Source organism: Acomys minous (genome assembly GCF_964271855.1).
Source record: "Acomys minous genome assembly, chromosome: 6".
Taxonomy (NCBI): Eukaryota; Metazoa; Chordata; class Mammalia; order Rodentia; family Muridae; genus Acomys; species Acomys minous.
The window spans coordinates 3,477,473-3,621,651 of record NC_140487.1 but is presented as its reverse complement, the minus strand read 5'-3'; the positions used below and the strand labels follow the sequence as shown (position 1 = coordinate 3,621,651).

At 39.7% G+C, this 144,179-nt stretch overlaps 1 protein-coding gene across 9 annotated transcripts; it reads right to left on the bottom strand.

Moving 5' to 3' along the window:
* Positions 1 to 30,951: 30,951 nt before the first annotated feature.
* POT1 (protection of telomeres 1) lies at positions 30,952 to 103,890 on the bottom strand. Of its 9 annotated transcripts, none has more exons than XM_084784764.1 (18): positions 103,788 to 103,881; positions 100,194 to 100,259; positions 95,554 to 95,601; positions 91,315 to 91,429; positions 69,314 to 69,444; positions 67,188 to 67,478; positions 64,301 to 64,456; positions 55,535 to 55,704; positions 51,160 to 51,245; positions 48,041 to 48,103; positions 43,701 to 43,857; positions 39,453 to 39,658; positions 38,670 to 38,805; positions 36,391 to 36,479; positions 34,736 to 34,827; positions 33,012 to 33,117; positions 31,875 to 31,963; positions 30,952 to 31,684 (listed from the first exon to the last, which is right to left on the bottom strand). In XM_084784764.1, exons 3-18 carry the CDS (start codon positions 95,560 to 95,562, stop codon positions 31,511 to 31,513), a joined length of 2,070 nt encoding a protein of 689 aa, XP_084640890.1. In that variant the 5' UTR covers positions 95,563 to 95,601; positions 100,194 to 100,259; positions 103,788 to 103,881; the 3' UTR covers positions 30,952 to 31,510. The 9 variants fall into 9 exon arrangements, with proteins under 9 accessions (XP_084640890.1, XP_084640891.1, XP_084640892.1 ...); XM_084784765.1 differs by lacking the exon at positions 103,788 to 103,881 and adding an exon at positions 102,993 to 103,012; XM_084784766.1 differs by lacking the exon at positions 100,194 to 100,259 and having other exon boundaries at positions 103,788 to 103,890.
* Between the last annotated feature and the right edge of the window lie 40,289 nt (positions 103,891 to 144,179).

Genomic DNA, 144,179 nt, shown 5'->3' with positions numbered 1-144,179 from the left:
CCACATTATGTTTTAGTTTTTCACCTATCTATAGACATATGGGTTATTTCTACCTCTTGGCTGTGGTTAATAATGGTCTCGTGGATGTATAAATATTCCAGTATTGTGCTGTTTTCATTTTGGGGGGATGTGTAACCACAAGTAGAATTTCTTGGCTGCATGTAATCTTATGTTTTTATTTTTGTTTGTTTGGTTTTTCAAGACAGGGTTTCTCTGTGTAGCCTTGGCTGTCCTAGACTCACTTTGTAGACCAGGCTGGCTTTGAACTCACAGCAATCCACCTGCCTCTGTCTCCCAAGTGCTGGGATTAAAGGCCTGTGCCACCATGCCCAGCGTAATCTTATGTTTAATCTTTAAGTACATATCATATTTTTTCCCACTGTAAGTAAGTCACTTTCCTTTTCCACCCACAATGTGTAGGGAACTCAGTTTCTTCACATCTTCTTTCCACTCAGCAACTATCCTGCTGGTTCTGAGGTAAGTTACGACAGTTGTACCTGGGATCAGTTAAATATCTGAACATTTATAAATCATATAACGTTCATTAAGTTTTAAGAAAGTTTATGTGGACTTATTTTCTCTGAAGATGGCAATTCATTAGATGGGCACACACTGAAATGTGAAATCCTTGCAAAGGAATGGTGACAAAACGAGACAGCTCCAGCAAGAAGGCCCCTGATGTGTACAAACCCTCCAACTATTCTGCCTGGAAAAGCTTGTTAGAGAACAGGCTGGTGCCTCTAGCCAGGTGGAACGTATTAGCAGCTAATTACCATGTTCTTACCTGAAAATACTTGCACCTGCTACTCCCCTGAGTTCCTCAACAAAATGTTTGTTGTAAAGTATATTAAGAAGAAAAAGCAGTTGTGCACAATGCTTGAGGTGACATTTATATTATAATTTGGTTTACAACAAGTGTGAACACTGCTCACTTACCAGTGTTGTGTAGCCACAAAGTGACTACATTAATAACAAGAGAAACTTTGTCAAATAATTGCCTTCCTTCCTTAACTGTGTTCTGATGAGTTAGTATTGTGTGTCATACTGTGTCACTCCGAGGTACCCACTGTTGACAGCCACTGCCACTAATCCTCAAGGAGAATCATTATGGCATTCCGCTTAGCAAGCCTGTGGCACGTCTTAGGGTCTGCAGAGCACTGAAAATGAAAATCCAAGGCAATGGCGGCTTATGATAGAATGAATTGCATAGTTCATATTGCACCTGGCTTCAGACTTAAGCTTAAAAAATGATCTGTAAACAGATTATCATACTGAAACGATGGCATCCCCTCTATAGGTTCCTAGCATTCCTGAAATAACCAGGAAAGGGTTCTACGCTTTTAAGGGAAAAAGTAGAATCCAGATGACTGCTGTTTTTCTGTTCTTCAGTTAAAACCTTCAGTCATCGGGGCAGTTTAGAAGTTAGAGAAAAGAGTAGGAGACTGAAGACGCCTGGATCTCAAGCCCATGACTCACCGGGTACAGCAATGTGGTGTTCACTTCCTATGTAACTCTTGGGCCAGAGTTGCCAAGGCATGTTTCCATGGGACAGCATATATATATAATATTATATATATATATATTGCTTTTAACTCAAGAAACTTGGAAATAACTTTCCTTGAATAAAATGAAAAAAGAATTATTACTACCCATCACTCATAAACTGTTTGTATGTTCCTTATCATTTATTCCCTGTTTTTCTACACTGCCTTATGTGACCGTGTATATGTATGTAATCAGTATCCATCAACAGACACTATCTGTGTGTATGGGTACAATTACTGATACATAAACCTTTTTTCCCCCTATTGAACATTATATGAGTTCGAGTACTACTGAATTCTCCATGGTCGTTGCACACATTTGCTGTGCCTGATCCTGTGCCTTCGGTAAAGAGAAGAGACTAGGGGAAATTAATGCAAATCAAAACAGAATAAAAGAAGGTAGGAAGATACCTATTTACTCTGTGAGTTGGGGGAGGGGACATACGCTGTGCCATCTGTGAGTGCGGATGTAGGGAGGACAACTTGTTTGGTTTTTTTCCTTGTCTCATGTATACCTTGGGCACTAAACTCAGATCGCCAGAAAGTGTTTTTACCTGCTAAGCCATCTTGCCAGCGGTACTATGAACTTTTGTTCTATAAAAATATGTGAACCAAAAAAGTCCGGATTCCAAAGTTAAAGTCATTTGTATATTGGGAGCCGCTTCGTGGAGAGTAAAGACTACAAAACCAGAGTCGTAGCAGTCCTGGGACTCTGCTGAGAAGGTATTGAATTACCAGATGGCATGGGCACCTCTAAGTGCACTTGAACTAGTAGGCTAGGCGTTTATTTACTTGGAACCTTTACAGAGCTGAAGTCCCTTCCTTCACAGTTCTGAGAGGAAATCAAAACGTTAGTATTCCTCCAGAACTTTCTGTAATCCACGAAGCTTTGCAGGAACTTGGACTGTGCATGGACACAGGCAGTTGGGACAGAACCAGGTACGTTTTTGGAGGCCACTGGACACAGGTTTGCAGCGACACTGCTAGAGGTTCCAGCTGCTGCTCGTGACTGCCACACTCTCACACTGGATTAATTTCTCTATCGCTCCAGAATGCGGTGAGGAAGAGCGCCCTCTCCTGCCTCGCTACGGGAAATGCCACGGTGCAGTTTCCAGCCTGGGGTTCCAAACTGATTTGATCACATTAAGCCTGCACTTCAGATTGGCTGGACCTTTCTGCATTTACAGTCTTGATCTGAAAGCTCAAGCGCCGAGTACAAATAAACGCACAGTTTAGGATCCATTATAAGTTGCATATTAAACAAAATGTGTAACTTTCACGTTGGCTATAGATTTTCTTCAAAAAATAACATGATTTTTGCATTTGCTTTGGGGATGAGTAGAAATCTGTACAGTTGTAATTTATGTGCACTTTGTGTTATGAGCTCATTAAGAGAAAACTGACAGTTAATCAACATGCAAATGACATGTTTATATATGATTTAGAATGCATTTTCACAGATGTAAGAATACTAAATGTCAAAATTTAAGGTATTACACAAACTCCAGAGAGCTGTGCGTTACTCACCAAAACACTGAACTAAAAATTTTAATTAATAGTTATAAAATGATTAGTTTTCCCTGTTGGTAACAGGTGCAACACGCATTCAGTTCTCACTCTTCTACTCCAAATCTCACCTGTCACCTCCAGTCACAAGATGCTGGTATGTTATTTATTTCAGTAACTAAAGCTGTTAGACATGTATTTAGAATTAAAATGCATCTGCATAAACATCCTGAATTACTTTCTGGTCATAAATATTTTAAAATGTACTACAGTTTCCGGATGTCAAAAGGGAAGTTTATGTCTTCTCTGTCAAGAACATCACAAAGTTCTTAATAAGGGAAAGCAGTTGTGAAGAAACAGGAGCTAAGACAGAGTGCAGTGGAAGACATTCTCGGTTACAGCCATCAATTGTGCTTTTTTTAATTTGCATTATTCCCTTAGGAGATTCTCAAGACAAAGTGAATTAACATCTTCTCAGCAGGCCAATTAGGCATTATGCTAATTGTCTCATATCTATTATCCTCTTTAAATCGCAGTATTTCTAGAAAATGAGACAAACTGGAGTTAGGAGAGTAAACGTGACCAACCTCGAGTTCCTGAAAGTAGAGAGCTTGCTTGTAAGCCAAGCCAGGCGTGGCTCCAGACCCAGGGAAGAGGCGCTGTGCTATGACGCACATTTCAGAGGGCTCATTCACGCTTGCTTCCTTCACACTTGTCTGCTATTTCCTTGTAGACTAGTGGTTTATGGGTGTGATATTAGACTTCCCAGACACACCCAGAAGGACTCCCTCTCCGCAGTAAAGACTCCCTAAAAAATACTATCTCTTTTTTTTAAACTTTAGAAATAACAAAAGGAGGTAACTTAAAATAACATCAATTGGTCTCTGTAATCTCAAGACCAGCCAGAGCTATAAGGGAGGTCCTGCCTTATGAAACAAAACAAAGGAGAAATAGAAGGAGGAGGGAGAGGGAAGGACCATGGGATGGGTAGAGAATGATTTTTACGATGTTAGGGTCTCAGTGAGCTGGTGCAGTGTCAAGTGGAGGACAGCAGTGAGAGCCTGCAGCTTGTATGTTTTAGAAATGTATCTGGGAAGCAGGGGAATTTGAAAAGAGGTGAAGAGAAGGAGAGAGAGAGCGAACCGAGGGGAAAGGCAGAAAGCCGTGAGGAAAGAGACTCTGAAGTGTGTTTGGGCTCTCCCACAAAGCAGGCATTGCTGCATAAGACACTCTGTGTAAGATGCACATTAATTGATCCAATTGTTTTGTGGGATACTTCCTGTCATTTTTATAAATAAAAATGGCAAGCAGTGTCTAGATAACACTTAACTGACAGAAATTTACTGTCCAAAAGTAGAAGCAGCACCCTGTGATCGCTGCCGACCACATAGTTAAGCTTCGGTGGGAACGGAGCAAATAGAGGGAGAGAGAGAGAGAGAGAGAGAGAGAGAGAGAGAGAGAGAGAGAGAGAGAGAGAGAGAGACCTTTGCTTGCCTGATTAGAAACAGTCTCCGCGATGCCTCTAGTTACATTTCACATATTCTTTGAATTAAATACAAAATATTTTCTAAAATATTCTACTGTTTGGTGCATTCATGTTAATAGGCTAATATTTGTGTTTTACTTGCAAACTGGAAGACATTTTTGTGTGTTTAATAATGACCTCTTTTGTCTGTGTTTATTTCATCGTACTAGGAAGCCTTATTAATAGGGCCTACTAGACTTTGTAACATCCCTGTCTAAGTCTTTGTGACCTGTAAGAGGAGGAAAGAGATAAATTGGGTTGTACACTCATTTATCCAGCTGAGAGAGCAAATGACTGGAGAAAGAAAGGGAGTAAACATGGTTTCTTAAGAACTGCATTTTCTTTGCTTTGATTGTAGCCCGAATTTAATTAGGGTGAAGTGATGCATGCAAATGTGTCTGTATGTACAGCCAAATATGAGGATGTTTTAATGTTTTTAGTATTGTATTAATGGAAGAATCTAATTGTAAACCAGGACCTTAATGATCCTTCAGATAAATGATCCTAATATGGGCTGGGCGTGGTGGCACACGCCTTTAATCCTAACTCGGGAGGCAGAGGCAGGTAGATCCCTGTGAATTTGAGGCCAGCCTGGTCTACAAAGGGAGTCCAGGACAGGCAAGGCTACACAGAGAAACCCTGTCTCGAAAAGCAAAAAACAAACAAACAAACAAAAAACAAAAACAAAAAGATCCTAAATGTATTTGACTTACAGTCATGTTCCACATAATTAAGAATGGCATATGCGATTGCCATAACCAAAGCATAACTTTGGTTCCAGACAAAGTCCTGTGTTATCCAGGCACACAGCACCAAGGGTTCCTTTGAGGATGGTTGTTTCACTGCTATAATAAAATACCTAAGATAATTACCTCAAAAAAACTTATTTGGTCTCCCAGTTGTTGGGGCTCCAATGCATAACCAACTTGTTCTGTTGTTTTGGGCCTGTGGTTTTGAATCACAGCTTGGCAGGAGTGCTTGATGCTGTAGAAGATGTTCACATCACCATGTAGGGAACAGAAGAGAGCAAGAAGGGGACCTAGGTCCCATAACGCTCTTCACAGTCATGTTACCACTGGCCTAAATCTTCCACGAGGCTCTAATTCATAACAGTCTCTCAATAGTAGTACCATAGCTACATCCTCAGTGTACTGGCCTTTGGGAAGCACTGAAGATGCAAACTGCAGCAGGACCACTTGCCAGCTATGCTTGGCATGAGGTGGCATGTCATGTCTGCCCTGCCTTCATTTCTCTTCTATTTGCTCAAGATGCAGTAGGAATCTCAACTGTACTGATGAAGGGGTTTTTCCTTTTCATGTTATTTTGGCAGGACTGATGTTGGATTCACTGGAAATCTACATGAAAGAAATCGGTATCATCAACATGAACTAAGTTCTTTTGGGTGTCCCGTCTTCATATATCTTCAAAAATTGAACTGTAGTTCTTTCAAAACTGACAATGCTGTTATCATCTCTCATTATCTTTTATGTATTTGCAAACACAGAATGTATACATAACAAAGTGCTCCTGCATGTGCACTTTTTCAGATTGGGCACAGGGAATTCCACTGGTTCTGCTTCGAGATTTCTGTCTTCCTGCACCATAAGTTAAACTAAAATTCATTTGAACTGCTTGTTCAAGGATATTAGGGTAGTGGGTTCTCAGTACCTGATGACAGCATCTAAAGGAAAACAGCAAAACTGGTCTTTGGCTATTTGTTCACATTCCATTCCATTCAGGAGATCTTATTTTTAAAAATACTCTTAAAAAATTTCAGGAGAAAGTTGAATCCCACAAAAACTAAAAACATTCTTGTTCTACATTAGTAAGAAAAAAGCATGGAGGCTGGAGGCTCCCTGTGGACAGTGATTAGCATGTGCCAAGGACTGGCAATCCTTTCCTCAGTCTCCTGACTCTCCAGCCTCCCTGATACACAGGTGACAAAGACATACCTGATTGTACCACGTGTGCTCCCTTCCTCTCCCGGGTTTCTACCTCATCTCTCAAAAGAGCTTGCCTTCCTAATTTTCTGTCCCTTGTTTCTATATTGTCCTTTGATCTGGTTTTTTTTTTTTTTTTCTTTTCCTTCTCCTTTAGGTAACCTCTCAGTGTTTTAAGCATGTTCCTTGTTTGTTGTCCTCTGAATGTCTCTAATTATATTATCTGACACTTGCCTTCTTTTGTCCCCAGTATCCACCATATCACTTTCAATATCACTTTTTCTTTTGGACCAGCACATAATTGTACATGTCTATAGTATAGACTGTGATAATTTAGTTCACTTCTGCAAGATGTAACAATCAAATCAAGATAATTAGCTGTGGTAGACACTTGACTTTGGACTCCTTTCTTTTACTTGTACTGTGGAACTAGAACACATTTCTCCTATGTGGCAGAATCCTGGGCACCTGTACCATGACTTCCCTCTGTGCCCATTCTCTTTAATCTTGCATTGTGCAACAGAGCAACTAATGTATTGGCAACCATTGCAATCTGTTCCTCATTGGATGTAAAGTGTAGTATCACCCAGAGGCACAGATCGTGTTCTTTAGCATGGGGTGTGCTGGCTGGGTTTTATGCCCACTAGACACAAGCTAGGCTCATCTGGGAAGAAGGGGCCTTAGTTCAGAGGATTCCGTCATAGGAGTGGGCTGTGGGCAAGTCGATTCTTGATCTCAGAATATATTCTGCTTCATCCTGCATGACTTCAGCATCCTAGTAACACTTCTCAGTCCCACTGCTCCTGGAAATGTTTACACCTGCTCTCACAGAAAGCCGGGATACCTCTTCTCTCTCTAACTTGCATGATGGACATAAGGTCTTTTAAGATAGAAATCCTGAAAGGCTCTAATCTTGAAACAACAATTCTAATTCACTACTAAAACTATTCTGAAAGTGCTAGCCCATCTAGCATGAAAGACAGGAATATGGAATCCAGATCTGAAGTGAAAGTAAAAATATAAGGAGGTAAATGACCAAATTAGCTTTGATGAAAATAATGACTAAAGTAGCTACTGCCTGATTGCAGCATGGAACCCAGAGTGTCAAATGCTCAGAGACAAGATGAGTGAGAAAGAAATCCTTTCACCAGGGCTACAAAGGGAATTCAAAGAAACCAGTCTGTCTAGAAATTGGTAGCCCACTATTAGCAAGTTTTTCCTTGAGTCTTTCCTTCAAATTATCAGTATTGTTGTGTGAATAAAATGTGTGGGTCAATGTTAACTTAAAGTAGTCTTGGCTTTTGTTAAAAGAAAGGAACGTAAAAGAATTGAAAGACTAAATATTAGAGTTAATAAAAAAACCAGTGTGACATGCCAGCATGGATTGGGAGAAGCTCGCAGGGACTCAGGAACTCACCACTAGATGAAGAGACAGAGGTAACTGAGGGCCGCTGAGAGAGAAGGAGAATTGGTCTTCTCCAGGGATAACCCCTGATAGTGTATCCAATTCCACGTGGTCAGTCTTAAACAAATGCATTAAACAATAACACTAGGCCACTAGGCAGGGCCTTTCCGTGTGTGTGTGTGTGTGTGTGTGTGTGTGTGTGTGTGTGAATAACTTAAAAAGAGGTCATGAATTTAAGAGGGCATAGTGAGAGAACACGGGAAGAATTGCTGCAGGGAGAAAGAGGTATGAAAATTCTGCAAAAACAGTACTCATATACGAAATCTTCAACAGTTGTTAAAATAAATAAATAAAAAAAAAGAAAAACCCATTGTATATTGAAAGGGGTATAGAGGGCTATATGTACCTGGAAGAAACTGATTAGTTCTCGAGAGAAACTAAGTTATTAGTAATGTGAAAGCATGGATAAGACCTTGAGAGAGCAAAAGGAGGACCCAGCTCTGCAGAGTCCCAGGAAGAACAGTGCAGACAGCAATGAGATGATAGCTAAAGCCTTTTCAGAACGGGTAAGGCTCACAGGTATTTAGTCCCAGGGCCCCTAATGTATCCACACAGAATTTCCTCAAAACATGATAAGATGTCTAGGGGTGAGGGGCAGTGAGACGGCCCAGTGCTGAAAGGCCCATCAAACCTGATGGCCTGAATTTTACTTCAGAGACCCCAAGGTGGTTTGATTGTGATATCTCCACATCTGTGGGGCATTTGAATATGTGGTCCCCTGTTGGTGTTGCTTGAGGAGCATTAGGGGGTGTGACCTTCTAGAGGAAGTGTGTTACTGGGGTCTGGCTTAGTGGCTTCAAAAACCGTACACCATTCCCAGATAGCATTTTGTGTTTCCTTGTTTGAGATGTTAGCTCTCAGCTTCCAGATCCAGCTGCCATGTTTGCTGTGAGCTGTCTGCATCATTATGGCCTCTAATGCTCTGAAACCATAAACCCAGAGTTTCTTCTGTAAGTCACCTTGTTCATGGTGTTTTATCATAGCGATAGGAAAGCAACTAATATAGAAGGTGGAAAGAGACAACAGAATTTCTAAAGGTGTCCTCTGAAGTCCACAAGTATGCCATGGCAATGGTCACCCTCAACCCCACTCCCACCTTTCTACATCCACACAAAAATACATAAGCATATAATAAATATTTTAATGTTCAAGGATGATTTAAGACATTGAATAGATTAGCCGTAATTTTGAAGATTCTCAGATAGGAAAAGAATACCCACTGCTTTCTTTCATAGCATTTTCTTTTGAATAGGGAGGTCTTCATAAAATTTTTCCCATAAGTCCTCTATGCTGTTTTAAATGAAAATATTGATGCCTGCAGATAAAAGATTTCATTCTGGATTCAGGGACATCTTAAAAATCCAGGACTGTGAATGTGTGTGTCTCTATATGTCAATATGTGTTTCTTGTGCTTGTTCATTTGTCTCCTTTTCTTCTGTTTGCTTTGGTCTATTTTGATTTATCTTATTTTATTGTATTATTTACATTTGTCTTGCTTATTTTTAAATTAGTGACAGAAAGGGCGTTGATTGGACAGGAGAAGAGGTGGGGAGGATCTTGGAGGAGTTGGACAAGGGGAACTGTAAGTAGAATATAATGTCTAAAAAATATGTTTATTAATCGTTGACCTTATAGCCTGGGCTGTTGGAGTTCTGTTCAGGAAGTTATCTCTTGTGCCAATGAGTTCCAGGTCTTCCCCATTTTTTCCTTTAACAGATTTAGTGTCTCTGGTTTTATGTTAGGTCTTTAATCTACTTGGACTTGAGTTTTGTGCATGGTAGTAAAAATGGATCTACTTGCATCTTTCTACAAGTAGACATCCAATTAGGCCAGCACCATTTGTTGAAGATGCTATCCTTTTCCATTGAATAGATTCTTTGTAAAAAAACAAAAAAACAAAAATCAAGTGTCCATACGTATGTGGATTTATTTCTGGGTTTTCAATTCAATTCCATTGGTCAACCAGCCTGTTTCTATGCCAGTACCATGCTGTTTTAATTACTATTGCTCTAAAGCACAGCTTGAGATTGGGTAAGGAGATTCCTCTGGAGGATATTTTATTATACAGGATTTTTAAAAAGCTATTCTGGGTTTTTGTTTTTCCATAAGAAATTGAGAATTGATCTTTCAATGTCTTTAAAAATTGTGTAGGTATATTAATAGGGACTGCACAGAATCTGTAAATTGCTTTTGGTAAGATGGCCATTTTTACTATGTTAATTCTCCTGATCCATGAACAAGGGAGATATTTCTATCTTCTGATGTCATCTTCAATCTCTTTCTTCAGAGATCTAAGGTAAACAATTAATAAATGGGACCTCATGAGGCTGAGAAGCTTCTGCAAGGCAGAAGACACTGTCAACAGAACAAAGGACAGGCTGGGAAAAGATCTTCACCAACCCTACATATGACAAAGGGCTAATATCGAAGATATATAAAGAGCTCAAGAAATTAAACACCACCAAAAAAAAAAAAACCCAATTAAGAAATAGAGCTCAGTATGATGTCAGCATTCAGAAGGCAGAGTGGAAGATTGTGAGTTCAAGAGCACACTTGAATACAGAAAGAAAGAAGACCAAATAAAGGAAGAGAGAGAAGGGAGGTATTAAGGTCACTAAATCACAAAATGGGGAGTTTCTCACTTTATATAAATACTGTCTTGTACTATTGTAAAATTTGTTATTTGCCTAACCAGTGTATTTTATCTTCATTATTACAAACACAACATATATACCTTTGTGGATAACAATAAACAAAAATAAAAAATTGAAAACAAAAGAAAAAAGAAATAGAATAAATACTACCTAAAAATGTATGTTATGAAAAAAAAGAAAAAGAAAAAGAAATGAGGCTCAGAACTAAACAGAGAATTCTCAACAGAGGAATATCGAATGGCTGAGAAACACTTAAAGAAATGCTCAGTGTCCTTAGTCATCAGATAAATGAAAATCAAAATGACTCTGAGATTCCATCTTACACCCATCAGAATGGCTAAGATTAAAAACTCAGGTGACAGCATATGCTGGCAAGGATATGGAGAAAGGGGAACACTCCTTCATTGTTGGTAGGAGTGCAAACTTGTACAACTACTTTGGAAATAATCTGGCACTTTCTCAGAAAACTGAGAACAGGGCTACCTCAAGAACCAGCTATTCCACTCCTTGGAATATACCCAAAAGATGCTCCACCACACAAGGTAATATTCTCAGCCATGTTCATAGTGGCCTTATTCATAATAGCCAGATCCTGGAAACAACCTAGATGTCCCTCAGTTGAAGAATAGATAAAGAAACTGTGGTACACTTATACTATGGAATACTACTTAGCTATTAAAAACAAGGAAATACTGAAATTTGCAGGCAAATGGATGGAACTAGAAATGATCATCCAGAGAGTTAACCGAGACTCAGAAAGATACACATGGCATATACTCTCTTATAATTGGACATTAGCCCAACAGAGATGTCCCCTGAAAGTCTTCACTTAGCCAGAGATTGGGATAGATGCAGGGACTTCCTATTGGGACTCTAGGTGAGAGAGGTAAGGAAGAATGGGAAAATAGAAGGATCCAGAGGGTCCTAGAAACCTACAAGGCTGGTGGATCTGGTGGGTCAGCTCCAACTACTTTACCAACCAATGTCAATGCATGCAGTAAACCTAGAACCCCTATCCAGATCTAGCCAATGGACAGCAAATTCTCCACAATTGTGTGGAGAGCAGGGACTGACTGGGACATGAACTCTGGTGCCCCCTAATAGACCACTTCCCCTTGGTGACACTCAGAGGAAGAGTAAGCAGGCTACCAGGAAGAGCCCTGATAGGCTGTGATCTATGTCCCCTTCTGTCACAGACCTAGGGGAGGGGAATAGGGTGAAAGAGGGAGGGAGGGGGAATGGGAAGATACAAGTGAGGGCATAACAACTTAGTTGTAATCTGAATAAATTACTTAAATAAAATTTTTTTAAAAAATCTATTTTCAATGAAAGAAAATTAGAAAAAAATAAACCCAGACTTCACACACAGCAGATACCAAAAAAGAGCAGCAAGCCGTCACAGCCCATGCTGCTTCTTTTTGTGGCTTTGGAATTCCTCAAGTCCCCAGTCTCCAGGTGCTTATCTATGTCTACTGTAACACCATAAATACCTCGGGTTTCTATAGTTGATTTCTTAGCATATACTATTCTCTCTCTCAGAAGATTCAAAGGGGCATCATTTTTTTATGGGCCAAAATTGGAACTCCAATATTAAATAAATAGAATACCCTTTACCTTCTTTCACTATGCACACCCATTAGGCATACACAGATACATGTATACATGTGAGTATACATGCTAGGACATATGTTCAAAATAACTATGAATATTAGGATAAACATTAGCGATGGACACCAGAGAGACTGGAGGGTAAAGGGATCATATAAACTGCAACTCTAAGGTATAATGTGCTGGTGTAACCGCAAAGGGCAACGATGTGACTAGGAAGAAAGAATAGGCATCCCGTTCAGCAGGTTTGACAAGGTATAAGAAGACGCTCATGAAGGGGCTCTCATCGCTCCTTGCTGGATCAATGTGCGCAAGTTCATCTAATGATACTACTCAGTCTGTGCTAATTTCCTCTCTTTACGTCTCTCATCAACTGTCCTGGGATCCCTAGCATTCACTGAAGCCTTCAGCATCTGACTCACAAAACACAAAGCCATGCATGTCCAATGTAGTGCTCCACTTTGCTCCCTTGGCTTTCTGTCCAGTCCTTCCCCTGTCCACTCAGCTTCAGCCATCTACTCCCCAGGTCACATTCTGGGCTCTACCACCTGACATGTCACCTCTGAAGTCTCAGCTCAAAAGCTCCATCCTTTGTGAGCAAAGCCTCGCTTTTGCAGCTTTCTGACATTGTGACTTCCATAGGACAATTATTATTCACAGGTAGCTTAGCTCTCTAGAGTCCACATCTATAAACTCCTCTCTAAAAACAAACAAACAACAACTCTTTTTTATGCCCATACACTCACAGCTGAATTTAGATCCCAGTGATTTTCCTGGTGGTTAGAATTTTGAATTCTGCCTCTTAAGTAGGTCAGTCCACAGCCCTCTTGCCATCTCGATTGCTGCCATGCCAGTCTAAGGCAATGTTTCCATCACACAGAACACCTCAGCAGGATCTACTGCTTCTCTCCCTGACTCTGCTTTTAAGCTTGCCACCCAACCTGCTCTCTGCACAGCAACATAAACGATCATTCAGTAATGCAGTATCTGACCAAACCATTCCTCCTTTAAAAAACTGACTCCTAATCAAAGAATCCAGTAAAAACATTTTTCATGAAATGTGTCTGCTTCCCTTATATAACTTGTTCCTAACATTCTTATCCTACTTCACTCCCACATTTCAGGTAGACTGAGTCACTCTGGCTTTATTCTGTGTGGCGCATCCTCTCTCCTCTGACTTTAGAGCTTGCACTGGTCAGCTCCTCCTCTCAGAAGAGTCTTTTGTTCTCTACTTCCTCCCATCACTTCCCCAACCCTAAGCATTCTCTGTAACGCCTTTGCAATCACATCTCTCAGAAGGCTTCCCCTAACTTCCAGGTTTGAGTTACTTCCTAGACGCTCATACTTGATCATCACTGTGCTATAGGGAGTATCTTCTAACTCTCACCGTAGTCTCGGAAATCTCCTTAGATGAAGATATGCAAAGACTGGGGTAGTATCTGCTCAGAGCCTGAAACATATCCACTACATAATAAATAACTGTTTAAAATTAATGAAAAAGTTGATGTAGATAAATCAAATATTCATAGCCTCAAATGAGTATACTCATTATGAAATTAGAATATTTATTCATGATGGAGCCTTTTTTACCATCCTTTAAAGTAACTGGAAAAGTAAGTATTTATAAAATGCTTATAGGAGTTTTATGTATATTACTTTAATTATGCAAATTATACACTATTAGAAAGCATGCACATGTAATCTCTACTCTCAGCATAGAAAATTAATTTTCTGGCTTCACTTCAGCTTCTCTTTGAAGAGCTTCCTTTGTTTCAATGCAACAGGCTTCTCTCAAATCAACCACAATTTGCCCGATAACACACTTAAGGTCCTATTGGTCTTCTACCATTTTATGACTGAGTTTCCACCTTCAACAACATCGTTGGCTTTATATAGCCTGTGCCACCGACTTGCCTTCCTAAAATCTAGGTGGCAGATTTGCTCATGCCACAAATTGAGGGAACATAAAAGTTAGCAAGAGACATGTAAGAATTAAAAAAAAAAAGGATCAGGCGTCCATAACTGCTGACACTTTGATAACATAGCTGTCAAAGACCGTGTGGCTATATCAAGTTCTTTGCTGCTGACAGGTCAGAGTTCCTGTTGTTCTGGCAGGGATGCAGCTACATGAAGAAAGCAGACTCTTGAAGGTCTTGGACTTCCATACTACATGGACTTCCATACTACATGAGAGCTGGCGAGGCAGAGCTATGCTGGTGTAGTTTCAACATGGGGATAATAACCATAAGAGGAATGTATGATACAAATACAAACTGCTAGTCCAACCCCCAATATGCTAATCCACTGGGCACATTTTTGTTTGTTTTCCTTTGTATTCTTGTTGTTTTGAGACAAGGGCTTACGATGTAGCCCAGGCTGACCTTGAAGTCATTGCAAACCTCCTATTCCAACCTCCCAGGGCTTGGCATTATAGATTGTTGATTCACTTTTTTGTTTGGCTTTTAAACACATGTCTATTTACTCAAATAGAGCACTGAGGACAAATAATTTATCCATGTCTAACATAGTGAACCGATAGTTTATTGAGCTTCTTACAGGAGCAGAAAGACAACTTCATTACCAAAAACCCACCCAGCCTCAGTGGCTACTCACAAAAGCCCAAGAATCAAGTTCAAATCTTTACAACCCACATACAAACCCAGATGCGACTGTGCTCACCTGTAACCCCAGTACTATCTGGGGTGGAGACAGGAGGAAGGGATTAACGTAGAGAGCGACACAGCAGGACAACCAGCACATTCACTAGCTTCTGTGTACACCCATGGAGGCCTATGCCTGAACATACAATGCTCATATCACAGTCATACACACAACAGACATGAACACACATGCACAAGAAGACATTCTTTTATATTCACCTACATATTTTTCTTTTCTTGTGGTCTTGATGCCTCACTGTAGGTCTGAGTTTTCAAGTTTTAAGGATTCTCACCACGCAGACAATCCTTCTATTTTCTCCTACTGTGGGTCTGCTAACAGCTGACCATCAGCTGTTATTAGCTGAAATCTGTATTGCCTTTCTTTGTAAAAATATATTCTTTCTGCAGACAAAGTTCCAGGGGAAAGAACTTTCTTTCAGTACTGTAGGAAGCTTATTTTGTAGCCCCTCCTTGCCTTTCATGGATTCAGCGAAAAAACCTATCATCTTTGAATCACTACTTTACCGTACATAATATCCCCGGTTCATATATACTCCTCCCCTCCTTTTCCTTCTCTCTTCATTCCTTTTCTCTTCTCTGCTTTTGTGTTTCTGGGCATCAAACCAAGGACCTTGCAAATGGTTGGCAATGTTCTACATCTGATCCAAATCCCCAAGCCTGGCTTCAACTGTGTCTTCACCATCACCAACACACTGCTAAAAGCATCATATGACACTGTTTAATCTGCAGCTCAGTAATGTCCAATATGCTCTAATTTACAGCTTAGGAGTTGATCTAGTTGTATTGACAGTGAATGAACAATAACAAACACATGTACAGAAGAGTTGGGATCAGGTGGACTGTGCTCTGATGGAGATGCATCACCATTAATCTGTACACCAAGCATCCTTACTGTCCCTATCAGGCAGCAGGAGAAGGAAGCAGTGGGTCAACCTGTCTTGGTAGGAGGTCTTGGTAGGGGAACCATATCAGGTGGTGGCAGTCTGGAAGGGTGAATCTCTGGTTGAGAGTTCTGCACACACTGGTTTTAGATAAAGGTTAACATTTTGTCCATATTAAAATGTGGACCAGTGGAAGGCCTTGCTGTTTCTCTGAGCCTTTGGATGGCATGGGTCTGAGGCATTGGGGTCTATAACACGGCCATGCTCTTCTCATAAACACCCACTCAAGACTTCATCCATTCCCCACAGAAACTTGTTATAGTTCATACTCCAAACACTAGTCTTCTCTAACATGAGCAAGAGCCAAAAATCTCCACACAACCATATGAGCTACTTTATTCCATTGATATGGTTGGCTTGTTCAAGGTCTTGTGGAATGGTGTGATTTACTCTGCAGTGCTCCATTTCTGTAAGCTTTTGCTCCTGGGGGGGGGGGGGTAAATCTCAGCCATTTAAAGACAGCCCTGCTCTCTGCCTCTTTTGGCTTTTCAAACCAAAAAACTACAACAGATTTGTGCTTGAGTTCTTTCTACCCTGTTACTAACTCAAAATAGAGAGAAAAACTAGCAAGAATGTAGTGTCTCAGTGCCGAGGCTTATATCCAGATTAACTATTCTTCAGTATTTCCCCTAAGTTATTCAGATTTTATACCTCTTCTGTGGGTGGAGGGAGTTAAAAGAATTTAACCCATCCCAGTGGTATCAGAACAGGATACCTGTACTTCTGGTGGAGTGTGGACCTGTTAGTGAAATATATGATTTTCGAGCCTCTTCCATGCGCTGGCAACCTCTTCAGGACGACAGTGAAGAGATTAAATTCTCTTTCTTGGTTAATTGAAATCCTAATGGAAAAGCAATACAGAAAATACAAATACAGAATTCGATGTTGGTAGTAAAATGTTCTATAGACATATAAAACAGAGTAAGAGTGTAAAGAGTGAGAGGGATACAGGTAGAAAGAGGCATGGAAGCACAGATGTCAACCATGAGGACATTGGGGGAGAGATTGGAAGAGTGTTCTTGGCTGATGGAAAACAAATTCAAAGACACAAGGGAGAAATTTGATAACAGGTTCTTGAAAAAAAAGAGGATCAGCATGTCTGCAGAAGAAATGGCAGGGGGTAGGCTCCAGAAGCCACTGTAGCCTGATCACCCAGGGCCTTGTCAATCATCTGGATTGTGAACAGGATGGACAACAACTCTAAAGCTGAGCAGGGAAGGGTTTTTCTAGTCCACGCTGAAAAGAGTTACATAGTCCACTCTGAGACTAGGTTAGAGTTGTGCTTCAGTCTCTATAGTGATCTTAGTCAACAGACCTTGCAGAATGCAATGTATAGAAGTTGGAAGTCTAGTTCAGTAAAATTCACTGGTTATAAAGCTTTTCTGAAAGAGCAACTGGTGGGGTCAAAGCATCCTAAATTCACCTGAATTCTCTGGTTCTTAACATTGTTATTCTATTTGTCCATAGGAAATGTATGTGGGGGCGTGGTTTTGTTTTCTTTTTCTTTTTTCTTTCTCTCTCTTTTTTTAAACTACAAGATTCATCTTATAAAGCTTCACTTTGATGGTCTTACTACCCATATTTATTTCAGATCCAAATTTGTTGCTCTTTATAAAGATACATAAAGGAGCCCACTATGCATGTGTGCTGTCCAGGAGGAGATCAGGTATTTGCAAGGTTTGTACCATGAAGCATCCCCAGAACTGCTTATTTCTTATTTCCCTGTAGATTCGCAAATAAGTTGGCAGACTCAGGGCCATGAGCCTTCTATGGCTAATGAGACTAAGTTTACAATATCTTACTGGAGATCTCCGCAAGGAGGCCTATCTACAAATCAAAGAGCCTCCTTTTATGACCCCTGTGCAGTCTCTAGCCAGAAGCCACGTTTACAGCCTCAGCCAAATTTTCCTACACTCAGTCCCTAGAAAAGAAGCCCTGGGCTCCCTTTTCTCTTTCTTCTTTCAGTTCTGATTAGTTGGTTGCGCTATCAGCTCTGGCGACCCAAGAGATGAAGTGAACTGGAAGGGCATCCACATCCAGCCCCAGAGACCTTACCCTGGACCTCTTCAGAGCCGCAGCCGGGCATTAACAGTAGAGGCAATGGTTGCACACCAAGTCCAATATTGTGATAGCTTCCCCAATACTTTGGGAAGTCTACAGCACATCTTTGTCAACACATGAGGCCTCTTTCTCTTTCTTTCTCTTCCTTCTTTCCTTTCTCTCTCTCTCTCTCTCTCTCTCTCTCTCTCTCTCTCTCTCTCTCTCTCTCTCTCTCTCTCTCTCTCTCTGCGACAGGGTTTCTCTGTGTGTAGCCTTAGTCTTAGCTCTCCTGGGAACTCTTTGTAGACTAGGCCAGCTTTAAATGCACAGAGATCTTCCTGCCTCTGCCTCCAGGGTGCTAGGATTAAAGGCAGGCACCATCACATCTCGCCTCATGGCCCATTTCTTTAGCACTCATAAGCTAATCTCCTTTTCCTTTTGAAAAACAATGGCGAATGAGCTTGACAAAAGAATTAGCAGGTCAAAAAAAAATCACATTTGCTCAAAGTGGATGAAATAGAAAAATAGAGTATCATAGAAAATATGTATCATTTCCCACCCAGTCTAAAAATCACTGAAGGGAAGTAATGACACAGATCAATTAATTATGAGCCCTCAACTGGCCTACTGCCAACAAAAGTTTGAATTCCCTTGGTTATTTCAACTGTTGTATTTTCTCTGTACATCAAACTGTGCCTATTAAAGATGCAGCCAAATTTGACCATTAAAATCATTTCCTGTTTCATAGGTAGAAAAAGGCGACATGAATCTTTTGTTAAGTCTCTTAGTGTTAGCTTAAACTTCTGTTTTCTTATAGTCTTAAAAGCTAACATCATCATCATGAAAACAATTTCAGCTTCAGGTGAAAATGTAAAACACTTGTTTATATGTTATATTAAAATATGTAATGACCTTTTCTGATTATATATTAATCCTAGACATGCTGTGGAATTCACTGTTTTGCCAATGACAATTATAAACAGACATTTCCCCCTATTATAGTGAAATATTCTAACATAATCTCTAGTATGGGGTAAAATGATGACTCAGTCATGGTGGCCTCCTGTTTTGACTATGTGTTACACACAAATTCTAAATACTACAGTGACAAAAGAGTGCTTTCATTTTTGGTTTTCTTTTCTTTTTTTTTTTTTGAAGATTTTATTTAATGTATGTGCACTCTATCTGCAACTGCAGGCCAGAAGAGGGCACTAGATTCTAGTATAGATGGTTGTGAGCCACCACGTGGTTGCTGGGAATTGAACCTCAGGACCTCTGGGAGAAGAGACAATGTTCTTATCCACTGAGCCATCTCTCCAGCTCCTCATTTTTGTTTTGAATGCTCCTTGGAAACAATAAATGATACTGAGGAATGGAAATGTCATAAAATAGTACAGTCTTTATTGTTCCCTTGCTTATTCTAGAGCCCAGCCACATGTGGAGATGTTATTATGATGTTATGACACTGATTTTCACAACCTCACTTGACAAAAACACTTCCCTAGGTTTGGTGACTCATGCCTGTAATCTCTGTACTGGAAGGCTAAGGCTAAGGTCCCTGCTAGCTCCCCTGAGCTACACAATTCCATGGCTGACTGGGCTACAGAATAAGATTTTACCACAAAACAAAATAAAATAAAACGAAACAGGAAACCACACAAATTCTAGTAGGATGATTTCTCATTCATTTAGTCACTAAAATGAGAAGCATGTTATTACAAAACTGCACTAACTTGCCTATCCACAAAACTAGAAATCGGTCCCAAAACATGAAAGACACCCAGATCCTATCAACAAGACCATCACTACCATCAGCAGCCTGATTCTTTCTGCCTGTTATTTTTTGGCAGTCACTGTTGGATTACTACTATCTACTCAGTTCTACCAGCTCTGAACAAAGTTAAAAATTCAATGAAATCTGCTTGTTCAATGTAAAAACATCGTCTTCACTAGCTTTTGGTCATCATGGTGAGATTCTTAAACCAACAACTTCAAGGAGGCAAGATTTATCCTGGCTTAGAGCCTCGGTTGCAGCTCATTGTTGGCTGTCTAAATAACATTAAGGTGCATGGAAAGACGATCATGGCAGAAGGGCAGGTGAAGTGAAAATGCTCACATTAGGTCCTGTTGTTCAAGAACAGATAAAATAAGTACAAAGGAAAAATGGAAGGTTGAAGGTTGTGTGTGTGTATGAGAGAGAGAGAGAGAGAGAGAGAGAGAGAGAGAGAGAGAGAGAGAGAGAGAGACAGACAGAGAGAGACAGACAGAGAGAGACAGACAGAGAGAGACAGAGACAGAGAGAGACAGAGGAGAGAGAGGGTGGACTTTTTATCATTAAAACAGTCTGACAGTTACATTAGTACTAAGGATGCTGGGGAGTAAACCCTGGAACATTAAGTACCAAGTCCCTGGGGGAGATTTTGTTTGCCTGGTGTGCTTTCAAAACAAAGAGCAGTGCTTAGATAAGAGAGGAGAGTCACAGCAAGGGAAGGCAGCAGAGGTGCAGAGTGAAAAGCAAACTGGCTGGGGAAGGCTACTAGGGTGGCACTATATGGGAGTAGAAAACACAGGTATCTGCTTTGCATTTTCACAAATAATCCTGGCTGCAGAGGGAGTCCTGCGGGAAACTGGCAGCAGGCGGTCTTGGCAAGAGAGGACATCAACCTAGCATGGGCAGCAGAGCAGCAGGGGAAGGGCACCGTAAGTGCAAAATTCTGGCTAGCTCTTAAAGAACAGTGCATTTCATTTTTCTAATGGACTGAATATGGAATACATAGAAGGAAGGGAGGGTGATCAGACCTAACATTTCTGAATTTGAAGCTTCGTAAATCTGCTGCAGATTAATTCCTCTCCAAGGAAACTCCCAGCGGCTAACTTTGTGAAGCCTTCTAACCAACGAACCATCTTCATGGGGATGAAACCTGGAAAGCACAGTCCAAATGCCAATGACTTATTACGACCCACATTCTCCTGACATGAAGCATGGCATGCCGAGGATCCGGCATCTAGACTCGGGGAAGAAAAGGCACAAGAGGCAGCTTGCTCAAGAGCATCCCCATGAGTAGGGAAGAGCTCCTCCAGTTAAAAAAACTTCCAAGATTCTGACATAGTAACTTATTACTGCTTGTGACACGTTTAAAATATGTAGACCTAGTATCATCTTCAGAGCTACTTACTATTCTTAATTATATTTAAAGGTAGATTATGTAAATCTACCTCACAACTAGTGAGACTAATATAAAGTTTTGCCCAGACTAATTTTATGTGTGTATATGTGTGTGTGTGTGTGTGTGTGTGTGTGTAAAAATATATTGTATTCAATAATAGCAATATAACTTCATGGGCAATTGTCATGTCTATATTTTGTTCAATACTGCTAGCATTCCTTAGATGAGACTTTCCATTTTTGGTACGTATTTTCTTGCCCTGTTTCCTGTTTTCTTTTACTTGTGTTGTTTCCAGCACAGACACCTCAAACTTGCCATGTATCCAATGTTGACCTTGAAATGTTGACCCTGTTCCCACTTCCCAAGTTCTGGGATTTCAGGAATGTGGCTCATTCTTGTTCTTTTTTATGAAAGCACGTCCCCTACTTGTCTTTTCTCACAAAACTGTGTCAAGTCATTTTCAGGTACATCCTCTATGAGTAATAATTAAATATAAGTGTGTGCTGACCTTTAAAATACCCATTTTGTACACTGTATTCTTTATTGTAACCTTCATTTATGCTTTGGTCCTCCTGTAGAAATATGTATCAGTGAGTTCAACACTTGAGGACTCATCTACCTTTGTAGAGCCTTAGCCAACAAGGGATGAGCACACAGCACTTCTTTTCCCAAACCCCGATAACCATGTCTTTCTACTGCAAACTGTTTTCACCTGACATCACAGGTTAATCGTTTCGATTTTAAAAGGTCTTATCTTGGAGCAGGAGTGGAGCTACTTGCCTTTAATCCTACTACTTGAGAGGAAAGCTTGGGATGTGAGATCTTCAACAAACAAACAAACAACAAATACCCCCCAAATTTTATATTCTCTATAGTGCTCCAAGAAACTGCTATTAGCTAACATGCATGCTTTTATTAATTGTAATGGAAGCTTGGGACAGAGAATTACTTACAAAGCAGCTATGCTTGGCAAAATACTAAATTTTAAAACTGGAAGGAAAACATCAGCTGAGAAATAAGAGTCTATGTAAAGACCTACTGATTTTTCTCTGAGAATGCACTTGATTTGAAAGAAAGAAAAAGGTACTGGAAAAACATACAAATTCACATGCCTGCAGAAGATGTGACAATATATGAAGCAATACTTGTTACTAGATGACAGGGAGGTTAAGGTTTTAACAGATACATGCTCCAATTCTTTCAAATACTGTTAACAAGTAGATGAAGTAAAGGAAACCTACACAAGACGTAAACAGCTTTCTCTGACGATTGCCAGGTAAATAAAAATCCAAGATCTCCAAGGACTCATAACAGAGCTACATTTCTCTATAGAAACACCTTCACACACATTCTCTCTCTTTTTCCTCCCCATGTGTGTGACTTTGTGATCCACATTTCAAGTACAAAACACAAGCAGCGCTTCATTAAGACGCTGCCACAGTCTAAAGCAGGAGAGCCGTCGACCTGTGAGTTTCTCAAGAGCTGAGAGGGAGATTCTTTACCCTTACCACTGCCGTGTCAGAGACTTCGCAACCCATGAAATGCACACTTGACTGGAAGGGACATTTATCCCCTTGTAAGAAGATCGCCACTTTAAAACCAGCCAAATACAAATAGTAAAAGCACTATAAATGTAACATTTATGTAATTTCTAACTGTTTCATGGTTCTTCTTGCTGTAGGTAGTATACTGTCTACATGTGTAATAATATAAATGTATATGTGAAAAAATTATAAAGAAAATGTAAAAAAAACTGTAAGAAATTCTAATTTGTAGTCACAATAGTGGAGGGGAAAATAATGCACAGCATTCCTAATTATCTCCTGACCTCAGTATAGCTAGAATGTTACACATGCATGCTCATAAGCTCCCAGGCAAAGACCTATTGTTTTATCAGATTTTACAAATGGTTGAAGTCCGCATTTTCCTGATGAATGAGAACCATCTAGAGATTCCAAGGCTCCAGCTGAGGAACATATCTTTTATTTTCCACAAAATGATATTCTAGGTGTTTGTGGTGAGTTTTTTGTAACCTTAATCACACTCGAAGTTCTTAGTGAAACCCACACAGAAGTGCCCTCCCCCCCCCCATCGCTTCTCTGTCCCCGTATCAACATGTAACAAGCAGCTGCAGGCAGCCGTGCCACAGAGCTTTACACTGCACCAGGCAGGCCTCCAGCATACCCAATCATCTAAAGCCCTGCAGAGGACACGGTGAAATCAGGCCAAGGTCTTTGTATTTATTTATAGGGAAAACAAAACAAAAGGCAGGTTAAAAGAGCAATTAGAAGTATAATATTCTTAACTACAAAGCTGTAGGGTTATTAACCCAGGAATAAGGATGTGTTCTTATAAAAATTTGAAGTTCCAAAAGTAGTGAGAAGTAAGACATTTGGGAGAAACCACAACAGGCATCAAAACAAAATAATTACAGAATTTCCAACTCAAGTTCCTTGTGTTGGGAAATCCCAAGCAATGGGCTTCTTCCTCTCTGAACATGGACATGAGAAACAGAAGGTGACAAAAGAAAAGTTGTAGAGCTGTATCCATAACATAATTCTGCTCTCAAAAGCACACACATATGTTCTTAGGGAAAGAATCTGGAAACAGTGGAGCTAACTAAAATGACGTCCTCTGGGGTCATAACTAGGCCAGTGGCTCACTTCACGTATGCTCTCCTGTTTAAAGCTCTCCGTCTATGTCTTACTTCTACTAACTATGACCATCTGTGGTAGGCAATGTGGTTGTTTGAATAAGAATAGCTTCCCACAGACTCACCAGTTTGAACGCTTGGTCCACAGGGAGTGGCTCTATTAGGAGGTGTGGCTTTACTGGAGGAAGTGTGTCACTGTGGGCACAGGCTTTAAGGTCTTCTATGTTCAAGCTACAGCCAGTGTGACTTATATGCACTGTACAAACTTTTAGGTAAATATAAAATAATCATATTCTTATACCCACAGGTAAGTATAGTTACTACCCCTCTTTACAGCAATGTAGACTATCACAAAAAGCCACCAATAAGACACACACAGAGATCTAAAGACTGTGGCGAGCCCAGCTCCCCTGGTACACTACAACCACACCCCCTGCATCTACAGCTCAGAAACACCACAGAGAGATTAGAAGAGGCAGAGTACTGCGGTGTCTGGCGTGACGTCTCTCCTAGAAGTGGCTGCATAGATAAGACCAGAACGATGGCAATTATCAGTAGATATGCTACGGCAGACAGAGGAAAATCTCATGGGGTCGCACCCCTAGACCAAGAACTACAGGCACCTCACGACTGCAGTGGGAGCAGTTAGCCTTTCCCAGGGATGAGCTCCTTAACTGATCATCTAACACAAAGGGCTTAGCCCTGAACCCATATATATAACCAGACTCAGCAGGTGTTATATATATATGTGTGTGTGTGTGTGTGTGTGTATGCGCGCGCGCGCGTGCGCGCACACGTGTGCAAATAGAACATTCACCAAGCAACAGTAACAGCCACCCCAGAGTCTTTATTGAGGAGTCAGGTATTATTGTAATCGGTTTGCCTTTATATGATATTTGGTCCTTTTTTCTTGTGGTTGTTTTTTATCACAGCTTTTAATATTCATCCTTTGTTCTGTAAGCTTAGTGTTTTGATTATTAAGTATTGTTGGGAATTTCTTTTGTGGTTCAGTTAAGTCAGCATTCTATACTCTTTTTGTACCTTGACTTAACATTGTGCAAACTTAAGTAAATATTTTTATTTACAGCCTCTGGTTCAGTTTTCAGTTTCTGTACTATCTATGTAGAAGCACCAGGGTTGTTTTGCTTCTTTGGCATTGGTCTGTTTTTAAGACAAAACGAGTGTGCGCTTTGAAGGCGGGAGATGTGCACTGCTCCTAGTTTATTTGATTGGCGACGCTCAGTGACCATGCTTTGCGAGAACTGTGAATGCCAGAATACCACAGCGTTTTCATGTGCATATCATTTTTCGATCCTTGATCTTGTACAGTGAGGTATACACCACAGAAGACCATTCAGACACAGGTTTAAGCCAATAGAAACTGTGCTGACAAATGCACTGGGTGTTTGGGATCCTAATGTAGCCCCGATTCTTTCTGGGAGAAAACCACACCCAGTGTTGACACACAATTAGAGGAAACAATTAAGAAGCAGAACTATAGAAGCCAAAATGCAAGGTTAGTACACTTAGAGACTTTTCCGAGAACTTGGACCTTGATGGATTAGGTCTTTTTATTTTGGAAAATGATGCTGTCTATGTGCTGAGTTTTATGACTCTGAAAGCCAGAAAGGCCTAAACAGGGTTCTAAAAACTCTAAGAGATCACAGATGCCAGCCAAGACTATGACACCCAGCAAAACTTCCAACCACAATAGATGGAGAAAGAAAAACATTCCAAGATAACATCAAATTTAAGTAGTTATCTATTTAAAAATACAATCCTACAGAAGGTACTAGAAAGAAAACTTCAGCCTAAAGCAGGTAACTACATCCAAGACTACACAAGGGATAAATAATCCCAGACCAATAAAATAAATATGGGACCCACACCATAATGATAAAATAAAAGGAATTAATAAATACTACTCATTGATAACTCACAATATTAGTGGACTCAATTTCCAAATTAAAAGACACAGACTAACTGATTGCATTAAAAAACATGATGAATCCTTCTGCGGTATCCAAGAGATACATCTTACTATCAGAAGTAGACATATGCTCAGGGTAAAATGATGAAAAATGGTATTGTGAGGCTCTCTCTCCTTCCTAGTCAGCAAAAAGTGAGCAGCTCTGTTCTGCTACCTGCTCCCACAGTGAGGTTCTGCCTCATAAGGACACAAGAAACATTAAGTCATGTCCATGGGGCTGAACCTCTGAAGCTATGCATTTCAGAATTTCCTCAGATATCTTTCAAAGTAACAACTGTAACTCCCAACTGATAGAAACTCAAATGTTCAACAGCAATACATAAATTAATTGGTTGGGAAAAGGGGGTGAGTGGGGAGACAGGATTCATTAGAATGACTTATAGCCTGTAGTACAGATAGTCTGACAATGGCTGTATACCAATGTTCAAGAACACAGTAGTTGTTCAGCCCACAAGGATGAATGTCTCAGCTGGTCTTCAGCATATGCCAGAGAAGCAGCTCTGGCAAATACCAAAGAAGTTCTAATGCAGTGAAGATCTTGCGAACACAAGAGAGAATTAGCAGGCAAGAAGAGCAGACTTCCCTCTCCCGTGTCCTGTGCTTTTATATAGGCTGCCAGCAGAAGGCTGGGCCCAGACTAAAGGTTGGTCTTCCCTCCTCAAACGATCTGGAATAAAGCTGTACCTTTCCAAGTCAAAAGATCCAGATTAAAAGTGGGCCTTCCTACTCTAAAGGACTTAATTAAGAAAACACTCCAGTAGATCCTTATTTATCACACTGCACAATACTAAAGTCCAAGTGGATTAAAGACCTCAACATAAAACCAGACACACTAAGCCTGCTAGAAGAAAAAGTGGGGGAAGAGCTTGATCTCATTGTCACAGGAGGCAACTTCCTGAGCAGAGCACCAATAGTTCAGGCTCTAAGATCAACAATTAAAAAATGGGACTTCATGAAACTGAAAAGCTTCTGTAAGGCAAAGGACGCTGTCAATAGAACAAAATGACAGCTTGCAGACTGGGAGAAGATCTTCACCAACTCTATATCTGACAAAGGGCTAATATCCAAAACTATATAAATAACTCAAGAAATTAAACACCGCCAATCAAAATACCCAATGAAGAAATGGGATTGACAGCTAAACAGAGAATTCTCAACAGAGGAATATTGAATAGCTGAGAAACACTTAAAGAAATGCTCAACATCCTTAGACATCAGGGAAATGCAAATCAAAATAACTCTGAGTCAAGTTTGGGAAGAAAGGGCTTATTGGGCTTACATTCCTACTTTACAGTCTATCACTGAAGGAAGCCAGGAGAGGAACTGAAACATGGCAGGAACCTGGAGGCAGGTTCCTGATGCAGAAGCCACAAAGAGGTGCTACTTACTGGCTTGCTCCACAGGGTTGCTTAGCTTTCTTATACAGCCCAGGGCCACCAGCCCAGATGGGACAGGTGCTCCCCTACCAATCAATAAGTAAGAAAATGCTCTACAGGCTTGCTCACAGCCTGATTTTATGGAATTATTTTCTCAAAGTTTTCTTCTCTCAGATGGCTATATTTTGTGTCAAGTTGACATAAATCTAGCCAACAAAACTGGGAACAAGAAAAAGATATCTACTCTTTCCATATCTATTCAATATAGTTATTATAGTCTTAGCTAATTCAATAAGATAACTGAAGGTAATCAAAGGGATACAAATAGGAAAAGAAAAAGCCAAAGCATATTTAACTCCAGATGATATGATTTTATAAAAGTTCCTAAAGATTCTACTAGGGAACTTCTATAGCTGATAAACATCTCCAATAAAGTAGCAGGACCCAAAATTAACACAAAAAATCAGTAACCTTCCTATATACAAATGATAAATGGACGGGGAAAGAAATCAGAGAAGCAATACCTTTGACAATATCCTCATGGGGACAATATCTTGGGGTAACTTTAACCAAACAAGTGAAAGACTTGCGTAGTAAAAACTTTAAGACATTGCAGAAAGAAACTGAAGAAGGTCTAAGAAGATAGAAAGATCTCCCATGGCCACGGATTGGCAGGATAGTAATGGCCAGCCTACCAAAACAACGTACAGATTCAATGCAGTCCCCACCAAAATCCCAGCAAGTCTTCACAGAATTTGAAAAGATAAAATTTACCTTCATATGGAAACACACACACACACACACACACACACACACACACACACACACACACACACAAAGAATAACTAAAACAATCCTGAGTAATAAAAGAACTACTGGAGATATTGTCACCCAGATTCTAAGTCGTACGACAAAATTACAGTAATTAACAAAACAGTATGGTACTGGCGTAAAACTGAATCTCTGACCAATGGAACTGAAGACCCAGGCATAAATTTACACTTATAGATACCTGCTTTTTAAAAAAGAAGCCAGAAATACACACTGAGAAAAGGACATCTTCTACAAATTGTGCTGCTCAAACTGGACAGCTGCATGCAGGAGAATCCAAATAGATCTATACTTATCACCCTGCACCAAATTCAACTCCCAATGGATCAAAGACCTCAGTATCAAACCCGATAGAAGAGGAAGTGGGGAATGGCCTTGAACTCATTCACACAGGAAAAAAATAGCACACCATTAGCATAGGCACTAAGATCAACAATAAATGGATCCTCATGAAAATCAAAGACTTTTATGTGACAAATGTCTATATGGCTAACGTCTAAAATACACAAAGAACTAAAAACAAACAAAAAACTGGACAAGAAAATACCCCAATAAAAAGGGGGTACAGAACAGGCTTCTCAAAAGATAAGACAAATGGCCAAGGGACATTAGTGTTCAGGTACTGGGATGGACTCTGCACGCTCCTAGAGGCCGCCACGAACCCTTGATCTACAGCCATGACCTGCTTCAGGATCCACTGCTGCAACAGCAACACAAACAAACGACTGGATTTAAGGCCTACGGCAGCTGGCCAAGAACCAGAGACTGTATAGGCCATGGGCTTAGCGGAAACCCAAATACTACTGTTCTGCTAAAGGAACATAGCAATAAAATGATCCCCAGCAACATCCTGCTATACTCTTTCTGTATTAGTCAGAGTTCCCCAGAGTAACAGAACTTATCAAATGAATCTCTCTGTATAGAAAGGGAATTTATTAGAATGACTTACAGACTTCGGGACAACTAACCCAACAGTAGCTGGCTAGACCAGATAGTCTACAGGAGTCCATGTCTCAGCTGGGATCCTGGAGGAGTAGACAGGCTCTGCAGCCAGTGAAGGAAGACTCGTGAGCACGGTGAGCGCAGCAGGTCAAGAACAAAGTTCCCTTCTTCCATTTCCTTATCCAGGCTTCTTATCCAGGTTAGATCTAGATTAAAGGCATCTTTTCCTGACTCAAGATTTGGATTTAAGGAGTGTCTTTTCCTAGACCAAAAGATCTGGCTTTAATGCCTGCACTTCTACCTCAAAGATTAGAAGTGATTCCTCCTACTTCAAATTAAGCAAACATCCTTCACAGGTGTGTCCTCCACTTTTGAGTTTAGTTCCAGATGTAGTCAAGTTGGCAACCAAGAACAGCCATCAACCATAGAGCAGTCATAGATCGCTGTTAGGAGCCTCACTCAGTCATCATCAGAGCAGATTCCTCTTGGGAACTAACACAGAGACACCCAACTAGATGAGATACAAAGTGTGAGATATTTTGGAACACTTAGTCCAAACTGGGATGTTTTCTTCTTATTGAAAATAGGATCTTCTCTAACATAATACATCAGAAACACAGTTCCCCCCTCCACTCCTTCCAGCCCCTCCCCTTCCTCAGTTCTACTCCCCCTCCATTTCCCCTCAGAAAAGAGCAGGCTTTCAAGAGACAACAACCAAACATGACAAAACAAGACACAATAAGACAAGGTAAAAGCCCTCATATCTAGGCCAGACAAGGAAATCCAATAGGCAGAAGAGAGTCCTCAAAACAGGAAAGAATCAGAGACACACCCACAAGTCTCACAAGAACAGTAAGCTAGCAGCCGTAAGATATACTCAGAGGGCCTGGTGCAGGCCCCTTGCGTGCCCCTTCAGTCTCTGTGGACCTATGTGAATCCTGGCTAATGACTTAGTGGCCCGTTTTCTCCTGGTGTCCTCCATCTCTGCTGACTCCTCCCCCTATTCCATGGCATCTTCCCCTGAGCTCAGAGGGGATGGACCCTGAAGGAAACCTCCACTTTAGACTCTTTTCCCGTACAAGAGCTGTTTGTGGGTCTCTGCACCTGCTCCCATCTGCTGCTGCAGGAAGCCTGTCTGATGATGACCGGACGGAATATCCTTATAAATTATTTCATTGATTTTATTTTTCTCCCAGCCATGTTTGGTTCTGCTTCAGGTCTCTTGGCTGTCCAGTCTGTGGTTCCTGGCCATGCAGGCACTATATGGTACAGTGCCATGGACCTCAAATTAAGTAGAACATTGGTTGGCCACTCCTACAAGAATGGGCTCCCTAGATGGGATGTTTTCATGAAGCCTCTTCCTCAAGGCTCAGGGGTTTATACAGAAGAGGAGGCAGAAGAGCCAGTGGGGATAGTGGGCACTAAGGATGCAAGGTCTTGTAGACAAAGCAGGACTGACACCGATATGAACTCAGGAGACTGTCCTGGTGTGTACGAGGCCTATACAGATCCCAGCCAGACAGGGTGGCAGTGCTGAGAGGCAATGGATGTGGGCTCCCAACCATAACCAAGTAGCCGTCTTCAATTTGCAACAACTGCCAAAGGAAAACTTAGCTTTCACCCAAGGAGGCTCACTAGTTATATTACCCATATTTAAAGACATGCTCAGAAGTAAACAGCCAACAAGGAACAAACTGTGGTATTTTGTAGACTTCTTGTCTCATATTCCTCTATTTCGACTATTTATATTTTTGCACTGGCTTTTTTTTTGTATGTTATGGTTTATCATTTTGTTTTACAGATTTTGTGTATGTGTTTCTTGTGATTTTTTAATTTATCATTATAGCTTGTTTGTCTGTTTTCTAATGATAGAAAAACAAAGTGTGTGGAGTTGGATGTGTGGGGAGTATATGGGAGAAAGGGAAATGTGATCAAAATATATTGTTTACTTTTTTTCAAGAAAACAAAAAAGCCCATAAATTGATAAGCACTACTGAAAAAAACCAGACCATTCAACTGAGTTAACATCTCAATAATTGCAATATAGGCATATTTTATATAAGACTACTGAAAAAGATAAGATACATATGATTTAAAAAAATCATAAACCTCATCACTTTATTAGCCAATATGGAATAGAAAAACTTACAGTATTCCAGAAAGAAGCACGAGGTGAAATATACTATTTCAAAGAGATACATTTATCCTAACATGGGCAATGACTGCACCTACACGAAACAGTTCTCCCATGTCTACTTAAAGCAAACCCTGATTTCAGGATGCCTAATCTCTCTGAGGCTGCATTTCTTCAAGCAAAACTCAGGTAACCTGATACGCACACGTGGAAGCACAGAGCAAGACTTCTTTTAGAAGGGTAGCTAAGCAGATTTTTCTGCACAAAAATGAAATCAAACAGCAAAGGATGAAAAGTAGCCATTGTGTTTTCTAAGTAAGAGCCAGGAAGCCTGGTCCTCTTTAAGCAGTACGGCCTCACTGTGTACCTGCCTGGACATGATGAGAAACAAGGCAGTTTTATCACGTTCACCAGAAGGCGTAAGTAACAATAAACTATTTTTCTGTACAAAGAAAGCTATAGTGAAAATGGGCATGACACATTTTGACAATAGTGAAATGTCTTCTGAGAATCTCAGAGAGTCATAACCTTTTCTAAAGGTGTGAAATCCCCCACACTGCACTGAGCGGCAGCACTAGATGACATCTTCTGCAACTGTGGTGTCACAAATCTGGTAACAGATGCGCTGCTCTGTTCCAAGGGTGACGTGGTAGGACTTGATGAGGCACTCCAGCCATGGGTATGCATCTGCAGACCAAAGGACACAGCATCCAAGTCGTTACATTAAGAATAAAACTGGTAATGTTTACCAATTTGAATTTTTTCCTAGCCACAGATATAGTGGTTGGGTTTACAGAACACCCTGCAGCAGAGAAAGCAAGCGCTGGCCACACTTTACCCCTCGGCCACAATCACACTTTCTGTGCTGACTACTTACAGGCCTCCCTGGTTCTTCCTTGATGAGCTGTAAAGAGATGGAGCCTGAACTGCAGATCAGATCAGCCTGAGTGATACATGTGCCCTGCCCTGCAGGAAACAGCCAAGGGGGCCACCATACCATTAGCAATGGGGCCATCTCCACACTTTGAGAGCAGGTCAGACTCATGTCTAACATCAACAGAAGGCTCAGGACAGTCTGAACTGCATCCATCCGGTTTGGCCCTCAGGTTGGCCAAGGTAAAGTGAAACACTTCTGCGCATGGTATTTTATCGCAAAGTATTTTGAAAAAATAATTTAACTGTGCATATCAAAACTTACCAGGCCCAGAGACTTCTCGTTTTGGAAATCTGTCATTGCAATAGCCAACACAAATTAAACAAAAATAAAAGTATCAAAATTAAACTTTGCTCCAGATGAGTAGGGATTCCCTTCTCTTGGAACTGATGCTGCAATATAGACAGGCTGGCAGAACAGACGAGGAGGAGCACGCCAGACAGTCACATCAGGGTCAGGTAAGCAGGCAGAGGGGGGGTTGTTACTAAGATCAATTCCTAGAAGAATCAAACTTCTTAACACAACTTAGACCTGCAGGCTCCAAGAGAAACAGAATCCCTGGTCACACAAGGACGTGGTGGCCGCAAGAACTGGTACAACTTCGTCTGGCCGGGAGCATGTTGACAAGCCAGTGTTTGTGCAAAAACAACTTAACTTTATAAACTTTACAAAGTAAAAATTGGGAATTCTGAAGTCCATTAATATGGAAAAGAAAACCCATTAGTGAGTCAAACAAGATAAATGCAGTTTATTTTGGGGCATATTTCTTCTGGAAATCACACCCCATTTGTATAATTGCAGCCTCTGTGTCTGTATGCTATATGTGCAAACTCAGAGTCAAACGTACTGTGACCAAAACTGTTACACTTTAAAAGGGCATTTCAAGATATTTTAAAAGTCCTCTTTTATTGATCTCAGCCACTATCTCATCAAAACTTAGGTAACAGCCTAGTAAGTCACTCGGACTCAGGGGTTGCTTACTTCTAGTCCACACATTAGACCATGCTAGGTGTTCGCCCAAGAAAAGGAAGAAAAAGAGCTAGACCTGGGGGGGGGGAGAATCTTTTAAATACTGCCTACCAATTTTTATTCCTGGAGGATGTATCATATTCATAATTGTTTCCATATTCTTCTGAAGACTGTCATCAGTGAGGACTTCAGATGCTGGGATTTTGAAAAAGTTCTCCTAAAAATGATGATAAACACAGGGATTACTCATCTTTTGAAAAAACTTCACTGTGGGGCTGGAGAGAAGGCTCAGGGGTCAAGAGCACTGGCTGCGTCAGCAGAGGCCACAGGCTGACTCCCAGCACCATACAGTGGCCCAGAGCCACCTGTGCCTCCTGTTCCAGGTGATCTGACGACCTTCACAAGGACTAGGCACACAGATCTGTGGCCAACAGATACACATGTAGGCGAAACATTTATATAATAAAAATAAATACATAAATTAAAAAAAGAAAAAGCATCATTGTGCAGAACTTAGCATCTGATATGCTAAAATGACATACTATATTCATTAGCTATTAAGGGTGTGGAATCCATAACCTGGAATACTGGTCTAAGCTATAACCTGATTGACTGCTTTATTGGTAAGCCAGCTCGGATGTGCACACACAAGCACAGTGAGGTCATGCAGCATGGCTGGTAATACTTTTGTACCCTAAAATCTCTTGTAAATCTATTGTTAAGTATGAAAGGATGAAACATTAAGAAAATAAACAGTTTCTTCCCTTCTAATTTAGGTTTCACAGGAGAGATTTTTTTTTTTTTTGGTTTCGCTAATTATTTTATCTTTAGCATACAGCAGCTGCCCCGTAAATATTCATTTAATAAGTGGCAGGATAAACTGTGGAACCCAGGAAGGAAAAAAATATCTCTTAACCTCAACTTGGATTGTTTTCCAATTTATATTAGTTAAAACAAAACAACCCACACCCCACGCCCACAAATACAAAAACTAAAAAATAAAAGCTCCAACAACCAAAAACCCAAATCGTTTAACCCAATAAATGGCTGGTCTTCCTGTTAGCCTTTAGAGTTTCATGCCATTGAGTGTCAGTGACTTAACTGTGCTTACCAGAACTACGGGTTAGTCTGGAACACCAAACACTGTCGTATGAAACTGAAGAGTTTGGGACAGGAAGAGAGCTATCAGCCACAAAGGCAGTTATGAGTGACAACCTATGTGACAAGTCACATCAGAGCCTACGTTAAGCTTTCCAAAGCTGTCAGGACTCCATGTGCACCGCTACACAGGGTGCACGGAATCACGGTCTCTGCGAACGGAGAGGGTGACTTTGTGAAGCACCAAAGCTAATCATGGCCGTAGGGACTGGTCAGCGGGCAAGCATGCGAGCCAGTGGGCTTCTCTACGGCTTAACAACAACACTACTTGTCAAGTCACTTCACTTGCTTTGAGATGAAACTCTGCAGGCATACAAAGTGCAGTAAGATGATCACAGTGTGGTTAGGCATCTGCTTTTTCATCTAGCAGTAAAATTTCTGTTTGACCGGGAGAATGATTTCTCAGATTTTGATTCCTCAACTTTATATTTTAAAAATTATGATTAATCAAAAAGATCAAAGGCAAAAAAGCATACAATATTAGATTTATATAGTTATATCTTATTTATATATTTTAAGATATTTTAAACATTTTTAGAACAAAATAGAGAGGAACTGAGTTTTAGGCTTCAAAGCTCTCAACAAGTCACACTGAAGTAAAACTAAAAAGTATTAATATATTAAACATTTTAAATATAAATTTTTAGTGAAATGTCTTTACTAGTTGTGTTACTTACAGAATCCTTGAGGTAAGCATCCAATACCCCTGTTCCATCATCCAGAGTGAAAGTCATAACGAACACATACCGTAGAGGCACGATGCCCAGAACTAGCGAGGGGAAAGAGAGCATTACACTAGACCGCTGGACGTCTTCACAGGGTCAAATCAAAAGTCAGTACTCCAGCATGTAGCTGGAATGAGTACATGGGAACTTCCTGTTCCAGCATCAATTTATTAAATTTATGGAGTATTGATACAGGAGTAGTCTCATGATGTAAGCAACTGTATCCTAATACTTAATAGAAACCATCCAAAGTGATTAACAAAATGCAACACATTGCATTTTAATCATAGGAAAAGTAAAACTAAAATTACAGAATGCTCCAAAAAATTAGCATGCAGTTCAGTAATTTTTTAACGTTTATCTCCTTTTATACTATGAGTATAGAGTATCCCTTACTTTTAAGAGATGTAAAGGCGAAGAAGAATGAATAAGTTAGATCCACCAAAGCCCACGAGGATTTGCCACTAAGGTGAATACCCCTTGTTCCCCCAGAAGGTGAAGACATTTCATAGATGTGTGGAATGTCTTATTACCTTTCACGCACACAGCTCACATTCCAGTAGGAGAATTAATTAAGCAGGCAAGTCAGAAGAATAAACTGGGGACAGACAGGGTTTTAGTATTCAGTAGAAATAAGACAGGAACAGAGCGTGGAGCCTCAGAGGGTCTTAAGAGATTACACTGAACCCCAAAAGGATGAACTTAAAAAACTATGTTGAGAACACAAAAAAGGGCACTACCTAGTTCAAAGTAGCGTGGGGTTTCGTTGGACTGCAGGGTATGACAGAGTCATACCAAAAAGCTAGATGTAAAAGCAAAACCCTGACACTCAAGCACACATTTATTCATACAACAAAATTTCAGGCTAGTGGAAAGCAGCTGGGTGATAGGTTTCAAAAAATATTCTGAGTTGCCCAAATGATACCTACAGCTGTCAATGTCTTTGAAAGATAAATTCAGCGAAAATACTGGCAAAGTGGGATACTACTGACAAAGAGACAAAGGAGTAAGAAATGAGGAAAAGCGACAAAGGAAGGGCGCGTTCTGGAACTAAAGCACAGGCTCAATGGAGGCACAATAAATACTGTCAAACCTACAGAGAGAGCTCTTCTTATAGAGGAAAAGCTGGAAAGACACAGTCACACAATCCACGTCAGTCATATAGAGGCAGACCTGGCTTCAATATTAAACTGCCTGAAAACTGTGCGCTCTGGTAGCTGTAAGCAAAGGCTATGTGACCAGTTATGTGTGCAAGAGATAAACATTCCTTTGTCCTGACTAAAGACTTGGGAGGAAACTAACAGCCATCTCTATATCTTTCCAATGCAAAGATAAGAGTTACATTCCTCAGGATTTATATTTGGGATCAACGATTAAATGGAAAACAAATGATCAAGTATTGAAATACGAATGTGATTACAATGCTTGGAAATAATTGCAAACATTTTAAACATTTAGTCCTTTTTTTTTCAATACAATTATCGTAAAGAGATTTCAATTTAGAAAAGTTAGGATAGTCCTGTCAAAAGTATTCATAAACATTAAAGAAAAAAATCAGTGAGATGACAGAGAGACTTGAAATTACAGAACATAAAAATTCAGCTAACCTTCTGCCACAGAGGAAGGAGTCCATTGTCCTTTATGAAGAAGGGAATTTAGGTTTTGTATAGATTTCAAGCTTGAACACTGTTTACATCTGAAATGAGTAAGGGAAAAAACAGGAAATATTTAAATATAGTCAAATTTATTTAATGATTACATCCTGTTCAAGTAGGGACAGTTTCAGAAAGCCAGTTATTAAAGAGAAAAGCACAGCACTGCCTATACTGTAATGTGCTTGTTTCAAAGCAATAAAAGGTACTGTGGGGGTGATGGCTTCAATGAGGAGGATGTTTGGATCCAAGCTGGTGGCTTCTCTAGGAGGATTAGGAGGTATAGAGTCTTGCTGGAAGAGGTGGTGTCGCTGTGGGGGAATCTGAGGTCTCAAAAGCCCACACCTTGCTCTTTCTAACTCCCCCTGGTAGGGAGGGCTCAAAGCCTCAGCTATGGCTTCAGTGCTATGCTTGTCTGCCTGCTGCCATGCTCCCCACTGTGACGGTCATGGAGTCACCCTCTGACACGTAAGCAGGCCCCAAAGGCAGCACCGTCTTTTATAAGTTGCCTGGGCCACAGGAACAGAACAGTAACTAAGACAATGGGCTTCAGACTAGAACACTTATGCTGAGAATCAGGAATTGGACTCTAGACCAAATCATTAATTTGTGAATTTTCTTACTTGTTAAAACAAAAAGACTTAGGAGAGAAGTTGCAGGAACTCATTGGATTTATGGCTCTATTAACAATATCTGATGGCCACAGCCTCACAAAGAAAGAAAAATTATTCTAAATGAAAAGTGAGAATGTGTAAGATTTAAGTAAATAAATGTTTTTAGTAAGCCCACATTCAGAGTTGTATAGTTTATGATACTTGACAGTCAGTTACCACCTAAAATTAAGCACTGTTTAGTACACTTGTTCTCCCTATATATGAATATATTTAAGTACAAGTAATTCAGTTTTATTAGGCATGATTGAGTATCATGAGACACAATAGGAAAATATGCTTAAAGAAAATTAATTAGTCCTTTTCATTTATAAACTGGGAAATACAGGGGTGACTATTTTCCGGTTTCTCATTTAATTATCAAATATATAAACATTTCTTTAATAACAGTAATAATAGAAAGATAATGGAATGAAAACTAGAATTAGACAATGATAAAGCAAGTTAATGGCTAATTGTTACTTCCCTGACTTACAATGACAAGGCACACTGCCCTGAGAAGGCGAGGGGGAAAGCAGGTAGGAAAACGAGCAAGGGCTGATCATACCAGACGTACTCAGAGGAGCTCAGCGCATGAGGAGTTTTGATATTTCAATTAAGGGCAATATAAACCTTGCAGAAGATTTAAAGAAATGAAGTCACTCGGTGCTTCAGAACAACAAAAAAAGTTACTAATTCACTTTATTTCATTGCTGTAGGTTTTCATCCACTGTGTGTGAAACAAAGCCAAGGGCAAGGCCCACTGGTCACTCTAAGGACCACAATCAGGTAGCTATGACAATGGCAGAAAGTATGTTTATAATGAAAATCAAAATTTAGTTTCCTTAGTAAAAATGACTAGCGGATGCTACACATTAGGAGATGGGGAGGAAAAGCTGAGGTGACAAGCCTTATCTAGGCTGCAGAATAAGGCTTCTCAAAGGGAAGCATTTTCAGGGTGATTGTTGTATCAGATGTCCTGGGTACTTTACTCATGCTCCTTCAGATCACAATCTGCAGACCCCACACTCTTTGTCAGTTTTCAGTTGCAGCAACTCTGCCAAGTGCTGGCTCAGCAGTTGTGGAATTCACTTACTGGGCACGAATGTGTACGTGTGTGTGTGTGTGCGCGCGCGCATGTGTGCAAGTATGTGTGTGTGTGTGTGTGTGTGTGTGTGTGTGTTCTAGAATAAAAAAATATAAGAAAAGTTTAGAATGCTTGCTCTTGAACTCACAATGGGGTTGTATCAATATATCTAACCTACTGAATATAGCACTCAGCACACAGCTGCTTACCCTAGTGGTCCTGTTGTACACTAAAACTCTGAATCTGCTATCTCTGCCTGCATTTGAGCGCTCTGCACCTACCACTTAACTATAAAAGATGAAAATTCAAAATTTAAATTTAAACAGCGTTTACCAAACCTGTACTACATCTGTACAATTCTAACACAGTCAATATAGCTCAGGAAATGTTTCTAAGTACAAACTGGTATAAGTAAGTACCTACTGCAAATACAGTAGCCTAAGGAATAAGCCATAAAGACAGCGTTGTAATCTGCATGTCTTACACTGAACACATACCCATAGTGATACACCTTTCCTTGTATAAGGAATGGTACTGAAAGGTCTAGAAGCTCCAAGTCTTCGGGGCCAGACCTCACAGGAATCACACTATGAAACTTGCTTGACAGTTTAGAGACTTCACAGAACCATCCTCCTTAAAAAAGAAAGAATGAAAGAAAGGAAGAAAGAAAGAAGAAAAAGATTCTTCAACAACACAAATTTAATTGGAGCAAGATGTAGGATATAAGTAACACATGAGATACAGTGAATTCACCAAAGAATGACAAAGATAGGGAATTACAAATTTCCAAGGAAACTTAAACTTTGCAGGAAAAGGAAATAAACTGTTACATTAAAGTTAGATTAAAAAGACCCCAAATTAAAAATAGTACAATAACATTCTATTAAAGTTGTCATTTTCGCTCATGGCTTTTCAAAGCTCTTTTCCTTGACTTAGGTATTAGTAGAAGGTTCATCTCGTTTTTGTGAAACAACAGTGACATCCAGAGGCCAAGACTACATCAGCTGCACATAAGCAACCAGCCTTTCTACTACATAATTAATCAATTAGAGCTGTTTAAAGCTGCAAGAGTGTAGACAAAAGTCCAACAAGGTTGATCAAACACGTTTTCATGATCTGAAAATGCAATCCAGGTGAATGTTTTTGCACATCCATATTGAGTCTAGCTGCTGCATTATTTTGTAAAATATAAACAGTATTTTATTAGGTGCCCATAAGGTATATTTAACACAATTAAAGTTCAAAACAATATTCTAAAAGCCTAATAACAAGTCTCTTACCCTCTATCAAAATGAGACATTCATTTGAAAGAGGGAGAATGTCATTATTTTTCACAAAATGAACAGCGACCTGCCGTCCTCCCTGGCCTTCGGTAGACCAGACTTTTGAGTCATACCATGAGGTACCTTGCAGCTTGCTGTTTGGAGTGTTAGTTGCAGCATCTTGCAAAATTTTATCCAAATTATTCTCAGATGGAACTTCTTGCCTAAAATCATTGATAATGAAGAATCAGAAAACAATGTATGTATATTCTCAAAAACTACAATTTAATAAATTCTTCAAGTAAAAAAATCTTAGTGGCAGCTATGTGTTCAGAAGCACTTGCTGCTCTAACCTAAGACTCAAGTACATTTCCCAAGCCCCCCACGGAGCCATGTGGCATCTGCAATCCCAGTTCTGACCTCTGTGGCACCAGGCACACACATGGCATATAGACATACATTCAAGTAAAATATTCACACATAAAATAAGTGAATATAGAACAAATTTTGAAAACTATTCTATATGTAGATTAAATCAGCTAAGCTTTCTTAAATTAAGGAGATAATTCATTCTTCAGATTTAACGGTTTTTATGCAACCGATGTTTAACACTGTATGGTTAGGAAAATCCCTGTTACTGGAGATAGACTATATCTGTGTTGGAAAACATATGGCTTGTTGCATGTGTAGCAGTCGGGATAATCCCCTACCATGCAGGAACTCGGGGCATCAGGCTTGGTAGCAGGCGTCTTCACCTGCTGACCTAGCTCCTTGGCCCACGCTTGGTTTAGAGTCCAAGGTTACAGTTATTTCCAGTACCAATCAGTACCTAGATATTCTCCCTGTCACCCGGTACCCACTTTAAAACAGTATTAACATCATTCAATGTAATAATTAATAATTCATACAAGTCATTTTCATGGACTAGAAATGGCATGGTTTGGAATCAAAAGGTCTAAGTGGTTGTTGCGATTCTGTCACCAGCTGTTGATAACTGTAAGTCATTTCTTGCATTCTCTATGATGCTTTATGTCTCTAGAAGAACACTATAGAGTAGAATTATTCCTTGAAAGCTACATAGTACTATAGCATTTTTTGCTATTGCAGAGTGACTTTATTTATTTTTACTTAAGTAATTTATTAAGATTACATCTCAATTGTTATCTTCCCATTTCTCTTCTCTCCCTCTTTCATCCTATTCCCCTCCCCTAGGTCTGTGACAGAAGGGGACCTGCCTCCCACTATAAGATCAAAGCCTATCAGGTCTCATTCTGGTAGCCTGCTTATCCTTCTTCTGAGTACCAACAGGCCTCCCACTAAGGAGAAGTGGCCAAATAGGGGGCACCAGAGTATATGTCAGAGTCAGTCCTCACTCTCCACACAACTATGTAGAATGTGCTGTCCATTGGCTAGATCGGGATGCAGGCTCTAGGTTTACTGCATGCATTGCCCTTGGTTGGTAAAGTAGTTTGAGCAGACCCCCCTCCAGATCCGCCAGCTTTGATAGTCTTCTTGTAAGGTTTCTAGGACCCTCTGAATCCTTCTAGTTCCCAATTCTCCCTTACCTCTCTCACCCTGTAGGAAGTCCCCACATCTATCCCAATCTCTTGCTAAGTGAATACTTTCAGGGGATATCCGTGTTGGGCTGGTGTCCAGTAATAAGTGAGTATACATCATGCCTGTCTTTCTGGGTATGGGTTAACTAACTCACTCAGTATGATCATTTCTAGGTCTATCCATTTGCCTGAAAATTTCAGGATTTCCTTGTTTTTAATAGTTGAGTAGTATTCCATAGTATAAATGTAGCACGGTTTCTTTATCCATTCTCGACTGAGGGACATCTAGGTTGCCTCCAGGTTCTGGCTATTACAAATAAGGCTGCTATGAACATGGTTAAGTATATGTCCTTGTTGTGTGGTGGAGCATCTTTTGGGTATATTCCAAGGAATGGAATAGCTGGGGCCTGAGGAAGCCCTATTCCCAGTTTTCTAAAAACTACCAGAAAGATTTTCAAAGTGGCTGTACTAGTTTGCATTCCCACCAACAATGAAGGAGTGTTCCCCTTTCTCCACATCCTCGCTGTCATATGCTGTCACTTGAGTTTTTGATCTTAGTCATTCTGATGGGTGTAAGATGGAATCTCAGAGTCATTTTGATTTGCACTTCTCTGATGACTAAGAATGATGAGCATTTCTTTAAGTGTTTCTCAGCCATTTGATAGTCCTCTGTTGAGAATTCTCTGTTTAGTTCTGAGCCCCATTTCTTAATTGGGCTATTTGGTTTGATGGTGTTTCATTTCTTGAGCTCTTTATATATTTTGGATAGCAGTCCTTTGTCAGATATTGAAAGATAAATTCTCAACTTCATATGGAAAAACAAAAAATTCAGAATAGCTAAAACAATCCTGTACAATAAAAGATCCTCCGGAGGAATCTCCATACCTGATCTCAAGCTGTACTATAGAGCAACAGTAATAAAAACAGCATGGTACTGGTACAGCAATATGCTGCTTATCAATGGAATCGAATCGAAGACCCAGAAATAAAGCCACATACATATGGACACTTTATTTTTGACAAAGCATCCGTTCAATGGAAAAAGGATAGCATCTTCAACAAATGGTACTGGTCTAATTGGATGTCTACATGTAGAAAAATGCAAGTAGATCCACATTTATCACCATACACAAAATTCAAGTCCAAGTGGATTAAAGACCTCAACATAAAACCAGACACACTAAATCTGTTAGAAGAAAAAAAGAGGGAAGAGCCTGGAACTCATTGGCAAAGGAGACAACTTCCTGAACAGAACTCCAACACCCCAGGCTCTAAGGTCCACAATTAATAAATGGGACCTCATGAGGCTTCTGTAAGGCAGGAGACACTGTCAACAGAACGAAGCAACAGCCTACAGAGTGGGAAAAGATCTTCTCCAACCCTACATCTGACAAAGTACTATAGCATTTAATAATCATAATTTGGTAATATTTTACAAAGTACTTAAAATCTTCATATGTAGTTTAATCACAACTTTGAGGTCAAGATCATGTGGGCAGAAAACAGGTTCCTTAAATTTATGAAATGAGATTTAAGAAGCAAATTTCTCTACAAATACTATAATCTCAGATTTTGTAAGGAAAAACATACCTTTTTCTTGAGATATAATAACAAATAATTTGCAAACACATAAATTATGTGGACATGTATGGGTACGTTTTATATATAATAGTGCACTAGAGTTTTAGCATGATAAACACTAGCCCAATGTGCATGTTCATGCATTAAAATATTATGGGAATATGTTTTCACTGTAATCCCGGGTGTGGGGATATGAGGCTGCTTCACAGCAAATGATTATGATTTGCCTCATGCTCTAGCTGGGGCAGGGTTTTGCCAGTGGCAGATGATTTCTGAGATTGTGCGATGTTTGGAATTCTGGGAACATTGAAGATATATAAATTTGAGAGACCTGAGAGATGGGGTTGCTGTTGTTGGCTGTTAGTGGTTAGAAGTTGTTGGTTGGTATTTATCAAGTAGACGTGCACCAAGAAATGAGAAGAAGAAATGAGTCGAATGGGGAAGATCAAACTTGCCCCAGGCACTCAGCACCTCTCATCGGCAGGATGTCGTCTAAGGGTAATTTTGCCTCTTTCTATCCTTTTTTTCTCCTATCTGGGGTTAAGAGGTTAATACAGGTGGAGATAGGTTGAAGAGAGAAAAATGAACCCACAAAGTAGTAAACAGTTCAGCTACAGCGTGTATTTTCCAAAATACTATTTTCTATATTTCAAGCAAAGATGGTGTATTATACTGAAAATACTAACAGGAGTTAAAGCTCATTATCTAAACATGTTTTGAGATGAATGCTTATTAATAAGATTACAAAATCCTAAATATTTATTCAATCACATAATAACTGGTGTTTGGAATGAAGACACTATACTTGAATGTACTATGTTATCTTTATGAAGCATGACAGAAAATATTCAGTTATATGTATCAGACTTACTAAATGCTGACTTTTAAGCATGAAAATAGCATCTACTTTTATTATTACTAAGAATGAGTCAAAAGTATTTTTTGTAGGAATTTCATACTTTTCCTTTAAAATACCATTATTGTTTTAAAATACTAAAATTAAATCAAATCATCATCATTTTAGAACATAAAACCTCACACACACAAACAAGCAATCATATACATGCATATATAAAAACAAAAAAATGACCTAAATACTTATTTTTTTTTAATTTTGGGAAATACTTACAACGAATGACATTTAGGACAAAGAAGTTTAACAGACTGGAAAAGTTTTCTGGGCATATATGATCTCAGTTTTGCATGGATTCGATATAGTTGAGGAGCTTTTTGCTTCAAAATGGCACACAATGGTGTTTTCTCTAGATATTGGTGATCTGTAAGTACTGTAAAGAAAGTTTTACATTATATCAGAGTAAACAATGTATGGGAGCCTGGGTTGTATTTGGCATGAATGTCGCTGAAGCACAGATTTCCTATAAAGTCAATCTCAGCTATAGTTCCTGTTTCTAGGCATGTACCTACGGCCATGGACACTGCTCTAGGCACAGCGTAGGTACCCATCAAACTGACCACAGGAGCTGAGTCCCCGAGGCAAGGGTGCTCATGCCTCTTTATAGCATTAAATAATACGTGCTTATGCATGTTACCTGTGTAAAACAGTTCACTCCCAACCTGAGCATGCCACAGCTTATGTTCCAACTGGATTTCACCAAAACAAACATTAACGAAACATATTTGGGAATTTCAAGTTCAAGACTGTATGGAACCCTCCCTCCCTAGAGAGCCAGGCTGTGTGGGTGGAGACGGCTGTCAGGGGAGCTGGACCAGCACAGTCATGCGCAGCGTATGGAAGAGGATTTTATTTTATTTTTATCTATCTATTTTTTAAATTTTTTAAAAATTTTTATTTTATTAATTTATTCATATTACATCTCAATGGTTATCCCATCCCTTGTATCCTCCCATTCCTCCTTCCCTCCCGTTTTCCCCTTACTCCCCTCCTCTATGACTGTGACTGAGGGGGATCTCCTCCCCCTGTATATGCTCATAGGGTATCAAGTCTCTTCTTGGTAGCCTGCTGTCCTTCCTCTGAGTGCCACCAGGTCTCCCCCTCCAGGGGATGTGGTCATAGATGGGGCACCAGAGTTTGTGTGAAAGTCAGATCTCACTCTCCACTCAACTGTGGAGAATGTCCTGTCCATTGGCTAGGTCTGGGCAGGGGTTTGAAGTTTACTGCCTATATTTTCCTTGGCTGGTGCCATAGTTTGAACAGGACCCCAGGACGTAGACCCAGAAGTGAGGAGAAGCCCTGCAAACCAGAGACAGTGAGGAAAACTACTTCTGTACATAGCTTTAATGCGACAAAGCCCCTGAGGAGTAAGTGGCTAAGAGCTTGTAGTGCAGGCCTGACCAAATCAGAGGAAAAGGAAGCACTTGCCTCACTTAACCTTCTGAGGTGACATCTGAAGCTTGTGTTACACTCAAATTTAAATAAAAACTGTGAGAGCATAAAGATACCCGGGATATGCTTTAAAACAACTCCCCGAGTGTAATACACTGGTCTCTGCATCTGCCACCTTTATCCTGCCTCTCTCCTTATAACTTTCTAACTGAATTACTGAGAACAACTTCCAGACATTATGTCCTGATTTTTGCTAACATTTTAGTATTTCAGGAGAACACTTTGTCTCACTGACATAGCTGCAGTGCTTGTTTCAAAGACAATTAACATGGACCTAACACTATGATGGGATTATCAGACACTTACGTCTCTCCAATGTCCTTTACCTTCCTGCTCTAATCTTAACAATGCACAGTATTTGTCTTTCACATGTTTACATTCCAACATCCAAATGACCTTCAGTCTATTTGTGTTTCCATCATGACACCGACTTGAAAATTAGATACTGACTTTGCTGAAAAAGCCTACTTTTGGGTACTTTTGCACACCGAGATTCAGATTATGCATTTCTGGCATAGAGACTAAATATATGACACTGGTTCTTAATGCACTCTATGAAGAGATTTATTAGAGAGGACTTTGCCATCCATGGGAGGAAAATTGGTGCAGCTGAGTAAAGGCTGTTCAGCAAAACTTTACTCTGAACTAATTTCCCACTCTTGTAATTAGTAAGGGGGTAACTAGCAAGGGATAAACATGTTATTCTTTATCAAACATTTAGAATCCAATAGTTTAAAACAGACTGATTCACAATAAATAGCACCATGTTTGCAAAATGGTGGTTTTTTTTTAAATCTTTACTTTTTCACTTATTAGGTATTATTCTACCTTTTAAGAGTTTTCTATTCAATCACATTTTATTAATTTTTATTAGCAATCTGAGTTCATACATTCCAGTTTTACTCAAGGAATTCTAACCCACCATTAGCATTTATTTTGATGATCACATTGTCCCAAAGTTGATATTTTCTATTACCTGGGAATTTTTCTTTACTTTTTAGCTATTCAGGATATTCTTGACCTATCTCTAATTTTTTTGTCCTAATTTTATAATCTGCCTTTTCTCCAAAGATACCAGGAATGCTTTTGTAGGTCAAAATTTGTCTGCACATTACATATGCTTATGCTCACAGAGGTCCTTACCTCTGCATAGTAATATCTATAATGGTTTCCACATAGGCATCTAAAGGCTGCGTACAAGGTGACTTCAGTTCCAACAAAACATAAATCTTTAGCCTTTCATCCCATACTTACATCTCCTTTCTCCAAGAGGAGAAACTCTCGTTTTATAGAATTACACATTTAATGAACTACTTAATGAATTATTTAGTGTATTTCTGCTCACTTATTTTCTTATGAATTAAAGCTATTCTTTTTCCAAGTTAGTAAAATAACAGAAATGTATGTGGGAAATGTGTACTATTACTGTTAATATTAAATTTTTAATAGTGTAAAGAATTTCTTAGGTGTATATGTTAAATACATAGTAAAATTTTATTGAATTAATGTCAGGGTAGAATTTATGCCATTAAGCTATTAACACATCCAATGCAATGTATCTTGTAAGTATTATGATCTATAACTTTAAGTATATTTAGAAACATACACATGCACGGGTTCTATATTATATCACTACAGGATGAGGCAGGGAAATCAAAGTTAAACAGAACCACTGACTGCTCCAATGAAAATCTATTGTCACTCATGGGAACAAAGGGACTAGTTGGGAAGTGTGAAGACAGTCATCTGTATGCTGGCTACAGCACTGTGAGTGGGCAGTGTGAAGACAGTCATCTGTATGCTGGGACTGTCCTGTGAGTGGGCAGTGTGAAGACAGTCATCTGTATGCTGGGACTGTCCTGTGAGTGGGCAGTGTGAAGACAGTCATCTGTATGCTGGGACTGTCCTGTGAGCGGGCAGTGTGAAGACAGTCGTCTATATGCTGGGACTGTCCTGTGAGCGGGCAGTGTGAAGACAGTCGTCTGTATGCTGGGACTGTCCTGTGAGTGGGCAGTGTGAAGACAGTCATCTGTATGCTGGGACTGTCCTGTGAGCGGGCAGTGTGAAGACAGTCATCTGTATTCTGGGACTGTCCTGTGAGTGGGCAGTGTGAAGACAGTCATCTGTATGCTGGGACTGTCCTGTGAGCGGGCAGTGTGAAGACAGTCGTCTGTATGCTGGGACTGTCCTGTGAGCGGGCAGTGTGAAGACAGTCGTCTGTATGCTGGGACTGTCCTGTGAGCGGGCAGTGTGAAGACAGTCATCTGTATGCTGGGACTGTCCTGTGAGTGGGCAGTGTGAAGACAGTCATCTGTATGCTGGGACTGTCCTGTGAGCGGGCAGTGTGAAGACAGTCGTCTGTATGCTGGGACTGTCCTGTGAGTGGGCAGTGTGAAGACAGTCGTCTGTATGCTGGGACTGTCCTGTGAGCGGGCAGTGTGAAGACAGTCATCTGTATGCTGGGACTGTCCTGTGAGCGGGCAGTGTGAAGACAGTCATCTGTATGCTGGCTACAGCACTGTGAGCAGGCAGTGTGAAGACAGTCATCTGTATGCTGGGACTGTCCTGTGAGTGGGCAGTGTGAAGACAGTCATCTGTATGCTGGCTACAGCACTGTGAGCAGGCAGTGTGAAGACAGTCATCTGTATGCTGGCTACAGCACTGTGAGCAGGCAGTGTGAAGACAGTCATCTGTATGCTGGGACTGTCCTGTGAGCGGGCAGTGTGAAGACAGTCATCTGTATGCTGGCTACAGCACTGTGAGCAGGCAGTGTGAAGACAGTCATCTGTATGCTGGCTACAGCACTGTGAGCAGGCAGTGTGAAGACAGTCATCTGTATGCTGGGACTGTCCTGTGAGCAGGCAGTGTGAAGACAGTCATCTGTATGCTGGGACTGTCCTGTGAGCGGGCAGTGTGAAGACAGTCATCTGTATGCTGGGACTGTCCTGTGAGCGGGCAGTGTGAAGACAGTCATCTGTATGCTGGCTACAGCACTGTGAGCGGGCAGTGTGAAGACAGTCATCTGTATGCTGGGACTGTCCTGTGAGTGGGCAGTGTGAAGACAGTCGTCTGTACGCTGGCTACAGCACTGTGAGTGGTCTTACTTGTAGCAGAGACTTGTTGACATCGTTCTACCTCATACAGTGATACTGAACCTGATCCGGAGCCTACAGGAAAAGAAAAAGAAATCACACAATTACATAGTTCTTTAAAATGTCCATTAAAAACCTAATGTAAAACTGAAAATAAAGAACAGTATCCAAAGAAAGCAAGGAAAGCCTAAATAAATGTTCACATCGGTTTCCCTCAAATTTAGGTACTCCTAACAAAAGTAAGAGGCATAGTGACAAAATTTGAGAATGTCTTCCTTTTCTTAAAGAATTTAGAATCCAGAACATGATCTCAAAAGGGGAGAACATTTGTGGATTTATACTATATAACTTCAAGGTACAGCAATCAAGAAACTTTTGTATTGATAGAAAAAGTGACAAACCAGGAAAGCAAGGAAGGCTTAAAAGCCAATGCACATTTGACTGTTGACACAGGAAGGTCACTTACAGAGTGCACAGTATTTTTTTTTCTAAGAAATGGCTTTGTAACCACTAAGAATTATTAATAAGAGAGGATTCACACTTAAAAATATACTAATAATTGATGCATTTAAAGTAATAATTATGGCCACTTGATACTTTTGTGGATACTGAATCCATCTAAACACGAAAAGGAGACAAGCAATGCTTCTTACTCCAAGTACCCTTGTCACCACATCTCTCGCATTAAGAAATGATACAAAGAACAGAGAATTAGCCCTAATTGTTCTGTACATCCCACACACCTCATACAGTTATAATTTTAGGACTGTATCATGTTTGTAAGAAATTATGTTTTCAGAACAAAAGAACCGGACACTGATGCTGGATCAGCCTGACAGAATTCATTCCTCTCAGCTTGCTGGACACTGACATCCTGCATCCTTCATGTTCCAGCCCCAAGTGCTTCAGTCGCTGTTCCTCATCAGAACAGGACAGCTCCCAGGACAGCTTCAAAGAAAGCTTCCTATTCCAATTCGTCCAGCATTTTATACTGTCACACACAGGACTTCTATTAAGCCTATAGTTTCTCAACACTTAGAAACTAGACCACAAAAGCTATTCCTAGCTTGTTTAACCATATCCCCAATTTTATTAGGGCCCCTACAAAGGTATTATTCGTCTCAAATCAGCACAAAAAAAACTTAAGAGAACGACCCCCCATTTCTCTTAAGGGGGGGGGGCTGGGTAGGTTCTTGGTCGATTTATTAGGCTATAGATGTTTGTTTTCATTGGGAGTTGGTTATAAGCTATTACTGTTCTTATTCAGAGAGAAAACGAGGTTGGATTAAGGGATGTCTCTCTTTTCCTTTATCTTTCTTTCTTAGGTTTGGAGATAGGGGTTGAAAGAAAGAAGGGGGAATATAGAAATATATAGGGATGATAGGACAAAAAGTAGATTATTGAATCTATTCCTCAACTTAAGGCCTTAATTGTCACCCACAAGGTTATGTTTAATTCATTTGTATAGAATTTATGTATATTGATGCAAAACAAATTTAATTGTGATGCATTGGTATAGAACTCAAAATTTAAGGTTATTCTTTACACACATTATATATATTTGTACTTTTGCATTCTACTTTGAGTTGTACTGTACAATAAAACTCAGAGTAGAATACAAGGTTTACCTCCAATACTTTGGAAGTGTTATTGTAGGCTGTTTAGGATAATTAAGTAATATAAGCTAACTGTTAGTTGATCAAATCATGGTCATGTCAATTACTAGTCTACTTTTATCACAAGAATATACATCCTAGGCATAACAGATAGATACAATTCTATAGATAGATAAAGTAAAATATTTACATAAAGGTCTTCAAAAAACCTCAGAGTCCTACAGAATATAGCATTTAAAGATGTTTTTAATATTTTAAAGATTCACTGACAATGAGCTAGGTTAACTCCTGGCAACACCGAGCCTACCTCAAAGATGATGATGAGCATGAAAGAACCTCCTTATGGAAATAGCTTAAAATGTGACAAACCAGCCACTGGGCAAAGTGTCCTCATTTCTTCCTCAGACAGAATTCTGCCTAAAAATGGGCAAGCTTGGATGCAGCCAGAGTTGACAGCCAAACTCTGCCAAGACAGGGTAAGCAAATCCTCAACAGTTCCTGCCTCACAAATATGTCGGTCAGATATATTGGGCCAGAAGGCTGAAGATGATGCTTCAACGGTATAGAGAATTTTGGGTGACTGTTCAGGCAGCAAACTGTCTATGTCATTTTTTTTTCCTCCACTTTGGAAGCTACTAACCTGCGCTTCCTGTTTACTGTATTAATTTTATTCCTTCTCAAATCTCTGATGGGATTGAAGACCAAATAACTTAGTATTACAATTAAGCTTAGATATTTAGGGTTTAAGATGTTTTTAGGTTGAGATAGATGATTTAAGTTGATGGAGATGCCATATAATAGATACTGATTTATACAGAATTTTAGACTTACCAAGATAGGAAAGATGTTTTCTTCAAAGTTGCCAAATACAAATAGGCAAAACACTATGAATGTAAGATTTACATAATTGCCAATTGTTTCTGGTTTCTTCTTGCTGTATGTAGTTTATTATATATGTGTGTAATAACATAAATGTATATGTAAAAAAATAAAAATAAAAAATTTTCTTAAAAAAAAAAGAGCTACCGACATATGTTCCAGCACAGATCAATCTCAAAACATAGTGTATACAAAAGCAATCCCATTAAGATCAATAATAAGAATATCTTGGAGAAACTTGGGTGACTCATGTTTATGCATTAAACATCTAATACATGTATAAACAAGAACAACTTGGGCTGGTTAAGATAAAGGAGCATCAACATCTTTAGTTCCTTTTAGAAACTGCCAAGGAAAATAGAAATTCATAGAGTTTTTTTAAATAAATGCAAAATACATACAAATACATAAATCAAGTAAACACTATTACTTTAATTTGAAACTGTGATTATATATTTAGGGTGAACCAAGCTTAGTAGTCCATAGGTCAAGATAACTGTTTACAGTTATCCTTTAATGAACATACACACCATATAGGTAGATAATTTGAAAAAAGAGACAGGGAAAAACATTGAAAATGTAAGTGTGCTCCTAAAATTATGAAGAAAAAATGTCAGTGTTATAAATTGTCCTTACTTGAAAGTGCAAAGTTGTCCTCATTTTCTGACTGACAGATACCATTTGTGGGCTGATTCACTGCCAAATTTGCACATTCTAAATCTCTGAAATTAAGGAATATGAGAGAAAATTGTATAAGAATATCAAGAATACGTTTTAGCCATACCCACAAAATCTAGGAATTGATTAAATTATACAATTTGGCATGATTCAAGTCAATGGTCTATAGCTTTTATCAGTGAGAGCTCCAAAGCCCTCAAAACGAACAGCAAAGGAGGTCAGAAAGATATGAAAAGAACAGTTAGTCAGCGAAATACTACAAAAACAAACAAATCTAGGAACATAATGGTTAACATTATCAAATACAATGATGTCACTCAAGGTTGGAAAAAGAATCTAACTCTTGTGGGACTCAGCTGTGGCTGTAGACACAGGGCCTCCCTAGTTTGACCTGAGAGCCTCCTTCAGACTCCTCTTGAAGGCCATCCATCTCCAGTATTCTGTGACTCCATGGCCGTGCAGGGCTTCTTCCTTCCAGGGACCAATGCCTGCCACACTACCATGGACCTCAGACAGGAAGCCTGCGCTCTCCTTTCTGTGCTCCATTCGGCCACCCTCACCCTAGTCCAGTTGCAGCCTACTTGTCTGACCCCCTCCTCCCAACTCACAACAATCCCCTGGGGACTCAACATCTTTGTGCAGATCCAAGGTCTCCCTAATTCTTCCCAGTCGCTTCTCTCAGCCTTTCTTTCTAGTCCATGTCCACTCCTTTGTGACTCTGCATTGACCAGATAAACAGACTTTCTCCCATGGACCCCTTCAGAAGCCAGCAGGCCTATTATAACAGGCCCTAAGAAAAGCAACTCATCCAAAGCACAAAACAAGGACTTAAAAATAGGAAATATAAATTCAAAGACCTGAAAGGGAATATGAATAAATCCTTAAATGACCACCATGAAAATACAAGCAGTTGAATGAAATGCTGATAACAATTCAAGACACGGGAATAGAATTTAGCAAAGAAATAAAAATAATGAAAAGAACCCAAACGGAAATAAAACTGAAAAAGAAACACTAAAGACATAAATTTAAAAAACCAAAATAAACAAACAAACAAAAGAAGCACGCATGGTAAGCCTCAGCAATGGAGTTAAAAAAAAAAATGGAAGAGAGAATTTCAGATTTTGAAGTCAATATAAAAGAAATGGATAGCTTAGTCAAAAGAAAAATGTAAATATAAAATAATCCAGTAAAAAAAAAAAGGAAATTTGGGACACTATAAAAGAACAAATCTATGAATAATAATCTATGATTATAAAGAAAATCCCCAGGTCAAAGATACAGAAAATATTTTTAATAAAATCATAGAAGAAAATTACCCCAGTCTAAAGAAAGATGTTTATCAAGGCACAAGAAGCACGTAGAACACCAAACAGACTAAACCAGAAAAGAAACACTCCATGATGTATAATAACCAAAACACTAAATTAAAGAGAACAGACCAAGTCACATAAAAAGGCGGGTGCATTCAAACACTCTACTTCTCAGTGGAGACTGAAAGCCTAAAGGGGCGGGAATAATGTTCTACAAATTCTGTGAGATTAAAGTTACCAGCCCAGACTACTAAGCCCAGCAAGATTTTACTTATAATTGATGAAGAAGGTATTTCACAATAAAAAAATTTCTATGTACCAATCCAAATCTACAGAAGGCACTACGAAGAAAACTTCAGTCTAAAGAGATGGTTAACTACTCCCAAGAGTAAACAAGAAACAAATAATCCCAGAATGGTTAGTCCAAAAAAGGCCAGCAGGGGAGGTGGGGGAGGCAGTACACCATATCATGACAACAAATACAGCAGGGAGTAATAAACACTGCTCCTTAAAAGCTCTCAATATTAATAGTCTTAATTCTTCAATAAAAAACACAGACTAACAGACTGGATTAGAAAACAGGACCTATCTTTCTGCTACATCCAAGAAACGCCCCACACCACCAACAATAGACATCATCTGAGGGTAAACAAGCAGAAAAAGATATTCCAAGCTAATGGACCCAAGAAAAGAGCAGGTGCAGTTATTTTAATACTTGAAAAAAGACTTCAAGCCAACGCTAATAAATAGATAGAGAAGTACACTATATACTCATTAATAAAAAAAAATCCACCAAGAGGATATTACAATACTAAATATTTATGTACCAAATACAAAGGGCAGCTAACGTCACAGCAATAGTGGATGACTTCTACATCTCACTCTTGACAGTGCACAGATCATCCAGCAAAAGCTTACCAGAGGTATGCTATATAACAATATAAATCAACTGCATCCAGCAGGTATGTAAGAACACTTTACCCAAATAGTAAAGAATACACTTTGTTCTCAGTAGCCCATAGAACTTTCTGCAAATTTGATTATATCCTTGGATACAAAACAAGTCTCAACAGCCACTTAAAAAAAAATTGAAATCATAGCCTGCCCTTTATAGGACCACTATGGAGGCTGTACATAGTGACAACAGAAATGGGAAAACACACACAAACTCATTAAAACGGAACAACTCACTCTTTGTGAAATGAAAATTGGGTCAAGGTTGAAATAGATAAGGAAGAAATTAAAAATTTTTTATGGTTGAATGAAAGTGAAAACAACATATTTAAAATTATAGAACACAATAATTAAAGACAGCTCTAAGAGGCAAGCTCATAGTACTAACTGCCTACATCTAAAAACTGTAGGAATATCATATAATGTAAAGACATGCTTGAAACTTCTAGACAAATAAGAATAACTAATACCTCAAAAGAGAAGTTGGAAAAAGATAATCAGGCTCAGAATTAAAATCAGTTTCACTCAGCTATAAACTGCAAAACCTACCCTCCTATAATATGTACTGTGCAATAGTGGTACAAATGTTACACAGGTAACATACCACTTTTATAAACTGGACTTAAGCTGAGCATTAGTCATCCTTACCAGGGAAGCAGTAGATGGTGGTTAACAAAGTGATACAACTGAGCAATAGGCAAAGAGCTGGACGTTTCTGGAGCACTCACCCCTGAGGGGGCTGTCTTTATCAAACTGTTGCCCTCAAGGCTCAGGGACAGAAGGCAGAAAGACTGTGAAAGCCAAGGGTGATAATGATTCAAGATACAGCATCTTCCAGACACAAAAGGACTGATGTACACATGAACTCAGAGACCATCCTAACATACATATGACCTACACAGGTTCAAACCAGACAAAACCTCAGCACTGAGAAGGAGAAGTGGACACAAAGGCCCACCCCTGACCAAGATGTTATTTGCAACTAATATCTGCTGGAAAAGAGGAAGACAGTTTTCACCAACGTAGTGTCACTTGGTATATCAACCACTCCAGGGCAGGTCCTATGCTTATAAGTAGGACTCTGCTTTGCACACTGTTATTTTAATACTTTTCTTATTTTCTACATGTCTGGCTGACTTTCTGTTTAGTTTATCTATTTGGTTTGTTTTTCTTTTTTTTTTTTTTATTAAAAAAAAGGTGGGTAGAAATATGGGGGAGGATATAGGAGTAATTAAGGAAGAGAAAATAATGACCAAATATATAAAAACTTTTAATTAAAATTATTACAAAAGTGAAATAATGTTCTGACATACTGTGCATTAAAATAACATGGAACTAGTAAATAGAAACCAAATGTCGACGGCAACTAAAGAAAATTAAAACTTGGATGACAGTAATTTTATTTCGGTGTATATAAAGTAGTGTACTTTCTCTTTAAAGATATATGGATTTCTTCCTATAAAATATAGGTTTCTGTTCACCAAGGAAAAAACAGACCAAATTTACAACATGCTATTTTCTAAAAACTTTTAAAATACCCTTTAAAATGTTTTTAAAACGTGACATACTGCCAACCCTTGTGATGTATTTAAGAACCCTAAAAGGATCTCCCCCCCCCCAACACACACACAATATTATTAAGTAAGTTCTTGCAGTCGTGGTATGTAGTTCTCAGTTGGTAAACTGGCTGGACCCGACTTGCCACTGTCTGTTGCTACAGCTGATTAATGCAGCAAATGGGAAAGCACATGACAGGATGAGAAGGAGCTCTAACCGCTGGGCCAGACTCGGCTCTAATGGTGGTTAGTGACTCACTACTTGCACGTAAAATCACTTGCTTCATTTGGCTTGCTTAGTTTCAGAAAAACAGGAGGTAGAGGTAGAAATATAGTGCATTGGTACCATCTGCCTGCAGTGAAGAGTCTGAGTCTGATTTTCAGCAAGGCAGAGAGGAGAAACAGGAGCAAGACTAAGGCCTCACATAGCCTCAGGAACAATGCTACCTTACAAAATAAACTAATAAATATCTCATTTATATTTTCCAAGCAGAGATAAAAAATACTCACTTTTTCAGCTGATCCACGCATGAGCTTGTTTCTGGCAAAACCCTGATGCCCCGACCATAACTGGTCCCTCCATGGAGATGAAACTCCAGCCTTAACAGGGAACTGCTGGTTTCTGAATTAACAGACTGAAGTTTGGTATGGAGGCTATAGATTCTAAGAAAGCTTCCAATCTAGGAGAAGATTATTTAAGAATAGCATTTTATAAAAAAGAATTAAAACAATTTCTGACATTTGAAAATTTCATAATCAACAGGAGGCAATAACCAAGAACACAACAACAGGGGACCCTGTGCGAACCAAGAAGGCGCTGGAAGCAGGACAGCACCGTGCCCAACGTCAGCCGCACAGACTCCACGTCAGGTCTGAAACCGGCACAGGAGCATGCTTGTGCACACACCCATGTGCACAGCACACAACATAAGCAGGCCCATTTCATAAGTCCATCAATAAAATACAGTGAAGTAATTTAAGATCTAAATGAAATTCTATTTGATATTTTGAAAAGAACTTGTTTGAACTGAACTAAAATGGTATTAAAATGTGGCGTAAAAATCTCATCACTATGACACATTAGAAAAAACTACTAATGTCGTTTAATCAAAATAAAATAACATCATAGCTTTATTTACCCAACAGGTTAACTTCATTGCTAGCACAGAAATGCTCCTTCCTTACACTCTGATTGTTGTTATACATTTGTGTCACCACATGCTTTTCCTTTTCCTACACATTTGATGGAGAATAAAATTCCAATGCAACATTAGTACTTTTATCACAATCTTGTGAAAAACATTCAGAGATCTCAAATCTAAGATTAAAACAGAATTCTGAACTAACTACTTTATAGTCAGTGTCAGCTATTTTCTAAATTTGGCCAAAACATCTTTACCTAAAGAATTTAAGATTTTCTTAATTGAAGATCTCACATGAGGAAACATAGTAGTGTGTTCAGAGACACTGGCATCCAGAGCTTGTGCTGCTGCCTGAGCCTCTAGTGTCAGCTATAGGGAAGATACTTTGTGCTCACACGTTCAAACCCAGGCAACCCCATTTAAAAAAATAAAATATAAAGACACTGACATCTACCCACAGGTACAAGTACAAAATATGCATTTTTGTATAAACTTATCAGCAAAATGGGATGCAAACAAGGACATTAATTCACTTGCATAAAAACAGTATTCTTGAGTGTCAGTTAAGATGAGTGAGAAGCCACTTTTTTCCTTTTCCCTATAAATTCAGTATAATAATGGTAACATTATATATGTGAAAAGAAGCATCAAAGGAAAAGAAGAGGTCAGTAGGGCATAGAAATGGGGAGGGGAGGGAGGGAGGCATGGAGGAAGGGAAACCAAGCAAACAAGGCTCCACAAAGACTACCCCTCCTTGTTAATCTTTAGCTCTGGTGGAGCAGGAACAGTAGACAGTAAGGAAGAAGCAGCTACACTGGCAGCACTGCTCCTTCACTCCCACGGTCCGCGTGCATGCTCTGAGGAGGCAGGAAGAGATAAACAGTCTGTGCTCTAACTGCCTTTACCTGCTCTACATCAGAGGTGGAAAAGGGAATACAGAGGTTCATGGAACAAACGTAAAACACAATAGAAACATGTACTTTCCATGAGAGTTCCACAGTGAGACACTAGAATAATAAACATGAAAATATGAGTGTATGCTTCCTGGAATGTTTTCTACTTCTTGATTATACATTAGTACAGCATGTCTACAGTACAAATGTCTATACTCTTCAAGAGACTAGAGAGAAGGCTGATGCAGAGGTAAGACCTCTCCTAGGAGATAAAAAGCTAAGGCATCTGAAGTATCATTTCGTTCACATTAAAATTTAAATTTAAGGCAATTTCAGCCAGACACTTCCACGTCTTTCATGACTTCTAACAACTTATTCCAAAAACATGTATGTAACAAAAAAGTCAAGACCATTCTGAAGAGCAGGTTGTGGGGCAAGGCCAAGTGTAATGTGCGTGCTAAGGAGATGGAGGGAACAGCTCTGTGCTGGCAAGAGAGAGAGACTAGAAGGGCAAGACACTGAGCACAGCGGAGGTTAAGAATATCCTGTATGTGGCTTTACTGTGGAGGAATCTACACTAATTGTGGTAAAATCTGCAGGAGAAAATGTGAGGTGGCAGCTGCATGGTACTTAGTGTGGGTCTCCTTCACTACACTGAACTAGTGTACAAAACGTACAGGGCAGCAGGGAGCTTATATCTCTGAATAGATCAGAGTAAAGATGACAAATTGTTATGACCAGAAATGCCTTCTAGAGGCAGCATTGTATTTTTATAAAACTTGAGTAAATATTATGAAATGTGCCTGATGCTCTATTAAGAAAAAGTATTGTTTAGTCTTGTTAGTTATGCAATAGCTACAAGCTAAAGAATTAATAATGAAAAACATATAAGTGCAGTGTATTCTGTTACAAACATCTAGTCAGTAGATATCCATTAACAATAAATAGTTAGAAAGTAGTCCCCATGCCTGCCTCTACAAAAGAGTCCTCCACAGTTTTTTATACATTGATATAGTGTTTTTATTTTTCCCTCTGGCTAATTGCAATTATTGGGCCACTAAATGACAAAATGTGATTCTGAGTATGTATATTTTATGCTGTTTTAAGAACTGCAGCAAGGTAAGAGTGTATTATTTATGGAGTTGATACTGTGCTTCCTAATAAAGTCATGATTTTAAAAAATTTCCTCGCTGCTAGACACAAATTATAAAACTATCTCATGCATGCCAATATGAAAATGCACATATGAACATCTGTCTTGAAATGTGAAGAAGGTATTTGCACCAATGACTGAAGATTTCCTACTGTCTTAAAAGATTCCTACTGTTTCAGAAGTTGTCAGAATATAAATAAAAGTGGTATCAAGGAGCAGTAAATAACGTAAGGCTATATCACACAGAGAGAAAATTCTTTGCATCTTGATTTTTGCTCTGTGAATGATTTAGTGCTGTGATGTCTTTGGGAGAAATGACGTGCCATCTATTTTCCTAATTATGTGTGCTCACGTCACCCTCTAGTGGACAATGCAGAGGATACCATGGCTAAGAGCTCATCCACAGCATTCTTCAACTGCCTATCCAGCAGATAATTCTTTGGTCCTCCCTGCCCTGACAGCCTTTGCAACTTGCAACGTGCTGTTCAAAATTTAGCGAAGAGAAAGAGGGAAGGCCTAGAAACATGTGTAGTTATGACAGCACAGCAGGGAAAGGGAAGAGATTCTAATGATGGAATGGTCTAAGCAGATAATGGAGCTAAGTAAAAGGGTACACCCTTCACCTCACTGAGGAGCCACTCCTGTGTACTGTGAAAGCACTTTCAAATGCGGACTTATTGTTATTCTTGTTCACAAAGGAAATAAATCAGCATAGACAGAATCTTCAGAGAAAAACTCAAAATCTATCTTCAAAAGTATTTTCCCCAAGCACAGGAGCCTAGAAACACACACACACACACACACACACACACACACACACACACACACACACACACACGGCAGTTTGTAACACAATATAAGAGTGCAAGTGTTTTCTGCTCTGGGACATTTGTATAATAAAAGAGAACAGCGCTGGACTGAACATACGTAGTTTTATTTCTGTGTTTTCTCTTCTTAAATATAGGTTGCAATGCTGTACAGCTAATATCATTTCCTTTCAGTGTTCATTAGACCTGGAAACAGACACTGCTGATTTAACTTCCAAATGCCTTAGTTTCTCATATAGTGGAATGAAGCCTGTACTTCTATCTTGAGATAATATCAAAATCACCTTGAGTGCCTGGCAAACATTACTCTGGGTGTTGTTATTCAGGATAGTGCTATCTGCTATAGGAGACTTTCATAATCTATAGATAATAATGAAAAAAATACTATTCTCCATCATTTGTGAGTTTAAATTTAGTAAGAACTGTCACATTTCCCTAGACAGTAAGCGAGGTCTACAATTCACACAAACGCATGCAAATTACTGCATGTGGTAGACGTGGTATAATACTTTCTCAAAGTCATATGTGGACATAATATGGACATGTCCACAGTCCATCTAACCAACCCAGAGAGTTTCAAGGCAACTAAGTTTCAAGAACCTTAGTCCCATGTCCACCCCAGAAAACTACTGTGACCTCACTAAGGCAACCCTGCGAGGCCAGTGTTCAAGTCTCCCTGGACAGACGGTGACCTGTATTCATACAGTCACGCAGGACCAGACTTCCTTCTGGCTGTCTGCACCCGGGCGTAGTGGTTTATGCCACAGGAGCTGCAGAATGCGCATGAGCAGGAGCCAGAAAGCTGCTGAGCACGCTGCTTCCGACTCGCAGAGCCTGCTCCAGCACATACCAAGAACTCTACATCTTTTGGGGAGAAAAAAAATACAAGGAGATTCTAAAGAAAATATGCGATATTTTCTTTATTGAATCTGAAATTTTGTTTCCTATAATAACTTGAAGACTTTATAAAAGAATAATATTTTGCATCATGCATGTAGTATATGATGAAAAGACACACATATGCATTGTTTCTAGACTTCTAAGCTACTTATAAGTGGACTGTACAGATAAAAACCAGGAGTAGTAGTTTTACATATACATGTTGTCCAAATGCCACCCACTCAAATAAAACAATTTGTCATTATCATTATTATTATTATCATTATTATTATTATTATTATTATTATTTTTTGGTTTTTCGAGACAGGGTTTCTCTGTGTAGCCTTGGCCATCCTGGACTCACTTTGTAGACCAGGCTGGCCTCGAACTCACAGCGATCCACCTGCCTCTGCCTCCCGAGTTCTGGGATTAAAGGCGTGCATCACCAAACCCAGCTCAATTTGTCATTATTATGGTGGCGTTGAACACTGCTTTAGTGATGGCCTTCTGATGGTTAAAACTGTATTATTAATCTTATCCCTCATTAAATCTACAATTTCTTTTTGAAGAGTTACTAATATCTTATATAGCTCTGTTGATTTAAAAGTAACAGTTCTTACATCACAATGTTTTTTACAATAGCCAAAAATTTGTAGCCATAATAAATAAAAAAATCCCAACAACGAGAAGTCCTCTTTAGAGTTGTTGGTCAAAATTGTCTAAGAGACTCCTAAAACTTCAGCTATTTCTGTTACATCCAAAAGGTGGACAGCACCATGCTTAAAACACCATGACTTTGGACAGCATCATGCTTAAGACACCATGACTTTGGACGGCATCATGCTTAAGACACCATGACTTTGGATGGCACCATGCTTAAAACACCATGACTTTGGACGGCATCACGCTTAAGACACCATGACTTTGGACGGCACCATGCTTAAGACACCATGACTTTGGACGGCACCATGCTTAAGACACCATGACTTTGGACGGCATCATGCTTAAGACACCACGACTTTGGCCATAGGGCTCAGAAAACCTGAGCTGGATCTCATCTGAAAGTTGGCACCATTGGGGCACTGTTGTGACAGGTCTGCTAGTGATTTTGTACCACACTAGGGCACTGTTGTGACAGGCCTGCTGGTGATTTTGTACCACACTGGGGCACTGTTGTGACAGGCCTGCTGGTGATTTTGTACCACACTGGGGCACTGTTGTAACAGGCCTGCTGGTGATTCTGTTTGGAGGGATATTTTGGTGAAGAGTGTGGATGCTTTTTGCTCTTATCTAAAAGTCCACCTGAGGCTAAATTGGGAGTTATGAACTAACAGCTTTGACAAATGACATTTCCAAACAAGCTAGCATTGACTGTGCTGTGTGGCTGTTAGTGGCCAGTCTCAATGCAAATCTATAATCACAATGAACAAGAAAACACACAAGATGTACAGCCGGAGGGAAAAGGAGCATCAGAAGTCTCCACAGATTAAAGAAAAGCCTAATGCTAAGTGAAATAAAGGGAGTGGTGACCTCAGAGCAAGACCTCAAAGCTAAGCTTCCAAGTTTTGAAAAGGAATTAAAGAAAAGCTTACAGCCAGGCAAAGTGGTACACGTCTTCAATTCTCACGCTTGGATGGCAGAGTCTGGTGGATCTTTGAGTTCAAGGCCACCTTGGTCTACAGAGCGAGGTCCAGGACAACCAAGCTTAGGCAGTGAAGGGAACCACAAAATAGACAGCAGGTGATGACGTAATGCACGGGGAGATGGGGGGAGTCGTGGGGGAGCAGGGAGATGGACACAGTTCAGTCCCAGCAAACAGCACAGCTCGGCAGCTTTAGAGTCAAGGAAAGAAGAATGAGGCTATGTAATGTCCCTCAACAGCTAAGGAAAGCCTGAGGCTAGGCGTGTGTCAGAGGTGTCCTGCATGGAGCCTAAGGCTAGGCATGTGTCAGGGGTGTCCTTGCATGGAGTCTGAGGTTAGGCGTGTGTCAGGGGTGTCTCTGCATGGAGCCTGAGGCTAGGCATGTGTCAGGAGTGTCCTGCATGGAGCCTGAGGCTAGGCGTGTGTCAGGGGTGTCCTTGCATGGAGTCTGAGGTTAGGCGTGTGTCGGGGGTGTCTCTGCATGGAGCCTGAGGCTAGGCATGTGTCAGGAATGTCCTGCATGGAGCCTGAGGCTAGGCATGTGTCAGGGGTGTCCTGCATGGAGCCTGAGGCTAGGCATGTGTCAGGGGTATCCTGCATGGAGCCTGAGTCCCTGCATGGATACCCATGGGAAACTTTGAAAATGAAGCCTTGTTTGCTTTGCAGATCCAAAGATGCTGGAGATGCCAGTGCTGTGGGCTATCTGCTGAGGATGTGGGAGATGCCGGTGCTGTGGGCTATCTGCTGAGGATGTGGGAGATGCCGGTGCTGTGGGCTATCTGCTGAGGATGTGGGAGATGTCGGTGCTGTGGGCTATCTGCTGAGGATGTGGGAGATGCCGGTGCTGTGGGCTATCTGCTGAGGATGTGGGAGATGCCGGTGCTGTGGGCTATCTGCTGTGGATGTGGGAGATGCCGGTGCTGTGGGCTATCTGCTGAGGATGCGGGAGATGCCGGTGCTGTGGGCTATCTGCTGAGGATGCGGGAGATGTCGGTGCTGTGGGCTATCTGCTGAGGATGCGGGAGATGCCGGTGCTGTGGGCTATCTGCTGAGGATGCGGGAGATGTCGGTGCTGTGGGCTATCTGCTGAGGATGCGGGAGATGCCGGTGCTGTGGGCTATCTGCTGAGGATGCGGGAGATGTCGGTGCTGTGGGCTATCTGCTGAGGATGCGGGAGATGCCGGTGCTGTGGGCTATCTGCTGAGGATGTGGGAGATGCCGGTGCTGTGGGCTATCTGCTGAGGATGCGGGAGATGCCGGTGCTGTGGGCTATCTGCTGAGGATGCGGGAGATGTCGGTGCTGTGGGCTATCTGCTGAGGATGCGGGAGATGCCGGTGCTGTGGGCTATCTGCTGAGGATGCGGGAGATGCCGGTGCTGTGGGCTATCTGCTGAGGATGTGGGAGATGCCGGTGCTGTGGGCTATCTGCTGAGGATGTGGGAGATGCCGGTGCTGTGGGCTATCTGCTGAGGATGCGGGAGATGCCGGTGCTGTGGGCTATCTGCTGAGGATGTGGGAGATGTCGGTGCTGTGGGCTATCTGCTGAGGATGCGGGAGATGCCGGTGCTGTGGGCTATCTGCTGAGGATTTGGGAGCTAACAAAGAGCAGAACTAGCCCAGGAGAAATAAGTGTGCTGGAGTCAAGAAAGCTTAAAGAAGTTGGAGCTCTGAAGAGTGCTTTGACATCAGACATAAAATGCAGAGTTTGGAGTTTTCTCAGCTGGTACTCAGCCTTGCTTTGGTCTAGTATTTCCTCACTATGCCCCCTTTCCTCTCTTTTGGAATGGTAATGTATATCCTGTGCCATTATATGTTTGAAGAATAAGATTTCCTTTTCGCTTTTGATTTTATAGATTACAGTTATGAGATTGCCAAGAGTCTCAGAAGAGATTTTTGGACTTTTGAACAGGGTTAAGACTATGATAGACTATGGGAACTTTTGAGGTTGGACTGAATGCATTTCTGCATTATGGTATGGCTACAAGCCTACGGGGGGCCAGGCAGGGGAATATGGTGGTTTGAATAGGTATGACCCATTTAGGCCAACAGGGAGTGGCACCATCACGGTCTTGCTAGAGGAAATGTCACTGGAGGTGGGCTTTGAGGTCTCAGAAGCTCAAGCCAGGCCCAGAGGCTCACTCTTCCTGCTGCCTGCTGATCTAGAGACTGCTGATCCTGGCTCCTTTCCCGGCGCCCTGTCTGCCTGTGCAACCCATGCTTCCTGCCATGATGATAACGGACTAAACCTCTGAACGTGTGGCCAGCAGCAATGACATGCTTTTCTTTACAGCAGCTGTTGTGGTCATGGTGTCTCTTCACGGCAACAGAAATCCTAACTAACACAATACCAAATGGCTAGGTCTGAAAACACATGTAAGCAGTATTTATATAAGGATGGAGCTCATAGTGTTTATATATTTAGGAAACACACACATAATTAAGACAAAATAGGTCATGCAATTTGAAAGAGTAAGGGAGGGGCAATATATGAAAGGGTGGAAGGAAGAAAGGGGAGGAGGATAACGGTGTAATTATATTCTCAAATAAAAAATGTTTAAATGTAGGTATATATAAACACACTCAAAGTTAGATACTCATTTTATAACTAAAACTTTAAGACAAATAAATCCAAAGTTAATTTCTAGCCAAATATCACCTACAAATATTATATGAACAAAAATCACAAAATTAAAAAGAATATAAATACAAAAATAGCATGCATCTGTGTACTCAACATCACCTTCAGGGACTTTGCCACTTGAACATGGTTATCATAGACTAGAATGTCTATCACCAGGCTTTGTAGCTGCAGAATGTGATTCAAGTCACCTTCGAAAGTAAGATCCTGCATGGAAACTCTCCAAGAGGGAAACACTGTCCTGGTCCCGTCCCACACCTGCCATGAACACAGAAGCAAAGCTTACTGACCTTCATACAACAGCACCGAGGTAAGCCCAAAATGAATTAATGTATGCTGCTAAATATCTTTATTACTTTAAAATGTACTATGAATCATTCTGTGATTATGAAAAGGATAAAGATGAACTAATGGTGATTTGCAGATAATTAAAATGAAGTAGTTTCTGTGTGATACCACACAAATATCATCTAGCTGTGGACTGTGTGTTTTTATTCATTCTATGCTCAAATACCACTCCCATTCCTCCCTTTCCTTCCTCCCCTTCCTCCCTCCCCTTTCTTCCTCTCCTTCCTTCCTCTCCCTCTTTTTCTCCTCTGTCTACACCCCTCAGCTAGGGATATGTATGACTTCTGGTTACTCCATAAAAAGAAAGGAGAAAAGGAAGAAAAAAATATATAAAGCAAAAACCAAACAAATGAACAAACAACAACAACACACACACAAAACAAAAAACCCAAAACTAATTAAGCCCATTGAAACAAACAGATTGTGCCTATTTCAAAGCCAGCATCAGGAAACCAGAATATCTTAAAGAAATTTAAACTTACAAGTATTTTTCAGCATCTACATAACATGAGCGAAGTAATAGAGAAAGAGTGGAATAATGCTTTGTATACTGATTTTTGAGGTCAGGAAAGATGTTCCAGGAACTGGTAATGGACATCACTGTTGCAGAAGACATTAGTCTGGTTTCTACGACTCATGTCCAGCATTTTACAATTGCCTGTACCTCCACTTTTAGGGAATCTAAGATACTTTCTGGCTTTTCCAGATACCTGTGTGTGTATATACATACATACATACATACATACATACATACATACATACGTATATACATACATACATATATACATACAGGTAATTAAAAAATAAAGCCTAGATCAGACTGGCCTGGTGCATGTCTATGGGGGATTTGTTTTTGATCACTGATTCATGCAGGAGGGTCCAGTCCACTGTGGGCAGCAGCATCCTTGGGCTAACAGTACCAGCTCCTCCATAAGCCAGTAAACAAGTAGCATCCTTCGTGATCTCTGCCACATGTCCTTGGCTGTGCATGACTCCTACATCTGGAGAAAATGAAGCCTGGAATAGACACTAAGCTCTGGATTGAGAGTGTTTCCTAACCTCCCTCTGGCCTGTGATCTGGAGGTGTAGCCAAATAGCACTTCCCTTTTCTAAGTTAATTTTGGTCGAAGTGTCTTATCAAAGCAACAGAAATGATACTGCAGCACATGGCTACTGAGAACTAGAAATGGATATATTGTGATTACTAAAAAAAGATGAAGGCCGCAGTGGGGGGAGCTGACCACGCTTCTCCCCCCGCAGGGGCTCCTGGCACTCAGCAGCTTCTAGGGAGGAAGAATCACTTTTCTCTGGGAATGTGACCATTGGTGGGTTTACCAAGCTGCAGTGAATGGACTCACACTTAAACATGTGTGGTCAGCATTAAATAGCCTTAGTGAGTTATTAAAGGGGGAAAGGAAAGGAAGTTCAGGTGGGGATGGGATGTCTTGTGGGAGTGAATGAGAGGGAGCGAAGGGAGCAACAGGAGGTGGATATGATCACATTTCATTGATATACTTATGAACTTCTCAAAGAGTACATTTGAAAAGACAACATAATAAACTCTCCAAGGTGGACCTATCTGAAAATGGATTATCTATTAAAATGGCCTACAGGTATACATTGGTTCTTTAGAGAGAAATATTCAGTTTTGACTCTATCAGCTACAGGGCGGTTAACAGCCGTTAACAGTCCACAGTTGCTGTCTGAGAAGTGTGTCTTTGTTCTTGATAATATTGAGCAGTTAGTTAATAAATGGTCACATTAAGGATGTCACATTGGCAAGGGAACCCTAGATAATTTTGTTTGCTTTGTTCAGCTTACCTTTACTTGACTTTAACTTTCCTTAAAAGTTACTTTCTATGCTCTGTTTATATCAAGCTGTTACTTTCCACTTCAAAAACTTGGTATTTTATTCAGTGATTTCTATTTTTCAACATTCCTGCAAAATGTGCCAGCAGTAACAGTAATGCTAAACCTTGTCTTATGCAAGCACCACAACATTCCATTTCTTGGCTGATTATTCCGAACAGACACCAGAGAATTAAGCACAGGATTTCTGTCAAAGAAGTACTGTTACAAAATCCTCTATAATATGGTTAAGCAAGGAAAGCGATTAGGTAACTACCTTCCACAGGTTATTCGTGGTATAGGAGTAAAGATTACATACCATTTATGTGACTGCATTTTTTTTAACTGTTTAAAAACAAAACAAAAATAACAACAAACATTTCAAAGTTACTTATGCCTATTCTGATGAGCCAGACAGCGAAAGACACGGGGCAGACTTAATGGCAGTGTACCCAGAAAGAAAGTAGGCGGGTGACAACATAGCTGACTTTCACAAAGCAGCAGAAGTAGCAAGACAGAAGTGTCATTAAAGATATAACAGAATTCTGTATGTTATTACTAAAGATGGAATGAATGTCACAGTATCTAAAATTCATAACTGATAATACGTTTTTCTTTGAACGGGAAGCACAAAGAAATGAAGGAATAGCATTATGTGAAAAGGAGGATATCTCCAAAAACAATGTATTAAAACTAATTCATTATAAAACACAGTTTACAAACACTCTATCAGAATGTTGCAGCATGACAGTTAGGAAGCACTAAAGCATAATTTCAAGTATTTAAATTATACCTTTAGAAGAAATGCTGTTCCGTCCACTTCTGCCTTACCCAGAAGCTGACAGGTCAGGTCATAGTACTGCATGGGCTGAGCGTCACACAGCTGCACCACAGTTGAAGAGGCTGAAATGTGTGTGGACGCCCATATCCGCAAGGCTTCCACCACTTTTTGGTCCGCATCAGTGAAACTAAACTGTTTGCTTGAAGTCCGTGCTATGACAGGAGTCCCTAAAGTCCCTTCAAATGTCAAAGATGCGAAACCAGGGCTGTTGATCCCCTGAAGCTCATTTTTATAGACTTGGATCTAAGAATGTGGGAAAAAGTGAAAATTCAAATCTCAGGAAGCAAAGAAACTGGAAATGACATATTTTTCTGGGATAAGTAACACAATAATAATTTTTATTGACTTAGCTCACAAAGCAATATAATCAATAGATGCCAAGATCCCTAACTATGAAACATTTAAAACACCGAAAAATTATATTTAAAAAAAGTAAGCAACAGTATTCCAATTCTATTAAACTTGCCTTTTTACATTCATGAGGTTTATTTTCAGATTTACTCATTTTTTGTGCATCTATGTTTTGCCTACATGTATGTCTATGAGCTGGTGCTGGATGGATCTGGAATGACAGTTAGTTGTGAGATGCCATGTGCGTGCTGAGAACGGAACCCAGGTGCTCTGCAAAAACAGCCAGTGCTCTTAACCACTGAGCCATCTCTCCAGCCCCCAACTTACGAGACTTTATTAACCATAATTTTCACAAGGTGAAAGTATAATGTGACAGTTATTAATGTGGTATAGTGAAATCCTGAGCACATAAATCTGTGAAGTAATGTGAGCACGCTGAACCATGTTGTGAGGACTTTTACTCATTCATTTTAATTTGTTTAACATTTTAATTTGCTTAGCACACTTTTTTAAAAAACTTACAGTATCGACTGTAAAACTGTTTGATAGACTCAATGTCTGGGCCACTGTGGAGTTGGTTTGGTTTTCTTCTACTAACTCTTGGCAATAAGCTCCTATACGCACACTTAGCTGCCTCCTCCCATGGACAGAGTTTGGCTCTTTTGTAAAATTGCTAGGTGACAAAACCTTGAATTTATGGTCCCTTATGGTGAATCTTAAGTGTTTCCCAAAGCCCTCTGCCTCAGTAGGACTCACCCTGCAAACTGCCCCCGCTGTGTACAGGACAGTCTAGAACGGTGCTCTTTGTGAGACAAGGCAAGGCTTTGTGAGTCTTAGGAACCCTGACCCTGTCCAAGGCCCTCGCTACGGTCTGTGTGAGGCTACCGCAGGCTCTTGTGGCTGCACTGTCCGTGGCAGCTGGGACACAGGCTGAGGGCCAGGACCTGCCACTTCTAGTTCTCCTCTTATTTTTTCTGCTTCCCTTTCTGGCAGGGACGTGAGAAACAATGCTGCCAGTATCTACCATGAAAATGAACTCAGGGAACTTTTCTTTTTATAAGCTGTGCCTGTCAGGCACTTTATCACAATAATAAGGAAAAACGAGACAGTGTTAAAGAAGCATACGGCTATTTATCCCTGACTAGACCAGACCTCCAGTGTCCCTACTGCTACATCTCTGCTCTTTCCTACTCAACCTCAACTGCCCTAACCCGGGAGTTCGTACAATTCCTAAGTGATCCCGCCTGACTGAAGCCCGCTGACGTCTGGATACAGTCTGTACCCCTTTTCTCTCTAGTGCCCTCAAGGGCCAAGTTCTTTTAGCTGAGTGGAGTTTCAGTTTTCCCTTGCTCAACTTCCCAGAGCTATACAAACCATACTTCAGGAGCTGAAGACAGTCAGAGCAACACAGTAAGAACTCAGTCTTAAATAAAATAGAGTTAATAAAAAGGAGTGACAAGGCTGTATCCTATCCCTTACAAATCCTACATGGAAATGTGGTAACATAAGCCATATTTGGAAGTGACACGACAACTTGGAACCAGCTGGAATCACAGCTTCTAATGCGCATCTGAAGAGGTGTCAGCTCCTTAATGAAGCCTGATAGTACTTATATTTCTTATCTCTTGAAATGCTTAATGCCATGTTTTAATAATGCAGCCATATAATTAGTACTAACTGCCTTTAGTGAATGACACAGACTTCTTGTCTGGTAAGGTAGGCTGTACCTTTAGCCTGTGGAAGCGAACAACGTCTCCAACTTTATAAATGCTGGGAAGGGCTTCATAGTTCCCACTAAAGAGCATGCACGTCAGCCTCACATTCGTCTGGTCCACAATTGTTACAACTGAGCAGTAATCTGGAAACAAAACATATTTAACAAATAAATTAAAGTATTTCAAACATTTAGTAAAATTAGAACATGCTTAATTAAAAATACCAAGGAAATTTTACATTTCTCTATTACTTAGTCCTCTAAGCCAAAAATGAGATACAGACATCTTTTTGGATTTCAACACTATTGCAAAATTAATCTGAAAACACGATCCACAAAAAATTAACCTTAAGACATACAATGAATCAAAAATAACTTTTTTCCTAAAACTTAAAACTCATTAAAGAGATGAATACATTCAAATGAACAATTAAAACTTGCAAAACAAATCACACTGACAGTGGGGAAGGTGGGAACAACAATGTTGGCCTAACATGGCCAAGGCCCTGGGCTCAGTGCTCAGCATGGAGGTGGGGGGGGGGGGAAGGGAGAGAGACAAGACACAAGACAGAGCGAGAGTGAAAACAAGAGTATAAATGTATAAATGTAGAAAATGTGAACATGTATCTGGACTGTCCAGATGAATAATCAGACGGTTTACAAACACATCCTGTCAGAGTAAACAGATAATTAAAATGTACAATTATATAAAAATGCATATCAACAAACTAGTGAAAAAGAATAACAGTATTTTAATTTGTAAAAATTAATAATATTTGTGGTCACAGGGAAACATGGCTTTAACATTTTACTATTTAAAATTTTAATAGTTGCTGTCATAGTTCAAAAAATGCACAGTAACAAATACACTGTATTCCTGTCTTTCCCAAGACCCTAGGAAAGAACACAAAATATCAAAGAAAAAGGAAGAAGTTATGAAAATAAATATTTTATGTTATTTTTCTGGAGAAAACCCACAAGTCTTTCATTAGTTTAAAGTCAAGAAGGTAGAAAAGAAAATCACTTCCAGCAAAAAACCAAAGTAAATGAATGTAAGTATCTGTAGATGAATAGATTAATAGTCAATAAGGGAAAAACAAGCAATAAAATGCAAAAGGAGCACCATTTTCCACAGAGCATTACTCAGCTGTTTAAAAGAATAATATGAGATTTTCAAGCAAATGGATGGAGCTAGGAAAAAATCATCCTGAGTGAGGTAACCCAGACCCAGGAAGACAAACATGGTATGTTCCCCTTTATAAATGGAGACTACATTTATCCTACTGTAGGATAATCGTGCTACAGTCACAGATGCAGACAGGCTCAGGGACATGGTGGGCTCCAGGGGGGGGGATGCATGAGCCTCCCTGGGAAGGGGACACAGAACAAAACTGGAATTGGGGGGCATTTCAGGAGCAAAGTAGAAGCCTAGTGTAATGGAAATTCCAAGAAATCTTCCAGGGTGACACTGGGAGAGTGTCCCAGTATTGGGGAGATGGAGCTTGTACCGACCATCTTCTGTAGGCAGGCAAGGCCTCCAGTGGCTGGACTGGGACATCAACCCAGCCATGAAATCTTTGGCCTACAATGTCCTGCCTGCAAGATGTGCTGTGGTAAAAGTAGAGCAGAACTAGTGAGAATGGGCAACCAATGACTGGTCCAGCCTGAGTTCCACTCCCTGAGAGGGGGCCCAGCCCTGACACTGTCTGAAGGGCCAAGAACCAGGGGACGGACAGCCTAGAGACCTAGGACAGAAACACACATAGTTGGCAAACAAACAAACGTCAGTGAAATGATCCTAATGATACTCTGTGATACCTGTAGACTGGGTTGTAGCATAATTGTTATCAGAGATGCTTCATCCAGCCACTAAGGGGAGCAGATACAGAGATCTACAGCCAAACAGTAAACGAACTTGGGATATGGAAGAGGGAAAACAAAGGTTGTAGGAGGCAAGCGATAAAAAACAGCACAAGAAAACCTACAGAGTCAACTAACCAGGGCTCATAGGACTCACTGAAATGAGAATTAGGAAACTGGCCTAGGTCTGACCTAGCTCCTCGGCATATGTGTTATGGCTGTGCAGCACGGTGCTCTTGCTGAACTCCTGACAGGAGCTCTCTCGGGCTCTTTTCTGTGCTTTTGGGTCCTTTCCCTCATTCTGGGCGCCTCTTCCAGCCTCAATGTGAGGGGAGGTGCCCTGTCTTACTGCAACCTGATGTGACACGTGTGGCTGGCGTGGAGAAGGGAAAAGGAGGAGTGGATCTGGGGTGAAGGAGAGGTCGCAGAGGGGGAGGGGATCTGCGGTTGGATGTAATATATGACAACGATGGCGACGATGACGATGATGATGATGATGATGATGATGATGATAATAATAATAATAATAATAATGCAGCTCTAAAACAGTGACTCTCAACTTGTGGGTTGTGATCCCTTTTGTGGGGTGGCATTATCAGATATTTACATAACAATTCACAACAGGAGAAAATTCCAGTGATGAAGTAGCAATGAAATAGTTTTATGATTGGGGTTACCACAATGTAATGAACTGTATTAAAGGGCTGCAACATTAGGAAATTTGAGAACAACAAATCTAAAAGAATTCACATGATTAAAAAGATTAATAGCTGGATATAGGACACCTGCACGAGAAGCCCCGTCTCAACTCATAAGGACATCAGATGTAAAAATTGTGAAGTAGGTAGGGGACCCCATAAAAAGCAAATGTGGAGCTAAACCTGTGAACACGCTTTCCAGTGATCTTGGCTTTGGGAATTACAGTCTAAGCCTGAAAAAGGAAACTGCACCCGAGACTATTTACATTGTGAGAGGTAAAATTCAGGATTCAACACAAACCTGCCACCCGAAAAGACAGCTAGAACGAAGTGCATGTGCCAGAATAGGAAGCCAACGAGGAAGTCTGTCCAGCTTTTGGAGGATTAATGAAAAAGTAAGCCAACCAACCAACAAACAATGACAACAAGAAAACAGGATAATTTGTGGAGGAATAGTACAAATAAATTCAATGAAATCCAAAACATCCCGTTCCCCTTGATTTTTATTTTGTTTGATGCTTGGTAATGGTTTGCAGATGCTAAAGTTTAAAGGGAAAGCAAAGGGATGCTGACATTTAAAACACACATGGCAAAGAACACGTGCCCCACTAAAGGGCCACAGTGAACCCGTATGAGGATAGATGGTAACCCAGGGTGCCACTACTGTGATGAAACTACGGCCAAGCAACCTGGGGAGCCAAGGGGTTCTTTCTTTGCTCTCTATGTCACCTCACAAATCATAGTCTTCACTGAGAGAAGTCAGGGCAGAAACTGCAGCGAGCGCAGGAGGAGCTGGAGGCAGAAGCGGAAGCCACATGGCGCGGCTCACACGGCGTGGCTCACACGGTGCGGCTCACTGGTCCGCGATTCTGCATCAGTTATCCGCACAGACTGGCCTACAGGCCAAGCTGCTGGAGGCATCTTTTCTCAATTAAAGGTCTCCTTTTCTCATGTTTGTATCGATTTGTGTCAAGTTGACAAAAACAATCAGCAAAAGGAGTTATTTTCTAAGCGAAAACAAAACAAACAAAGCAAACCTATCTAGCAACCATTTTTCAGTGATAAAGAGAACAAACATTACTTCATCATTTGTCACTTCTTTATTTGTACTTTACCTTTGCAAAAGCTAATTCTTATTTTATGCACAGAATCAGGCATGTAAAAATGCTACACACAATCTGGGCACTGTTTTTCCTTGTAGGAGTATTGTCCCACAAGTACTTTCTGAAGCAGTTTAGCAAAGCCCACCCGACAGCTAACTCTGAGCTGGGTTTATATAGACTACAAATGAACCCACTGCAGCTTCACTCGTTGTAAACAGGCACAAATCCACGCCTCTGCAGGGTTAGCTCCCTACCCAGCCACGAACCCACGCCTCCGCAGGGTTAGCTCCCTACCCAGCAGCAGTGGTAAGTGATTTTGTAGTCAAACGCATGGCTGCTTTGCCAGAAAGAACAACGTACTTTCGATAAAATATGTATACATTGAAGATTTTAAATTTCTTGAAAATGTCTTAACAGTCCAAACACAGAGCACAAATATCACTAAAATCTAATCAAAGTTCCCATTATCAAACGTGGTCCTTTTGCTTTTTGATTGTTGGCATCAGAAAAACCACATGCCACACATTACCTTGTAACAGAGTACTGAAGCTTGCGGTACGTTTTTGTAACAGACTACTTCCTAGTCACGTTTACGGTATTTTCAGATACGGCCACTCTACCGTATGCCTTTCACTTTAGGTGCTTTGAAATAATCCACTTTGGTTCATTTATAATGGGAAAACAAAACTGCAAATGTAACTGGCATTTATGACAGCTGCATTTTAGTGTAAGCTGCACAGTTCTTCTTAGCACTATGCGACAGCAGGTGAGTCCCGGCTGTTTTCACTGCTCTATGAAGGTGCCAACCATGCCAAGGGAGAACAGGTGCACTGCAAAAGACTCTGGGTCATACCCTGAGAAACACCGACACACACCGTGCCCAAGGAGTCAGGGTAACCCTTCTGTGCAAATCAGGAAAAACAAAAACAAAAGAGAAAAACAAAGCAAAAGAAGCCTCTCCTCTACTACGTGTAGAAAAATGGCTACTTTTACGAAAACAAAACTTTACTGAGCCTAGTATAGCAGAAGCCTTGGTTAGAGGTACACGTGTATACACACACACACACACAAACATGCACACTTCTGACCTAACACTCTTCCTCAGAAATAGGGACACAATGCATGTCCCTTTTCTGGCTCTATCCCTTGTTCCCTCAGAAGTGACTGTCAGTTTTAAAATTTCTATGAGAATAAACTGCCAAAAGACAAGTAGCCTCACAGGATGTCCAAATCTACATGGGATCAGAATATTTGTTTTTTCTTTTTTTCTATAATCTTTGAACTATTTATAAATAGGGTTTTTTTCATACAATATATTCTGATAACAGTTTCTCCTTCCTCAACTTCTCCCAGATTCTACATTCATTCCCACCCACCAAATTCCACACTTTCTTTTTTTCTTTCTTAGTAGAATACAAACAAGATTGAACAAACAGGAAGACATACATACAGGAGAAAGAACCAAAGAACAAGCATAAAGCCCACATAACAATCCAGAAAACACATCTGCATTTACAGAAGCCACGTGAAAACACAAATCTAGAAGCACTATGAGACAGAGCACCTCCCGACACGCCACTCTGGCTCATCAGGGTTGGCCATCTACTGCTTGCATGGAGCCTTACAAACCGAGTGGTTTACATACCTAGTAAGATTCCCGTGGAGGAAAAAAATCATTTGTAAGCAGCTAACAATTAGAGAGCTTGTGGATAAAGGATGCAGGCTTGTGTCTACTTCCCTGTGGGGTCCCGTCTGGCCCAGACCTCTGCAGGCCTCTCTGAGTTCATACACACCTATACTGCAGTTTAGAGGGCCTTGTTTCCTTGGTGCCCCCCAACCTGCTCTGGCTCTTACACTCTTTCTGCTTCCTGTTCCAGAGTTCCCTGAACCCTGGTGAGAAGGATTTGACAAAGACACCCTATTTACAAGAAGGAGTTCCAACTTCTCTCCCTCTTTGCATACTGTCCAGCTGTGGGTCTCAGTATTTGTTGCTGTCTTCTGCAGAAGAAAGCGTCTATGATGATGGCTGAACGAGACACAAGTACCGCAGAACATTAGTATTTGCCTTTCCCTTAGGCCTCCTGTCTATGTAGTCTTGAGTGTTTGCCCACCCAAGCAGTGTCAGGGTGGGATCCATCTCACTGAGTGAGCCCTAATTTAAAAGATACTGGTTGGTTACTTCCACAAACTCTGTACCACTGCTGCATTAACACATCTTGCAGGCAGGTCTTCACTGTAAATTCAAAGTTTTATAGCTGGGTTGGTGTTTACATTTCTCCTTTGCAAAGTCCCTTCCAGTACCATGAACACTGTCAGTAGAGAAGAAAGCTCCAGATAAACTCGCCTTCTCTATTTTTAACCACCTGTGAGTGTGCTGTACTCAACAGGCCTGTACATAAATTTGTGGACAGTCTTGTCCTGTTCCCGGTTTTAGTGGAAACGCTTTGAATTTTTCTCCATTTAGGTTAACCTCGAGTGTGCTATAAATTGTCTTTATGTTTAGATTATGACCTGTGTATTCCTAAATTCTCCAAGTCTTTTACCAGCAAGGGGTGTTGGGTTTGTTTACATAGTGGAGAATATTTATTGTCGTGTATGTTGAATAATTCCTGAATCTTTGAAGTGAAGTCTAATTGATCAAGTTAGATGATTTTCCAAGTTTTTTTATTGAGATTTTTTTTCTATGTTCATAGACGAAACTGGTCTATAATACTTTCTTTGTTGGGATTTTGTGTGGTTTGGGTATTAGGACAACAGTAGCTTTGTGAAATGAACTGGAAAATGTTGTATTTCTATTTTGAATAATTTGAAAAGTACTGGCATTAGTTCTTCTTTGAATGCCTGGTAGAAGTCTGCCCTAAAATCATCTGACTACACACTGTTTAGGTTAGGAGATTATAATAATGGCTTCCCTCTCATTAGAGATTATAGGTCTGCTTAAATGACTTATCTGATCTTGATGTAACTTTGGTATGTGGTATATATCCAGAAAATTATCTATTTCTTTTAGATTTTCCATTGATGGAGTATGGGTTTTTAAAGTATGTTCTTATTTCCTTGGTGCCTGTTGTTATACCCTTCTCCAATTTTGTTTATTTAGATGTTCTGTGTGTTTTAGTTAATTTGGCTAAGGGTTTTGAAATATTACTTATTTTTTAAAAAGAACCCACTTTTTGTTTCCTTCATTGTCATGTTTTGTCTGTTTCTATTTTATTGGTTTCTTTTCTTTCTTTCTTTCTCTTATTTTATTTTTTCTCATTCTAAAGCTTCCAGATGTGTCATCAAGTTGCTAACCTGCCTTCTCACCAATCTTCTTACGGAACCACTTAGTCCAGTAGTTGGCAGCCTGCGCCTCACAATCCCTTCAGGGGCTGAATGGCCCTTTCACAGGGTCACATATCAGATATCCTGCAAATCACATATTTACATTATGATTCATAACGGTAGCAAACTTATAGTTTTAAGGTATAAATGAAAATAGTTTTATGGTTGGGGTCATCACAACATGAAGAACCATATGAAAGGGTTGCAGCATCAGGCCACTGAGAGCCACTGACTTCCTAGTCTATGAGCATCGCCCTTAGAACTACCTTAACTTTGCCCTGTAAGTTTGGATAGGTTTTCACTTTCACTCAATTTTAAAACACTTTAAATTTCCTTTTGTGTCTTGACTTAGTTTTGTATTCATTATTGAATTTGAATTCATTACACAGTTTCTATATGTTTGTAAATTTTCTGTTATTGTTCATATCCAGTTTTAATCTGGTAGGCTGACAGGATGCAGTATTATTTCAGTTTTACTTATCTGTTCATACGTGCTTTGTCTTCAAGTATGTGGTCAATTTTGAAGACTGCCCCATGAGTTGATGAGAAGGTTTGTTCTTTTGTGTTTGGGATAAATGTTCCGTAAATATGTCAGGTCCATGTGGCTTGTGATGTCTTTCAGCTCTACAATTTCTCTGGATGACCTGGCTGTTGGCAAGAGTGAGGTACTGAAGGTACCCACTATCACGCTGTGAAGGTTGGTATGTGATTTTAGTTGTAGTATTTTCTTTTATGACTTTGGGTACCCTTGTGTCTGTTGCAAATATCCTCTTGGTAGCTTTTCCATTTGCTAAATACACAGTCCTATCTCTTCTCATTAGCTTTGTTATGTAATCTATTTTGTCACATATAAAAATGGCTACACTGGTTTGCTTCTTGCGTCCTTTAGCTTGGAATATCTTTTTCTATAATTTACCTTGAGGTGATGTATATCCTTGATATTAAAGCGTTTCTTGCATGCAGCAGAAGGTTGGATCCTGTTTCCTCATCTAATCTGTCTTTTGCTTCAGCTGTGCTGCAGTACTCAGTGTCTACTGTAGTAGAGCTGCTGGGCTTTAGCGAAGACATATTGTCATGTGTTTTATGCTGGTTTCTAAGCATCTGGGTTTGGGATGATTATAATCCTAGGTACTCATCATCAAGTCTTGTCTCCGTTAAGTAGATTGTCCATTCCTTGGTTTCTGCTGCCCACTGGATCTTAGAATGCACTGGCCATGAGCTGCATGGTATAGAGTGCTGAATCTCTCTGAGGTGTGTTTGCTATTGGTCCAGGACAGAACTTCTTTCTGAGTACTGGAAGCTGATACTTAGCAGCTGAGATGGGCTAGAAGAGGGGAGCTGTTGGGCCCATAGAGGGAAGATAACTGCGTCTGCAAAGAGAACCTGTGGAATCCCCAGGGAATGGAGGAAAAGAGGTAAGATGACCCGCTAAGGCAGTCGGCCACAGGACCGGGGTGAGCTGGAGACTGTCTCTGAGTGTCGGGGAGACTATCTGCCTGCCCCGAGTCGTGTAAAGCACATGGGTATGAGCTGAGATGGGGGCACATCAGAGAGAAAATCTCCAGCAGCAACAGCCTTGGCAGAAGCCTGAAATCTCCACATGTGTGGGATTCATCTCGATGACCACATCTGCATAGAGTACAGCATGCATATCTTCTCCACCACCAGGCCAAGTCCTTGTTTCTAACTTTCACCTGGTTTGTAGTTTCTCTTTTGTAACTACAACTACCTGTGACTTTTATCCAGCATGAAAAAAAAAGGACCTTCCATGTGTTTAAATACTTAATAGACATGACTCTGTTATTATACATAGGAAAGCCAGAAAAAGGAAACATTGTTTGCAGAAAGCAAGAGGTCCCTTGAAAGCAAAACATAAAAACCTACCTATATCTCTGTATATATATATTGATAAGTAGTAATTCACAGGCATATGAAATTTTCTTAATCCTGAAATCGCAGTAGGAGTACAATGTACTCTATGCAACCTTAAATATTTATAGAACATCTTTCCCTGGATAGTTTATATAAATCTATCTAAAATTTGAATGTCTTTAGGAATGTTCTTCACTAACCTCCAATGCCAAAAACTCCATTATGGTGGTCAGCATTTAATATTTTAACAATGATAATTGCATATAGATTTGCTTTACTGTATTCCCGTCAAATTTATATTAAAAAATATATATATAAGCGAACCTAATGCACTAACTCATCACTTCATGAAACACTAAATATGGACTGGATGGTCCTTCAGCGCCAAAGCTGGACTTCTCCTCATGCTGAGCTACTGTCTTGGAAACCAGGTTCCTGTCCTCACTGCAGTGCTACTGTACATGAGTGCTTGCTGCTGTGCAAACTTTATACTCTCTGCACAGGCAACGGCTCATCATGACGGAGGCAGAGCTAATGATGTCTGTGACATTTTTCCAAATAAATGGGAGCTGACATTTGAATTTGGCACACATGCACAGAATTCTGAAAGGGAATTAAATTAGGCACTCACAGTTTTATAGAAGCAAGAAAAACAAGGTTGCCTGTTTACAAACTTTAGAGCAGTCGAAGTAGCTGATGGGCATCTTGGTCTTCATGTGGGTCCCGCAGCAGGTAGAGCAGGGGCTGTCTCTGACATGGACTCTGTTGCCTGCTTTTGGATCACATCCCCATGCAGGGATGCCTTGTCTGGCCTCAGTGAAAGAGGATGTGCTCAGTCCTGATGTGTCCTGATGTGCTGGGAGGGTGGACATGGGGATGGGAGGAGCGGCTCCCTTTTCCTGAAAAGGGTATGGAGGAGGGGGAGAAGGACAGGAGGGTGGGGCTGTAATCAGGATGTAAAGCAAATAAATAAACAAACTTTTTTAAAAAAGAAAAAGAAATATCATGGAGCAAAAAAAGGACTGGATTGATTTCAGCCACTGTTCTAGTTTGTCCATAGTTAAAGTAATGATCAGGGAAAACTAGATACTGTAAATAGATTTAGGGACTAAATAAAAGCTAGTAAAATATAAAATACACAGTTGATAATATTCTAAAGTACAGAAGTTGAGTATTTGCTGCTTTTCAGATATGAAACAGTTTACATAAGCAACATATGTTCTAACAAGGGTTCCAACAAAGCAAACCCTACACTACTTAGTAGTTAACCACTGCCCAGGACTCATTATGTACAAGGCAGCTATGCTAAGCAATATATACAGATACATGTGTCATCACAGAACCTCCTCAATTCCTACAAAACTATACGCCAGAGAGCATTGCTTCTAACTTTGAAACAAGGAAATCCAGTGTATCGAGCAGGCTAGGTAAGCACTCTGAAGGCAAGAAAGCTGAGAGGAACACTCAGCCTATCTAACTTGTGTTGCCAAGGTGCATGCTTTTAAAACACGATAATCCCAAAGAACGAAATGCTTACAACGTGAGGGAGGCATCAGAGACTTTTCTAGCCAGGTAAATTATGCTCTGTCTCAATGGTGTTGTAGTATTTGCTATTTTATGGAGCTGAGAGAAAATAGGAAATACAGTAAAGTTTATTATAGAAGAATTAATAGAAAGTTTCAACTATAAATTTAGTATCTAAGAACATCATCACAGGCTGTTAATTCATTCTTACGTAACTGTTACTAAACACTGCAATAGCTATAGCTCATACATTAATATAAGAAAAGCTTTCACAGGGCATCTGAAAAAAGGTAAAATTCTATAGGAAACACAAAGAAGATGTAGGTTGTAAGTGCAAGGTGCCCTATCCAGGACTTGATTTAAGTGTAAGTGCCAAGAAAAAGGTGTTGGCACGGCACCCCACAGGAAAGATGGCTTGTTGTTTTCTTGTCTTTCCAAAGCATTCAACTTAGTTGTCATAGCTACTGTTTTCACACTCACCAGCTTACACAATGTTAAATAAGCTATATGACTTATGAAAAGATGAAGCTATACAATTCAGTTCTACACAGAAGAACTAAACACTCATCAATTCCTATATATGAGAGTTAAGGATGACAAAGTATTCATCACAAGGTTTTATAGATAAGAGGACGCTTAAAGGAGTTTCTAATTTGAATATCTTAGTCATTGAAGATGACTACATACACATACGTGACATACTTATGGTCAAAGAGAAAGCAATGAATATTTTTCAGGGTGATGATTACATACAGAAGACCCCTAAAGAATGCCAGAGTTCAGGAAGCAGACACATTTTGGTGAGAACACACAGACAGACTATTAAACTTAATATTAAGTCTTCTCAGTTTATATAATTAAAAAAAATATTTAAAAAATTAATTCATGGTCTTATCTACAGCAAGCATATGGCATTTGCAAAATTTCCCCCTCTCTGAAACCTGGGGAAGACACTGAAAATAACTTACTGTTGCTGTGCCTCAATTTTCTTTTTGGCAAATAAGTTAATACAGGTATCCAAAGAGCTGGCCATAATGGCACTTTCTTTAATCCCAGCTCTGGCGAGGCAGGGGTAGGAGGATCTATTTGAGTTCGAGGCCAGCATGATTTACATAGTCAGGTCAGCTAGAGTTCCACAGTGATACCCTGTCTCAAAGACACAGAGTTCATAAAGTCATGTGGCTCAAAATGGCCTCTAACTCCATATCTGACACCTGTGGCCTTTGTGTACAATGGCACCCACATGAACATATCCACGCACATATACATAATTAAAAAGTAAATATTTAAAATGGAGGTTGAAGAGATGTCTCAGTCATTAAGACAACTCGCTGCTACAGATGGGTTCACCTCCCAGCACCCACACATGGAGGCTCATAACATCTGTAACTCCGGCTCCAGGGGATCTGACATCTTCTGGCCTCAGTGGGCACCAGGAAAAGACATAATATGGTGCACAGACATAATATACAGGCAAAACACCTGTACATATAAAATAAAAATTAACAATTAGGAACAAGTGTCACCTCAGTGCTGGAAAAGAGTATCAGAGGAAACAGTGACCGGATTTCTACTGCTCCTCATGCATGCTTTTCTTGTAAACATACATATGATTTCATCTGTCTGTCCTGAGCAATTGTATGCCAACTTAACACAAACTAATGTTACCTGAGAGAAGGGGACCTCAATTAAGAAAGTGTCTTCATAAGCCGGGCCTGGTGGCACACACCTGTATACCCAGCACTTGGGGAAGCGGAGGCAAGCAGATCTCTGTCAGTTCAAGGGCAGCCTGGTCTACAATACCAGGAAAAGACAGTCAAACCTACATAGAGAAACCCTGTCTTGGAAAAAACAAAAAACAAAACACAACACAACAACAACGACAAAACATCCAGCTGTAGGGCATTTTCTTATTTAATGATTGATGGTGGAGGGCCTATCCATTTGGACGGGCTGGTGGTCCTGTGTTCTATAAGAAAACTGGCTGAGGAAGCCATGTTGAGCAAGCCAGTAAGCAGCACTCCTCCACGACCATCAGCTCCTGCCTCCAGGTTCTTGCCCTGTTTGAGTTCCTGTCCTGACTTCCTTTGATGATGAACAGTGCTATGGAAGTATAAGTCAAATAAACCAATTCCTTCCCAGGTTGCTTTTATTGTGATGTTTCATCACCATAAGATACTATATCTTATCAAGACAAATCTACTATATAAAAATACTCTGCCAAGACACAGTGTCAACCTGGTCAGAACTGGCATATAACTCTGAAAATACAGACTTAAGGATGAAAAGGGAATGTCTTTCAGCTTCTACTGGTATCTCAATTAGCTACTTTTAATTAGCCACTAACCTCCTTGAAAAAACAATCCTCTGTGGATATAAAGAAGTTTCTAGAAGAACTGAGGGTAGAAAATAATCATTTAACCTGTTCTAATTTATTCAAAAAGTAGATTAAAATGTCAAAGACATAAAGTAAGCCAATCCCAGTGGAACAAAAGGGTAATCAAGGGTTGGAAAGACCTACTATCTCACACTAAGTGTACCAGGTGAGACCAGCAGTGAGCTGGCCTGCATGGGCATTGACAGCTGCTCCAAGAAAACAGAAAAGCAAAATTATCAGGTATCATAATAAAAGTATTTCTTGACTCTCATGTTATTTTTCAATCTTTCCCAAATGAAAATGCAAAATTAAGGTAATTTAATAGTCTGTTGCCTTGATATCTGGCATCAGCAATAAAGGTAGAGAGTGGAAAGGATATCACATTAGCACCTGTTACCCAAACAGTGCACAGTACAAGTATGCACGAACATATACACACATGTATGTGCTTAAATACTTCAGGAATGCTTTAGATTCAAACTGATGAGAAGGTATTTACTTTTACACTTTGGCAATGTTTGCATAATTTGACATAAATCTGAATAGACAACAAATGATAAATTAAGCTCTTTATTCTGCAATCTTGAGAAATTCACCCAATTTCCTCAGCTTGACTAAAAGTAAACTGCTTTGGAGTTTTATTGTAAAGGAAAGATGGTAGCTTACCAAGTAATATTTTTAAAAAGAAGCATGCACATGTAAAACATATAATCCAGAAGAGATTCTGATGCAAATGCATTTTCATTTCCTTTTGTATCTATCTATAATTCTCTCTCTCTTTAAACGCCATAGTATTTCAGCAACATTTGTCCATCAACACACAAGTTTATTATGGAAAAATTCAAGTAAAAGTTTTAAAGAAAAAATCACTAACTTTAGAACCCATTATATGTGGCAATCTTACCCCTTTCCCAGTAATATATATATTATATATCAACATCCTCTATAGTCATTACAGTGTGAGGTCAAATAATCTCCATTCACAGTTTAACTATATTCCAAGACAATGCATAAATCCCTCCTTATCCTAAGCACTGTGACACAGTGACAGCTAGCCTTTACCTGGAGACTGTGAGCTGGGCAGTCATGCTCATTATCTTTTATGCTATGCAACAGATAACCAAAGGGCACAGATGACACACCCATCATACCGTAGACAGCTACACTAAAGCCAGTAATGCTTTTTAAGTACAAAATCTGTGAAGATAGAAAGCAGTAACAAACAGTAGCGAATTTTAAATAAACCAGACAGTGGATAGACAACGGATATTCAGAAAAGCGGGGGTAGGGGAGAGCGGAATAGTTGTGAGATGGCTCAACAGGTAAGGATGTTTGCTGAAAAGCCTGACAATGTGAGTTCATTTCACAGACCCCCCCAAGTAGAAGAAAACTGACTGCAGAAGCTGTTCTTTGTCTTCCATGTGTGTTGTGGCACATGCACTAACTACATACAGACACACATACACACACTGATACACTCTATAATATGGTGGGACCTCAAAATTACTATTCTCCTAAATAATAGCCAGGAGCTAAATTCACATAGATTATCACAAATATATAAGCAGAGTCCAGAGCCCACAGAAGTACAAGGGGCAGTGTGGACTGCTGGGGCGTGGCCCGGGCATGAGACCACCTGAAAAGAAAGTCTGAAATGATATGGTGGTGTAGTCCTACATCTAGTAAACGAAAAATCACACTTTTAAATCAAATCACTACACATAAATCTGTGTGTGTGTGTGTGTTTTCTTGATTTGTTTTTCAAGACAGGATTTCTCTGTGTAGCCCTGGCTATCTTTCAACTAGCTTATAAAGCTAGTTTGGCCTTGAACTCAGAGATCTATCTGCCTTCCTCTGCCTCCTGAGTGCTGGGATTAAAGGTCTACCACAACCCAGCTACATAAATCTTCTGAACATTGTAAAATTTAAACAAATGATTCTGAAGCAAATCACATATCGAAAAAACATTCATTTAGCACACACTATTCATGGCAATAAAAACAGTGTGTGTGTGTGTGTGTGTGTGTGTGTGTGTGTGTGTGTGTGTGTGTGTGTTGAATATAATGGAAACAGTAAGTCTACATGTTTTTACATTTGAATGGTAAAATTTTCAAAAAACAAAAATAATAAAAAGCTGCTGATCTGTAAAGAAAGACTATTACAGTAATATAACACTGTTCTGATAGCTGTTAATATTTTATGAATTAAAAATTATGTTTAGGCCAGTTTCTTCAGTATTTGACTTTTGAAATTAAAATTTTCACTTTTTATTACAGAAGTATAATCATGTTTGTTATTGCAAAATCTGGAATACTGGCCGCTTCCTCATGTATGAAGTTCTTATTCTCGAAAGTTCAACCCAAGACTATCTTTAAAGTCTCTTTTCCATCAGCACTCATCTCTCTGTTCTGCCTTCAGAACCCACGTTTGTTTCTTTAGCTACAACATACAGACGTGCCCTGATCAGCTAGGTTCACCTTGAACAAACATGCACACGCACACACATACACACATACACACACACATACACATTTACTTGTTAAAAAAACATATCATAGGTTTTTAGGAAAAAATTTAAAGCTGGGCTTTGTGCCACACACCTTTAATCCCAGCATTCGTGAGGGAGGCAGGGGTGGTGATGTAGGTGAAGGCCTGGGAAGGCAGAGCGAGGCAAATTTTTGTGAATTTGAAACCAGCCTATTCCACGTAGCTCAGTGGAATGAGCTCTCAACATGCGGGCCACAACCCCTCTGGGGTCACATATCAGATATTTTGCATATCAGGTATTTATATTATGATGTATAATAGAATAATTAATTACGAAACAGCAATGAAATAACTTTATGGGCAGGGTCTCCACAACATGAAGAACTGTATAAAAGGGCTGCAGCGTTAGGAAGGCCGAGAACAACTGATTTAGCGAGTCCCAGGGCAGCCAGAGCTACACAGTAAGACTGACAAACCAACAAGGCAAAACATGAGCAGTGTAAAAACCACTTTCATGATATACACAACTATTCTAACTATAAAATAAAGAAAGAAGCAGGGCTCGTTTTCTAAATTAATGAGTTAATAATTAGCTAAAGGAAATTATAAAAGGCCAAGTGTCATATTATGTACCAAAATCCAGATGAAAACCTCAAACTTTAATCAAGAATCATTCATGTCTGTGAGAATAAGCAAATACAATAGTTCAACATTTTCTTCCCCCACCTCCATTCTCCTGGCAGAAATAGGTAAAGTATTTACAAATGGTATGAGTCAGTTGAAGTGGGCAAGGTTAGGTCAACATTCCACATTCTTAACCAGGTAAGTGATGAACAGCCATGGCTTTAAAGGTTTCCAGTACTGAAAATCAAACAGTCAAGTGGCTAAGAGAGGTGCTATCCCTCAGAAACACCAGAGCAACTCAGGCAGGCATGAAAAAAAGGAAAGCCCATTGCCTGTCTCATGTGAAACTCAGTATTACATAGGACACATAACCTTTCAACTTGAAAGTCAACATTAAAAAAGCAGAACCATAGGGCTACCTATCAGAGGAAATCACTGCTATAAGAACCTCCCAAAATCCTATGAACACCATGGCATTGCCTTCTTATCCTGAACAGGTCATGACACATCCATGATGAGTCATGTCAGGGACAGACTGACATCTTAAAGAATCAGTCAGCAGAGTGCCTGCTGAGTAAGCATGAAGACACGAGGTTGACTCCCAGAACCCAGTGAAAACACATCCAATCAACAACAAAACAGATGTGCTGCATTTACCATCCTGTGTTGAGGAGACTCAGACACAAAGACCCTGGGGCCCAGTGGTCAGGATCACTCCAGGCCGAGGAGAGAGCCTGTGTCAAGCTAAAAGAAAACAAAGACGAGTGGGCAGACGGCTCCTGGGGAACAGCATCAGCCGGTGTCCACTGGTCTCCACACGGATGCACTCACACCCAGATGAAAGGGAGCACACACGGACAACATACACAGGACCTTTAAAGTATTAAAATTGTGAAGTCATTATTTTTAATATTGTATGTTGTTTTAATAACAGGACTGGTCGATTTCTGAAGGAATAAAAGCTGTATCTCTTCCATGACTTAACATAAGGTTTGGGAAACAGTGCACTTGCTAGCAGATGAAGACTGTCGTCAGAATGGCAGCAGTCTTCAGTACGCAGGATGCGAGGAACAGCTTTTCTAAATCACGTAGTACAGAAGCCAAACTGTACCTACAATCTCTATAATAAGTTAAAATTTATAAAATAAATTTAACTAAAAGTTCTAGTTCATGATATATAACATTGTAACATCATAAAAATTCAAAATATGAGCTCGAGAAAGGCAATTTAGTTATATATACACTTAGATGTTACTGACACTATGGCTCTGTACTGTAACATCACAGTGCTTTATGTAAAACAGAGCCACGGACTGTTCATCCACACTTATCCTAGGACTTTTCTGGGCCAATATTTACTAAGTTGATCCTTTGCTGAACAGTGGTGTGCCTGACTCCCACTGCTGCACTGAATTCTGTTGAAGAATGAGTTCTGTCAACAAAAATAAAAATGCAGCTGTAACTAAAGTTACATGATGGATAGTTTGAAACTTCACTGCCTGTCTTACTGGAGTGCAGACATCATGCTAAGTTTGAAAGATGGATGTTAAAGTTTCTAGTGACTGTTCAGATAAAATGGATGGCAGTCATTTTAATTTGGTATCTCAAAAGAAACACAGCAACATATTATCCCCATAATAACAGATGGTTCATTACTAGCCATGAATTTTTTACTAAGGCACTGGATTCAACTATATCTATCTGATAGAAATATGGAGCATAAGCATACATACTAAATAATTGTATCTCCCCATGGTATTCCTTTTTATCATGATTTAATAATATGATCAGAAGAATAATTATACTACCTAGTAACTGTCATCAGTGTTTTTAAATAACATTTTAATTTTACATTGCCATTTTTTTATTAATTATTCACTTTACATCCTGGTCACAGCCCCCTCCCTCCTGCCCTTCCAGTCCCACCCTCCCTCCCTGTTTCCCCATCCGCTCCTCCCCTACTCCTCAGAGAAGGGAGCTCTCGACCCACCCACCACAGCATATCAAGTTGACAAGACTGAGAGTGTCCGCATCCCCTGTGGCCTGGTGAGGTAGCCCTGCCAGGGGAAAGTTATCAAAAAAGGGAACAGAGTCCATGTCAGAGGCAGCCCCCACTCCTCTTCATGGGGGACCCATATGAGGACCGAGTTGCCCAAATACCACATAGCCATTTTTAATTGCTTCTGAAAATAATGTACTTTCTTATTACATTATTTAAGATGTCTAATGCAAGGTTTTAAAATCTATCTTCCACTGAGGTAGACAAATAAACTTAACAGGCCAGACTTAGGCACTAAGACCTAACCGTACGAGGGCCTCACCACTCATTACAACATGCTATCCAAGCGCAGCGTGGAGAGAGGCCACGGCCACTAATGCGCATGTGCACGAGGGCATGCTGACAGAGGAGGAGAGCAGGCGCCACAGGCATAAATACGATTAGAATAAACGTTTAAAATAAACGGAATAAAAACGTTTAGGAAATGCGTATTTAGACCAAACTTCATCTGTCTTCAGTTTCTTTCACTGTCTTTGAAACAAACAATGTTACGAGGACTTTTCGTAAACCATTTCTTTAGTTTATACTTTTAGCCTGGTCTACGTCATAATTATCTTCAGATACTGTACATTGTACAGATAATGTACATTGACACTGTACATTAGTAAAATATGAAAATGACATTTTCTCGCATTAAGCCACTCAAGAGCTTGCCAGCTCGCTGCTCTATGGCGCAGCTTACATATACTCATGTTTATGCACATCTTTCCCAACACGACTCAATGTGGACATCGCTGTGTTCCCAACAGGCCCACAGCTGCTAGGATGCAGTGTGTCAACAATATTTTATACTTAACCAGTAATACCCATTGTTTCATTTTTTTAACATGTTCACTTTTAAAATAAAAAGGATATTTTTCTAGTATTCTTTGTACTTAAAAGTACTTTATACAGTGGCTTTAATAAATTATAATGTTTTATAATAAGTGAAATACACTAAGTGTCAAATTTACTTCAAATGGATTAAACTAAGATGAAGTGTGGTCTCTGTTTTTTAATTGTTTTATTTAAAAAAATAAAATTAATGGTTCTGATATGCCATTTTACAAATTTGTTCAGAGAACTAAATTATATAATTTATGGATCTTCTTAATTTTCTTTGAAAACTATAAAGATGTATAGAAAGAACTGATATATACTAATTTCAACCTTTTAATTTCATCAAATATTCTTTTTTGGGTGATAAGTAAGAGGATAAAACATAAGGCCTACCAATTAAACAAAACTTTAGTGTACAGCACAATGTACTTTACAAGCACAATTCATTACAACATACCCCTACAACTTTTGTTAACCTTGTATAATTGAAAATTTATAATCACTAAACAGCAAGTACCCATTTCCTACTTACTGTCGGCCCTGGGAGCAGCCACCTGCTTCCCACTGCTGTGCCTGACTATTGACATACGGCACAGGAAGTGGCACAGGGTATCTGGCCTCTTAGGGCACACTTCAGTTGAAGACAGGGGCTAAGGTTCTTTCACACTGCAGCAGTTAACAGGATTTCCTTCCGAGTTCCTCAGCAATACTCCACTACAAGGATATGCAATTTTCTTCACCTACTCATACCTTGATGGGCGTTTCGGCTGATTCTACAACTTGCCTATTTTAAGTAACACTGCAGACAACAGTGAGAATACAAGTATTTCTTTGTGATCCTGTTTTCAATATTTTCTAGATAACTACCTACGCATGACTGTTGGATCAAAAGACGTTTCCACTTTCAAGAACATGTCTTCTCACGAGGGTTGAATGGTTCCAGCACAACAGGGTTCACAGTGCACATTTTGCACGACCACACCAACGTTTGGCTTTGGCTTTTTGGTACTGGCCACCTCATCAGGTGTGGGGTGACAGCTATGGGTGGTTCTCATTTCTTTCTCCCTAATGCCTATTACCACGGTTTTTTTTTGGGGGGGAGGGGGTTGTTTTGTTTCTGTGTAGTTTGTTTGTTTGTTGTTGTTGTTATTCTGTTTTGTCTCTCTCTTCTTTGAAGAACTATCTATCCAAGTCCTTGACCTAACTTGTAAATAAGCTTGTTTTTATTTTATTTCTTCCTGCTGAGATATAACAGTTCTCTAAATAAAGAAATAATAAACTTATCTCTCAAGAGATAAACAGCTTATGAGTAGTACCACCCATTCTATACGTTTTCTCTTGTTTTACTGGCCAGTTCTTTTGCTGAGTAGGAAGGAAACTACAGCTTGGTGCTTTCCCACGTGAGTTTTTTTTTTGTGTGTGATGGATGACTCTGGTGTCATATAAAAGACGTCAAGTCCAATATAATGGTAAAGAAGCTCTCAAGGCTTTTATTCTGAAAGCTTCAGTTTCATGTCATATATTTAAATCGTTTCTTGTATGTGTGTATGTGAGTGTGTTTTAGAGGGATTGTTGATTTGTCTTTTCCTTTGACTATGGACATGTAGATTTCCCAGCAGTACTGGTTGAAGAGAACATCCTTTCTACCAATCATTAGGTAACCATGCATGTGGATTTTTGTTTCTGGTATTTCAATTTTATCTCACTTAAATACACATGTCTTCCTGGTAGTAGTATAGTGTTTTAAGGACTGTAGATCTGTAATATACTCAGGAAATCAGAACATCATAGACTTTCAGATTTTTCCATCCTAGGGACTGTTTCTGGCCATGTGGGGAGACTTCTATATATTTTATGGGAGATTTTCTTCACCTATTAAAAAAAAGCCACTGAGATTCAAGAATGACAGCAATAAATCTCCACACTGCTCTAAAGATTGTGAACTTTAGAAGAACATGAAGCCTTGCTACCCATGATCATATGACATCATTATGTCTGTCTGTGTCATCTCTGAGTAAAGCAGCATTCTGTACTGCTCAAGGCATAAATCTTATCTTCCTTGCTTAAGTTTATTCCTCAATAATTTACAGTACTAAATCAGTGTTCTCTGTTACCCATTGAAACTGTTCATCACTGGTCTTCTTATATAATGTTAAGTTTGATCTTGTACCCATACTGAACTTATTTATTAGTTACCAGGGGAATTGTTGTGTATAGTATTTAGTTTTCTACTTACAGGATAATATTTTTACAAACATACATCATTTCTTCCTTCCCAATTGGCCATTTCTTGGATCTCCCTCCAGCAACTGCTTTGGCTACAACTTCGAACACCATGTCGAACACAGTGGTAAAAACAGGACATACTCGCACTTCTATGGTTTCTGAGAGCAAGTATTATCCTTTTCACTGACTATATTATGTTAGCTGTCAGAGTCGCATATAAGAAGTTTGTGAAGTTGGGATAATCTCTTCTATGTAATGTACACTGGGCTTTTATAATGACATGCTTTGATATTTTTTATATTGTGTGTATATTTCTCACAGGTGTTTTCTTTGTGGTTAACATGGGGCTCATGTGATATACTTTAAAATAGCAGCAGTCTATTCTAAGTTTACAGATCTTTTTTTGTTGTTGTTTTGTTGGTTGGTTGGTTTTTCGAGACAGGGTTTCTCTGTGTAGCACTGGCTGACCTGGACTCACTTTGTAGACTAGGCGGGCCTCGAACTCACAGCGATCTGCTTGCCTTTGCCTCCTGAGTGCTGGGATTAAAGGCATGCACCACCACCGCCCGGCTCAGTTTATAGATCTTTAACTTCCATACTCAGCACTGCTCTACTCTCACATTTCCTCCAGCACACTTTATCAGGTCATACTCGGCATGCTCCATTCCACGTATCCAGTAACTCGTGTTATGACTAGACTTTCTCTTCTGTTTGCCTTTAATTTCCATGCCAGACTTGAGGGTGACTGATGTGCTATTCTTTTAGCACCATGATGTTCAGTATCTGCTAACATATTCGCCTTCATCAACAAATTCTATACTTTCATATCATTTAGAGTCCTTTAAAAGCCATGTCCATGTCGTGTTAACAAGTAAGACCCTAAATCTAAAGACCACACTCACTTCACAAATTAAATGGCCAAAGATTATTCTTCACTGTTGTTTGACAATTAAAAATCAGAACTGAGCTTGTTTTGAGTTGTGTCTCTGAGATCAATAATGCAGTTCTTGACAGTAAAACAGCACATACACTGACACCTACCAGTTCCTTTGCTGAGATAAGGCGGCTTAAAGAACTTCACAACACCGTAGACATTGACAATTGCACCTTCCTTAAGTAGATTTAGGGGTGTGTATGTATAGGGAGGTACTGGAACCTAAGGAAAGAAAAAGAGCAATTATATCATTAAGTATCTGTATTTTTTAATATTATGGTGATACCTGTAAATTACCAACTGTACAAGTATATATCATCTAATTTAAAAGATTTATTCTAAACAGAAGGACTTTGAAATGCAAATGGGAAAGATTAAAAAAGAGGACACAGTAGCTTCTGAAGGTTATTACAGAAACCAACTAGTTTTCTTGAAATAATTTTGTTTGTAAGTAGAGAAATTAACACATCAACATATAAAAGTATAACCAGATTAAAATTTAATTATATTTCTTCAATAAGAAAGATATAACAATCCAGTGAAATATCAAAAGTTGGCATATATATACTGAAGCAATATAGAAAATACGTTTAAATATGTGCACCCTCAGTGATAAAACCCTAAGAGCATCTCAGTGAGGGAGATGAGTAAGGCAGTGAGATAGCTGGGAAGGCCCAAGGGGCCACTCGTGCTCTGCTCTGTGCCTTGTGAGGTCAGGACAATGTCTTGAATATCCCCAAGCGCATTTAATTCTACAGGTTCTTTGGTATTAAATCATCCTAGCTATCAGGCAGTTATTTCTTGCCTACCTGGCAAAGAATAAACTGAAAAAATGAACCGAATAACTTGGCAAAGAGAATTCCAAAAAATTTCATTTTGGGCTCTAGTTTTTAAATTTACTATCACTTCAAAATGTATGACACAATCAAAATCACCTCCCGCCCTCCCCCCAAAACTATACAATTTTTAAAATTTACTTAATACTTAACATTAAGAAAAACTGAGTTTTGACTCGGAAATCAACTGCACGAGGCAATGACAAGGGAGAAAAGAGAAGTGCTGTATAAAGCTGAATCTGCAGGCTAACACGGTCACTAAATTACCATGTAAAATTTCAGGAACCCATTTACTCCTGTCCCACTGAGAAATAAACTTAGCACATCACTCCGAAAATGACTAAAAACCCAAGCAGAGATGAATTCCTTTTTATTTTTGAGAAAGTCGATTCTTTGGCATGGAGAATGGCTTTGCAATTTAATCAGTCTATAATATATAAGAAAATTATAGCTCATTAATTATGATAAAATAATGCTCAGCCAAAGAAACAGAAAAGAGAAGATTTGGGCTGTCAAATTAAGCCATCAAAATAACAACACGCATGATTTTGCCTTAACAAATATGTTCCTGATAGCAAGAATTATGAGGAAGCCAGCACGGCTTCAGGAGACTAACCACTATCTGCCTAATTGCTTACTGATTGAAGACAGAAAGACAGAAACAAAGAAAACAAAAAAGCCTTTTTAATTATTAATTTTACCTCCCATGAAAATTAAGTCACTGTACATTTATATAGCCATTTACATAGCTGGTATTCTTTCAATATAAGGATGGTAACTGATTTTTCTACATAGTCACTCTCTTATGAGTTGAGTTAATGCTCTTTTGAGTGGGAATTATCTGTGAACGTCATAAATACATTTACATAATACTTCCAAATAAGACCAACCTGAGTAACAATTTGTTTCCCTTGGTGACAGTAAAGGATGATGCCCTGAAACAAGACTGCAAGGGGGAGGGGCGCCAAAAATCACTGTCAACTTGAGACAAATGTTCTTAGGAGAGAGTTATGAGGTTAGCCAAGGGGAGTGATAAATGCCTGTGTATCACTGATAGGTAGTGACATGGAAACATGACAAAACCCACCAAGCAAACAGTACTTACAAGCGCATGGAAATATCGTTATAGCAGGGGTCAAAAACAGTCTGGAAAACTGCTGCAAAGTGGCCAACAGGAAACAGTGTTTAAAGCATCCCATCATACTCTGAGATGGTAGCATGGTCTCATATTTCTTTTAATGACAGTACTTACTTTACTGATCGATTAATAAGCTTAAAAGAACTAGAACATTCCTGTGCAATGGGCCCCTGTGTGACAGGGGACTGCTCTAACCAATGCATTGGCAAACAGAAGATGTAAGTATGACTGCTGCAGCCATGAAGTGAATTTTTCCTTTCTTCTGGGAGGCAGAATCTCCTCATGAGATCAAGAAAGCGACCCTCCCGCTTCACTGAGTTCTGTCACGCCGAGATTTCAGCATGTGCCAACTGTCAGCTATGAGTTTTTTATTTTTTATTTCATGTCTCATGCCTAGCTGCTGCAGCATTAGACAACATAGATGTAGAAGTCACTCACCTAAGGTACTAAAACAAATTCACTAGAGAGCTACAGCGCCTAATACACTAAGGAGAATCTGACGACATCTTCAAAACCTTTCAGCATATAGATCATTTACACGAAAGGCTTCTATTATGTCTTGACGCTCGACAAAACAGATCATACAACCGAGCAAGAGAAACAATGGGGCAAGGGAATGTGAGTAGCAGGGACTGAGGATGGACTGCAGAGACACTGTTGCCTACCATGTATGAGAGTCTTGGTTTACTCCTAAAATCAACCACCCAAAAACCCCAAAGAAACAAACAGTAGCAAACCCTATAGGCATAAGGTAGCTTAAATTATGATTTCTACACCCGCTGTCTGACTGCAAGCTTTGTTCTGAGAATTTACTCTCTAAATGTTGTGTAAACTCTGCTCCCCAATTGTCCCCCTGATATGTCAATAACCTTACAGCCAACCGATGAGCAGGGGAGAGAATAGGGCTGGACTTCCTGTCAGCCAGGGGACAAGGAGTGAGGAGAGGAAGCCAGGGGACTCCAAGGGGATTGAGCCAAGGGGAGATGTCTAAGGAAGACCACAGGAAGGAGCCAGAGGCCAGGGAAGCTACAACCGCAAATATCGCTGGGTCGTTTGCTGGGAGTGAAACAAAATAGCATGGAGGGTTAAGAACACACTGAAACTCTCAGACTGGGCTGTGACGCCTTGTCTTATAAAAGAGTCTCAATTACTTGTGTGATAGCCATGTTAAGAAATAAACTAAGAGAAACAGTTTTATAAAAATAACTTCAACAAAACCTCAGCCCTAAAAAAGAAAAAAAAAAAGGTTAAATGAAATATAACTTACAGCAGTGGATATAAATCAAGACAATTATGCCTGAAGGACTAGCATGTACCCCAGCAGGGCTGGGGAGATGATTCACTGATCACACAGTGTGACGCACTGATCACACAGTTACGGAATGGAGCAGCAGGTTAGCACTGGGTGGGCTTGGCTGTCCACCTTCAATCACAGCAGTCTGGAAGCAGACAGAGGGTCCAGGAGCTAGTTGCAGGGCTAGACTAGAGTTAGCAAATAAAGGTTATAGTGAGATAACCTGCTTCAGAATATACAGTAGACAGGGATAAAAGAAGACCTCAGACCACCAATGGCTGGCATGTACATGTACTTCCTGTGTCCACACGTGGTGGCTAACGTGGCTTCCTACTCTTGCAGGAGACTGAGGTTTGGTTTCTAGCACTTGTACTGAGTGGCTCACAAACATCTATAACTCCAGTGTCAGAAGATCCAATGTCTTCTGGCCTCTGTGAGGACTGCATGCAAGGGGTATACATAAACTCAAATAGGCATACACACATACACAGAAATAGAAATGAACAATAAACAAAAGTAGAACACATTATATTAAACTTGATCCATGTAGTGCCTTCTTTCTGGTTCCATTCAGCTGTAGGTATCCAACCTGTAAAAATGGGAACCTTCCTACTGCTATTAGATACAAAAATGTTATAAATCAAAGAAAAATTGGGGAAAAAAAGTATAAGTCTAAAATATTTTTTACTTATACAATTGGTTAAATCACAACTCAGCACACAAAAACCTGCTATAATTCAAGCTAACAAATAAAATGAACTTGCCTGTGGTTTAAACTAACAAAAACTGTGTCGTCATAAAGCATGAACTGGTTTTCCTCCAGTGTTCTTACATGCACACAGCTTACGCAGAGATATTAGTAGATAATACAGGCAAAAAAAATATTGTTAGGAAATGCAGGAGTATCATACAACACCATTGTATAAAAAGTTGAAGACAGTTGTTTTCCATCAGATTGACACTAATGTGAAAGATGACTATAAAGTAGGGTAATTTAAAATCAAACTATAAAGTAAATCAAAATAAGAAGCAGATGCATGAATGTGCATACATCACTGTATATTAAATATCACCTTACCAAAGACATTGCTTCTGTGGAAAATCTTCTTACAGATTCATCAAAAACCTGAAAACAAAGCAAGAAGACTATTAGAATGTATGCTACTTTCAGTGGGACCACACTCTTTCAAGTACCATCAGCAATACTCAGATTATCTATAATGGGATAAAGTTTGATTCCCATGATCCATGCCAGGCACTCACAGCCACCTATGCAACACACACAAATTCCCACAATTAAAAATCTTTTTTAAAAACGTCAAAGACAAACAATCACATGACAATGCAGCACTGCAGTAGAAGTGCAGGCAACTTCGTGTTATCTATTTCTCAGACACATTACTTTGCCATGGACATTATTTTTTTTTTTTTGTGGGAAGTAAATGATTTAAGGGGTAGGAGAGGCTCCTCAAGCCTCAGGCTCTGCCTCTGTGTGCGGCACGTTTACGGCCCGTGAGCACTGGTATCCTCTTTACTTCCTTTGACTCTGTCTAGTGTCATTTTGCTTTGGAAAACTCAATTCAATGAGAAGGAGGTTTCAACCTCCACACTAAACAGCTAAAAGAATTCGGACTAAGCATTTCAGCCACAGACTTACAGAACCATTATTCTATGCAGTTACTTTGTCCCAATAAAACCAGAGCATGACTAGACAATGGCAGGTACCCACAGCTCTCTACAGTTACAATGGCAGTACCCACAGCTCTCTACAGTTACAATGGCAGTACCCACAGCTCTCTACAGTTACAATGGCAGTACCCACAGCTCTCTACAGTTACAATGCCATGTACCCACAGCTCTCTACAGTTACAATGCCATGTACCCACAGCTCTCTACAGTTACAATGCCATGTACCCACAGCTCTCTACAGTTACAATGCCATGTACCCACAGCTCTCTACAGTTACAATGGCAGTACCTACAGCTCTCTACAGTTACAATGGCAATACCCACAGCTCTCTACAGTTACAATGGCAGGTACCCACAGCTCTCTACAGTTACAATGGCAGTACCTTCAGCTCTCTACAGTTACAATGGCATGTACCCACAGCTCTCTACAGTTACAATGCCATGTACCCACAGCTCTCTACAGTTACAATGCCATGTACCCACAGCTCTCTACAGTTACAATGGCAGTATCCACAGCTCTCTACAGTTACAATGGCAGTACCCACAGCTCTCTACAGTTACACCCGTGAAGAGTTTCCATCACAGCAAAGCTTTTACTTCTCACCAGAATATGCTGGTGCTTAAGGGAACACAATAAACATACTCTTGAATAAGTAATTTTCACAAACAGTAAAAGATAGTTCACTTCCAACTGGCCTCAGAGAAATACATTACAATTTAAATGAAGATAATATTTTAGTCAAAGATTTCCCATTGTCTAATCTACCAGGTCTGTCAGTTCTAATGCTAATGGAAACACAGACACCCACACTGTGCCTGCGCTCACATATGTACATACAAATCCCTGGTAGTTCACGTTTACTGCTTCACTATAAACATTTTCAAACATAAACATAATATATAAAGAAATATAAAAATTTTTAAAAATTAGGGAATATAATACCAAAGGAACAACTGATTTTTACTCAAATATTTAGTTAACCTAGAAAAAGGCGGGGAAATTTGATATTCAACATTTTAGAAAATTCAAATTCAGAACAAAGGAAGCAGCTATTATCATAGGCATTTTTTGTTGACTCAAAAATCTAAAAACCAAGTTCTTCACCACTACCACACACAAACCCCAAGATATTCATCCATCTGCCAGTGCCACCAATGCTGGCTTTAGTGTCCATCATGTAGGACAGACCTTCAATTACTAACTAACCCACCCCACTCCAAACGACTCGTATTTAAGACCCCTCTCTGGTAAAAAAAAAAAAAAACAAATTGAAAAACAATTTACTCACTAGACATGGCAATGGTCTCACCTGAAATTTGATCATATAAAGGAACTACTGTTAAATTGTTTATATTGTAATAATGGAATTATTGTTAAATTATTTATACTGTAATAATGAAATTGTGACTGGGTATGCAGCCTGAATTAGTTAGAGCTATATATTGATGCATAAGTAAGTGGGGTTCTTTTGTTTGTTTGTGCAAAGACAGATAAGGACAGGCTGGAGAGATGGTGCGGCTTGCTTCTCTCTTAGAAAACCCCAGCTCTGTCCTCAGCACCCACAGCAGGCAGCTCACAACCACCTAAAATTCCAGTTCTTGGGCGTCCAATGTCCTCTACTGGCCTCTTCACCTGCTGGTCCCATCAAGCATGTGGTACACACGCAAGCAGATATAAATAAATAAATCTTTTAAAAATTGAGGTGAATATTTAGGTAGTCTAATGGTACTGTGGCATAAACATATACACATGCATGTATAATTTTTAGAGTCTATTCTGCTTACTGAAATATGGTTTTAATTACATCATTCATAAATTTGCCTCAAAATAATTAATACACAACACACTCAAATAAGCTGAGTACTCAAAAGATGAAATAACATGGCCAACAACTGTGACCCCTGACCTGACTATCAGGATGACTGCATCTGGGGTCCACTAAGTGACATGCCGTTGGGAGCTCTGTGGGAGCATTTCCAGGAAGGAGTGACCGACCACAGGGAGAAGCTCTTCAAGTACACTCCAGCTAAGACTCAAGGAGACATTCATGGTCTGAGGAAAGAGCACTGCAGCTTGACTGCCTCTCCTTCCTGCCGGCGAGCGCAGCAATCCCTTACTGACATGAGATCGCAAGTCCCTGGGTCACCACCCTGACAGGCTGAACACTACAGGGGTTTCAGCCTGTCCAGCATGCAGCCGGCCATCGTGAGGACTGTCCAGCCTCTATAGGTGAAGCAAATAATACATATTCTCTCAGTTCTCTTCCTCCGGAAAATGCCCTGTTGAAGTTAGGTGGCAAATGCACACTTATTTCCTAACTAAATCTCACTGGTTCTGCATGTTTAAAAGTCTGCAGAGTAAAGGGTAGCAAAGTGAACCAATCAGCTATCGAAGCTGATGCCAAGCCTTACGATCTCAATGTGATTGCAGGATGGAGAGGACCAACTCCATACATTGTCATTTGGCCTCTATATTCTTGAGCACACAGCTATATTTTTCATAAATGTCCTTTATCATAACAAGCAAGTACCCTCCTAACTTTCTGAATTTTACTATCATGAAAAGTGCTAAGACTTGTCAAATATATTTTCTGCATCAACTGATAATAATCATTTCATATGTTGTTTCTTTATTCAAATAAGGTACTATGTTGCAATGATTCAATTTTTTTAAACTTTTAAAAAAAATTTTCCCTTCTCTGCCTGGGATAAATCTGCTCATTCTAATCCTACCCACATGTTGTGGGCTTACCTTGACTATTTCTTGGCTACGGAATTCTCAGGTTTGCATTTTTAAAATAACTAAGAATCTTATGAGAACACTGAGTTATAAAATACAGTAATTTTTAATTACATTTAGTTTAGTTAAGGGAGAAACAGATGTGTAGTTTAGAGCTTCTGTTGAACACTAAATATTGAAATGGAATGGGAAACCATTCCTTTAGATACACAGCCAAGTTATATACTCTTTGGACTTTTGCAACTTTCACGGATTCACTTTTTTAGTATCTCTTATATATGTAAAATATATTTGGCAAGTTATCAAAAATCAATCTGTAAGTGACTATCATTAATAATTCTAAACCTATCTTACTTAAAACAATAGAGTAATATGAAATTATCCTTCTACTTTAAAGTAATCCTTTGCAGCCATTTTCTAATTTTTCAAGTAGTAATAATACAACACTGTTGAGCCTTCATTTATCTTTTGTCAACTGATAAAACAGCAAACACATATAGATAAACCTATTAGATACAACAGTTTTACACAAAGAATAACTACTAGAAATGCAAACCCAAACAAGACAAGTTTTAATTTTCTGCCAATCCCTTAATTGACAAATGAAATAGATAAATTAGATTTCCTCAGAAAATGCATTGTCTTTATAGTCTACAAGCTTAATTTGTTTTTAAGGTCATATTTGTATCTCGCGTTATAACTGTTATAACTGTTCATCCCATTTCTCCTCTCCTCTATGATGCACACATTACACCTGGGCCACAGCACTCCCAATACTAACAACAGTGTACTCCCTTGGAGGGTTAATACTTGTCATCCATAGTGCTTTCCCATTCATTCCCTCTCCAGACTTTCAGTGTACTGACTAGCAGTACCTAAAGGCCGAAGGCAGACTTCCTAGCTGGCCAGGATTACCTGACCATCGCTAAGGAAAGAGAATTCTCCCTACATAGGACGACAGCAATATAAAAAGCAGTACGTTGATGGGAAAATGTTATGAAGGTTACTAAAATAGTAATGAAAGTACAAAAGAACAGTTAGCTACTGCAATGATCAGGTTGTAAGAGTAAATGGGTCTCATGTGAAAGTAAAGAAGCGAGAGGCAGGAGGAGACTGCTACAGCAAACATGTGTTGCGGGGAAAGCAGCATTTCCTTAGGTAGCTATCGCCTGTCTTCATTATTGTAAATGTATTACCTATTAAAAACAACTTATTTGTGTGTATTGTGTCTGTCCCCGTGTGAAATGTAAATATATATAGGTCAGCACAAAGAATGCTTACATTACGCACCTAAAGTCTAATCTTCAAAACAGCTGCTTTACTTCCACAAGACATTAAGAAACAACTGAGTTTTTCCTAAAAGGAAAAGCAAAACAGTTACCAAAGAAGATCGTTTTTAACATTTATAAGCAAAAGTAAGAATAGATTTTAAAGTATTAGAATTTCTGGAGGCGTAATAACACTAACAAAACACATAAGGACACTTACAGATTCTGAAGAATGGTTCCCACATGACTACAGAGAGGTACTATCAAAGGTCTCTGCTACAACCACAGCCTTACACACACACACACACACACACACACACACACACACACACACACTCACACACACACTCACACACACACACACACACACACACTCACTCACACACAAATACAACTGTCTGGCAACCCTAGGATGATGTAACCTTTGCTACTGATGTCTATGGGCAAGGATTATTGGCTGAAAATATCTTTAGTGAGCATGCTCGCTCACCTTTAAAACCTTGCACTGCCCCAGGCCTTGCTGTACACTCACAGTTCACTATGGTGTACTCTCCAGGTTATAATGTTATTCTGTTCCTCAATAAGCTTAATTACTCTTTTAAGAATCTTTATTTGATGTTCATTTAGACCAAGTCAATATGTTATGGTGACATAAATATTAAAATTTATCTGAGAAAAATAAGAGGACCTAAAAATAAATATTCATATTAAATTTAGTTTAGATATAGAGAATGATGAAATAAATCAAATTTCCCAAGCTCTGTTTGATCCTCTTTAGTACTATCTCTTCTTAACAAAACATAAAACAAAACTTGTTTTTAGAAAGCTATGACAATTTAATAAAGAAAAAAATCTTCCAAATATGAAATGATAAACTCATAAACTAGGATAGTCTGGCCAAAACACTACACCAAGACACAAGTGCAATTTAATTTTTGTTCCAGTTCAGCAACTACTCTGTCAAATTAAAAACATTATTTACTCAAAAACACAGAAAAAGTGTTTCACCACAAGTTTTCAAATTTTCTTTTGGCTGTTACTTTTAATGAGTCTTTGTAAACATCCACATGGATATCTAGTTTATTTATTTAAAAATGTTTAAAAGTCAACCCTATAGTACCTACCTCTCACATTAATATTCCAGACTTAAAATTAATGAACAAAGCCCCAACTTTACTGATGAGACAGAAACCTAGAGTCATCATAAAACTACAGGTATAAACTAAGAATATAGATAATGCATAATGATTCAGAAGTAAAGATGTAAAGCTTTACTCATAGGTAAAATGCTAGAAAGAATAATAACAAATAGCTGGACAGCTTGCAAATTTCAAACCAGTCTTTGACCCATCAGACTAGGTATAGGACCGTAAACTACCAGAGAGCTGAGGAAAGAGATTCTCCAGTGAGTAAAGGGATGCAATGAACTTGCTTAACACCTGTGAGAAATGTGTCTAACATTGTAATGGACTGTTAAGGCCAGCAATGGGCTTTAGGAGTGTGCAGGGCAATTAGGAGCACCGAGGAGATGTGCTCGCGTACTCGCTCCTCTTCACAGACCAAGAGGCAGCGAGCAGCAGCAGCAGTTACTGAAGGAAAGGCACCAACCTTGTGTGAATCTCTCCCTCTTACCTCTCATTCAGAACAAGGGCCTAACCATTTGAGGAGTTGGGTAACAAGCCTGTGAATTGGGTAGAAACCCATCATGGCTGGTAAAGAGAATACCACCACCACCAACAACAACAACAACAAACAAACAAACAAACAAACAAACAGGAAACCAGGCCCACCACCCATCCCTATTCGGAAAGAGAACACAGGAGTAAGATCTACATCACAGTTAGGGGCAGGGCGAGGTGGTCCTACACCGAACCCTCTCCGATATCCAACTTGAACTCAGGACTAAAATGTGACTCTCCTCTCCTCTTGCTGGGAATTTTAAAAAATTAAGCTTCCTGAACTCACTGCCCCTTTATTCTAATTGTTCTGGGTTTTATCTCATCACATCTGAAACAAACTGTCTACACTGAAATGCCATCTCCAACTTTATCAGCTATCTGATCTCAGGAATATTACTTAACCTTTCTGAAATGCAGTATCTTCATCTTTACAGGTATGGCATAAAGCATCAACGTCACAAGTCTTTGTGATAATTAAATGAATTAACACGCACACAACACTTAAAATGCCACACAACAGAAAAAAGAAATACTAAGTTTTGCTTCTTGTCAGCATTAGATTCCTACTCTTTCCTGTTGCTTCTCCTGTCAGCTTTTACCAACATCACTGACACTGCCTAAGTGGATCTCTCCCTCTGAGCTCCATATCCCGTGCATTCTTTACACAGGAGGCAGAGTGGCCACGACATTCTCCTGCTATCATCTAGTAGGAAACCAACATATTTTTACTGTAGCTTCCAAATTCCTCGGCACACACATGACTGCTCTTACTCAAAAGGAAGGTTAAGTAAAAGACACCATCAAGCCAAAGTTATCTCGTGTTCACATCTCATACAGCCACACTATTTACCTTTGTACCTCCGAAAATTATTCTAAGTGTATCACAAAGTAATAAATGTTTGTTAAGAGACTGCCGGACAGTCATGAATAACATTGAAATATCCAGTCTCAGTTGTAAGGGTAAAAATAAAAAGCAATCTCTCCCAAAGATACTGAACATAAAATATGCACATTCCTTTTAGGAGGAAAACGTTTTCTCAGTTGACAACCTTCTTAACTGGATACACATGCTCCTATGCTAGCAGTCTGGTTATGGAGCTCTGAAATCGCCTTTGTGTAGTTTATTCAGTGGTTAAACTTACTTGTGGCATCCCTCTGGCATTACAGTTCTGCTTCCCAGTGATGCCCAAAGAAAATACCAAGGGAAGCTTACTGCTTGCTGCAGAGGATACAAAAACAACCACTTCTGAGTTTCTGTATCTTAATTATTCTTCTTTAATAAGCTAGTTTTCAGTGTTAGAATGGTGTTAAGAGAACATATTTTATAACTGTATTGCAATTACCAACACACAGCACGTTTCTAAGGGGCTAAAACGTAATTACTTTCCACTTAAGCTTTTGTATTTAAAGCACTTCTAAAAGCTAGAGTTAAGATGTTACAGCTTAACTAACTTCACCACAGGACTTTAAAATGTCAGTCGTGGGAGGGGGAGTAAATACGGATTTTGTTTTTTAATTCCTCTGGCAATTAAAATATTGTGTACGCGCACTGCACCCAAAGCTTCTTGATTCCAATAGGTATTGGGTGCCTCCTCCCTCGACCTATGCCTAAGAAAAATGGCAACTGACTTTAATCTGTGCACCCTAGGTCAAACCTTTCTTCTCAAAATCCTGGCCTGGGCGGCTCACAGACATCACTACTTAACGTGCATGGCCGGACGCACGGTTGGCAAACCACTGAGCTGCAAGGGGGCTGGGACACGGCTCTACTCAGTCTCTGCCCGCTAGTGTTCGGTTAGCACTAACGGTACGTGAGAGAGGTTCTGCAAAACTGCACCAAACGCTGAATTAAACGAAACCAGTCCCTGGGATATGTACCCAGGGCCAGACCCGCCGCGAACCCACCACGAAATCCAAACCAGCTCAAGCTCACTCACCAGCGCGACCCGCGGGAAACTAACAAATGTCTGGGTCGACGCGCGAGTGACGTCACACGCGCGCCTGCAGCTGAGCCCACGCGTGCGCACTCCACTTGGGCGGCTCTGCCTCTTGCCAAGGAGAGGAGGCGGAGCGCCCAGCCGCAGATATAGTCGCGCGTGGTCAGTCGCAGCCACCCCAGGCTTCTAGCCGCTCCTCCTTCCCTGCCTCTCGAGGACTTCCTGGTCCCTCGTAGGGGACGCCCCAGCCTCCAGGGAAAAGGGACCATGTTGTAAAATTCCTCAGTCCTGGACTGGAGCCAGAGCTCAGCAGTTAAAGGCTACCCTCTCCATCTGAAATGGGATGCTCAAACCATGTAGCCAATAGGAACCCAAACCAGGCATTGGTTCCAGATCCTGTTCTTCTGACTAGAAGCCCTTGAGGCAAAAGCGTTTATTCACCTTCTAAATTAAGCATCCAAATGCAACTTTTGCTCTTCTTTTTTTAATTAACTAGTTTATTTAATCACTTTACAGCCTGATCACAGGCCCGTCCATCCTCTCCTTCCAGTCCCACCTCACACCCCCTTCCCCCACCCAATTCACCCCTTTTCCTCAGAGAAAGGAAGCCCCCCCCCCCATGGGTACCAACTCACCCTGGCACACCAAGTCCCATCAAGACTAAGCACATACCATCCCCACCCCCTGAGGCCAGACAAGGTAGCCCAGTTAGGCGAAAGGCAGGCAACAGAGTCAGAGGCAGCCCCACTGTTAAGGACCCCATATGTGTAGAGGGCCTAAGTCCAGCCCGTGCATGCTGTTGGGTTGATGGTTCAGTCTCTGTGAGCCCCCATGCTCACAGGTTAGTTTGCCTTGTAGGTCTTTTTATAGATTAACCCCTCTGGCTTACTCCTTCCTCCCACTCTTCCACAAAACTCTCTGAGCTCAGTTTGTTGTCTGGATCTGGGTCTCTGCATCTGTTTCCATCAGCTCCTGGATGAAGGTGCTGGAAGACAGTTATGCTAGGCGCCTGTCTGCAAGCATAGCACAGGATCATTAACAGTGTCAGGGGTTGGCTCTCTCCCATGGGGTGGGTGTCAAGTTGGGCCAGTCATTAGTTAGACATCATTCCCTCCGTCTCTGTTCCATCTTTCACCCTACACTTGTAGCAAAGACATATTTTGGGTCAAAAAAGTTTTATGGGTGGGTTGGTGTCCCACCTGGCTACAAGAGGTAGAGACTTCAGGCTCCATTTCCCCTACTGCTAGGAGTCTCAGATAGGGTCACCTACATAGACTCCCTGGAGCCTGCTCTGTCCCAGAGATGCTCTACCCCCTCCGCCCCTCCCCCGACACACACACACACACACACACACACACACACAGACACACTGATTTTCTTTCTCTCTCTAAATAAACAAGGAGAACAATGTTGTTTGTTTGTATAGCAGTTTGGGGACATTTGTGCTATTATCAGGTAAGCCTAAGAACCTTGCCATTATTTTATAAGTCTTTCTTTTCCTTCGCCACACCTGTGTTCATGAGACAGAAGTGAACCAGGAACACCAGCTAAAGTGGAATCGAGGACTGCCTGTTAGAGGAGCCTTCTAAGTGAGGCTCAGGCCCAAGCTGTCAGTCACCTTACACAGCTGGGAAGTTCTAGTTGCCCTCTAAGTTTAGCCCATTATGGATTTTGGATCCTGTGCACTTTGGTCCTAAAGTGAACCAGAAGAAACTCCTAATTCCTGGTGAGGATCAGGGGGCGGCGTCTTTGGCAACAAGCAAGCAGGAAAGCAGAGAGTTAAGAACCAGCAGACACCAGCCAACCGTGATGGTGGCCTACTGGCTAAGAGGACCATTCTTGCTAATTATAGCTTCATTATGATAACAGGTTAACACCCTGCAGGAGGGGGAGGAGCTACCACAGGAGCACACTTTGAAGCTTCTGTTAAGTGGCTTGTGCACATTCAGAACCCCTGTTTTCCAGAAGCACAGACCCTCTTTCATGAGTGAAATGCACATTTTTGTTAACAGATTCCCAGTCTGTGAAATAAGCGGCTGTACTTTTTTTTTTTCTGTACAAAGCTTTGGTTTGCGTCCTAATGAATTCCTCATCCAATGTGTAGCTGACATCAGTAAAGCCTCTACCCAGCTAGTGACACTTGCATTTCCACCACAGTAAAATGACACACAGCCTCCCAGCATATGCTCATGATTCTGTCATTGCTCACTCTCCCTCAGTATTTAAACATTTGTCTTCATTCAGAGTTTACTAAGAGCAGGGGGAAAGGTCTTGTTTTGGAACCAAGGCTACTTACTATACGATGGCTGGTAACAGTAGGAACTAAATATCCATTGGTTGAACAATACTCAGGGGAAAAAGTTTCTGTCTGTACCTTTTTCATCCTTCCAACCCTCAGGTTACATGGAAAATTTCCTTGACAAAAACAGGGTAGACTCCTCATTGCTAAGCCAAAAGGGCATGTTTAGTCTCAAAAAAAATTTTTTAATGAGTTCAAGAACACTGTGGTTTTAGTGTCACAATTACTAAACTCATCCCATTTAACAAGAATTTGCCTAAATTATGTGGATTTAAATTCTTTAAAAAACTTTTTGCACTAAAAAGTACAATTACATCATCTACCCCTTCCTCCTTTCTTCAATTCCTCTCACACCCTCTCCTCACCACTCAAGTTCATGTCCTCTTTTTAATTAATTCCACATACATATAGCCTACATGTTCTCCAAGAAATGTTTAAAATGAGATTCCCACTGATTGATAACGAACATCAGAATTGGGATGGGAATTTTATCAGGTAATACATGAAGAAGTCAATGTAGTTATTGTGGCTTGGGGTTCCTTGGGGTTCCTTCCTTCCTCAATACCCTGTCTTCTGGTCTTGTTAAGAAGACAGATCATTGAATTATTTCGGTTGTACCTTCCAAGTAGTTTCTAGAAGACACAGTCTCACAGCAGACTCCCTGGTCTTCCGGTTCTTACAACCATTCACTCTCTCCTCCTGTGTTATCTTAGCCTTAGATGTGAGGGTTTAAATGTTAATTGGTGCTAAGTAGCCAATGATCAGTTGTTTCCTAAATTTTGACCATAGGTAGATTAAAAGCAAAATTTTCCTTTTACTCCTTTGTACAGGAATTTTAATTCAGAACATGGCTGCTTTGAAAAAAGATCACATCCAAAGACCTTCTAGGTCTATGTGATCCAGCTGAAATACAAACACACCTTTAATCTAGAAAACAAAGGTGAGAAGATCTGGGTTCAAGACCAGCCTGATACAGAGCAAGTTTCGGGTAAAGAAAAGCATAGGTCCAGGCATGGTGGTACATGCCTTTAATCCCAAACAATGAAACCAGATGAACCAAAGAATGAGAAGAAACTGGAAGATTAGAGCAGATTGCTGAAGTTAGTTTGAAGCTACGCAGAGCAGTTCAGAGGCCAAGAGAGAAGCCAGGTTGCATAGATCATCCGGGTAAAGAGTTTGTACCAGAACAGCTGAGCTGAATCAGCCAGGCCAGAGCTCAGTAAGAACAAGAAAGGGTGAGCTTATTAAGCAGTAAGTCTCAGAGGCTGAAAATATTCTAGGCCTAGGTTAGATTGTACAGAGGCTGGAAGCTTCCAGGACTAGGCCTAGGTTACCAGACAGAGGCAGTTAGCCTTGGAAAAGACAATGACTTCAGGCAAAAAAAAAAAAAAAAGGTTACTTTTACACTTCTTATCAACTCATTTATTTGTTTCTGTTTCTCTCTTACACATATACATATACATATTCATATACTATAGGATCTAATGAAGATGTCTACCAAGTATATATAAATACACACACACACACACACACACACACACACATATATATATATATATTTGGTTGGTTGTTATAGTGGTGACTCTCAGTGTCTCTAGGATGCAAATACTTCCTACAACCCAGGTACCTGGTGATCCTGTTTTGCTCCATGGTCTCCCATTTTATAGCGGAGTTCGGGTGCATCTAACTGTAAACCAAAGCCTGCACTGTATTTCCTCATATCCACAATTAATTTTCATAAGTGGGGAAAACTGCACATGGGTCTATGGAACATTTTAAAATACTAAAAGGACCAATCGAATTAAGTAGAGAAAGATTTGGATATATATTTTTCTAGTTAATTCAGTTTGTCCTTTTATTATTTTAAACTTATCAGTGTCTGGCTTCCTCTGCCATTTGAAACAGCTCTAAGCAGCTATTTCAATTTTAATAATGTATTAACTTACAAGTTATCATTTGTAAATGTATTAAAATATTTTGATATAAAATCTGTAGTGGACAGGTGCTCCTTTTTCAAGCAATGCTAAAAATGAGCTCCCACTAATAAATAATGAGCATCAGAAGTGGAATGGGAATTTTATTAGATAATACATGAATATAAGGAGCCAATGCAGTCATTTGAAGTAATAAATTAAAGATGACAGATGTTAATTTAAAGTTGACATTTCTTACATCTTAGTATTTTCCAATTGATTTTCAGTACTTTTGAATATCTCAAAATTGAATTCAGTCACTCATCTAATTCAGTCAATACAGCCTTTTTTTTTTACATTTTGAAATCTTTACATGTCCTACTTGCAAAATGCCCACTTTGCAATCTACTGTCATCAACTTATGTCCTTAAAGCATGACAGTATTATCTTGTACTTAAACTGAGATTTTTCTAACAATAATTTTTGAGGCTTAGTTCTAGTCCTAGAATTTACTCTTCAACCAAGGCTCTGCTGGAACCTGAGATTCTCCGGCATTGGCCTTGTGAATGCTGAGAGTACAGACCTGCAGGGCTGCGCCATGCTGAGACGCCAGAGCTGGTTGTCCTTCCCGTATGCACACACATGGCCGTCTGTGGCTGCTGCGCCATGCTGCGCCATGCTGAGACATGCTGAGACATGCTGAGACATGCTGAGACGCCGGAGCTGGTTGTCCTTCCTGTATGCACACACATGGCCGTCTGTGGCTGCTTCAGGACATCACTTCCTTGAGTTTTTGATTCACAGATGTAACATTTTAGGTGTTTAATCAGACTTCTATGAATGCTCCCAATTTCCCTTCTCTTTCTCTTTCTCTCTTTTTTTTTTCCTGTGACATAGACTAAAATTATGATTTCTTTGATAGTTAGAAGAGTTTGATTGTGACATGTCCTCTTCAGTTTTCCGAGAATTTTAAAAATCACAATTGTTTGATCACTATGTCTAGCTTTTTTCTGAAAATACAGAAATGTTCTCTGTTTCTTTTTTAAATCATCTCACTGAGCATGTAATGTAATTACTCTAGGTACTTGCCTACCTCCTTCAGAGTGTGGGAAAGCTGTCAAGGCCTGTCAGAGAGTTTAATGCCTGCTGCTAACAAACTGGATAGTTCTCTCAAGACTCAGAGGTCAGTTTCCCTAATAATGTGTGGACATCCAATGCTTGACAGTAGAGCAAAAACGGAAGCGCTTCTCTCCCAGTTACGCTTCCCTTGGCTCCGTCCATCTTTACCACAATTTACCTGTACATGTTTTGTGAGAAAAGCACTTATATGAAGTGGAATTGTCACTCCATTTTATTCCCATTGCTTTTTACTTTTCATTGATTCAAATAAAATTTTAGTTAATATTTCTGATTGAAAATATTTCTGTATCACAAATTAGATTAAGATTCCTTCTCTCCATAAAATCAGGTTGATTCATTCTATTACTTTGTACAGAGATTCTGAAACTATGTTCATGAAATAATGTTAATTTGTTATTGTTGAGTGAGTGGGAAATTTTTTGAGTAATTGTTCTATTTAATTAACAAAATTATTATTTTCATTATTTAGATATCTAATTAATATTAAGTGAGCCAAAATATTTTTTGAAGCTTTCATATCCTGTGTAAGTTCACTTTAGCATTAAGATTATCTGATAGACATATATACATTTTATGTATTTATAAAGCTCATGTTCTATGTCTGTAACAGCCATTCATCCATGCAGTCATGCTAATATCACTGCTTTATTATTTTTCATCCTGACTATAAGGTGGACCAGATGGGTCTCTTGAGCAAACAAAACTATGTTGGGCATTATTAAGAATCCTGATTTCATGTCGTTTCCTCTCCTGGACACACTCCATGACGTTTAATAATTAATTCATTCAACCAGTGTTCCTTAATATGCCTGATGACCTCAGATGGAGAAGCAGTTATGTAGTCACATATAGGCCTGCTCTCACGGCTGCCTGGCTACACTGGACACCTGCATCAGCTTCAGGGGAGGCTCAGAGGATGCAGGTTGCAGGAGTCCCTGCTCCAGTCATGAGTACTCCAAGCTCCTGCACTGGCTTCAGAAGGCACCACGCTAGGACAAGCCTCAGAGAATCCCTAATGATCCTGCTTATTCAGGCATAGGAGGGATCGCCGTAACATGGCCCATCGAGAAGCTTGTTGGTGGTAACTCAAGGCCTAGATTGTTCCGTTCATAAGACAGAACTGATTGCTGGAGCTAGAAGCTGTGCTTTGATTCACAAAAAGACAGCGTTGCCTTTGCAGGTTTGGATTTTCTTTTCTTTTTTTTAATATTCTATTTAATTTTAATTTATGTCTGTTGGTGTGGGAGTGTCAGATGTTGGAGTTACAGACAGCTGTGAGCTGCCATGTGGGTGCTGGGAATTGAACCCGGGTCCTTTAGGAAGAGCAGGCAGTGCTCTTAACCACTGAGCCATCTCAGGTTTGGATTTTCAAGTCAGCGAAGAGACATCCTCCTTTGCTAAAATAATAATAAAAAAATAGTCTTTGTTGTCTGTGTGTAATATCTCTATCATGAGGAGAGCAATCTGGGCTGATGTATCAAATAGGTATGCGGGTGACAGCAGCAGCTGCAACAAATGACAGCAGCAGTGGCATTAGCAGTAGTGACGTGACGAGATTGTGACTGAGTAGTTCTCCAAAGCAACCAGGAGCAGAAATGTGAGAAACATAGGCAGCAGAAATGAAGGAAAGTAGAAACACAGAGAAGCCATATGACTGAAGAGCCAAAGCCAAGGTACTGTAACTCTAGTCACTGTCCCCAAGGGATGAGAGTCCTGACACCCAAAGCGACTTGTCCCGGCCCAAGGGAAAAATCAAATCAGGGTTCACCTGAAAGGGGGAATGGGGATTGAAAGTAGGGTACAGAGACGCAAGAAATAACGAATCAAGTCAGGAAATTTCTGATCAAGATTCCCTTTAATGAGGACAAGTAAGACTTTATATAGCAAAGTCAATAAGATCTATTCTGATGCCTTCTCCCTAGCTCCCAAGGCAAGAAGAACACAATAGCCTGAATAGCTCCCTGTAAGAACTTCTTCATATTACTGAGTAGCTCTCTGAAAGGATTTCCCTAACCCTCCAGGTGTTTCTCAGTAGGGACTTCCAATGGCCTGAACACAAAGACCTCCTCAGGCAGAGCTCAGCAACTGGAAGGTCACAGCGTGCAGCCTAAGCACGGGATCTCTGACGTGGCAGAATTTGGCATAGCTCCCCACACCAAAGGCCCGGCAACCGTTAAAAGATGGTTTATAATTGCTATTCTCAATGATATAACAAAGTACCCAGCAAAAGCCACGTTGGAAAGCTTATTTTGGCTCACGGTTTAACAGTGATCTAATCCATGGTAGTCGGGGTGTCATTAGGAGCACGAGACAGCTGCTCCCATTTCATTCACAGTCAGAAAGCAAGCAGAAGTGAGCACTCATGTGCCACTACAACGCATTTTCTTTTTATTTGTGTAGGAGCCCAGCATAGGTCATGGATCACTCACACTCAGGATGGGACTCCTTTCTAAGTTAACCTCTCTAGAAACATCCCTACAGACTGTATTAGTTACTTTTCTTGTTGCTGTCTGTGGCAGAAGACCTTACGAAAGCAACTCACAGCGTGAGGATAAATCCATCACAGGACGGGCATACTGTCAGGAGTATGCGGCAGGCTTGTCACATTGCATCTGCGGGAAGGAAGCCCTGCGTGATGAATGCTGGTCATGCAGTTGACTTTATCCTTTTTATTGATTCACCCAAGTCCATGGAATGGTGCCGCCCACATTCAGGTGGATTTTCCCACTTCAGCTCACTCTAGGAACTCCCAAACAAATATGCCCAGGAATTTGTCTGCTATGAGGTGCTATGTCACGTCAAGTGAAAATTATTAGCCATCGCACAGGCATATCCACAGTTGCTCCTCATATGTTTCCAAATTCATTCGGGTTGGAAATCAAGGTTAACTACTACAAATGGGGACACTCGCAGGCACTTCTGCTCTTGCTGTCTGCTTCTAAGGCTGGCACTTAATTTATCTGGTCAGTGCTTGGCCTTGGTAGACAAAGCCAAAGGCAAAAATGGTTCAACCTGAGAACTTAGAGACACACAAAAAGAGGAGGTGGAGAGAGTGTACGAGCCAGAAAGGAAGGAGGGCAGCAGGGGAACAACTAAGTAAAGCGTGTGAGAAATCAGAGAGGCTGAAACCCCAAGAACAGAGCCCACAGGGTCGGCACCAGGTCTTCTGCATATGCTGCGTATATACTACAGCTTTTAGCAGTGTTTTTGTGGTACACCTGATGGTGTGAACGCGTGGGTCTCTCTTTCTTAAGGTTCTTTTCCTTGTGTAGAGTTGCCCTGTACAAGGATGGATTTCATTTTATCATATTATTTTTTTGTCATGTTCGTTTGTTATCTCCTAGAAGCCTGCTGTTTCCTAATGAGAGACAGAAAAGGCATGGGTCTGGAGGGGAGGGGAAGTGGCAGGACCCGGAAGGCGCAGAAGGAGGAGAAACTGTGATCAAGATGCATTGTATGAGAAAAGAATCTATTTTCAATAAAAATAAATAAAAACAAAACAAAAACAGGGCTCCACTTCTCAACACTCAGAGCTATGAGCCTCTGTCTGTCAGGCTGACCCAGAAGCCGCTGAAGCCTTAGGGCCTAGAATTATCACCATCTACTATGGCGTTTCTCAGGAAAGGGTGTGACCCCGATAGCTGGTCCATGACAACTTATCTCACAAGGGAGCCAGGCTATTTCCTGAAATAAACGGGCACTAATGAAGAACTGTTGACAAGCCTTAAAAAAATCTGCAAGGACATGGAGGAGGATAGGATAGTCCTCATCCACAGGAGCATGAAAGCAAGGGAAGATAAACATGAATCAGATGTACACACACACAAACACACACACACACAGACACACACACACACACACACACACACACACACACACACACACACATACACACACACAAACATGCCCGTGCAAAAGGTTACTGAGCTTTCACTATCTTTGATGTAGTTTTTCATAAGGAGGTGAATATCCTATTCTTTGGTTTCATGTTAGAAGTGTGCGAGGTCCGTAAGAACCTATTAGGTTGTTGTGTTGTTGTTGTTGTTCTGGTTAACCTTTGTTCATTTTTAAACAAAATGAATGCAATGAATACTCAATTTTTTTTTTACTAAATTTAATTTAATTTAATTTTTTGAGAATTTCATACTGTATTTCCATCATTTTTACTCATTCTAACTCTTCCTGTTTCCCCACCAATGCCCACTGTAATTCATGACCTCTTCTTAAACTTGTATTCTGATTTAATTACTATTATTGTTGTTACTTGTGGATTTTTTCTCATCCTAGTTGGCACATCAAGTGGTATTGTCATTGTTCAGCTGTTTATGTAACGATATTGTTAAAATCTAGTGGGTGTAGCTTCCCTGACATGTCTAGAAGATTAGAAGACCCTGTCTCCCAGCAGGCCTGCGGGGCCCTTGCCTCTCTCCCCCCCTGTCCCATTATGTCTCCTGAGCGCTGGATGGAGGTGTTGCCTGTAGATGTACCACTTGGAGTTGGGCACCCCGATGCAACTTAGTTTCTCCATTCAGACGGGATGTGAATCTATGTTGTATTTTCCGTCTGATGCAAATAAAGCTTCTTTCAACAGTGATGACAACAACACTTACCTGCGTGTGTCAGGATAAACATGAAGACCACAGGAGGATTCTGATGAGTAATCAAATTCCTATTGCCTCCCACCCTGTTCAAGTACAGATAGTTTGGAGGAAAAAAATCAAAAGTTTCTAGGTTCTTGTGCCTCTTTTTTTTTCTTTTTTTCTTTTTTAAATTATAATTTGTTCAGATAAAATCCTGATTGTTATCCCCTCGCTCCATTCCTCCCATTGACGCCCTCCCTCCCTCCCTTCTTTGCCCTATTACAGAAATATGTGCATAGGTACATATGAGTAAATCGCTTATTTAAAGGAACTATAGATGATCTTGGAGGTGTAACAGACCTGGCTTTTGGCTTTTGGCTCTAAAAGAGAAAGAGCAAAGCAAGAAGAGGTAGACAGATGCCCGAATTTCCATGGGCCACTTACAGATACCACGGCTTTTGCAAATGTACATGACAGCAGGGTCTTCTTGCTCCTTGCGCCCTTCCTCAAGAAAACAAACAAACACAAAACAAAACAAAACTTACGTGAGAGTTCCATTCTGTTCTTCCCTGCCAACTGGACTCTCCTATATGTCAATCTTACTGTTTTAGGATCCTGCTGCTGTTCTCCTGTCGTGCCCCTAAAAGATGCCCAACATTCGACGGCATCACATCTCCAACACAGCTTCTTTGACCCAAGGTGCCATGCTTCCTGAGTTGGATTTCTGTAAGAGCGCAGCAGAGGACTGCGCCTGATTCGTCATTCCCCACAGTCTACCTGCACACAGCCGTTCGTTCTCTATCTGAACACATCGTTCACGTCTGCTTCATATCTTCACGAGGACTTCGAGATGTGGCCAGAGTAAAAGTCCAAGCCTTCGCCAAAAAGGAGATACGTGATCTGACCCATCTTCTACACTTCTGGTGTGACTTGATGTTCACTCGCTGCAGGTAAATTGGCTTCTTTGATTAGGTAGCGCTTAAAGTACTACGATGCTTTTTCCTGCCTGACTTCAACTATTTCTAAAAATATAATATCCAAGGAGCCAAACTGACTATTTGAAATCCAACACATATTTTTGTTATTGTTTTTATGTATCTCTAATACTTTAGTGAGCTTCAACAAAGAGTAAAACTAACCAATTTCATTATATTTTTCAATACAATGTAAGTTCCACTGCAGCAGGAATGGCAGGCTGTTTTGTTCATTTGGTAGGCAATAAATGCTTGATGAATGGTTAATTAAGATAAAATACCTCATATAGCAATCATTTTATTTACAATTAGTCCGCATGCCTGACAAATCATACATTTTACTGTTTTCTCTTTACCAATTCTTAAAAACTGTCAGTATAATTGATGAGAAGACACTTGCTTTGCATAAACACAACTGTGCTTATATATGACTATATGACACAGACAGATTGCTTCTATATGCCAAGGAAATAAAGAAATATAAAAATCTAACTGTACAAACACCAACATTGTACTCATGGTGTGTGTATGTGTGTGTGTGTGTGTGTGTGTGTGTGTGTGTGTGTCTGTGTGTGTCTGTGTGTGTCTGTGTGTGTATGTGTGTGTATGTGTCTGTGTGTCTGTGTGTGTGTCTAGGTGTCTTTGTGTTTTCATGTATTTTCCATGAGTCATAGGGAAAGCTACTATGGCCCATAAACGACTCCAAGGTCATATTTTTGGAGTCTGGAGAAATGAGAGAAACTTTGATAATAGTAATTAGGGTCATATATTAGCAAAGATTTAAAATTTTAAAACTTAAGTTAATGTGAATGAGGCCTGTTCAATTATAAATCAGTATGTTTTTATATTCCTATAGTCATATTTCTTTTCACAGGACATTACTGTGTTACCCAGGATACATTAACCTTGTACTGCTGACTTCAAGCAGTGCTCCCAGCTCAGGCTCTCCAGTAGCTAGACTACATGGCTGCTCTGGTCCTCTATGTAATTGATATGTTGCTTATGTTTGATAATCCTTGCGGTTGAGTGTTTCCTCTCACCCATCTCTTCTCTCAGCCAAAGAGAATTGTTTAATTCTTTATTTTTGTATCTGTGTGCATGATGTCTGGGCACGAGGGTGGGAGCCACAGCAGTTGGTTTTCTTCTTCCACCTTTACTTGGGTTCTGGGCATCAAACTCAGGTTAACCATGCCAGTATTGCATATCAAATATGTTTACTGGATAAGCCATTGAACTGCTCTGAGACTTCTTTTTCTTCAGAAGATATGACTCACTTCTCAGAGCCCACCTCACTGCCTCTGGTTGTATAGTGACTTGGAGTCAAATGATGAAAATAAATTTAATGAAAAGTCTTTCCTAGAGGAATGTTAAGAAATTGACATGCAGGAAGAGGAATATGAATGGATGAAAATAGAAAATAAACATTTCAAAGCTAGCGCTGTACAGTATCAAAATGTGTGGATCAGGACACAGATGTAGCAGAAATGACCAAATTGTTCATTGATTAATGGAGAAATGGGTCACTTTTCTATTCTTAGACCATGCCACTTGGCACGTACCCAGCTATGTCTACAAAAGGCATAGAACTGGAGAAATCCATCTCAGTAGAGGGTAAATTTGGCTGAATTACAAAAAAGACATATACTAAAATGTACAAAATGTAATCAAAACTGTTTTTGAGTGATAGCTTTTTGATTGTTCAAGTAGGAAGTTTCTTTGGTAACCTGAGTTGTAACAACCAAACAAGGACCCTCAGTAGTGGCATTGTGTGCAAAAATCACGGCTCTGTTTCTGTGCTAGAGATGCAGAACAACACAGTAAGGAGGGAAAATAAATTGGAACCAACAAAATGCCAAAGGGTTTTATGACTCCCAGTAGAAATACTGTACTTTGATGCTTATGCTGAACTCCATTTATATACTGAACAAAGAAGTCTTAGAGTTGTTGAGGTAACAAATAGTTGACAATGACGAGTTTGTGGGAAAATCATTAGTCCACATTGTACTCTTGACATATGTATGGTTGTAGCAGTACCCACAGAAAAAAGGCACACGAAGAAAAGCTAGGGAAACCATCGCTAAAAGCAAGACATAGGTGGCAGGCTATTCAGAGAGATCTTTCAACTTCCTAACACTGTGGGACTAATATTTATACCATGATCTGTAAATCCCTTTCATTGGCATTTCTTAAATCCTCTATCACTAAAAGATGCCATGAAAATGCTGCATTTAATTTTATACTAAAAGAAAACCAGTGTTCAAATGATGACCGTGTTCTTAAAATCAAAACACACAGTAGCAGGCAGTAATTGGTAAGCCCGAAAAATTTTCTCTTTCTTCCCTGCATTTTTGAGTGATCAAAATTGGAATAATTTTAGAAACTTTATAATGAATAATTTTGTATAATGGAAAGTTGATTAAGAGTTTGTATGCTTTAAAAGTTTATTGTGATTATTTGGAATAATTGAGAACCATTTGTAATGAGTTCAAAATGCACTTTTAACACAGCATAACATTTTGTACCCTTTGTCAAAACTTTTCCCTATTAGTTCAAATTGAACATACATCTATTCATTATGTTTATACCTTTCACAGGAAATTGTGAGACATTGAAATTCCCTTGATGAAAATGAAAGTAGTTTGTTCTTTTTTTTTTCCACTTGCATGCAACAATAGTAACAATGTCGAACAGCAAATCTTAACCTTTCTTCCAACCACCTGTTCATTAGAGACTGCTCTGACAAAAATAATTGTGAGCATTGTATCAATTACAGAACGAACTTCTAGTGATCTTCCATGTTTACATCAATGGTTAAGATTTCCGTTAAAAAACGTCTTTCCCTGTTAGTAGAGAACAATTGAGGTGATGGCCATGAAATCACATTAAAGAGTCGTTAATGTCTTAGAGGATACTCCAAGTCAAGTATGCCAGAGCTCAGCACAAAAAAGGAATAGAATATGTGGAGAAAAAACAACTAACCTGATATTACTATCTTTTTCACTTAAATGATGCAAATAGGATAAGTTTAAAGGTGGGTGTATTAGACTAAAGGAGACTTTAGAAACAATGTATCTCCTTGTTCTGTCACTTGGGTCTGGCCATCTATGTTGCTGCCATCCATATTAAGCTTCCTAATACTAGCAATGGTCACCTAATAATAGGAGGTTTTCCTATATGAGGAATGATCCTTTCTTTTTAATTTCTGCCAGACAGCCTTTGTATCAACCCATATGTCCTTTGCAAGAAAACGTCCACCCTCTTTGCTGCACTGAGATTTAAGAATGAGCCTGTGATGCAGACCGTGCAGAGATGCAAGGCATTATTTTCTGGCATGCCTATGGCAGATGTGTCAAAACTTTCCATCTATTACAGATATAATGAAAAGTCTGTCTCCTCTCTTTCTGACACCAAATGATAAAATGTGTGCATCACTTACTCTGGCAGCTATTACATGATCAATGGAAACCATGCTCACGAAGAAATCAGTTTCATGTTTGACTAGGTGATGAATGAGGTAAAAATTAAAAGGAAAATCCAACCCCTTGCAATTTGAAGGCAGTGGCCAGCCTTTAAGTAAACTTTCACCAAACCTTACTCACCTCAAAATTTCTACTGTCACACTCTAGCATATTATCTTAATTTTAGCTTTTGGTTTTCTATTGACAGGAGCAAAACACATTCCTTTTTGGAACAAATGCCAAGAAAGTAAAAAAAAAAAATACAAGATATTCACATTTAGTTGATAGAACATAGGAGAATGCAAGAAAATACAATGTGGCTCCTGAATTTACCCCGAATGCTAGGCAAGCTCTAGCAATGCCCTGCTGTGCTTTGGTGAGCCTACCTTCCTTAGTCCCCTTCATGTCTTTGTCTCTCCAGTTTTAGATGTGTGCATGGTCAACCTGAATTTTTCTGTCGTATTTCAGTGACATATTAGATATTTCTAATCAGATGTCTAGAATATCTCTCAAGCTATACAACCATAACAACCTAAAGTATAAATACTGACTTAATGAATGCCTTTTAAGTGCTCACCCTCTCAATCAATGGAACAATCTTCATGCAGTCACTTAGGCTACCACAGACTGAACGGCACCCCCCAATCACACATGGAAGCCCTAGTGTGAGAGAACCAAAGGGAAACCTTTGGGCAGGTAACTAGGGTATGAGGTACAGCCTCCAGAGTGAGAAAATTTTTTGTTAAAACAAAAGAGTGATTCCTCCCTGTGCTATATGATGATACAAGAAAAAGGTAAGCCATCAGTGTATCAGAAACTAACCCTCACCAAACACCACATAGGTTGGGGCCTGGATGCCTCAGACTCCCAGCTTCCAGAATTATGCTAGCCTAAACTGGTACTAACAGAAGCTGATGTGCCTTTGAGTCTCAACTCTTTGTCCATTACTTGACACATCCGTAAGCAATGGTATGTTGATCTTCAGAATCCATCTTCTTGTCTTGGAATGAGAAGTGACTCATCACATCTGCTAACCCGTTTGTTCTTCATGGGGACCAAAGCAGGAGCATCCTACAATAGCTACCCTGCATCCATGCTTAAACACTTAGGAGCAAGGTTATTCTTCATGGGGACCAAAGCAAGAGCATCCTACAATAGCTACCCTGCATCCACGCCTAAACACTTAGGAGCAAGGTTATTCTTCATGGGGACCAAAGCAAGAGCATCCTACAACAGCTACCCTACATCCACGCCTAAACACTTAGGAGCAAGGTTATTCTTTTAAAATATAATTCTTTATATGTCACTTGCCCTTACAATTAAAAAAATTTATAACTACGCTAAGGAAAGACTAGCATAGCTCTTACTAGTTCCCATCTTACGCTCAAGTTCTTCTCAACTTCTCTGCAAAATACTACTCCTTCTGCTTTTATTCTTAAAATATTCTAAACACATTACCTGACATTCTCTTCTCACACACACTCTTAACTCCTGACAGTCATTGCAGTAGTCACCTGGGCAGAGTGTACTTGCCTATGATTTACTCTTTTCCACTGAGTGTTTTGAAACTGTTTTAGGGCAGATAGGTAACTGCATAATATTGCAAAAGAAAATGGGGAAACACCTATAAAATTACCTTGATGAAAATCCAAGGCATCTTTTCATATTTTACTTGTATATAACATCAAAGACTGTATAGACTGTATAGATGTCAGCTGGAGAATATTGCTGGTGTTCTGTTTTATTGTATTTGTAATAATTCTTGACTATAAGTGAGCTCTAGTGTGGCAGAGATTTTATTTATATTTATCATGTGGGTACTTGTTTACGTGATACGTAGTACATATTAGTTGATGTAATAAATATTTTGGTGGGTAAAGAACTTGTTTTGTATTTGCCTGGATGATTAACACCCAGATACACTGATGCCTAGAAACAATCACATGATCCAAGCTGTTCCAGTTAATGTAAGTACACATGCATATTAGAAATGGACAAATGGAAGACCCTGCTAGTTTAGGTGTTGTAAGATCAGATAGAGGTTCAATTCCGTGTGTTTGTGGCCCTGGCTCTAAATAAATTTCCAAGCAACTGATGGTCAAGAAGAAGTTAGGAATGCTGAGCATGCTGCTGAGAAAGAGAGGTGACACTGGCCGTCCTCTCACTTCTGATTTTAAAAGAAATGGTCTCAGTTTGTCTCTGCTTAGTATAATATCGGCTATAATCTTTACTAGCTTGATGTATCCTTCTTCTATCCCTAATGACTCTAGGGATTTAATCATGAAGACATATTGAACTTTGTTAAATGCTTTTTCTGCCACTATCTAGGTAATTATTTGGATTTTCTCTGTATGTTTAATACATAATACATAATGATGTTTGTCCTTATATATAAAACATACATAAAAGCATTACATTTACTAACTTGTGTATGTTAATCAAATCTTGCATCTCTAGGATAAAGCCCACTTGGTCATGATTTTGATCCTTTTAATATGTCTCTGAATTTGACTTGCAAGCACTTTGTTGTTGCAAAGTTTTGCATGTGTTCATCAAGAAAAATATCTGATAGTTTTCTTTTTGTTGTTATGTCTTTACGCAGTTTGGGTAGCAGGCTAATTCTAGCTTCATGGAATGAATTTGTTAGCATCCCACTCCTTTTTATTTTGAGGAAAAATTTGAGAGGTATTGGTCTTAGGTATGCATTGAAAGTGTGATCAAGGCACCAGGCACAGTGGCGCTCCCCTGCAATCCCAGCACTCGGGAGGCGAGGCAGGTGGAAGACTATGAGTTCGAGGCCAGCCTGGTCTACAGAGTGAGTCCAGGACAGCCAAGGCTACACAGAGGGACCCTGTCTCAAGAAAGTAAAGAGAAAGAAAGTTGATCAAGTCATCAGTAATAAAAAATGTATTTTATCTAAATTCATAAGAAAACAAAACATGTAATGTGGTACTTCATCTTTTTTTAAACCCATGAATGTTGACTTTTGATGTTAGTTATAAGCAAACCATCTCTCCTAGCATGGCCTTCAGATCTTTTTTATTCATTAAAAAAACCCAAGGAAGGCATTACTTTAATCAAAAGTCCCTTACAAAAAAATCACTAAAACAAATAAGCCTTTCAATTTCTGAGGTAGATACTATATTGATTTTTTAGAAATGTTTAACACAGGTCAAAGAATGGTAGACTCTTCTTAACAAGGATGTTGGATAAATATGGCTGACTGAAATCACTGAGCCCTCTCCTACACACATTATCTTTAAAATAGACATATGCCTTTACAAATAATAAATATAAAGAAGAGCTAGGAAGCCAGCCAGTAGCTTTTATCAACTAACCATGTGATCTGAGAAATTCATTTAACTGTAGTTAACATATTAATTATTAGCGTATTAACTACAGTGCAAAAGACACAGTGAAGAAGATTGTGTGACGGATGTGTAATGGCACCAGCAGATGTTTTCAGCATGGAGCCAACACATACAAACACTTGGAGAGTCCACAGAGAAAGATTACCTGTGTGAGTACATGGAGCAGAGTTGAGCAGAGCCATTTTCATCGCTGAACAAAGTGTTGAAGTCAAGTGTTTAGATCATTAAAGCCAGGCATAACCATGCAAAAGCAACTGAGACAATTGTCCATCATTTTTCTTGCACATTCTCCTGAGGCTAGCTCTGATGTCAGAATCTGTATCTACATCACAGCAAGCAGAAATCATCAAACAAGAATACCATAGACCCGAAAAGCTCATCAAGCTTTGGACTTGCCTTATTAAAAGAATTCACCAGCTTGACCAGAAAACAATTTTGCTACTTTAGAAAGCAATAGATTTCAAAGGAATATACTTAACGCCTTAAGAATGAGTCACAAACACTGAAAGAAGAGGAGGAAGAGGAGGAGGAGGAGGAGGAGGAGGAGGAAGAAGAAGAAGTAATGATCCTATTATAGAATTAGAGTATTAAGTATAAATTACTAACAAAAATTCACACCAACTAAAGTCTAAGTGAATTGGAAACTTTTAGGGAAACATATAATTTATTCATTGTAAATCAATGGCAAATAAAATTCAACATAAAGTATGAGTAACTGTACATAATGTGAAGAACAATGAAAGATTTCTTTACAGATTATTATTCTACAAAAAAATATTCTGTAGAAAGATGTTTTTAAACTGAAAAGGAAATTAAGTCTACGTTCTCTTTTACAAAGAAAATATGAAATAGAATCATTAGCTAAGATGAAATTAATGATCTCAGACTTTAAAGAACTTTTATGAAAGACATTAAATAACAACAAGTATCCACAGGAGATCAGAGGGGAGACCTGGTGGCATTTGGCCTCTGCTAGGCTTTATGCCTGCCAGGCTGGGCTTCTCAGGAGGCAGTTGCTTTGATTACCCATGGTTCTGTAAGTAGCACCTTGCTGCTATAAGCAAACTCAACAAACCAGTTGATTCACTTGATGCAAAAAGAAAAATAAGTTAAGTGAGTAACCACTTAGCCATGTTGAGGCTAAGAGCTAAAATGGTTCAGTCACTGAAAACCTTGAAATTTACTGGGGTTTGGGGGCACAGACCTCCACAGAAGGATATCCTGTATGAAAATTATTATAACTGGTGTGTTTGCCTTTGTTATCAAGAGTGTAATGCTGTACAGACAGCCTTCCCGACCTTTGTCTTTATGGTGTTGCAAAGGCATTAGAATTGAGGAAAACAAAATTGTATGTTATCACGTTTTTGCAACAAAGCAGTTAGTCATTCTCTTCTACATGTCAACCAAAAGCACTTTTTGCATCTTTTTTTTTTTTCTTCAGATTCTATGTGCGGGGAGGCGAGAAAAGGAAGAGGAGGCAGGGATGGGAGAAAATAGAATAAAAAAGTGCAGGAGATGAAAGAAAGTGAGAGGAGGAGAAAAGGGAAAATGAAAGAGAGGGAAGGAGAGAGAGAGAGAGAGAGGGGGGGGAGGGGAGGGGAGGGAGAGAGAGAGAGAGGGAGAGAGAGAGAGAGAGAGAGAGAACCGGAGCAGCAGAGAGATGTAGACGCGACCTTCATTCACACTGAATTACGTGTCCAAACTGGCAATGAGATGAATGCTAACAGATTCTGGTATTGTTATTGCCATGGAGGAATCTCCTGTCTCAGTGTTATGTAAAAATTACTCCTCAGCTATCTCTGATTGGTTAATGAAGAGGCTGAAAAGCCTATGACTGGGCAGAGACAATTCGTGGGACTTCCATTCCTAGTCTGGGGGTCCCAGGTAGGGAGAGGGAGAGAGGAAAAGAAGTTCGCTAAGCCATGAGGAGGAGGTCACCAAGGGGGAGTCGCCGTGGAGACAAATATGGAGCAGGAACAGCCAGGACAAGACCAGGTGGCAAATAGCTTGGGGGATGTCAGGGACATAGCCAGGATAGTTCAGATGGGTTAGAATAGATCAAGGCTGCCTAAAGCTCACTGGCAAACGTAACAGGTCTCTGTCTCATTAATTGGGAGCTAGAGTTGGCACAGAAAAACCTTTAATTTCAAAAGAGAGAAAGAGAAGGGGGGAGTAGAAATCAGGAGAGAAGAGGTACTTACGGGGTTACTACATCCAGATTTTGCAGGATGGGTTGGGAGGCTATATCCCCGAGGGAGGAGTGGTAGTTTTAAATTTCAGTCTTTGTTTTAGCAAAGCCTTTGGCTGGTCAGATGAGGCCTAACCTCACTGTAAAGGGTATTCTCCTTTATTCAGAGTCCAAACCTTTAAACTCTAGTCTCATCCAAAAACTGTTTCCACAAGCAACGTACAGAGCAAACTGGACTAGGTGAGCATTGTGGCCAAGAGGAGTTAACACACAAAATTCAGCCCCTTTATTGTTGGGTTTCAGGCATCCGTGGGCGCCTACCTTCTGCAGGGCATGGCCCCTCTCCCAGATCCCCCAGAGGCCCTTCACGTTGTCATCCTGGCATTTTGATGCACCCCCCCGATCTCCTCTCCGTCTGTCTGTCCCTTTCTGAGTCTCTCCTCTTCTCCCCTCTCTGTGTGCACTTCTCTCTCTCTCCCCCTCCCCTGCATGGCAGCCAAGGGCTGCATCCAATAAACTTGCATTTACACCCTATAACTTCTTCTTGCAATTAGCTTATTTCTATGATTCAATCATTTATCTCACTGTGGCTCCTGAATAATGGAATATTTATAGGCAAAAGAATGAAACTCTTCATTCTTTGTTGAATGAACTCGATCAACAAGAAAGATTATGAAAATAGTTAATGTCCTTAAAATTCTTAGAAAAGTGAGCTACAGTCTGATGTCCTTCAAAAAGCAACTACTTAAAGAGAGCGGAGACAGGTCTAATTTCAAATATTAACAGTTTTGGTTTTAATTTTTCATACAATATATTTTGGTCATATATTTGCTTTTCCCATAGGCACCACCTAATTTTCTAGTCTTCCTCTCACTTAAAAACAAAGCAAAGCAGGCCACAGCGAAAGAGGATGAACTCAATTCTGGTGGGACTTACTGAGCTGGGGTGGGTGGGTAGGGGGCTCCCTTTTCCTGAGGAATAGAGGAGGAGGGGGGGGGAAGGAAGGTGGGACTGAGAGGAGAGGAAGGAGTGGGCTATGGCCAGGATACAAAGTGAATAAATAAATAGATAAATAAAATGTAAAAACCAAAACAAACCATAAAACCTCCTAAGACCCCAAAATCGCATATACAAACAACAGACAACAACAAAAAGCAAAGCCCCAGGAAATTCATTTTGCCTTTGCCACCATCCCCAAGCGTGCTTGAGTTAAGTTACCTAGTGCCACTCCCTTAAAGAAAACTGATTTTCTCCTTCCCAACAGCTGTCAATCACAAATGGCTTCTTGGTATGGGTGGGGCTTTTATGTCCACTTACACTTCTCCTTGATGTGATTTTATCTGGTTTGAACCTATTCAAGCCTTGTGGATGCCATCAATCAATGTGAGTTCACATGTACATCAGCCCTATTGTGCTGGAAGACACGGTTTCCTTGAGGAATTCTACCTCTGGATTTCAGTCCCCTTCTTCTGCACAGAAGAGTTTGTTAGTGCTGGGGTGTGTGTGTGTGTGTGTGTGTGTGTGTGTGTGTGTGTGTGTGTGTGTGTATGTGCATATATGTGTGTGTGTGTGTGTGTGTGTGTATGTGCATATATGTGTGTGTGTGTGTGTGTATGTGTGCATGTATGTGTGTGTGTATGTGTGTGTGTGTGTGTGTGTGTGTGTGTATGTGTGTTATTTTTATTTCTTGGTTTATTAAGTGAGACAGAGTTTCTCTGACTCTCCTGGAACTCTCCCTGTAGACCAGGCTGGCCTCAACCTCAGAGATCTGCCTACCTCTACCTCACTAGTGCTGGATTAAATGTGTGCGCCACCCCACTTGGCTTTGGTTTTAGTGTTTTCAAAGATCACTTAGAGAACATCCATTATGTCACTTTAATGATGTATTCCATGAAGAAGACATTTGTGTTCAGAATGTCAGTGCAGAAATCATAAATGAATGAGAGAATGAGTGTTGGTGAATATGTTATAAGTATAAGTTAAGACTGCTGTAAAAATAGTGACGAGACTTCTGGAATTCAAAAACAAAATGTATTTTAAAGTTTAGTTATTCACCTGGAACAATACTATGATGACAATAAGTGCCACAATATTTCTTCACTTTAGAGATATGAATCACCAGATAATGGACAAATAACATACACCTTCAACAACTCAGAGGTGAAATGTGCAGAAAAGATGGTCCAAGTGAAGATAGCACAGGTGAAGAGAAGACAAACAGTGATAGATGGAAGAAATATAGCAGCAAGCAGCCGAATAAGGAAGAAGGGATGCACTTAACGATTTGGGGATTCAGCCCAGTGGTTAGTGCTCACTTACCAAGGGAAGGCTTGGTTCAGTCTCTGGCACCATGTCTGCAGACATAGTGCACGTTTCTGGCTGTGAGCTACTTTGAGAGTTTAAAACATAGTGGTGGGATACCTTTTAAATCACAAAAATGATGGAATTGGTGATGGTTATATACACAAAAGCTGGAATAAATTTATAAGTGGTAGAAAAATAATTTAAAGCAAAAAGTGTTATTAAGGTTAAAAGGGGACTTTGTAGAATGACACATTAAAAATGTTAGGAAATACAAAAAGCAAAAGATACAGAAGTTAATTTCTTATTATTCATGCATGTATAATTCTCAAAGGGTTTAGCACCAGATTAGTCTTACTTGAGAAAACTCTTTTTTCATTCCCTGATCTCTCCCCTTGAAAGTTTAGACCATGTTTCTTCGACTAATCCTTTCAGTATTGGTTTTTTTTTCCCTGCTTTTTTTCTGCTTCCCTCTTTGCTGTTGTATGGCACGTTGTATACTAAGTTAGAAGGAAACTTCACAGGAGAATTGTCTTTTATGTGTCTATAAGTGCCATGTACCCTTACAACTATTATAAATAAATAATCATCATTGCAGATGAAAATAAAGCAGAAAAATGTCAACCTTGCAAGCAAAATGAGTTAGCTTTCTCTCTTTAATGATACCTTAGAGGTACATTCTTATAGAATTGGAGAAACTTTTTCAAGATGTATTTTATTTAAGTGAAGAGCAAGAGAGAGAGAGGGGGCCGGGGGCGGGGGCGGAGAAATGCTGATGCTTTCATCGCAGGTAGCTTTCCTGAACTGTCTGGCTTGAGCCGTGAAAATTTCTCTACCAGGAAACTCTCAGTACCAGGCAAACTGGAGAAGTTGGCCGCCCCATATCATCTTCCTTTAAGACATGACAAGCAAATGCCTTTGACTGCAGATAATTTCTAAAGAAATGTTCAGGCAAAAAGCAAAATTGTAAAGACAAACTAATTTCCCTTATCAAAGTCCTTATTCCTAATTTTAAGAGGTTTATGTTTCAGACATTATTTATTCAAATTTGATTAAACATACAGTATCTTCTTAAGGGAAAGTTTTATATAAAAGAAATAATTTTCCCTTGAATTCATATCTATTATAAATAAACCTCTGATATTTGCATTGTCTATTATAGAGAAAAGTTACTTTTTTTCCAGACACATAAGTATGTGGTAAGTTGAAGAAAATAGGGTTATGAAGTCAGTTGCTACTTCTTCGGTGAATATGTTCGGAATATTTTAGAGCCTTGCCTGCCTATGTGGGACAGCTATGTTTGTTGTTGTTGTTTTTAACCAAAGAAGTGGTTAATAGACAGTGGAACCCACAAGTTAAGAAAGCATGTTCCTAAATTACAGAGTAAGCACAATCCTATTCACCAAGCAAATGACCAAACCTCTTATCTCTTAAGTATATTTTTCATTTTTAATAATTATGAAATATAAAAATTTCCTTTGATCAAAATGAGAAATGTTTCTGGACATGGTTAAAATGTTCACTCATTGACAAAATTATCCACTAAGTGCTCTGCAACTCCAAAGAAGAGTAACACATGACTCTGCCTTCAAGAGGTTCACAGCCTTTTTAAGGTTAAAAGAAAACAAACATGTTCATAGCAGTTGTATACAATATAATTCTATATAAGTGATGACATCATTATAATGTGAAAAATGTAGGAAAGTGTAAGTAAGAACATCATTCAGTCTTGAGTTTATATGTTTATTCACTCATTAATCAAAGTTATTAGATGTTTTTCTGCTTGGCACTGTTTAATATTGCCTATGAGCTGTAATCAACAAAGGAAGGTTCTAGATATCATGTACCATTCATTGTGCTAGGAAATAAACATAATGAATATGTGCATAAATACGTAACATTTATTTGTTTCAAACGGGAACAATTGTTAACAAAGACAGAGGCAGATGATATGAGTCAAGCCTTGAGGGCTGAGGACAGCATAAGAGTTCCTCAGCTGTGTGAGGCTGGGCAAGGGCAGCCGAAGAAAAGGCCCTCCTCAGCTCCCTGGTTCTTTCCATAACATTCTCTAAAACTTTATGTGCGCAATCACCAATATGTTTGTGCTGCTCTTGTTAACCACCTTGAGAAACAAAAGCTCAGTTTTACATCAATCATATTCCAATGCTTTTATATTTTATCCCTTTGGTCTAATATTCCCCCTTCCCACTGTTTTCCTGGCTACATCATACTTGGTACTTAATATTGTTTCAATTCCTTCAACACTTTTCGTTGACTCTTCTCATCCTGATTCGTATTCCTTTTCTGGTACAGGACAAAGGGAACCAGGGAGTAAGAAAAAAGTATCCCCAGGACAAAGCTAATGTACATCCTAGTATAGGAGAGAAAAAAAGAAGAAATTAAAATAAGAAATATATCTAGAGTTAGGCAAGAATTATACAGGCAATCTTAACTTTTTAATAACATATTGTATGTGGTTCAACTATTTTTTAAAAAATAGATATACCAGAAAAATAGCTATTTTTAAATAGCAGCCATACGACTGGCCTCCGTCTTGGCTGATGACATCATTAGCATGGAAGCCACTATGTGCCTGGGAAGTAACTAAAAATGAGTAAAGTTTGTGTAAATTAGGATATTTAATAAATGATGGTCCTCAAACTCTTCAGAGAGCTGTTGAATATGGCATTTACAATTCTTAATAAAACAGCTTCCTGTGATAGAAATGCCAGCTCAAAGAATGGACTCTAAAGTCTTCAAAGAAGAGGATGGGCCTAGAACTCTCAACCTAGATTATGGTAACATTAACAGTGGGAAAACTGCTCCATACCTCACCTGCTGCAAGGGTCCTGCCCAAACTGTGGACACCTTTGGGTTGTTGCCCTCCTCTGCCTGGCCAAGGTAGATAAAATTTCCCCAGTTTTTTCTCCCCAGGAAAATTTCTGAGACCTTTTGGGTGAGGCAGCCAGTGCTGTCCGGTGTGGCAGCTGAAGACTGACTACCTCTCCCTCTCTTTCCCAAGCCATCAGGATCATGAGAGCCTAGGGCAACTGCCCAGGCAGTGGCAAGTCTCTGTCATTTCAATTGATACATAGGCCAATAATTGGTGCATTGAATTATACTTCTGGCTATAATTTATCCTTCTTTTTTTACTTATATTTATATTATTATACATATATAAACTAAAAAACATAGAACAAGAAGAACCATGAAACAATCAGGAATTATATTCATGTTACATTCATAGTGTTTTGACTATTTGTATTTGGCAACCTTGAAGAAAACATCTTTCCTATCTTTGTGAGTCTAAAGTTCTGAATGTAAATCAATACCTGTCATAGCTCATCTCTATCAACTTAAAACATCTATCTAGACCTGAAAACTTCTTAACTAATAAACAACTAATAATGAACTAAACTATCTGGTCTTCAACTCCTCAGAGACTTGAGAAGGAATAAAATTAATTCCCTGAGTAAACAGGAAGCACAGGTTAGTAGCTTCTAAAATGAAGAAAATGACAGAGACAGTTTGCTGCCTGAACAGTCACCCAAAATTCTCTGTGACATTGGAGCATTGTCTTTAGCCTTTTGGTCCAATATATCTGGCAGACATATTTCTGAGGTAGGAACTATTGAGGACTTGTTTACCCTGTCTTGGGCAGAGTTTGCCTGTTGAATCTACCTGCAGCCAAGCATGCCTATTTTTAGGCAGAATTCTGTCAGTGGTTGAAATGAGCACATTTTGCCCATTGGTTTGTTTGCCATATTTGAAACCACCTCCATGAGGAGATTCTTTGATGTTCATCGTCTTCTTTGAGATAGGTTGGGTATTGCCAGGAGTTAACCTGTGTTATTGTCAATGAATCCTTAAAAAATAAAAACATATTTAAATGTCATATTCTGTAGGACTCTGACATTTTAAACATGCTATTGCAGGATGTTTAGGATAAGAAAGTTAGACAAGTTAATTGTCAATTAGTCAAATCATGGTCATGTCAATTACTAGTATATTTATTATCACAAGAATATACATCCTGGGCATTACAGATAGGTATGATTCTATAGACAGATAAGATAAAATAGTTAGATAAGGCCTTAATTTCCTTCTTAGATCTCAGGTAGCACTGACAGCAAGGCAACTGTAGCTTTGTCAGCTTAGTAGCAATAGCCAGCAGCTCCTTTCCAGAGCCTGGAGAGGCCTTTCCAGTTCACTGTTTCTAGGGCTGCTAGGTCTCCTGCTGAGAAAGGCACACACAGGTGGTTTAAGTTCCTGGCACACTTCAGGCTGGTAAAGATAAACTCACAAAGCAGGTTTCAAAGTAACTTTTTGCTACTCCTTTATTTAAAGGAACTTGTTCTGCAGTGACTGATCTCAATTACCAGCCATCTATGTTTCATGGTAAATGATTAGATACAAAGAAAAGGTTTAGTTTTGAAAGCTGTGTCTAAGAAAGTGACTTAGCATGTGTAAATAGAAGTTGTAACGGTATAAGAAAGAGATTTAAAGTATATAAGAAAGAGAGATGTGTCACACTTCTTTCCTATGCTATGTTATTGTTGTACCACGACTTCAGAAGTTCAGTTTTACCATTAATCAATGGAGTTCTGATAAGTTATTACTCTAGCCTTGATAAAGCACTCACTGCTACTATCATAGTCACAACGTCAAAAAAAAAAAAAAAAAACCTTCAACTTTCTTTGGTTGTCTTCTAAGTATAGATAAAATGTGCTTCTTACTGGGATGAAAACATCTCTGTCCAATCTATATATCAAACCCGCTGGACAAAGGAAAATGTTAATGCTTTTATCCCAAATCAGGTTTGGGTCCCCAAGCTTTTCCTGCGACTCAAAGGCAGGAGTCTACTGCTTTATCTGCAACGTGGATTCCAGTTCAGATCACAGACAGTGATACTGCTAATACTGCTAACACTTTTATTATCGTTTTTTGTAAACTTAAAAATAAATTCATGTAATCTTCAGGGAGTCACTTTAGATCCGCCTCTCCCAGGTCAAATGGACCCTGATACGTCCATTTCTGCTTTTCCCCATCTACTTATTTCATATTTCTTTCTTTCTCCCGGACTATAAAATTCGCTCCCCAGTGGGACCGTGGGCCTCAAGGTTTCAAATGTACAGTCAGGCGCACATTCTCTCCTAAACTCTTTAACTTCTCTCCATAGTTTCTCTGTCCCAGCATGTTTCAAGTCAACTGGAGATTGCAGCAAGGCTGCCGACCACGCACCAGCCCGAGATGCATCATAGAGGAAAGGCTAGCCCGGGTGGTCCAGCATTTCACACTAGTCCAAAGTGGCCTGCACTCCCCTGGTGCCAGGTGGTTCCACACGCCCTGAACCGCCAGCACCACAGCCTGCACGTCTCTTTCTTCCTGTCCTTTGTCATTCCAGACAACCAGAGCTTAAAAAAAAAAAAAAAAAGGTAAACAAGCCATTAGCTTGTCATGTGTTCCACTTTAAAATCCTGCAGATTTTCTGATTAAAATGAGATATTTTGGTGTAGGGGTCAATTATTCTCTCTCTTCATTTAGTGGCGCATGAAATATTTCAGTACTGTAAACTATCATATCATGCTTTATTCAACTAATTTCATCTCTACCAGAGAAACTTCAATGGCAGTTTGCTAAGATTTTTTAAGTCAATGATTTGTCATAATTATCCATCTATTTTTATGTGTAGTACTCTTTATTTTGAGTAATGCAAAACTCAGTCCATATATCTAGGAATAAAAATACTAATGTATTGAAAAATTCTATCAAAAAGATTACTCATTTTAGTAATGACCTATTTAACAAACAAAGACAGTTATTTTGTCTGATTTTAATGAATCTTTGGAGATATTTTACATTTTTAAAAAAAGACAATTTAAATATGTTAGTTTTTTTTACAAGCAAACCTAAACATATGTTCATTAACATTTTAGTAGGCATAGCAATTTAATTGCCAATTAAAAGAAGAAATTTGGTGTTCTTTTAGAAGTAGAAAAAAAAAACCAGAAGTATTTTGTCCTGAGCAATTAAATAAATTTAAAGATACTTAAACTTACTGGTTTAAATGGCCTCTTATTTCCAAGTGTTTGAAAAATTATTCATTAATCTGTTTAAACATAAATTCATATTTGAATATACTATCACATTTTCACTATTTTGGTATGAGTTTGTTCTGAAATTTGCTCTAAGTTTCTAAGTACATCTGGATAAAACTATTAGCCCAAGAACATAAGCATCTGACCCAAGGACAATGCGTGCACAGAACCTATGTCCCCGGTTCAGATCTAGGAAAGGGCAGCTAGCTCATTCTCCTCAGTTCTGGGTGGAGCAAAGATTGCCTCTGACATGAGCTCTGATGCCTGACATTTGACCACTGCCCCTTGGTGGGGAGGCCCAGGCACACAGAGGAAGGGGTCACAGGCTATCCAGATGTGACCTGATAGGCTGTGCTTAGATGGGGGAGGTGCCCCCCATTCCATCAGAGGTCAAGGGATGGGGAATAGGGCAAAAGAGGGAGAGAGGGTGGGAAGGGGAAGATACAAGCAGGGATAACTACCAGGATGCAGTATGAATAAATGATAATAAATAAAACAAAATCCAAAAAAAAAAAACGAACAAACCAAACCAAACCAAACAAAAATAGCATGACCACACTTTTGACTATCAAGATGACCACAGTACTGATCTAGTAAGAACAGTTTAATACTCGTCTAATTTTTTTCTCTATTTTTGATCAATTCTTGACTAGTTTTTGTTGATATAAATGTGCAGAGAGGATTGGCTTAATGTAGAAACTCCCCTGCCTTTAAAATTGCAAGTAGTTATCTTTGGTCTAGGCTTAAAGATAAATGCAGCAGCAATAGTTCTTTGTGTCTCAACAGAAAGAAAAGCAAAGCCCAAGACAGCGGGACTTTCATGATGAACATGGCAAGAGGTAAGTTGCCCCAGTGCCTAACAAAGGCAGCTTCGTGGTCCAGAGAGAATTTCACATCAGCTTTAGAGGTTTATCTTAAAAGTTAACGAATACCCACTCTGGTATGAATGTGGTTTCTCTCCCAAAGGTTCTTGTGCTGGTGTCTTGGCCTTTGATGTGGCAGAATTAAGATGAGGTGCTTCCTTTAAAAGTTGAACTGTAATAGGAGTTTGAAATCACTTCAAATCCAATTGTTACGGTCTCGTGAGCTGAGTTAGTTCTCAGGGCAGTGGGTTGCTACAAAAGAGCGACTTCAACTTCTGAATCCTGCCATGCGGTCTCCTACATACCTCTTATTTCTAGCCACGGTGATGAAAGAAGCCCTCACCAGAGTACAGTAAAAAAAAAAAACAAAAACAAAAAAACAAAAAAAAAACTTAGCGCAGAGACCTTGAAGCCCTTGAGAAATAAATAAATCTTGATTATTTATTCAGCATTTTGTTTAATCAATTCTGTCAATGTTGATTGAATATTCTTATCTCACTATTAAAGGTGTTGTTCAACTTTTTTGTCTTTTCCTTCTTCTCCTTTCCCTTTTCTTCCTTCTTTCATATTAACATATAAATATGTAATATATATATCCTCATCCACTCGCTTCTTAATATTTTTTAAAGATTCTTAAGATGAAGACTATGGAGAATTCATATATTTCACTCTCTAATAGCTGCATGACTGTTCATCATCAAAGGTGCACACAGAATTTAGATTTTCACTAGTAATTCATAGACCTACTCATTTCCCACAGAACACTTTAAAGAACCAAGAGGGTTCTTAATGTAATATAAGTGACCCCTCCCTGTAAGGGAAGAGAAGAGACATGGAGGCAGAGACACACTAGTGGCAGGCTGCACTGAGACACATGGAGGCAGAGACACACTAGTGGCAGGCTGCACTGAGAGACATGGAGGCAGAGACACACTAGTGGCAGGCTGCACTGAGGTGCCTATAGCGAAGGAACCGCAGGAGCTAGGAGAGAAGCTCAGAACAGATTCTCCTTTCAAAGTCTCCAGTATAAGGCAAATATGCCAACACTTGAGCTTGAGATGTCTACCCTCCAGAACACTGAGAGATGACATTCAGTCTTGGAGATCCTCTGTTTAGTGGTAATTTACTCTGCCTTGGCATACCAATGTGCCCTTCTCCATTATCCACTTACTACAGTTAAAAAAAAAAAAAGACTGCTCTTGGAGAAAAGTGTCAGAGGCGATTTCCTTTTCAACTATGGATAGAGAGGAACCCCCTGACAATCTATAATAAGGGATGAAGGATTAAAAAATCACATGTCCAGGCCAGGTCCACAGATAAAAGAGATAGAGCAAAGCAGGAGGTCAAAAGTTTTCATGTAAATAATCATGAACCAGGTGTGATGAAAACATCAGCACAGCAGAGGGGAGGTGGGTTGGTTAAAACGTTAATGAACTGAATGTTTGGATTTGGAGGAGCAAAGACCAGGTAACATTAAAACAGAGAGCTAGTGAATGATCGGAGGAGACGGTAGTAATGAAGCTGGTAGCTCCCTGTCCTGCATCTTATTTTATTTTATTTTTATTTTTATTTCTGTTCCTCACAGAGGAATTTCAGTGCTCAGTAACTCTTGCCTGGATGCCTATGGGCATTAACATCTAAAGACAAATGGCTCAATACTATGGGGTTTTCCAAGCAGGGTGCGGACTTTCTGACAGAGGAATTTCTTATATTGATCATTTAAGCCAGTATCTTCATAAAATATTAACATTACAAGACTTGGTTAGAAGATGTTAACTGCTGAGAGCCTCTGGTGAGATCCTAGCTCATGTAGGACTATAACTCCAACAGAATGCTTTCCTTTTAAACCGGCAAACACAAGGATACGTTTCCTTTAAACTATGTGGGAAAACTTGGAAGGTTGTTGTGAAACACCCTGCAGTCATTGAACAGTAAAGAATTTTTTCTCATTTTGCTGAGACACCTGAGAAGATACGCTGGTTATTTTCAACATTTCATGTTTCCAAGTTTAATTTTCAGCATTCTGAGTTCAGTCAGTGTGATGTTTTGCTCAGAGACTGTTGTAATCCCAAATGAGAAAAAAAATGCACAATACCATGAGAAATAAATACATAATGTTGTAGCCAACCACACGTAGATAAATACACAGAATGAATAGAACTTTTTCAGAGACATATTTCTGCTCTATGACAATAGTTCATCACTTGCTGAAATGTAAAAGGAGATGTATGGCTGGAAACATTAAGGTATATTTTTCTTACTCATGTAAGAAAGAACAATTTTCTAAAGTCTTTTTAATTATGTATATTAAATGGTATGGTATCTATGGTTCCCTAATTTAGTTATTAATCTATTTAGTAAATTGTACAAGCCTCTTATAAATAAGTAGAGTTAAAAAGGCTAACATATTGTCTGTATCTTAGGACATATATAATATAAGGAAATACATATTATCATGTGTAATTCCTGGCATGATGTGATGGGTAAATTATAGATTCAAAGTGCACATGTGACATGTCCCCGCACATGTGATGTGTCCCCGCCCATGGGACGAATCGAATCAGGGTTCACCTCAAAGAGGGAGTGGGGATTGAAAGTGGGGTATAGAGATGCGAGAAATAATGAGTCAAGTCGAGAAATTTCTGATCAAGACTCCCTTTAATGCTATATATAAGACTATATATAATATATAATATTATATATATATATATATATATAATGCTATATATAATACTATATATAGCAAGGTCAACAGGATCTATTCTGATCCCTCTCTCCCTAGCTCCCAAGAAGAACACAATAGCCTGAATAGCTCTCTGTAAGAACTTCCTATTACTGAGTAGCTCTCTGAAAGGATTTCCTTAACCCTCCAGATGCTTCTCAGTAGGGACTTCCCTACTTCTTTCACAGTTAAATAGTCCAAGGATGGCCTGGAACACAAAGACCTCCTCCAGCAAAGCTCAGCAACTGGAAGGTCACAGCGTGCAGCCTAAGCATGGGATTTCTGACATGGCAGAATTTAGCAAGGCTCCCCACACACATGAAAGCACAATTAGGAAGTAACTAAGGGAGTTTTCTTGCAAAAAGAGAGGCATGAGCATGTAGCTGAACCTTATGAATTAGTTATGGTTTTGGCATCTGTGAGAGGGACAGAGAAAGTCAGGCAGGGTGTTGCCATGCAAGCTCCTGGACAGTAGGTTTAGAAGTCACAGTGTAGTGCTGTGTGACTGGACTGTAGTAATGCATTACACTATTTGCATCTGGCACTGGCAGATATGTTGAATACAGCTTAATGTACTCATGCCATATATCTTCTGGGATGCTGGGAGGGCAAACATGTTAGAGTGAGGGCCAGGAGGCCACAGACTGACAATAGTCAGAAAAAAGTCGCAAGGTGCCTGGAAGTGTTGTTTGTTATCTGAAATATTCCCTGGCTGTGGGTCAGTGTTCCCTTGGTTTCTGTTGGCGCATGTTGGCTAGCTGCACTGGGGCTAGAATCCTAGTAAAGTTGAGGACTTTCAAAATAGTAAGAGCAGAGAGACACATGAGGCAATATTGTAGAGGGCCTGGAATTCCACAGCTAAATATTTGAATAATATTTGTTATGAAGTATTAAATTATTAAGAATATCAACAGAAATATAATGTGCAAAATATGACTACAGATTTTCACAGCGATGCCCCCACCCACAGCTTACCCCTTCTCCGCAGGCCTACCCTCCTCATGTCCCTGCTCTCAGCTTACCCCTTCTCCGCAGGCCTCCCCTCCTCATGTCCCTGCTCTCAGCTTACCCCTTCTCCGCAGGCCTCCCCTCCTCATGTCCCTGCTCTCAGCTTACCCCTTCTCCGCAGGCCTGCCCTCCTCATGTCCCTGCTCTCAGCTTACCCCTTCTCCGCAGGCCTGCCCTCCTCATGCCCCTGCTCTCCTCAGGTCTGATCTCCGTCTTTAGTTCCCTCTGCATTCCCTCACCTACCTTGTTCCCTCTTTTCGACCACAACTTCTGTCTATTTTTTCCCCTTACTAGAGAGGCTTAGGCATCATCACTTGGGTCCTGCTTGCTACTTCTCTTCTTTGCATCTGTGAATTGTAGTCCGCTTATCCTGTACTAAATGGCTAAACTCCACTTATTGGTGAGTACATAGCATGTGTTTCTTTCTGGGTCTGGGTTTCCTCACTTAGGATGATATTTTTCTAGTTCCATCCATTTGCTTGGAATTTTCATGATGCCCTTGGTTTTAATAGCTGTGTAGTATTCCATTGTGTACATGTACCACAGTTTCTTTATCCATTCTTCGGTTGAGGGGCATCTAGGTTGTTTCCAGATTCTGGAATAAGGCTGCTATGAACATAGTTGTGCAAATGCCCTTGTGTGGTGGAGCATCTTATGCCCAGGAGTGGAATAGCTGGGTCTTGAGGGAGAGCTACTCCCAGTTTTCTGAGAAAGTACCAGATTGATTTTCAAAGTGGTTGTAAAGTTTCCTTCCCACTAGCAATGAATGGGTACTCTACTTTCTCCACATCCTGGCCAGCATGTGCTGTTGCTTGAGTTTTTATCTTTTTTTAAAATTTATTTTATTATAATTTGTTCACATTACATCCTGTTTGTTATTCCAGTTCCTACCCTATCTCCCTCCTTTGCTTATTCTCCTCCCCTAGACCTCTGACAAAAGGGGCCTCCTCCTCCGCCATGTGACCACAGCCTATCAGGCCTCATCTGGATAGCTTGCTTCCCTTCTTTCTGTGTGCCCCCCACTAAGGGGAAGTGGTCAAATTGGGTGCACCAGAGTTCATGTCACAGGTAGTCCCTGCTTTCCCTATGAGCTGTTCTTTTGCTAGATCTGAACAGGGGTCAGGATTTGGGTTTACTGCGTGCATTGCCCTTGGTTGGTTGTGCAGGCCCTCCTGGGTCCAGATCTGCCAGCCTTGATGGTCTCCTTGTGCGGGGTCTGGCCATTCAGACAGGTGTAAGACTGAGTCTCAAAGTTGTTTTGATTTGGAATTTCCTGATGACTAAGGATATTGGACATTTCTTTAAATGTTCCTTGGCCACTCGAGATTCCTCTGTTGAGAATTCTCTGTTTAGCTCTGTGCCCCATTTTTAATTGGGTGAGTTTGGTTTTTGGTGTTTAATTTGTGTTCTTTATATATTTTGGATATTAGCCCTTTGTTCGGTATACGATTGGGGAAGATTTTTTCCTCAATCTGTAGACTGCTGTTTCATTCTATTGACAGTGCCCTTTGCCTTACAGAAGCTTTTCAGTTTCATGGGGCCCCATTCATTGTTAGGCCTCTGGGAGAATATAAGGGAAACTCTAGCAGAGACTCATAGTAACTGAAGAGGACACCCTCTAATTAGACAAGATTCTTTGTGGAGTGAGAACATCATACCACCGACAAAAATTTTTATCCCAAACTTACTCTGCCTACAAGATATGCAGGGTTAAAAAGAGAACAGATAGAGCAGAGATTGAGACAATGTCCAATCAAGGTCAGTGCCAACCCAAGACCCACCTCATGGAAGAGAACCAACCCTGGACACTATTAAAGATACTCTGTTATGCTTACACACAGGAACCTATCAGAGTTGTCCTCTGAGAGGCTCCACCCAGCAGAAGTAAAAAACTAAACAAAACAAACAAACAAAAACAAAAACAAACAAAAAAAACTGCTGAGACTCACAGCCAAACATTGGGCGAAGCATAGGGAGTCTAGTGGAAAGTGGGGTGAAGAATCAGAGGACAGAGAGGCAACAAGAGCCCCACAGAAGACAAACACAGCCAACTAACCAGAGCCCAACCAAGCACCATTCATGGACTGGACCTAGGTCCTCTGCCTACATGTAGCTAATGGGTAGCTCAGGCTTCATGCCCGTCCCACTAGTAAAAGGCTCAGGGGTTGTCTCTGACATGGACTTGGTTACCTGCTTTTTGATCACTTCCCTCTGATGGCACATCCTTGCCAAACCACATGAGAAGAGGGCAAACTCAACCCTGCTGTGACTTGATGAGCTGGGTCTAGTTGGGTGGGTGGGTGGCTCCTATTTTCTGAGTAATACTGGAAGGGGAAGGGAGGGTGGGACTGGGAGGAGAGGAGGGAGGGGCTATGACTTGTATGCAAAGTGAATAAATAAATAAATAAAATTTAAAGATGATCTTTTAAAAAAGACATGTTATAATCAGCATGTCCTCTATAGGACACTTTCTTAATCTCACTAGCCAGATGACAGATCAAAGGGCTTGGTTTGCCTGTCAGGAACTATCCTTCTATTGTTGTTTCTTGACAGTTTTTTTTTCAGATTTTTAAAAACATTTTTGATATGATTCTTTGAAATACTGTGTTTACATTGAATTATTTGACCAAGACATTTGTGCTTATATATCATCAATAATTGTGCAAATCTTTGTAAAAAACTAGCTTGCTTATTTTAACATTCTGGAAAGAGTTAAAGAGAGTAATGAATTAGGGGGTAAGATCAAAATGCATTGTATTAAATTCTCAAAGAATCAATAAAACATTTAAAAATTTCTGGCATTAATGTCACCACTGTTTCATTAACTGAATGCTTGGAAATCAATCTGTCTCCTTTTAACCTAATTTCTAGCATAAGATCCACAGAGATCACTTACCTAGCATCAAAATATGATGTAGGAATAAGATAACTGAACTGACACATATTCCTGCGAGCAATTCTATCCACCATTTCTCTTTCCAAAAGAGTTTTGACAGCTTGTCAAATGTTTTCTTATAAAGAGTCATCATATGACTGCCTTCATCAAACCACCCATCAGTCCACACCCATCCAGGCCTGAAATAGAATCAGTTTTTCCTCAATTGGTTTCAGTGTTGTGAGTAAAATTTGTCACATCCTCACAACTTATGAGGAAAATGGTTTAGTTCATAAAGCCACAGAGGGGACATTTACAATTCAGGCATGTTTTTCTTGTTTATTACACCATAGTTTTCAAATAGGCCACATGATTTTACTTTACATCTCTCTCTATTCTTTTGAGTAGCTGAAAAACTTCCCTGCAGACATTTTTCATATGTTAGGAAGATGATGTTAATGTAGATGATGTGGTCTATATAGGAGAGCATCACCCCTGATACCCGGGATATATATATATATATATATATATATATATATATATATATATATATATATATATATATATATATATTGAATCCTTCAATTCACACATCCATCTGTGAACCCCTGTATGTTAGTCAAGACTATATTCCTCCACTGTTTGAGTTTAAAATGTTACCACCATTGAGACCACTTCCTCTAGTAAACTTATCAAAAAAGTGCCTAATTTATTTGATGAGCGGATATTTTCCTAAACTGAATGAAGACCTACTGTGGGTAAAACACATCATTTGTGGCCAAGAATATACTGAGAGTTTACTCTAAAGATTCCTTAAGTTAGAATATGGTATTAACCCAAGAACTGCTGTATTTCCTGGTTATGACTCCAAGATCAATCAAATACCAATATTTCCTACTAAATACCTTTCCTGTTTCTATTAGTGCAAATTTTCACAAACCATACAGCTATTAGTAAGAGACAACACTGCATAGGCCCATACAATGTGAGGTACGCAGGAGAGAAGAGGGTGAAAACAGAAGAAATGTCAGAAAGAGATGCCACCCTAACCGCTGAGGGTTGTAGCTCCTCATTCTCTCTTTCCCCACTTTCTCTCTTTATGCATGCATATATCATAGATTTTTGGTTGAATAATTTATATATGAGTGAAAAGTATAAATAATATGAAGTATACATATCCAAACACACCTAAGTCACCTAGGACACAAACTTTTGCTGTGAAAAAGCACACCTTGCTGCACATTCTTCTGTCCAGTGCTTTTTACAGATGCAGAGTGATTCATTTGTGAGTAGAACATTACTTATTTAATCACCCCATTTGTCTAATACTTATCTGACAAACAAAATGTTTATTTTCTTATCAATTTTAAAGAAACTTTTATAAATTACTTTTGATGGTACACATGTTTATTTCTTCAGGAAAAGCTTTTGAATGTGAAAATTTCTTGGTCAGACAGTATGATGTTCTTATATGATACTTCGAAATACATATATAGTAAGGTATTTTGACATTTTTCTTCTTCATCATAGTCACTATTCTTGGACATTTTCTTTATTCTGAATGCAGTTCATATTAAATATATCTTCTTGCTTATTAACAGGCCCAACATAATCCTTGATGTTAACATTATGCAAAATTTAGTGATTTAGCAAAAGATAAATTGAATTTTAAATAATTTCTTATATTTTAAGACACATCTATTGTCAATTGCATTTTCTTATTTAGTATTCCAACAGGTTTTCTAAGCTGTGACTTTACACTCTTAGTAGCTCTCTCTGCTTCAGTTGATGGTTATGCTCCAGAGCAAAGAAGCTCATCCTAGAAAACTCTTCTGCTTGGTCTGCCTATGAGCTGTGCCCAGTAACTTCCTTTAGATAACACTGTGGGCACAGTTTTACATGTGATGAGTGATGTTTTCTGACTTATCATTTTCTCCATAATAACCCTCTTATTCATTGAAAAGCAGGGAATGTTGAGCTTTGTGTTCATTCAGTATCCATACATGTGTACATGTGTCATTCTCTATTGGAATCTGGTTTGACCAGTGAAAACCACTGACTTCTAAAGAGAATTAATCTAATGAATTTACTGTCAAGAAAAGAAAGACTGTAGAATCAAATGTGGTTGACACCTATTAATTGCCTAGAGTATGCATGAACCTTGTCACACTACCCGTTTTGTATATATGCATTGTACATAGGTAATGCAGCTCTATGCATAACATATTGAAAGCAAGTACCAACAAAATGTTTTGAAATGAAGTATATCATATTAAAGTTAATGGTAGGAAAAAAAATTCTCAGAATGTGGTATTTTAGTGCTAAATCAATCACACAAATTTGTTATTTTTCTTTTGCTTTTTTGCTTCCAGTTAGAGCTTGTACTCACTCTGTTGTATTAGAACAGTTCACTGGATATCTGTGCTAGTCAAAGGACAGCAACAAGTATTTACTTGTGGCCTCTTCATGAATAACAACATTTAGCAAGCACATTAATAACTTTATTATATTTTCCTTTCTTTATGTGGATCAAGGGAGAATATGAAAACAGATGCAATAGACAAAGTTTTTCAATACATTGATTAATTATAAAAATGTGTTTTTTCGAAGGTACATCTTCAAGATTACTATTCACTCATAATTATAAAAAGCAGTCTTTAATTATAAGAAATAAAGAAAGAACCATGCCTGGGCCTCGCAGCTGCTTTTTGTGGGTGGCCACATCGTATTGTTCCACCGCAAAGAGCACTCTCAGGGTCTTTAGCACAGTGCTAGGTTCTATGACCACCCAGTACAAGCGGAGCTGCTTCCATGATCTGGACTGAGAGTGCAGAGGAAGGGTTTTATGGGTTTGGAGAGGGAAAGCACGCAGGCAGAGCAATTCATCACTTGGCCTCGCAGTCCAAAAGGCATTTTGGCTCTTACTCATCAAGGCACTTTGGTAGCTACATTGAAAACAACCACTTTACTGCTATCACAGGTGTAGCGCTATCTTCTCAGTCTGGCTTGGCTTCATTTTTACTGAGGATTTAGAAAAATTCCACCTTAGGTCAGGCTACCTTCTCAGTGGAAAGTAGCTTCCTCTCTTACTGTCTCATTTTTCAATGTGCCTGCTACTATTTGAATATTCCAGAAATATTATCATGGTCTCTGTTCTTTCCAAGAGCACATGTTTTCATTAGCACCACACAAAAATGATTTCTATCTTTTCCACGTATGTGCTGTTCATGTAGTGTAGCACCTGCCAACCAGGAGTGTTATCTTATTTTTCATGTTACCGTATTTTTAATAAAATTTGCCACATTATTAGAAAAGTATGGATCTTGCAAAACAACTTCTTAAAGCTGAGGTTAGCATGTTCTTTACTGAAATCTACTAAGCTTGGATCAGCATTTGTCTTTGGAATCTCTCTAACGGCATATCAGCTGCGTAAGTCCTATATTTTCCTATTCCCAACAGTTGGTGTAGTCCTGGACAGTCACAAAATAACTAAGCTGGAAAGGATTTTTAAAACATACTTGGCTTCAACCATTTGTAGTTTGATCCAACATACCCTTCCCAATTGTCATCAAGTCATGATTCTAAATTCTCCTGTCTTGTTGAAATAGTAAATGACCAAACAAAATTTCTAAAACTGAACTATATTTTTCTGGGCTTATTTAATTCCTCCATATTTTTTTGTCAATTGCTTGATGCATGCAATGCTTTCTATTATACATAATTTGATAGCAAATATTCTTGGCATGTGGAGTACTATATCACATATCACTTTCACAATAATGTGAATAAGCTACTTATACCATTTTACAAAAGCTATATTTCATGAATTTTATGACCTGATTATTAAAACCATAAATGATTTAAAATACAATTAAATCATGCTCTGATATTAACCCACTGGTCAGGTTGTTAAGAATAAAATAAAGCTTTAAAACGCATCACTTCTAACTGACAATATTGCTGAGTGACTTCCTGTATCTTAACTTATTTAACCCGTCATGTCTATACCACAGAAATATCACTACATATATTGCTACTTATGTTGGTACCTAGAAATTTGCAACATTGAGAACATTTGTGTCACAGAAGCTGATAAATGCTAAGAATCAAGACATAATTTACTGTTTAGTTGGCTCCAAAGAATTGAGAAAGTGGTACAGTAAGGTGATAATAATATACTAAACATTTGAAATATGATGTTATATGTTATATTATGAAATTATTAAAAATATTCTACTTGGAGAAGACCATTCTATAACTTAGAAAAGCTGTTCATGTCATTAGCCAATTTTCCACTTTTCAATCTAAAAGTCTTAAAGCTATCAGTTCATATCATCTTAAAAACTTGACCACTTACAAACTGGGAAAAAAAAATCTATTCTTTTTGAGGCAGAATTTCTTATAGGCTGGGTGGGTCTTGAACTCAATATGTAGTCAAGGATAACCCTGAATTACCCATCCTTCTGCTTCTAGCTCCTAAATGCTGGGACTACAGGTTTGCGATACTATAGCCCACCCAGTTTTATCCTTGGCGTTGCTCTGCTGGTCTCGTCAATTTCCACTATGTTTCTTAGTGTAGTTTCCCAGTGAGTCTTAATAAGG

Excerpts from the sequence above, each read along its gene's own strand:
- POT1 (XM_084784766.1), bottom strand. Across the intron at positions 64,457-67,187 it reads GAACAGCATTTCTTCTAAAG|GTGTGGGACGGGACCAGGAC; the intron begins GTATAATTTAAA and ends TGTTCATGGCAG. Across the intron at positions 51,246-55,534 it reads TGCGTGGATCAGCTGAAAAA|AGATTTAGAATGTGCAAATT; the intron begins GTGAGTATTTTT and ends CCTTAATTTCAG.